This window comes from Callithrix jacchus, chromosome 4 (genome assembly GCF_049354715.1).
Source record: "Callithrix jacchus isolate 240 chromosome 4, calJac240_pri, whole genome shotgun sequence".
Lineage (NCBI taxonomy): Eukaryota > Metazoa > Chordata > Mammalia > Primates > Cebidae > Callithrix > Callithrix jacchus.
Genome location: NC_133505.1, coordinates 117,804,913 through 117,948,505, shown reverse-complemented (window position 1 = coordinate 117,948,505; position 143,593 = coordinate 117,804,913). Strand labels below are relative to the sequence as shown.

General features: G+C 44.3%; 3 protein-coding genes and 1 non-coding gene across 11 annotated transcripts in view; 3 read left to right on the top strand and 1 right to left on the bottom strand.

Annotated features, from left to right (window-relative positions):
* The window catches only part of FYN (FYN proto-oncogene, Src family tyrosine kinase), a 192,260-nt gene extending 156,964 nt beyond the window's left edge, over positions 1-35,296 (top strand). For all 4 annotated transcript variants that reach the window (XM_078369967.1, XM_035296539.3, XM_008994918.5 and 1 more), the window contains 4 exons: positions 1-52; positions 154-307; positions 20,620-20,751; positions 33,686-35,296. The exon at positions 1-52 is cut by the window's left edge and continues 25 nt beyond it. In XM_078369967.1, coding sequence (XP_078226093.1) covers positions 1-52; positions 154-307; positions 20,620-20,751; positions 33,686-33,894 — 547 coding nt within the window. In that variant the 3' untranslated portion in view covers positions 33,895-35,296. The remainder of the gene's footprint in view (positions 53-153; positions 308-20,619; positions 20,752-33,685) is intronic.
* A 13,474-nt stretch (positions 35,297-48,770) lies between these two features.
* On the top strand, positions 48,771-48,870 carry LOC118153394 (small nucleolar RNA U13). The gene has a single exon (XR_004742632.1). It is a non-coding gene; the product is annotated as a small nucleolar RNA U13 (small nucleolar RNA).
* Positions 48,871-66,774: 17,904 nt separating this feature from the next.
* LOC128931810 (uncharacterized) lies at positions 66,775-102,823 on the bottom strand. The gene is made up of 4 exons (XM_078369966.1): positions 102,773-102,823; positions 101,907-102,125; positions 95,511-95,561; positions 66,775-92,839 (listed from the first exon to the last, which is right to left on the bottom strand). Exons 2-4 carry the CDS (start codon positions 102,121-102,123, stop codon positions 92,694-92,696), a joined length of 414 nt encoding a protein of 137 aa, XP_078226092.1. The 5' UTR covers positions 102,124-102,125; positions 102,773-102,823; the 3' UTR covers positions 66,775-92,693.
* TRAF3IP2 (TRAF3 interacting protein 2) lies at positions 90,621-140,727 on the top strand. Of its 5 annotated transcripts, none has more exons than XM_078369963.1 (10): positions 90,621-90,748; positions 102,797-102,940; positions 104,446-105,243; positions 116,578-116,764; positions 121,206-121,384; positions 123,706-123,794; positions 127,636-127,704; positions 128,808-128,924; positions 132,408-132,482; positions 136,513-140,727. In XM_078369963.1, the coding sequence occupies exons 3-10, from the start codon at positions 104,454-104,456 to the stop codon at positions 136,657-136,659; spliced, it is 1,653 nt and encodes a 550-aa protein (XP_078226089.1). In that variant the 5' UTR covers positions 90,621-90,748; positions 102,797-102,940; positions 104,446-104,453; the 3' UTR covers positions 136,660-140,727. The 5 variants fall into 5 exon arrangements, with proteins under 5 accessions (XP_078226089.1, XP_035152428.3, XP_008993165.4 ...); XM_035296537.3 differs by having other exon boundaries at positions 116,578-116,770; XM_008994917.5 differs by lacking the exon at positions 102,797-102,940.
* Positions 140,728-143,593: the final 2,866 nt, after the last annotated feature.

Genomic DNA, 143,593 nt, shown 5'->3' with positions numbered 1-143,593 from the left:
TGGAGAAGGAAGAGCTCTGAAATTACCAAATCTTGTGGACATGGCAGCACAGGTAGGCCCTGCGGGGTACCTTGATGTGCTGTAGATTTAATGACATGTAAATACATTGGGTCACGGTGTAACTAACATGTCCCGTTCCCTGGGTTTCCACAGGTGGCTGCAGGAATGGCTTACATCGAGCGCATGAATTATATCCATAGAGATCTGCGATCAGCAAACATTCTGGTGGGGAATGGACTAATATGCAAGATTGCTGACTTTGGATTGGCCCGATTGATCGAAGACAATGAGTACACAGCAAGACAAGGTGGGCACTTGAATGACAATGGCTCGTGATCACAGCCTTGAGAACAGCCGCTTACTGCACCGCCCCTCCTTTCTCCTTACCTTCCCTTCCTTCAGAAAATATTTGAAATGTCATTCTTCAACCAGGTTTGACCTCCTTGATCTGTCAGGAATTTGACAGCTCTGCAGGTGGGAGACTGTTGTGGGCCCAGTGGAGGGATGAGATGTTGCTTTTTGGTGGGTGCGTGGGTGAGTGGGTGTTTGCCGCTCTGGTCCTCATGGCTCATGCTGGTCTCCTCACGGCATCCAGGCTTAGGATACTCTGCTTTTGGAGAAAGAAGGCTGGGGAAAGCCAGGGAATCTAGCAAGTTTTAGTTTGTCACTCAATCAGTCTATGGCCCAGCAGAAAGCAGAAGGCACGTTCAAATTAGAGAAATTAATAGATGAGTTATGTACAAAGGTACATCAGGGTTTTAGAAAGCCAACAGGGCATGGTACAGTATCTCGGAGCTTGTAACAGCAACAGAACCAAGACCTCAAAGGCAAAAGGGCAGGGGAGTGGGCACGAGAAGACAGAAAAAGCCACTGTGCAGAGAGGGCGTCCTCAGTAGAAAGAGATGGTGAGGATGGATCTGAGGATTCACACCCAACCCCACTCTTTTGCCCACTTCCAGGTCTTCTGCCAGACCCAACTAGAAGTAGATGTCCCAGGAACTCAGCGATGAGACCTTATGGGTCCAGAGCAGGGAGAGGGAGAATGGAGAGAGGACTTAGAGAGACTATAGATGGTAACAGCATAGTTACTCGAAAATCTCCACCTCCTTTCATCCTCTCCCTCCATCCCACCCTCTGCAAAATATTTATAGAAATTAGCCTTTAAGTAAAATATATCCCAACTCCACAGCCATTCCAATGTGGCAGCTTTTCAGGTGCTATTAGAGCATTAGATACTAGGAAGGAGTTTTTAGGAGTATTTTCTCTTTCCAGATATTTAAAAAGTGGTCACCAAGTAAAAGTGTGGGATTAAATATGCAGTTTGCAATCGAATAGAGGCTCCTCTGTGAAATACAGTGTTTATAACTGGGGCAAGGGGGAACTTTTATTGTTGGTATTTTTACCAAAGCCTAGTCATCCCAAGCAAAGTACAGCGGTGACTGGAATGTACTACAGGGTGGTGCCTTCTACTGCATTCCATAATGGCCAGCTCTGAAGTTCATTTCTTTCTCTTTCTCCTTCTCCTTCTCTTTCCCTTGTACTCTTCCTCTTGATTCTTTCATTTCATGCCAGTTATCCTTTCCCTTCATTTGACTCCAAGAATGGAAGCATTTTTAGCAGTCTCAAGTGATGAGGGAAAATGTTAAACTAAGACCCTGGCTGCTACCGATATGTCCAAATGCTGAATTACATGTTGGTCAGACAGCTCAGCTATTTGAATTTCCCCAACACGTGGCAGTTTTTGTCCTGGAGCCAAATGCTCACACAGCAAACAAGCCCGTGCATTACACACACACACACACACACACACACACACACACACACCAGTGCTGGGCCAGATGGCGTGCTGTATCTCTAATCAAAGGCACACTGCAGCTTTGATTGGCACTGGCCATCCAGAGAGGAATGTGCATGTGATTTTGAGGCAAGGTGAGCCGAGAGGACCTGAGTGCCAGTGGATCTGAGACTTGCCCTGAATGAGGGAGTTTATCCTGAGGCAAGTCTGTCAGATCCCAGCTCCTTAGATGAGGAAGGAGAGTGGGCGAAGGTTGTGAGACATGAATATTTGATTTAGGAAAGGGCTAGAAAGAGCCGTGCATGCACCCTTCTCTGTGTGAATTGAGTTTTTCCCCCTTTTCCTGGACTTTGGACTCTACAGGGTTTGTGGTTAACGCTCATGAACCATGCGTAAATGAGGTTGCCGGGCCAGGAGCCAGAGGTGGCTGGCAGGGGTGCTGTTAACAGGGCCTGGATGTTGAGTCCATGCCACATTCACTGGAGTGAGGCTCCTCAGGCTGTGGCCCTGGGTGACTGGCACCCTCACTGGTTCCCCTCCCTCAGGTTGCTGCCCTCAGCCTGGCCCGCAACCGTTCCTCCACCTCAGCCATCCTGATGGCCCTTCTGCTGGCTGCGCAGCTCTGCCATCATGTCCCCGGATGCCGTCAGAGCCCCTTTCAAAAGGCCAGCCTCATAGCCTTTGTACTGCATTTCCTTAATTTTTAAATCAAGGCTCCCATCCTCCCTTCTTCAAACATTTTTCTTCTTTTTACCCTTTCCCAAACATCTTCAAATCCATGTCAAACACTAGAAAGAGAGAAGTAAGAAGGAAGCGAACTGGAGAACTGAACTGGGGGGAACATGATGTGGCGGGGAGGGGCAGATGTCCAAGGAGAATACAAGAAATGCTGTCAGGCAGCAGACAGGGAGGCAGGGGCAGAGTCATTTATAAATACCTTCCAAGTGCCAAGCCTCAGGGGAAATGGGAGGACTGGGCAGGGAAACAACAGGAATAGACTCAGAGGGGTTAAGTAACTTGTACGAAGTCACATAGCCAGTAAAATAGTGGAGCCAGGATTTGAATCCAGATATGGCTGACCCTGTTGCATCTACCATCCTAGGCTATGCTGACTGCTTCTCATCAAATCAGTGATAAAAGGAATAGAAAATAAAGATTTTCCCTTTTATTTAATGGGACTGTTTTTAAGGAGCACCTCCTAGTGTGCATGTGTGAGGGAGTTGGAGAGACCTTTCTTTTCCAGCACTGGGGCAACCCAGCTGTTTATAAAATTCCTCCTAAGGGCCTGTCCTGCCCTGGCCGCTTTATGAGGGAGAGGGAGCCTGGTGTGTGTCTGCTGGTGTACTCTGCAGATGGCATGTGTGCTGCGTGCTGAAGTTTCTGCTGGGAATTAATCAGCTCCTCCAGACAGCTGGTCCACATGCCTAATAATAGTTGCGAGTTGGGTTTTATGTTACCCACAGGCCACAGCCATGCTGCATCTTGATTATGGGAATGCAGGCAGCATTCAGAAACATGCGCCAAACACAGATATTTTAGGACCATGAATGGCAATTGTTTTCACAACAGTTGTGAGTTTCCCATCTCAGGGTGCACTGAAATATCTGTCACTCCTCAGGCAGATGAGGTGGCACTGCATAGGGCACAGGCAGAATTGGAGTGTGGAGCTGGGTTTCACAGTCCTTCCTGTGCAGCTTTCTTCCACCGCCCCCAGCCCACCCAGGACTGAGCAGCAGCCCATGTCAGGGAGGAGGTCAAGGCCAGGCCCTGAGCCTGCAAGGGTGGCCTTCTGCGGACATCAGTCTAGAAGCAACTAGAAATTTGGAGGGATTGCTTATTCTGTATTACCTGGACATCTCACTCAGTTATAGCAGATAGTTCTTTAGTTATAAACACTTTGCTAAATTCTGCCCAATCAGGATCTCTAAATAATGCCAACATCAGTTATTTGAGTGCCTTGTGTGTGAAAGGGACTTTTCTAGGAGCTACTGATATAAAGAAGCCTAAGATGGCATGGGATAGTAAGCAAGCATGATGAGGAACACGTACGTGGGGCATTGTTGAAGTCAGGTGGAACCAGCTTTGAAATCCAGCTCTAACCTGACAATCTTGGGCCTTTGCCAAGTTATTTAACTTTTCCATACTTCAGTTTACTTACCTGCAAAATGGAAAAACATTTTGTCTGCTGTATGCATTTTTCCGAAGATTAAGTGAAACAGTACATGTTAAGTGCTTAACAGGATGCCCAGCACATAGTGATAAATGTTGCTTGTTACTATTAGTGTATCTGGTACAACACTAAGTAGTTGGGGAATAATGAGTGAATGGATTGTAGATATATGGAAAGTCTCAAACGCTATTCAGGAAAGGGAGAGAAGAATCAAAGATAATTCCCAAGTCATCAAATGCAGGTAATCGTGAGAATGGTGTTACCAATAACAGAAATGAATGAGTTGGGAAGATCTTACTTTCAGACAAAGAGGATGCATTTGGGTTTGGATCTGTTGAGCTTGAGGTGATTGTGGTGTCCTCCAAGCCCAGAGAGATGAGTCGGGGTACCCTCACTGGGTCTCTCTGCCACAGCTGGGCCCTCAGCCTTCCAGCCCTCCCCTGAGGTCTGGTCACGGCTACCTCCCTACCCCAGCACTGCACCTTCCTCCCAGAATCATGCCAGAGCTCACCACAGGCACCACAAGCATCTGCATCCATCTTCTTGTCGTCACACTTCCACACCACACCTGTCTCCTGTGACTCCCGACATAGGCAGATTCACAATCCTTGCTTCCAGAAACTCACAGCCCCTCCCACCATCACTTCCTTCAGAGATCACACAAGCAGATGAGAAGCAGTGGGAAAATTCTCTGCAGACTCTAGTTTTTTCTTCATGAACTTTCAGGCTGTTCAGTGCCGACTAATGTTGGTTTAAACCTAAAAAGTTCAGATAGATGTGGCTGTGTGTAAGAATAACTTCCTTTTGTGGATACATTTTTATTCTTTATTGATCTGTAATACACGTGCAGTAAAATGAACAAATTCAAAGTGTGCAGCCTTGTGAATTTTTATTTACATATATGCCCCTGAATCTACCTGAAGATAGATACAGAATACTTCCAGCACCCCAGAAGGCCCCTATTCCCACTCCCAGTCATTAACCACCCCCACAAATAGCCTTTTTTTCCCCTTTTCACCATGGATTGGTAAGTTTTACCTGTAAATGAACATCACAAAAATGAATCCTATAGTATTACTCTTGTGTCTGGCTTCTTTCACATTATGTCTGTGAGATTCTTCCATATTGCTGCATGTAACAGTAGTTCTTTTCATGGCTGAGTAGTATTCCACTGTACAGATCTATCACAGAGCATCCATTCTACCGTTGCTGAACATCGGAGTTATTTCCAAATTGGGACCATTATGAATAAGGCTGCTGTGGTGGTGCACACATGCCCTCATCTCTCTGGGGTGTGTTTTCTGGTGGAAAAGCTAGTCACAGGGCAAACATAGGTTAGTGATTGCAGTTACTGCCTAACAGATTTTGTGGACATATTTTTAAAAGGAAGAATACGCACTCAGTGTTTCATTTACCAGTGTTGTACCTCCCTCTAAGCTACTAGTGAGGCAGCCTAGTGAGACTGAGGAACCAGGAGTTGGACATTAGGGTCCCTGGCTTTGAACCAGCTCTGTCATTTACAAGCTTGGGGTCCTCAGGCCAGTCACTTATGCTCTTTAGGCCTCATTTTTATCATCTGTGAAATGGAGATAATAAAAATAATCACCTCACATCATAAGTGTGAAACTTACATGGGCTATTTATAAAAGTTCTTTGAGAGTTGTGAAATATAAAAATCATCATTATAACCTCAACTTTTTGTATTTGACATACATTTTCTTTGAAAGCAATCTAAAAAGTTTTTTAAGAGAATCACTATTAGTAATCAATAGAGAAAAGAAAATCAATTTTTCAAGAAAAATAATACTATCTCTTTATTTTATAACCTGCGCCAGTCAATGGATCCGGGCAGTCACCACTTTGATATACCTACCTGCCCCAAAGGCCCCTCCACCCAGACAGAGCTGGGAGGCAGGCATCCACTGTCCTTGTCTCCAGCCAACTTGCCTGTTTTCTCATATTTGTATTCTCTGTTGGGAACTGTCCCTGCCTCCATGCTGCCTCTGTTGTTTTTAATCCTGTGAGGTCTGAATATCAGATGGGCCTTCTCAGCATTTTCACCAATGCATGTGCATACACACATCAACACGAGCACACATGAGCACACGCACATGCTGCATGAGCACAGCTGTAGCAGTTCTCCCAGGTGTCTGTGGAGCCAGTCTCACTGCTTCTCTATAGAAGTGATTTACTTTAAAGACTAGCAGCAGGCCCTCGTAGACGTAGAGCACATAGTAGTATTTAATGAGTATTTGTTTACAGCAATGGAAATAACCAAAGTCACCAACTCCTCTACACTCTGAGACATGCTCTCCTGCTGTCTCTGAGCAATGTGCTTAGCTCTCTCTGGGAATGAAATACTGCTGTGGCTGCAGGATCCTCCAGAAAGGGTTGTTGATTGTATTGATATGCCTTGCACACTGCTAGATTGTCTTTGGAGTGATAGGAAGCACAGGAGCTTTGGAGCTAGATAAGCCTGTGTTCAAATCCTGACTGCCATATTCCTAGAGCAAGGTTCCCGGATCCGAGTCTGGTACACTTCAGTCCCTAAGCAGAAAAGCTCCTTCACACAGAGCTGATGGTGGTAGTTGGCAATAGTAGTAATAGTAATTTATTATAATGTTATTGGTCCAACAGATGCTAATAGCTGTGTTTACTTCTGTCTCCCCACCCCTTTCTCGCCTCTCTGAGCCTCAGCTTTCTCATCATAAAATAGGATTGGTGTTGGTTACCTTTAAGATGGTTGAAAGAATTCAAGAAGACAATCATTAGAAGCTATTGGTATTATTCACTTCCTCCAGCTCCTCCCTACACAGCACTTTGGTGTGTTTGTTTGTTTGATTGTTTTTTAATAGCCTGACCTCGTTTCTTCTTCCCACGTGCACCTCAATCCCCTCCCAAAGATGGCAGGGCGTGGATTGGTTAAGAGCATGACCCATAAAATCAGAGTATCTTGGTATAAATCCTAGCATTACTACTAATTCACTGTGAGACCTTGAACAAGTTACTTAACCTCTCTGAGCCTTTATTTCCTCCTCTTAAAATAGGGATAATAATAGTTATCTACATCATAGAATTGTTGTAAGACTTCCCTGGGAATAACCATAAAGCAGTTGGCACAAAGCCAACACTGAGCTGATGGTGGTAGCTGGCAATGGTATTTATAGTAATATTATTTTAATATTATTGGTCCAGTGGGCACTAATAGCTGTGTTTCTCTCTCTCTCTCTCTCTCTCTCTCTCTCTCTCTCTCTCTCACCCACACACACACACACACACACACACTCTCACACTCACTTTGTATTTTCCTGACCGGCTCCCATCAGGCTTCCTTCCACATGGAGGCTCTACCTCTGTCACCCTTTCTTCTGATTTGAATCATCACAAAGGACAAGAACACGGGGTAGCTCTGTGGTTTGGGTTGGTTTTTTTTAAGTTCAAAATTAATGAAACAAATGTCAAGGAAACGTAATCTTTGGGTCTCTGGAATATGTATAAAAATAGGGACATTCAGGTCTTTGTGTAAGACTGCTGTAAGTTTAGGCTTAGGTATTAAATAGAGGAAGAAAAATGTGTCTGTTCAGATGCTCCCAGTATTGAGGGTTTAAATTGAATAGATTATTGTCTGGAGGAAAATTCAAGTATAAATTAGACTACGAAGAATTCCTAATTGTTGCAGTTTTCATGTTAATTATTTCATGTTAAAAAATTGTTACTGCATAAATTAACACATTCTTTCATAGAGAACATATTTTAGAAAGATTTGTTACTTTAATAACTCTTTGTGTATTAGAAATCCCAGATGCCCGTACTAATTAAATATAGTCAGATTTTAGATTCAAAAAGCACAGTAGCCATTTAACACAAACAAGCAGGCAGCTAGGTTGACAAACACAGTCAGGAAGACGTGGATCCCTGTTTCTTTCAAATTTTGAATTTCGCAATCCAAACTGTGAATTCAATTCCTGTCCTTCCTTTGTATTACAACGACTGGGGATTATTAGACTCAGAGCGCCAGCTTTGCAGCTCAAGGGCTCCTGCAGAATTATTAATCAGCCGCTTCTGAGGCCTCTGTAATCCGGTGGCAGATCAAGGCTGATCTCGCCATGAGATGCCCTCCCTCTGCCCTCGTCAGCACATGAATTTCTTGTTCTCTGTCAACGACAGCGTTGCCATTCCTGCACAGTGTGCTGTGACCTGAACAGCAAATATCAGGAGAGGGAAGGCGAAAGAAAAAAACAACCTTTTTAATTATTGAATTTAATCTAATTCTTCCCGTGCTAGAGAAGGAGCCCATCCTTTGAGGAAAAGCAAACCCTTTAAAATGCAAGCCATTGTCTTAAGCACTGACCAGTGTGTTCCCAACTCAGTGGTGCTGCCACAACCCCCGGCTCCCTAGCCCACATTGAGAGTTTATCATCCTGAGGGCTGTCTAGGGAGAGACCCCAGGGGACCTGCCCGACAGAATGCCCTGCCCTCTGAGGTCAAACACGGCTTTCCCGCTGAGCTTAGTCTCATGCCTGAACCATGCTGCTTGTAATCAAGCTTCCCGGATCCGAGTTTGGTACACTTCAGTCACTAAGCAGAAAAGCTCCTTCATTTGTATTCTGTAGCTTCAAGCTCTGAGCTTCCACCTCGTTTCTGGGAGAGACTGCTTTGTTTATCTGCTGAGCCACCGTGGAGCTTCAGGGCCCAGATTAATAGTTAGGGGAAGCAGGTCAAATTGGCAGGGAAATGGAGATGAATTGTAGAGCACATCCATTTTCCTCCAGGACAGGGTGTGTTGAAATCCAGAGATTAAAATTAAAAGAAGGGGGACTCTAAATCACCCTTTCCTACTACAGTCTCTCTTTAAAGATTAAAACTGTTTCAGGTAGGAGATGGGACCAGTTTCTTTCACTCCCATCCTCTGGCAGCTGTGACTCTGCCTAGAGGATACAGATGAACTGGAAGTAAGCAGTGGTCACCTCAAGCCCAGCTTCTTTGCACATCTTTCCTCTTTATCTCTGCTGGTCAGTCCTGTTTTCCCCTATTCTGTGTGAGCATGTCCTTCTCCTTTGTGCTGTTTTGGGCAGAGCCTTTTGATGGTTGTTTATGAATGGCCAAGAGCAAGTCCTCAGTCTGTGCAGCCCACATTTCTTGGTAATCATCAAGAAGGAAGCAGATGGTCACCCTCTGTGATTTTAAAGTGTGTAAATAGGAACTGCAGACTGCCATCAAACATCAAAAATGTCATTTGGCTTCCTTGTCTTGCTTTGCTGGAAAAAGGAACTCCTGCATTTGCATCATCTGGATAATCACAGACATGCAGTGCATTTGAAAACTGCCCCAAGTTCTGAAGCCTCATTTCTTCCAGCCAAAGGAGGGGGCTCAGTGGCATCTCTCTGCCATCCCCAGGAGGGCTCCCCCATTGGCACAGATGCTTTGCCAAGTTGAAAGGGGGAGAAGCTTGGAAAAGCCACCCCAAAGTGGTGCCTGTCTTTTTTATATCCTCTCATCCTTTGGTAGCTTCTGAGCTCCCAATCAAACCCCATGACCTTTAACCATTCACACACAGTATCCCCAAACCCGGTGCTGTCTGTGCAGCCTAGCTCGTCATGTCGCATGAAGTCAGACTGACATGGGCCCTCTGCCCCTTCTGGGGTGGCTGGATTCTGGGCATCATTTCTGCATTGAGCTACACCCCACACATCCATTGATCATTCAGGTGAGTTCCTCTCACCACCCTCTCACCAGGGCAGCAGCGAACAGATGGTTACAGAGCCCTTGTCTTTTGTTCTGGATTGAAAGTCCACAAACAATGTTTATCCTGTTGAAGCTGTGAATCAGAATTGTTATTCTGTTTGTTTTGTTTTGTTTTGTTTTCTCTTTACAGAGGTAATCAAGTTAGAGAATTTTTATCTGATATTGCTCCTTTTCTGGCTCTTGGAAAACTGGAAGGATATTTAGAATTATTCAGAGCCTCAGTGTTCCAGAGCAGCCTTTTTTCTTCAGTCCCACCCAAGATAAGCACTTAAATGAGCCTCCATAACACAGTCTGTACTCCAAGGAAAGTCCCTTTGATGGTTGTCAGATTTCCTTTTTAAAAGGACACCCATGATTTCAGGAGATGCTCATTCATTTTATTCTTTACTTCTGTGTTGCCCCTGAGAGTTACCCTGGGTTTGTCATTGGTCACCATGGCAGGGAGGGTGATAGAGAAAGATAAGCAGCCCAGAGTTTCTTCCCTTGACTTCCTGGCTCCTCTAGGGATATTTAGAAGCAGTGTCACAGCTTACCTTCTGGTATTCTCCATGTCTGGATCAAATGCCCTTCCACAATTTATACTGCCTACCTTTCCCCAACTGCAAAGCCCCAGGATTAATGCCTAGAGTCCAGCCTCAACCCCTTCATTCTCCCTGGTAGCTGAGTCTACTCTCCTCTGTCCTCTAGTTGTCCTGGGTTCGATTTTTAATACCCACTGATGGACCTTCTATTTCTTCTCTGTCTGGTCTTGAACTCTGGGCTCTCCTTGGAACTTTGCTCACCTCTCTCAGCCTGAATATTCCTTCCATGGATTCAACTCAGCCAGAATTTGGATCTGTGCCTAGTTAACCAGCCTTATCTTTGCAGTATGTTCAGGCCCACCTTCTACTCCTTGGTTCTTGTCCTCCTTGTCCTAACTTGTCCCTTCTCCACTCACATCCCCAGTGGGACAGCACTCCTTGTTCCTCCTGACCTCCCTCCTTCTCAAACTCCTTGCTCAACATTATGAAATTTCAGATGGAATGTAATCTTAACCCATTGTGCCATTTACTTTTCACTTATTTTTATTTTAAAGTAAATGAAATTTTTAAAACATGATGCTAAAACCTTATGAACTCGAAGTAGACATTTCAACAGAATGCGTCACCAGGAATAACCGAAACACCCAGTTGTATTACTTCAGAAGTATTTGGGAAATCTGAAAGTCATTCCCTTGGCCTGGTGTGAAAATTCTGAGTTTCGGTTTGCCAAGTTTCACTGGGTTTGAAATCATTGTTTTGTTTAACCACAAAGTTCCAGGTCAAGTCAGCTTTGATTTTGCTTCTTTCACGGGATATCCTGTCCTAGTACTGCCTTGTTACCTCCGCCTCATGTAAACCAAATTTCTGTTCTTGGCATTGTTTGTGATTTCTTTTATTACCCAGAGTAACTTTAAAGTTGAAGTACTGCATACTATTAAATATTGGATATAATAATTTGCAGAGTTAGTGGCTTTATAATTAAAAAGGGCTCTGGGTGGCTCTTTGGTTCAGAAAAACAATGTCTATTGTTGAAGCTAATGGGTTTCCTCATTGAAAATGCTGTTAGGGCACAACTTGGATTCTCTGTAGGAAGGATTTAGCTTCTTTTATTCTATACTGACTTCACTTTCTCCACCTTGGCCTAGTTTTTTAGCCAGACGGGATATTCTCTGAGACTATGGATCTGGCCTGGTCACCAGGAAAAATAAAAAGAGAGAGACTTGGTAGTTCAGCTCTCCAGTGATGTGAGTGGGGCCCACCCAGGCCTGTCCTGGCACCTCCCCTGACCCTTCCCTGCCGCAGGGAGAGCCACAGGTCATGCTGCATCAATGCGGCTGCCTCTCCCTGAAACCCTCATCTTCTGCTCATGTTCTCTTTTCCTCTCTCTTCTGAACCCTCTTCTTCCTAAAAGCAGTGCCATCATTTCGTTCTCTGTTGGGTTTGCCTGCAAGCTCTGTCTCCCTGTCTGTCTAGAAGCTCCAAGGATGGAGGCAACCTGTGCTTGGTTTTCCCAGGAGTGCTTAAAGGGTACTGGGGACATCACAAACACTCAGAAGATTCTCAGTGATTGATTGCTGCATGTTTTGATGAGGGTTTTTTTTTTTCATCTTCTTTTCCTCCCTTGATAATTGGAGAGCTTTGGCATTGCCGATGGCATTTGCTAGTGCAACTCAATGACTTTAGGCCTTTACTATCTGAATAAAATAATAGCTGGCATGTTTTTAACTATTACCAGGTGCCAGATGCAGTGCTGAACCCTTTACACCAACTCTTCTCACCACAACCTTAGGAGGTTATCATCTCCACTTTACAGACTAGAAAACTGAGACTTAGGGATATTTTAAATAGTCACCCAGCAAATCCAGTGTGTAAGCCCAGGGATGCCTGACTCCTTTCCTAAATGATCATGCTAGCCCTTCCACAAGTGACCACTCAATCCCAGCTCAGCCCACAATCGGACCGCTTTGCATTGTCACTGAAGAGTGTCTGCTCCGTATTTCCTGGCTGGGTTATGTACCTTTAGTGCAGGAGGTGATTTGGCAGCAAAGTATCTGCGGTCCTATTGGAGCATTTGAAATGTCCATGCCATCATCTTAATGTATGAAGTCACATCAAGAACAGGAAGTAACTGAGTCAAGTAAGACTGTTTCTATTTGAGGCAGAAGTGAAAAACAGATGACCTGGCCACTAGGGATAGCAGGACTTCATTAACTGGAATGTGACCTGGGGCTTGAGATGGGCCATCCTGACATAATGACTTTGGGCAGTCATCCTGTTTGCCCTTCAAAACCAAGAGCATCAGTCAGACTGTCCTGTCGTAGGAAAGGAAGATTTTATTCCTATAACTTTTAAGAGTGACGGCAGTTATTAGCTTATTACACCACTGGACTGTCACTCTTCATGTTTAGTTTAAGTCTGTGTGAAGGAAGAGAATTACTTTGGCCATCAGGGTGTCAGATAACTTGCTGCCTGGCTTGACCTCTTTAGCCAGTTAGAGCATTTATTGCTGTTTAACCAGCTGTAGGCAAGTTGCTATGAAGAAATATGTGTCTCCAACGTCAAGGGATTTGCATTCTATTTAAGGAGATTTTTTTTTTTTTTTTTTTTAGATGGAGTTTCGCTCTTGTTACCCAGGCTGGAGTGCAATGGCGCGATCTCGGCTCACCACAGCCTCCGCCTCCTGGGTTCAGGCAATTCTCCTGCCTCAGCCTCCCGAGTAGCTGGGATTACAGGCACGCGCCACCATGCCCAGCTAATTTTTTGTATTTCTAGTAGAGACGGGGTTTCACCATGTTGACCAGGATGGTCTCAATCTGTTGACCTCGTGATCCACCCGCCTCGGCCTCTCAAAGTGCTGGGATTACAGGCGTGAGCCACCGCACCCGGCCAAGGAGATGTTTTAAATCACTTATGAAAGCACTAGTAAAAGGACACAGAAGAGACATGGACATGGTGGAACAGTGTATAGTATTTACGCACTTTGGCCCTGGCGCCTTCCATTTAAATCCCAGTTCCACCATCCACACGTGTCCTTTGTTTGGCACATTGCTTTCCTCTCTGCGTTCCATTTTCTCATCTGTAGAACAAGACTAATCCTGGTATCCAACTCATGTGCACAACGCTTTACATGCCTGACTCTTAGCAAGCACTCAGTGTGTTTAGCTATTGTGGTAGCTGCTGTTATCAAGCGTTAAACTGTTGTTTCTAGCACTGGCACTAGGTCCATTGGAGAGATTAGTGAAGGCTGGAGTAATCACAGATGACTTCATGAAGGAGGTGGGACTTAAACTGAATAGGCTTTAGCTAAGCAGATGAAGGGAAAGAAAGCATTTCCAAAGCCAATGTAAAAGAAACAAGTATGAGCATGCTAAGTGCAGGGCACAGGTTATAGTAAAGCAAACAGAACTAGACTAACTGTGTTTGGGGTAGCAAGAACCAAGTTAGGTCGGGCATGGTGGCTCACAACTGTAGTCCCACAACCTTGGGAGACCAAGGCAGGAGGGCCACTTGAGCCCAGGAGTTTGAGACTAGCCTCAGCAACATAACAAGATCCCATCTCCACAAAAAATAAAATTAGACTGGGCACGGTGGCTCACGTCTGTAATCCTAGCACTTTGAGAGGCCAAGGCAGGTGGATCACCTGAGGTCAGGAGTTTGAGACCAGTCCAACCAATATGGTGAAACCCCATCTCTACTAAAACTGTAAAAATTAGCTGGGCATGGTGGTGTGCATCTGTACTCAGGAGGTACTCGGGAGGCTACTCAGGAGACTGAGACAGGACAATTGCTTGTACCCATGAGGTGAAGGTTATAGTAAGGATGACACCACTGCACTCCAGCCTGGGCAAAAGAGCAAAACCCCATCTCAAAAAAAAATTTAATTGGCCAGGTGCAGTGGCTCATGCCTGTAATCCTAGTACTTTGGGAGACCAAGGTAGTGGATTGCTTGAGGTCAGGAGTTTGAGACTAGCCTGGCCAACACAGTGAAACCCCATCTCTACTAAAAAAAAAAAAAAAAAAAAAAATACAAAAATCAGCCAGACATGGTAGTTCATGCCTGTAATCCCAGCTACTTAGGAGGCTGAGGCAGGAGAATCACTTGAATATGGGAGGTGGAGTTGCAGTGAGCCAAGATCTCGCCACTGCAGTCTATCCAGCCTGGGAGACAGAGCAAGACTCTGTCTCAAAAAAAAAAATCTTTTTTTTAATTAACTGGGCATGGTGGCATGCACCTATAGTCCCAGCTACTCAGGAGGCTGAGACAGGAGAATTGCTTGTACCCGTGAGGCCGAGGTTGCAGTGAGTCGAGATCATGCCACTACACTACAGCCTGGGAGACAGAATGAGACTCTGCCTCAAAAAAAAACTGAATTAAGTTAATTAAAAATTAGCCAGACATGATGGTGCAACCTATAGTCCTCGCTACCCAGGAGAGGGCAGGAGGCTTGCTTGAGTAAGCCCAAGCAAGAAGAGCCCACAGGGGAGACAAAATGCTTGGGAAGAAAGGAAGAACATGGGAAGAATAAACTCAGAAAAATAATTCATGCACTTCTCATAGAAATGTTTGAGCTTTGCAGGTTGGAGTATGCTAAGTTTTACTGCTTTGTTCCTGACATTATTGGTATTATTTAAATGTGAGAAGTGTGCTAGAATAGTACAAATGCACGAGAGCCACTAGTTAAGTAAACATGACAAAAGTGACAATGGAAGCATCATCTACCCAATTGCTAATTGCTGATAGACACCCATGGGCCTTGAAATGTCACAGTGCTTTTGAAGAGTTTTGAAAAGTCAAAACACTTTTTCCCGTTATGTCTCATCATAAATCATTCTCAAGGTAATGGTGTGTTATCTTCCATGTTTTAAAAGACAAGGGGAGGAAACTATGTGGGAAGTCATCGCGCTTCTGCTCACAGCCCAGTGATTTTCTGTTGTGCTTAGGATGGAATCCAAAATTCTAGTGCAGCTTACAGAGTCCCACAAAATCTGTCCTAGTACCCCTTAATATTCTTCGTAGCACTTTCTTGTAGTTGACATATAGAATAGGCATTCATTTATTTTATCTTGCTCAAACTAAGCCTCTTGATTGCCAGAGTCTGTGTTCACTTTCATCCTCCTGGCACCAAGTGCAGTGCCGGGCACTCGGGAATACTCTAGAAATACTGGTGGGGAAGAAAGAGGGAACAAACCAGCCCAGCAGTGGTGGGGATTTTGTTGTCATTTCTGTGGAAAAACTTTGATAACTGAATAAATCTACAACCCTCTCCTATCTCTTGTTTGAAGCATGGATGATTATTAACTTTATTTTAAATGAGGAAGACCAGGGCTCAGTGAGGTCAAAATGGTTGATGTCTAGTCACTTGCATTCATCCCAGTCTATTAAGAAACAGATTTTCCACTTTGTCTCACTGTGAACTCTCCCAAGGCCCCTTGCCACCTTGTCTTTGTGCTGATATAACTAACCACCTCCATTCTCAGCTGCAGCCCCAGTGAACTGGGCCCCCTTGTCCTCACAGAAAAAGTGTGGACTCCCTCAGGTACAATCACTCCGACCCAAAGGGGATCTGAACACACTTCCCTTGGCAGTGAAAATGCAGGGTTCTCCAGGTGTTTTTAAGTTTCATTAGTGTGTGGCTGATGCATTTCCATGTCATTTGGCAATTGTTAGATCTTAAAAGGGCATGGAGACAGTGACCCTGGTACTGTCACCAAGGACAAGGAGAGGACTCACCAGAGGACAGAGAACTGATAATAAGCTCTGTAAGGAACTTGGTTATTCAGCCAAAATGAAAAGGGCTGGAAGGGCTGTCCAGCTACTCATTCATTCATTCAGCACCTGTTTATCAAGTGCTTTCTGTGCTCCAGACACTGTGTTCGGTACTGGAGATACGGTGGCCATCCAGGAAGACATGCTCCAGCACTCAAGCATGGCATTTATCTGTGGACAGAGACAGCCTTCAGACAATTCATGCATTCATTGCACTCTAATAGTAACAGCTTCGTTAGGCAATATTTGCTGGAAAATAGTAACAACTACAAAAAGGGAGGTGCTTTGGCAACATAGAAGTAGGAAACCTACCACAGTCTTTAGTGATCAGGCAAAAGTTCCCTGTGCAAGTAACACTTTGGCTAGGAGCAAAAGAGAAGAATTAGCCATGGGGTGAGGAGTCTGACAAAGGAAATAGCCTGTGCCTGAAGCAGGTAAGAGCTTGGCATTTGCAAAGCAGTCATAGAAGGGCAATGGAGAGGTTGTATAGGACAGAGGAGGGAAGCAGAGGAGAACAAGTCTGGGATGATAAGAAGAAGCTGGGGAAGTAGGTAGGGACCAGATTATGCATGTAGATTCTATTAGAAGGCTACTATAGAAACCCAGGGGGGCATGCCGAGCCAGTGAGGACTAGAGTGAGGGTAGTGAATTCAAGAGTATGAAATGGTCAGGATGTAATGGACCTGACATGGTCAGGGACAAAGCAGGGGGTGTGCCACAGCTCATTCAGTAAAGACTATTGACCTCCTTCGATAGACAGGCCCTGTGCTGGGATCTGAGTGCACAGTGATGAAAAATAGAATGTCCAAGCGACAATGATTCTCAGGATTCTGTTATCACCAACTAGATGGTTTACAAAGTCAGCAAGGATTGAGAAGCCAAATTATGGGGAAGATAAATTTTGGATGTTGCATTTGAGGGGTGCCGACTTGCATAACCAATTTTTTTCTCAGTTGTGTCTCCATTGTGATGATGGAGAGAGAGTTGAGAAGGAAATTGGTTATGCAAGTCAGGGACTCGAGAGAGGTCCCATCTGGTAATATAAATGCAAGCATCGTTGGGATCAAGATACTCACTGGAGCCATGGGAGTGAGTAAGATCCCTGACGTTACACAGTTTGTGACCATTTGTTTCATATCTCAACAGAATTCAGAGAAACAGGATTAAGGTGTATGTCAGAAATTATTTAAAACATCGACATATTTATTCATCGCAGGAATGATTCAGCCTAAGGCTAACTGGTCCTGGGAGTTAAATGACTAAGGTACAAAGATTCGCTTACCTGGAAGTTCTAGGACAAGGGCACCAGTGACAACACCAGGTTGTCAAGTTTTCACCATGACAAGTCAAAGTTTCAGCAATGAGTTTCCCTTGGGAGTTTAGTAAAATTTGCAAATAGTACCTGGGAAGCATTGAGTGGAAAAGATGCTTCCAAGTACACACACACACACGCACATGCACACACACATATTATGGCCTTTGTGTTCTGGCTTAAAAGAATCCTAAACTGTTAAGCAAATTCAGTAAGAGATGAAAAATACAGTGGTAACTTCCGTTTCTGAATTCAGGTAAACATGAAACAAACACTCTAAGTGTTAAAGTAAAGCTCAAGACATCAGTGACATAGATGACCGTTACCTGCATAGTTTGCTCTGTTTCCTCTAAATAAAATGTGAAGAGGAGAAAATTGTTTTCATAGCTAAATCCTGCTCCCAAGCAGAAAAATTTCAAAGAATGAATCAGCTAGTTACATAACAATATCAAGTGAACTGCAATGCAGTTCTTCTGACATTTTCTCCATTTTTCTCTACGTCCATACTACTTAGAAGACAACTTTGATTCTGACTTTATGCCTGTCACGATATCTGTGAAAAAACCTAAGAGTCAGAACTTTACTTTCAAGGGAAAGGCATCATTTACACCCAGAAGATCCTTCCTTCAAGGTGTCTAAAGTCTCCTAGCTTACAGAGCCCACTGCAGCAGCTTGGCAGCAGGGACGCCTGTGGGATTGTATAGGTTATGCACCACACAGCCTTAGGGGTGCTGTTTTCATAGACTGGGGTTTTACATTGTGCAGCCTGCATGACTATTTGTAAAAACACCTGCCAAAAATCCACAGTTAACTCCACCACATTTAGAGCTGCATTTTAAGGCCAATAGCTTTGTACCCTCAGGAGGTGGGAAATCAAGATAAGGGGAAACAGAGGTAATGAGATGTGTAAAAGAGGAAGCAGGGATTAGCTCTTTTCAGTAGAAACCTCAGTTAATCATTAATACCTTATTGCTGCTTTGATTTAACCTTTTGTCTTCCTTGAAAAGGAAAATGAATTATCTATAAAGAAGCTTCTTTTGTCAAATGCAGCTGCTATTTTAAGACAGAGAAGCAGCAGAAGAAGTTGGACAAAGATATTATTTTTTATTCCTCCAAATACATTATAAATACATTGTTTGGTACAAATATATTCCTTGTCTTAGAAAGGAAACTAATACAAAACAAATTTAAGTGAGTTCCGACTAGTAGTAAGTCAGAGCACATGTCTACAAATGACTTCCTTTCAAAGATTCCTTACATTATGTAGCCTTTGTTTTAACATTTTTTGAAGGTTTACGTATTATAATCCTTATTGTAGATTATAATATGAGAAAATAATAAAGCTAACTATTGCAACTGACTGATACTGCCATTGGTTTTTTAAATCTGAAATTGTGAAAGCCCTTGGAAAATGTCACATGACTGTATCCAAATTTTAAATAGTCGCTTTCAGCAGCACACACACCATCAATGTTGAGTGATTCAGAGAAGGGGAAACAGCTCCTTTGGTTGTCATTTCATTTACAGGATTTGTCTGCACAGCAGAGAAGAATGTTCCGTTTACTTCAGAGATGGTCAGAGATTTCCAAGCAATTTGGCTCAAGAGATGGTTTAAATAGGAATGAATGTAGTATACCTTTAATTCTCTGAAGTAAGAGAACTCCAGCTGAGGTTTGGTCCAGGGCAAAGTCTGCCCTCAACACTGAAGAAAATCTATCACATTAATCCCAGTGGCTCAAAGTCCAAAGCTGCGTGAACAGAATGCTCAAGGATAGGAAGTGTGAGAAGAATGCTGTGAAAGAAACTTTAAAAACAAAACGACTATTCAGAGAATCCCAGGTCTTATGTGGAATCATCTAGCACATAAGGAAAGATATAAATAATTATGCCTGAGAAACATAGCTAATTAAAAATAACTCCGTGCATAAAAGGAAAAGAAAACTATGGAATAACTTTTCTGCTCCAGTGTTTATGTCAGATGCCTCATAATGAAATAGTAGGATTTTTTTTTTCATTTCATTTCACACAGACACATGAGAGATGGAGAGGAAAATTATATTGCCTGAAAATGCCAGAGTAGATTTACTAAAGATGTTATCATATGCTGTATTTAAGACAAAAATCTAATTGCTGTAATTTATCATACCTCTGGCTATTAAAACTGTGCCAATTTAAATATTTTAATCATTCACCACTTTTGCACATACTGACTTTTTATGGAAGATTCTATGAAACTTTCTGATTTTGTCAGCCTGTGTATGATTTTTAGGAGCTCCTTAAGCAGAATGAACATGCTTTAAACATGTAATTGTGTTTACATAAGTAATAAAAATTCTTTGTGTTTCTCTTTTAGTTTGCTCAGTAAAATAACTAGAACTGCTTCATAATTGCTGAGCTGAATGTTTGAGAGCACAAGCTGCTGAATCCCTTTCATTTTATTTTACTTTATTTTATTTAATTTTATTTTTTCTGAGATGGAGTCTTGCTCTGTCACCCAGGCTGGAGTGTAATGGTGTGATTTCTCAAAGAAAAGACTCCACTGACTTTGGCATGAATTTACACCTTGGTCTTGAAAAGTCAGAGACTCATAAGATAGTCATGGAGGCAAAACTGCTCTTTACAAAACAAACATTAAATAGTACTCTTTCTGGCTTATAGGAGAAAAATAAGATGGTAAGAAAGTGATATTGCAGAAGAAAAAACTATCCCAGGAGTAAAGATGGCCACTACAGGGAGAAAGAATGGAGGAAAGACCACAAATGTGGAGATAGAAGAAGCTAGAGGCAGATTACTTTCCCTACTATGGGTGTGGGAGGCCTTTGGGAAACCTCACCCATTTCAGCAGAACACATGGGCTGTATCCAGTTGTCCCCATTCTGGGAGCAGCTCAGTCGTTTAATCTGATTTTTGTCTACCTGGTGAGATTAAACTATTTTACATACCAGAGGACTCATGAGACCAGCATTATGACTAAATCATATGTATGTTTATTGAAACATAGCATTATTTCAAAGTTAAATATATATATATTTTCCTAAATCACAAGAAACCAGGGTTTCTTCCCCCTTTTATTGAGGTATTAAGGTACTTTGATAGGAAAATTTAAATTAAGCTGGATTACTTAAGGTCACATAGCCAAGTCCAGACCCTACCTCTTCCCAATCCCAGTCCATTCCTGCTTCACCTCCTTTCTGTCCTCCCCTATAAACCTGTTCTCAAGAAAGTAGCTTGCAAGTGCCTTTCCCTCCCACACCCCATACCCAGTATAGTGCCCTCTGCCTGATGAATAACCAGGTGTTCATTCTGCAGGTGCAAAATTCCCCATCAAGTGGACAGCCCCTGAGGCAGCCCTGTATGGGAGGTTCACAATCAAGTCTGACGTGTGGTCTTTTGGAATCTTACTCACAGAGCTGGTCACCAAAGGAAGAGTGCCATACCCAGGTAAGAGCAGGGCCTCACAGAAATGGGCCTGGGATTGGAGGCTTTTTTGACACCATTTGGGGAAACTTCACCCACTTTGCTTTCCAAACCCATCCTCAGCTTTCTGCTGAGCTTGAGTTTGAAGAACATGGACAGGTATTCAGCCAGGGAAAAGCAGAACTGGGAACCACCATGTATGTAGACAAGCAGCCACCGTGAACTATATGCCAGGATTAATGTAAGTAGCAGCTATTCTTTTTTTTTTTGAGACGGAATTTCGCTTTTGTTACCCAGGCTGAAGTGCAATGGCGTGATCTTCGCTCACCGCAACCTCTACCTCCTGGGTTCAGGCAATTCTCCTGCCTCAGCCTCCTGAGTAGCTGGGATTACAGGCACGCGCCACCATGCCCAGCTAATTTTTTGTATTTTTAGTAGAGACGGGGTTTCACCATGTTGACCAGGGTGGTCTCGATCTCTTGACCTTGTGATCCACCCGCCTCGGCCTCCCAAAGTGCAGGGATTACAGGCGTGAGCAACCGCGCCCGGCCAGTAGCAGCTATTCTAAATGCTTCAGTTCCCCCTCCAGTTCATAGAATCTCTCTTCTCTCAGTGGGAGTATGTGTGGTTCCCAGAGCAGAAATGTCACCGGCAGTGCCACTGCCCAAATGGAGTTTGTAGACATATCTAGGAAAGAGAAGGAGAAAAGCCCCACTGCTTTTTGATTACACTGTAGCACTGACCCATGGAGTGAGCCTGGCAGGAAGATGCCAGGACCTGTTCTTTCCGCAGGACCCAGCTCCAGATGGCCAGAGTGCAGAGGCTCCTGCAAAACACAATTTAGAGCTCACTCACTGCCTGCTGCTGAACAGTCAAAACATGCTATACCAAAGCAAGTATCATGTAAAGAAATGAGAAATTCTTAGACTCTGGAATGTTTCTGGATTATCAGATTTATGCTGTCCAGAGAAACCACGAGTTTAGGTTATCCACGCTTCTATTCATTAACGTAGACAGATGGTGACATAAAGGACACCCGTGCCATTTCACCTCCACGCTTTAGTGGTTATAGCACAGGGACGATCTGCTTTTTTGAAATGTTAAGGACATATTTTTCAGTTACTGCTGAGGGAAGAAAGAACCTAGCTCCCCCTCTAAGCTCCTAAGAAAGGAGCTTAGAGAAAGAAAAAAAAAAACAGTGATAGAAACGATAGTGAAGATTAATGAGGAATTTAGGTCTCTTGCAAATCCTGGGTTTGTAATCATATCATTGCAGTCAGAGGAGCCAGCAAGGGCAGATTAATTTGTAATCCCTTTGTTCCTTTTTTATGATTGTTTCTGGTCATCTTCGGAGAACACAGAGAGGGGCACATCAAGAGAATCTCTTTCTGGGTTCGTGTAACCTTGAGACTCCTAGGAGAGCCAGGTTGACATGGAGGCAACATTGACAAATTCCTGGTCTCTGAAGAACCGCAATGGGCATTTAGAGATGCGGGTGTAAGTCAGTTTTATTGATGCCGCAGTGACTGTTGCTCCCGGCACGCACACATGGGCACACACTCCGGGAATCACCGACCAGCACAGAAGAAAGGGCCACCCTAGGGGGCTGGGGCACCGCATGGGTGTTTTTGAATCACTTCTCAAGAGGGGAAACGTGGGTCTCAGGACGGTGAACATGTGAAGGCGTCTCTTCCTTATTTATTGTCTGAATATCGAACTGATTTCTTCCTGATCCCCCCAGGTTTATAGTCACCCTGTGTGTTAAATGCAGTTGGGGAAAAAGGTTAATGTTGTTTTGCATTTCTGAAGCCTTTGCTTCCAGTCACACAAAGCAGCTTTTTGTTTGTCAGGGTCTCACACAGAAGCCAAGACAAAGGGGTGGAGGTGGGGGCCTCTGAGAAGGAAGGCAGGTGCGCATTTCTGAGGGAGTCTTTTGTCGGGTTTGGTTTTAGCATAAAGAAAATGGCCTCATTTTACTTCTTAGACCAGGATTCATTCATTCATCATAGCTTCAGTCAGTGTGAACTGTGCCATGCATTTTGCTCCATCTGGGAAATAGCGCAAATAAGACCCTCATACTTTCAACAAACCTTGATTAGTACCTGCCTCGGGCTAGGCACTGTTAGCACTGTGGGCAAGTAAATAAATTTAGTCCCTGTTTTCGTGGACATTACAGTCAGATAGATAAAATATGCCTCAAATCCAGGAAGAAACCAGTCTTCTTTGTTCCTTGTTTATTATTAGAGGGAGTCATCCTGAAGGGTTGGATTACTTGGCTTTACTGACTGTGGGGCCTAGATCTTCATTCTGAAGATGGGGTCAGGGACGCCTGATCCAGGTATCCACACACACAGCAGGTCCTGAGAGGACACTTCATGCTGAGTCCTACGAGGATGGCAGAGGAGTCTGAAATGAGAACTAACTTCACCGGCTCCCCGCAGAGAGAACTGGGAGCCAGTGCTGGTCTGCAGTGGGCTGTGATAACTGCCTATAGCTCTGCAGGGGTGAAGAGAGCGGGCCGTGTGAGGAAGACAAGTAAGCCAGGCCTTGGAAGGCAAGTAGGGTTTCCCCAAACCCAGAAGGCGGGAAGAGCGTCCCAAGGTCTGGCACACCTGGAGATGTGGCTGGAAAGGTGGCCAAGAGCCTGTGTTGGGTCCTGGCTGGTTGGCAGTGGTGACCAGGGATCTGTGTCCTCATTGGGGGTGTCATGAGCTGCTCCTCATTCAAAGAAAGCCACACAAAAAATTGTTCCCAGGCCTGTTCCAAGCCATGGGTTCTTTCTGGATTTTGCTTTTTAACATAGCTGTAATCCTATTTAACTGGGTTTGTGAATCCAACAGAAAACTCTTCTTGAGGGAGAAACTTTTACAGAGAGATTCCAGTTATAGGATTAAAACAATTCCTAAGGAACAAGCAGTTTCATGAAGCTTCCTTCAGATGTCACTGTGAAAGCAAGGAAGGACCTTCCATTCTTGCTTTTTGTTGGTGTGGCAAGTCAGTCAGTGTACCCTGAGGGTTCACTTCTCAGCTTTCCACATTGAGTCTTTGTGCTGCTGCTGGTACCCGAGGATGGACCCCCAGTCCCGGTCCAGCATAACTTCCATTCTGCATTTTGATGTAGTCATGTCTCAATTGGCTACAGTATATTTTCAAGTGATTCTTTTTTGGAGAACAATAGATGATGGTACATTTTTCTGAGTCTTCCTGAGAGTAGCCTGCTGTTTTCTTAAAACATTAGAAAGATCCTTTGGCTGGTAGATGAAAATGGAGGTGCAGGAGGAGGAGGTGACTTATAAATTGGTTCTATAAAAACATTCCAGGCATTTTTTGCCCAGCATGAAAGAAGGTCCAGAAGCGACAATCCCAGAAGAAACTTAGAGTGGAGTAGGTGAGGTGCGACCAAATAAAGGGCGAAGGGAGGAGGAGATGATAGAACATTGGCAAGTTTTGTGAGAGGCATGGACAGAAAGGAAGGGAAGAGGACAATCTCAAACTCAATGAGGACCTCGAAGCCGAAGGAAACAAAATACTGAAATGTGATGCTGAGATTAACAGGGGGATGGTGGAGAAAAGTTACATCACCTTACCAGATGAGGAAGGTTGCCTTTGAGATGTGTAACAAGTATAGATGCAGTTCCAAAGAAGAGCTCCATTTGATCAGTTCCCTGCTAGCAGCCTGACCTGAATGCATTCTCTGCATTGCAGTCTAGCTTGCTTTTCTGCAAGCAAGGATTCAGAAGCATTCTTTGTCTCGAGATGAGAACTGATTTCATACTGATGGATTGTTGTGTATGAGAAATAAAAACACTTAAGTAAAAGCAGTTTTCTGGGTTGATGCATAAAATCAGAGTTATGCATTTTCACCTGTCATTTCACCTTTAAAACCCTCCTCAAATCCTTCTTTTTCTCTCTGCTTCCAGTTTCTCTCCACCTCCCCACCACCCACCCACCATTCTATCACTGTCGCCAACAGAGTTAGTATCCTAGAAAACACAGACCTGGTTATCTCACCCTGGTTAAAAATGGCCACAGCTTCCCTTTGCCTTACAGATAAAAACTAGAAACCTTAACTTTACATAGTCCTTCATAACTCTTTTTCTGCAGTCATTCCACAAATATTTATTGCACACCTGCTATGTGCCAGGTACTATTTCAAGCACCAGGAATACAGCAATGAAGCAACAGACAACAGGGCTCCTACCCTCATAGACTTCCATTCTTCTTTGAGGAGACAAACAGTAAACAAAGATAAACAAAATAGATTGAATGTTTGCTGCTATTAACAGCTAGAGGGAAAAATAAAACAGAGAAGGGGAGAGAGGAGAGGGGCAAAGGAGCAACTCACTGATGAGTGAAGACCTGAAGGAAGCATGACTCGAGCCAGGTGGGTATCTGGGAACAGAGTCTTCCATCAGGGGAAGGGAGAGTACAGGGACCCTCCCAAACCACAGGATGCCAGCGTGGCTGGAGGAGAGGGAGCAGGAGGTCCCAGAGGCCCCAGGGTCAAATCAGATAGGGCCTTTCTAGGTCTTGGTTGGAACTTTCGCTTTTATTCTTTTTTTTTGAGATGGAGTTTCGCTCATTGCCCAGGCTGGAGTGCAATGGCATGATCTTGGCTTACCACAACCTCCGCCTCCCAGGTTTAAGCAATTCCCCTGCCTAAGTCTCCCAGGTAGCTGGAATTACAGACATGCATCACCACACCCAACTAATTTTGTACTTTTAGTAAGAGACAGGGTTTCTTCATGTTGGTCAGGATGGTCTCAAACTCCTGACCTCAGGTGATCCGCCCACCTCAGCCTCCCAAAGTGCTGGGATTTCAGGTGTGAGCCACCACACCCGGCCTGCTTTTACTCTTAGTGAGATGGGAAGTGAGAGGATTTGAGCGAGAGAGTGATATGAGGTGACATGATTTCTCTCTGCTGTCTTCCATCCTTCACACGTTACCCAAGACACACCAAGAGATCTATCTTGAACATTCAAGTCTCTCTTTATGGCTCCCCTGTCTGCCTCAATACCCTTCAAAGCCCAGCTGAACATCATCTGCTTTGTAAAGCCTTCTCCAAGTCCAGACCAAATGGGGTGCTCCTTCTGCTTGCCTCCATGACACCTGGCACATTTCCGTTGGGGCCCCTGTTTGTGTGTCTGTATTTCTCAGTAGCTGCAGAGAAGGGAGCCCCTTTAATGGATTTCCAAGGCCTAACAGAGGGTCTGTCCTATAGTAGACTCTTGGTAAGTATAAGCAAATAAATGAGTGAATGAGACAGAAAAAAAAGAACTCACCTATGAGGTTTTTCAAACAAGGTTTCTAAATTTGGCCCATAGCCTGCAAAGCTTTTCAACTGTATTCCATCCTCTTCACACATAGATACATATTTTTCCAGCCACAAGGTAGCCTCTGTCCTCAAAGTTGTTCTGGGAAGTTGACCGTGTGATCATTTCAAATACCATGTTCCAACACTATTCTAGGCAGACTGTCCTGGCCATTGCCCTGGCTCTTAACTGAACACCTGTTTTGTGGATTTGGCAGGACCTGGTAGAGCAGGAATGCTTTCTTTTATTTATTTATTTTTTTTTTTGAGACGAAATCTTCCTCTGTCACCAAGACTGGAGTGCAATGGCACAAGCTCGGTTCACTGCAACCTCTGCCCCCAGGTTCAAACAATTCTTCTCCTGCCTCAGTCTCCCAAGAAACTGGGATTATAGGTGCCCACCACCATGCATGGCTAATTTTTGCATTTTTAGTAGAGAGAGGGTCAAGCTGGTCTCGAACTCCTGACCTCAGGTGATCCACTCTCCTTGGCCCCCCAAAGTGCTGGGATTACAGGCATGATCCACCACACCCCGCCAGGAACACTTTCGTAATCAAACCACACTTACTCATTCATTTGAAGCACTTTCAAATCATTCAACAGGTGACTTTATTAAATACATCTAGTCGCTTGATAATGACCTGAAGAAGTAAGGGAAACTAATGAAACTGGTGGCTCCTTCCTTAAAGGATTCCAAGTCCCACTCTGGTCCTCCCTCTGCTTTAGAGCCCTGAACCATAGATTCGTATTCCTCTCTGTTCACCAGGACAACAGGAGCAGGTTTTTCATGGGAGAGGAAAGGGTTAGGACTCCCCACCAGGAGGAGACTGAGAAGCCGAATGAAAGCTCTCATCTTAGCCCAGGGTGCAGTGTCTCTCCCTGGCTCATCCACAGTCCCCGAGGTTTTTCCTGCAGTTCATGTTGTTCCCTCAGAAAGGGAACTCTGCCTAGAATTCCCAGAGGTCATGCTGTCACCTCCACTTACAAGGTTTCTCTCGACCGGCATGGCTGGTGAGAGGAGGAGGGAAACCAGAGGAGAATGCACATGAAGAGGGCAGCCAGAGAGGGACTTTTCGGCCCCCAGTCCCATGTTCTCAACCCCCGGTCCCATGTTCTCCTGCCCCAAGCCCCATGTTCCCCGCCACAGTCCCTCGTTTCCCGCCCCCTGTCCCATGTTCCCTGCCCAGTCCTGTGTTCTCACCCACATGCTGCCGCTCCTTGTTCTCAGAGGTGCAGTCCCAGGGCCTTCCTGATGGGCACCCTGCCTCTCTTTTCACTGCCTTTTTTTCTGAGACAAACGAGTTCTATATGATACTATACTATCAACTTCAAATACAGAAATATCTTCGTATTCAGTTATATGAGTAACTGTCTTTCTGTGTTTATTAATACAGTGGGCCTAATAAAATCAGCTGCCCTTAGGTTATCTGGCAAGATGGGGAAAGAGAAACAAAACAAGTCATTATTGTACCTTCTCAAGATCAGTTCTTTATTCTCATCCACACTCTTCCATCAGCATCTCTCTGCCCAAAATTTTCTCATTGATCCTATACTAAAATCGAACTCAGCGTCACGCTTGTTAGCCAGTCTGATAGCAAGGACACATGAGAATCTGTTAATACAAGCACATTCAATGGCGCAGGCTCATGCTGAGCAAGCACCATTAACACCCCTCCTCCTTCCCCGCCCCAGCGCAGCACTCTCAACAGACGTGTAAACATAGGGCCTTTTCAAGGGTTTATGCACAGAAGCAAGGGGAGCCTCAGACCCGAGGCCTTATGCACAACATTGTGGAATTCACTTTGAATGGAAAGCTCAGTTTGCAAAAGTTATTTGGATATCTGATAACCTAAATACCATTCCCATTGTTAAAGTGCTTAATTATTCAGATGGCACAAAAATCCAGGTTCTTGCTACCCACAGTCAAATCCAGATGCAAACATGGGCAGATAACAGTTAAAATCCCTGATTATGCAGATATGGCCCATCTGAGATCCATATTGGGAAGCTGCACAAATGAAAAGCTATAAAACACAAACACTCTTCTTTCATAAAAGACACTGTTTTCAAATAGCTGAAAGCACAATGAATGTTGAGGTATTTTGTTAACAAATGGAGAAACCGAGGTCAAGGGAAGTCAAGTCACCTGCTAAGAGATGCAAAGTCAGAAGTCAAGAAGTGATATCTATTTTGGTGCTGTGCCAGTGAATGTGATTTTTATTCCTTCCTTAAAGAATCTGAAAGGAGGCCAGGCAGAGCGGCTCCTATCTGTAATCCCAGCGCTTTGGGAGGCTAAGGCAGGGAGGCTCGCTTGAGGCCAGAAGTTCAAGATCAGCCTGGACAAAATAGCAAGATGCCATCTCTACAAAAAAAATAAAAAGAAAATTAGCCAAGCATGGTTGTGTATACTTACAGTCCTAGCCGCTTGGGAGACTGAAGTGTGAGGAGGATTGCTTGAGCCCAGGAGTTCAAGGCTGCAGTGAGGCATGCTCATGCTGCTGCTCCCAGCCTGGGTGACAGAGCAAGACCTTGTCCCTTAAAAAATATATTTTTTTCAAAGAATCTAAAAGAAAAAAAGACTACTGAGTTGACATACAGCTCAAAGAAGTGGAATGGGGAAGTTTAAAAGAGAAGGGAAAAGAAAACATACACACAAGAGTAGACACTGTTGGCAACCCTACAGAGTCAGAGCTTGAAAGTGAGAGTTGGAACTTGACCTCTGAGTTTGCTGGAGGAAGCCAGCAAAATGATTTAGAAAGGATAATATCATTGGAATGGCAGGAAGTGAGTACAGATCTGTTGGCTAGAGAATCTCAGTTGCAGTGTTTGGGGCAGACCGACTGGAAATGAGGCTATGTCAGGGACCATGTTTGAAAGCCCAAAATCTAAGTTGACAGGAGGTATTCCATGGAGGCTCTGGGAAGGAGAGACTCGAAGGCAGACCCCACACAGTGGACTAGTAAGGTCTCACTCTCTTACCCAGGCTGGAGTGCAGTGGCACAATCTCAGCTCACTGCAGCCTCAACCTCCTGGGCTCAAACATTCCTCCCACCTCAGCCTTCTGAAGAGCTGGGACCACAGGAACATGTCACCATACCCAGCTAATTTTTGTACTTTTTGTACAAAAATTTCACCATGTTGCCCAGGCTGGCTTCAAACTCCTGAGCTCAAGCATTCTGCCTCAGCTTCCCAAAGTGCTGGAGGTATTTTATGGATTTTGTACTATTCGGTTGTACCCTGTGAAAGTGACCCACCACAATGACCTGTTTTCCTGAGCGACTCTAGAGAGAGAGCAGAAGTGGCTGGTTGCTCCTGTGGAGCTAGAAAGGCAGAGGAGAGAGTTGGAACAAAATTGGGCAGTGGCCTCTGTGCTTCCTGGCTGCCCAGCCCCAAGCATCCTCTCTGTGGGAACCAGGAGACGCACACACTGTTTGAAAATGGCTCTTCCCACAGTCAGACACCACTGGCCAGCTGGGACCCTCCTGCTGAAAAATGCTCTCCCTTGCAGCGCCCACTAGGAAACCTAGAAGGCCAAACTATTTATGACAGTGTTGCCTTAAAATGTGCTCAGGCACCATATTTTATAAAGTTTCTGTCTCTTCTTTCCACTAAAAAAGGAGAAAAAGGGAAAACATTCCCAGGCACTCTTATCCAGCTCCTCAGTTGGAAGGGCAATAAAAATTCTTCTGCCTAGGCATGGTGGCTCACGCCTGTAATCCCAGCACTTTGGGAGACAGATGGCTCACTTGTGGCCAAGAATTCTAGACCAGCCTGGCCAACATAGTGAAACCTCATCTCTACTAAAAATACAAAAATTAGCCCAGCATAGTGGCGCACACCTGTAATCCCAGCTACTCCAAAGGCTGAGGCAGGAAAATCAGGAACCCAGGAGGCTGAGGCTGTGGTGAGCCTTGTTGTGCCACTGCACTCCAGCCTGGGCGACGGAGCCACATGTCATCTCAAAAACTAAAAATAAAAAATAAGATTCTTCTCTCTAGTGTTCCCATGTCTCTGAAGATACTCTCCCACTGCCCTGGTGCCCAGACTTGTGTTTATTCCCTTCCCATTCTCTACCCTTAACCTCTCGGGTATTAGGTAAAGCCAATGTCTTGGGGAAAAGTGGTTAAAAAGAGGAAATAACAGTTTTCTTTCTAACAAAAATATGAAACCATCTAAGAAGAAAAAAATGAAATAGGCTCATCTTTTTCATAGTGTGCAGAGTAAAGGCCATCTTTCCAAAAAAAAATTCTTTGAAAACCATGATTTTCAAAGTTTTTATAGCTGAGAATACTATTTTTTAAATACAAGTTGAGTATCCCTAATCCAAAATCCAAACTGCACCAAAATCTGGAGCTTCTTGAGCCCTAACATAACACTCAAAGGGGATGTTCAACTTACTGGTTGAGCAGCCCTATAATGCAAATATTCCAAAATCCTAAAATAGCTGAAGTCCAAAACACTCCTGATCATAAGCATTTCAGAGAAGGGATACGCACCCTGAATTAACAAATTCCATTCCATTTAGTTGTTGTTTTTAAAATAAAAACTAGCCCAAGCCTTGCTGAGCGGGCAAATCTTGATTATACAGTTATTGTTGCAGAGGTACATTGTGATGCCCGGTCTGCAGGTCAGCCTGTGCGGGTTCTGGTTTATGGATGGTTGGAAAAGAGCTAGTCCCGTTCCAGTTGTCATTGTCAGCCAAGTGCATTGTTGAAATATCCTGCTTTCCTGGCAAAGCTGCCACTGGTATGTTTCCACTTGGCCCAGTGCGTGGAATTGTTTTCATATGCTCCTGGTGCTTTGAGAGGTCTGGGGAGAAGAAAACACAAGAAGGAAGAAGAGGAGTAGGGAAGAGCGGAGGGTCACAGACAGGAAAAGAGGAGGAGAATGAGAGGGAGCCTGACCATGTAGGTCTGCCAGGGCCCTGGATGGGCCAGTTTATACCCTGTCCCTGGCTCCAAATGCCCAGGAAGCAGGCTGCCTCAGGAGGCGCTACATGTTGAGGTTCACATCACCAAATCTGTGTCCGAGGCTTGGAACAGGCTTTGGAAAAATGACCCAGTGGCCAATTAAACTTTCCACTGGCAGAGATTGTATGAAACTTTTTTTTTTGGTGAAATCTTTCCATTTGAGTAGTTTGTTTTTTAATGAAATGAAACATGTACTGACATGTGCTCTGTGGAGCAATAGGAGAGTGATTAATTAAACTCTGTGCTGCCATTTTGGATGGAGGCACTCAGAGCCAGAATCAGGCATTAGGAGGCGTTTCAGGTGCTGTAACCACCCCCAGAAGGATGTGTCAGGCCCTTCTGCCTGTTTTCCCTCCCGTTCCTGTGGGCTGCTGGCAGGGACAGAGAAACAGATTTCTGCAGGTCCAAGCTTTGTCATTTCTGAAATATGAAACCAAGGACTGTCCTAAAAGATGTGGCAAGGCAGACAGTTTGGAGAACGCCAGTTCTGCTACATGATTACCTGTATACCCTTCCTTCCTGATCTTTTTGGGCAATATGTATGAAGAAATAAAAACAGTAAATAGCCTCATATTCAGTTCAGGTTTTGTCACCAAATGAGGTCAGTTCAGATCAGTTCTGCAGTCAAGTGAGTTACAAAAACTTGTGTGTTCAGAGCTTGTTGGATTGTGGAATTGTGGATAAGGAAACGCTGGCCTCTGCCTGAATTTGTCTAGAGCCCAAGGAGAAGGCTGCCTTGCATTCCCGAGCAGCTCCACTTCCTCCCTTGCTTCCAGCTCCCCGCCCCCATCCCGCATTCTCAGCAGCTGGAGGAGGATGTAGGCTAATTCGCCGCAGCACTGCCTCTCCCTCCGCACATGCAACTGAGGAAGTCCTGGTAAAAGCATGCATGGCACGGAGGCAGGGACCCCGACTCCTTCACCAAACCTCTCTTCCTAAAATAAGGGGTCGTCCTGACACATGAGTGAGGTTATTTTACAATAATTGCATTGAAGGCCTACTTCATTACAGCAGAAGTAATACAGAATTTTTATCACCTTAAGAAGTGATAATGGCAGAGAATAAGAAAGCATCCTGAAAAGGTCTGGAGAGACATGGGACTACTGGGCTGTGGTTGACAGCCAGGAGCAGCCAGGGTATACTCTGTTCCACAAGGAACAACACAACCAAGAGGTCTGGCAACAGACCCAGAAGTCCAAGTGTTCCCTGTCCAGGGGCACAGGCTGTGCTCTGGCCCAGCACCTCTGGCTGGGCTGACAGGTTTCTAGCTAGCAGGTCGCCACCTCCCCCAGAAGTAAAGGGAGGTCCAGGCATGTGGTGTGGGCTCCTGCTGGCTGTAGCCCTGGGAGATAGGGGAAGAAATCTTAGTTTCTATATGGCTCCATCTGGTTCTTGCTCCTGCAAATTAACCAGGTCAGAAGTTGGGGAGGATTCCAGATTACAGCCTCACTGGCCAGGAAGCAGCCAAAACATAGCACAGTTTGACAGGGGAGATGGCAGGAGGTGATATAATGAAAAGGGGGAGCAAAACTAGAGAATAGTGGCTGGCAGTAGTTGGGAAGAGGACAGGACATTGGCCACCCGCTAAGTATGGTAGTTCCTATAATGTTAAGGCAGCCAGTTGCAGGAGGCCGCACTCTAGGCAGTTAGCGATCTGTCTTCTGTTAGTGCTATGCAGCCCAGTGTTTCAACGTGAGGCAGCTCCCCCCCGAGTCAGGAGAGCCTCAAATGATGGATGGCCTGGCTGAGGTCATCAGTAGAGACAGGCCGCAGACATGCTCTGTCTCCCCATCAGATTCACCAAACCTCAGGGCACTGTGGGGTTGCAGGGCCAGACAGTCCCCAGCCATGCTGGCATGGCAGCAGATCTCTGACAGTGGGGAACCAAGTGTTTGTCCAGGCATGAGGAAAGCAAATTTGTGAAGTTCATAAATGGAGTTTATCAATGCTATAAACAAGGGGCAGCATTCTTTCATTCTGTGCGATTTTTTTGTCTGCTTTATTCATATGTTTTTGTCAGCTTAATTGAAGTATAATTTACACACAATAAAATTCAACAATTTTAAGAATGCAGTTTATTGAGTTTTGACAAACAGTCACACCACCAGGCACATGATATAGAAGAGGGGTTGGCATATCTGGCTCCCAACCTTTATTTGTTTTGTACGTTTTCGAAGGGTTGTTAAAAAGAAGAAGACAGGGATCATATGTGAGCCGCAAAGCCAAAAATATTTACTGTCTGGCCTTTTACAGAAAAAGTTTGTTGACCCGTTGACCCTGACACAGAACCTTCCCATCCCCCTTGGAGTTCCCTCTGGCCCCTTTGTGGGGATTGCTCCCCTCCCCCGGCAGCCACTCATCTGCCTTCTATAGATGTAGTTGCGCCTTTTCTAGAATCTCGTATAAATGAAATCGTATAGTATGTTTCCTTTTGTGTCTGGCTCCCTTCACTTATAATGCTTTTGAGAGTCATCCTCTGGGTTTCTGCATGTCTCAGTTCTGCACTCCTTCTTACTCCTGAGCAGCATGGCAGGGTTTGACTCCTGGGGGAGGTGGGGGTTCTCCACATGTTTTAGACACATGCAGATGCAAAGAAGAAGAAAGGGGAGCTGCCAGTGCGGCTGGTCAGGGCCTGCAGCCCCGGGGTGCCCACTCTCACTGCCCTTGTCTTTGCAGGCATGAACAACCGGGAGGTGCTGGAGCAGGTGGAGCGAGGCTACAGGATGCCCTGCCCGCAGGACTGCCCCATCTCTCTGCATGAGCTCATGATCCACTGCTGGAAAAAGGACCCTGAAGAACGCCCCACTTTTGAGTACTTGCAGGGCTTCCTGGAAGACTACTTTACCGCCACAGAGCCCCAGTACCAACCTGGTGAAAACCTGTAAGGCCCGGGTCTGCAGAGAGAGGCCTTGTCCCAGAGGCTGCCCCACCCTTCCCCATTAGCTTTCAATTCCGTAGCCAGCTGCTCCCCAGCAGCAGAACCGCCCAGGATCAGATTGCATGTGACTCTGAAGCTGACGAACTTCCATGGCCCTCATTAATGACACTTGTCCCCAAATCCGAATCTCCTCTGTGAAGCATTCGAGACAGAACCTTGTTAATTCTCAGACTTTGGAAAATGCATTGTATTGATGTTATGTAAAAGGCCATACCTCTGTTCAGTGTAAATAGTTACTCCAGTGCCAACAATCCTAGTGCTTTCCTTTTTTAAAAATGCAAATCCTATGTGATTTTAACTCTGTCTTCACCTGATTCAACTAAAAAAAAAGTATTATTTTCCAAAAGTGGCCTCTTTGTCTAAAACAATAAAATTTTTTTTCATGTTTTAACAAAAACCAATCAGGACAGGTGTTTGTTTTTGTTTTCTTTTTTATAAACATGAATATATATAATATATATGTCCCTGTACATATACAATGTGGGTGCTAATGTGGAGACTGTGGCCAGCCTGGGCCACCAAGCTGTGGGACCCAGAGGGAGGATTTTACTGCCAGTCAGCTTCAAAGCACTGGTGTTCTTCTGAAAACACCAGCAGCCTCATTTTTGGCTTTTGCAAAACATGACTTTTTCATTTGGATTGCACTTTTCTGGTTCGTGACTGTACCTGTAGATGGCTGTTTACTTTGACTCTTTTCAGGAACCGACCCCCAAGCTGAATTTACAAGTTCTGTTACCAGTATTTGCTTCAGCTTATTGCGATTTGGTCTCAAAAGTTAAACATAAGCAAGCAAATGGCTGATACGACCAAGAGAACTGGAAGATGGATACCACACAAACTTCTTGTATAAAAATGTGAATGCTGAAATGTTTCAGACATTTTTAATTTAATAAACCTGTAACCACATTTAAATGGTCTAAACCCATAGCACTGTAGTCATGGCAACCTGCTAAACTTTCTCATGCAACTAAAATTTATGGGGGAAATGAGGGTGGGGGTTGTACATTTTTCCCATTGTAAAATAAGTGTTTTAAATGTCCTGTACTGCTAATGAATGACTTTCTATATGTCCAAGAGTTCTCCGGTGGAATAACTATGCACTACTTTACATTTCATGGGGATGCACAAAAACAAAGTATTACATTTTTAGTTGCTGTTTGTACCAACCTTGAATTACGTATGTTTAACAACAACAAATCAAAAATCCTATTTCTATTGAGTTTTTAATACTGACTAGCAACTCTGAAGTCTTAATTCCTTTTTTGTTATGATTTATTTGTGAGTTTACATTTTTAAATTGTTTAACTTTCTTAATTTAGTAATTAAAAAGAGAGCATTTTACATTTGAATTTTTTTTTGTTTATTTGTTTAAATCATGGAAGTACTCTGGTAGTTCTGTGACACATCTGTCCCACACCAGATGGTATGGAGTCACCTGGTGAATTTAGCCTTTGTGCGATGATTTGCAAATGACAGAAACATTGAGAACATCTGGAGAGTTCTTTCCCCTCTAGAAAGGGTAGGCTCTTGACCAGCTATTTCAGAGGGTCATTAAAGCAGAAGTAGGCGTAGCTTACCATTTGAATTTATTAGACATTTTCCCCAACTGGAATTTACTATGTCCTGCTTGTAGGAGAAACAGACAATCACGAGAAGACTCTTTCTTGTCTTGGAGTCAGTACATGTATTTCCAAATGTCCCTCCACTCTGTAATCAAGGAGTTAACGGAGCGACAACCTGGTGTGGTAGGAAGGGCAGTGGGTGAATGCAGGCTACCTGTCCACACCCAACTCTATGATCATTCAGCTTCAGGACCCTGAGCCCCCTCCTAGAATCTGTCATTTTTAGGGCCTGTCTGTGGAACTGAGGGGGTTGGATGAGATTCATTCCTCAGGTCCCTAGAGCTCTAAGATCCTGTGATTGTAAGATCACCGATGCCATGCAGGGACATACAAGGAGGATGGTTTTCTTGGTTGAAATAACCTTTACATTTAGGGAGGGCTTCCAACATTTAAAAAAAAGTGAAACAGGTTTTCTGATTACTCAAAACTTTATGGTATTGTTTTTAGCATTAATAGACTTGCTAAACTGATACAATTTTAAAGATCTTATTACATACATTATCACATTAGGTAGCTGATTAACATATTCTAGATATTTTTAAAGATAACTTTGCTTTTAATCCTGACACCCCACTAGGTTGGACAATTTGCAAATATTACTGGAAGATTTTTATGTTTTGATTCATTCAAAACTATATGATAAAAAAAACTGTTTTAAATAGAAAGTCTTTAAAAAAAAGTGGGGGGGCTCTTCAAACCAAAGTATAGCCTTATGTATCAGTTGAGTTCATGGTGGACTCCCTTATATAAAAGAAAACTAAGGACTTGGGTCCTCTCAAGGGCTCTCTTAGGAAACACAGCATGCTATATAGAGTGAGGTTATAAATACAAAGATGGCAGAGACTTTCAGGTTTTTTATTCCAAGAAGTGAATGTGCTTTCAAGAGATATTCCTGAGGTAGACGATACCAGAGAGTCCCACACCTCCCAAGAAGCCACTCCTCCTTATAAGTTGTACAAGCTTAAGGTGAGGAAACTGAATTTGCTGACCAGAAAGTTCTCCTGTTAAGAAAGAAAAGCATCACCTTAATGTCAGGTGATGACAAGGCATTTTTTGTCTTTAGTAACCAGCCAGTGAATAAGTATTTGCTTTGTTCCCTTAGGAAAGCGGCATTTAACACTCCTCTGCTGGAAAGGGAGCCTTCCTAATAAACTACTACTTTTTTTTTTTTTTGAGACAGAGTTTCCCTCTTATTGCCTAGATTGGAGTGCAATGGCACAATGTTGGCTCACCAAAACCTCCGCCTCCTGGGTTCAAGTGATTCTCCTGCCCCAGCTTCCTAAGTAGCTGGGATTACAGGCATGCACCACCATGCCTGGCTAATTTTGTATTTTTAGTAGAGACGGAATTTCTCCATGTTGATCAGGCTGGTCTCGAACTCCTGACCTCAGGTGATCCACCCGCCTCAGCCTCCCAAAGTGCTGGGATTACAGGAGTGAGCTACCATGCCCGTCCAAACTATTACTTTTTACTTTTTTTTTTTTTAAGATAGTGTCTTGCTCTGTTGCCCAGGTTGGAATGCAGTGGTGCAAACATGGTTAACTGCAACCTCAACATCTTGGGCTCAAGCGATCCTCCCAACCACACACCAGCTAATTTTTGTTATTTTTTTTATTTTTTTTTTTTTTTTGTCTTTTTGGTTTGTTTTCCTTTTTGTGGAGTATGGGGTCTCGCTATATTGCCCAGGCAGGTCTCAAACTCCTGGGCTCAAGCTATCTTCCCGCCTCTGCCTCCCTAAGAGTTGGGATTACAGGCATGAGCCACAGCACCCGGTCTGTTATGATTATTTTTTGTAGAGACTGGAGTCTTGCCATGTTGCCCAAGCTGGTCTGGAACTCCTGGGTTCAAGCAGTCCTCCAGCCTTGACCTCCCAAAGTGTTGGGATTACAGACAAGAGCTAGCTACTGTGCCCACCTCTTTAACTCTTTTTACTTTTTAAAAATCAAATAACAAATCTATTGGAGAAGACCATTTGCAAAGTTCAGATATTGTAACTGTGATAAAGGATTTTTGTTCATCCCATTCTCTGCAGCTCCTGATCTCCTCTGATGATCAGTTCACAGGCTGGGAGGACCAGAGAGCCTAGGAGACTCCTGTGCTTCAGAACATCAGGGTAGAGGCAAATGATGCACTTGGCTCTGCCATAGTCTTTACACAGAAAGGTGTATGCGGAACCAGGCATTTACATGAGAAAAGTTAAGGGCATATGTAATTCCTCAAACACAGCCACACTGTTGAAGATTTCCTTGCAAGCTCCAGAAGGTGTTTACCTGCTTTGAGAAAGATAGGAATCCTCCTGTGGCTAAGTGTTGGCACCAGAGGATTTGATAGTAGCATTAGCATGGCAAAGTATTACCTGCAATTTCCCAGGGGGTCTTAGGAATGTATACTGTATTAATTGCAATGTTTCTTTTATGAATCTTGAAAGAAAGTATGGTTTTCAGCAACAGGCAGAAGAGAATTGTACTACAGCCCCCTGCAAAAGAGATGTCATCTGTTTATTAGTCATGACTCTGGACAAAGTCATGTGATAGGCATTTCCTAACAAATTGTATGGGAATAAAAATGTTCTTTGGTCAGTTTGTTCCTGTGAGGCATTTTAATAGGTTTCAATGACTTTTGTTGACTTTCTTACCACTATATATTATACAGTACTATTGGAATTCAATTAGGCTGTCAAAAATATTTGTTAGAAGGGAGGAAGGAGACCGCTTTGATTTGGGGGAGGGGGAAAGAAGCTTAAACACATTTTTATTCTAAAAATGATAGAGTGAGGTATAGATTACTAAAGCAATTGCCAATTGTATATTTGTTCTTTAATTCTCAAAAATAGCTTATATCTATGGAGAAGAAAATAATGAAAAATAATGTCTTTACCGTATTTGAACTATAGACCTGTGTAATTTATATAGACCTATATTCCCAGAAAGTTTTCATACATAATAAACTCCTAAATCATACCTCATTCTTTCTAAACATGCAAAGTATTCAGAATCCTATGGAAGGGCAAATATACCTTTATTCTAAAAATTAATTATGAGCACTGAAAATAAAAATAAATGGTTTTCCAGTGTTGCAAGGACCGACCATGCTAACGAAATGTAATCAGTGATGAATGACTGCTTCCTCGACAGCAGAACATTGTGCTCCTCTCCATACGGCTTACTACTCTCTAACAACGTGTTTAATGCCACCAATGTGTTTAATACTGCTCTCCTTCTAATGTGTTTGCCCTGCCAGATTGTGAGCCTGAGAACAGAAACTTCCTGACTAGTTCACCATTATTCTCCCTGCACCTAAAACAGTGATGAGCTTCTGGCAGATGTTGGCTGGACGGATGGATGGACTGTTAGGTGGATGAGGCCCACTGTCCAGTGGGGTGAATGGTTCACCTTCAAATGGCATATTTACCTAAGAACCTGCTAAGCACGTGGGACTGAGTGCATGCTGCCCGCAATGCTAGCCCTGCGCATTATGAATGTGTGGTCACCTGTGTTCCAGATATGATTGAAGGTCCAATCTAAAGCCTGAAGTGAACCCCTTGGTACTTCCCAAACCTTTCCCCAGAACTGTTGCAATCCTAGTGAGGATAAACTTGTACCTCTTGGAACCTGGGAGACAGCATGAAGTAAATGGTATCAAGTGATACACAGTCTTTTTTTGGTTCAGTTTGGTTTTGAGATGGGGTCTCACTATGTTGCCCAGGCTAGATTCGAACTCCTGCACTGAAGCAAACCTCCCACTTCAGCCTCCCAAGTAGCTGGGACTACAGGCATGTGCCACCACACCTGACCACAGTCTTTTTTGTGGGAGTGGAGGGGGGCAGTGCACAGGGTCCCACTCTGTTATCCAGGCTGGAGCGCAGTGGTGTGATTATGGCTCACCGAAGTCTCAACCTTTTGGGCTCAAGCCATCCTCTCACCCCAGCCTCCCAAGTAGCTGGGACTACAGGTGCATGCCACCACGCTCAGCTAATTTTTTTTTTTTTTTTTGTAGAGACACGATCTCACTATGTTGCCCAGGCTGTAGCCTTAAGTAAAGTGACTTCAAAGGCTCATTTTAGCTTTTTAATTTGATGAAAAGTTGATATTCTACTCCCTAAGATATCCATCTTTGTCTTCAGATAAAGATTATTTTCCCAAGTCATCAAGTTGTGCCATGTTACCCAGCCTGTGGCTTGTGGTGTCTCTGACACACCCTTGCATGATGCAGGGAGCCCCTGTTCCCTGTGGGAAGCACAGCGTGAAGGTGTTGTCCATAATATTGTACATGGGAAAGGTAACATTAGCATTAATGTGGATTCTCTCATCTAATTTCCTTTTTCACCCAGCAAAGTGTCCCGTGACTGAGAATGAGACAGAAGATGAGGGCATCTGAGGATGAGAAGGAAGAGGAACGCCATCAGAGCCACCTGGGAGTAGATGTCTGCTCAGGTCGGCCTGCTTAACCAAGGTGGCAGCCAGTGGGAGTAGGAAGGATGAAGATATCGGACACATTCGGAGAAAGATACCAAAGCTGGCATGAGTGGAGTCCTTTCCAAGCTGCTCAAGGCAACGGGATGCAGGTGGGTATGACTGTAGATGGTGTAAAGACTTACCATTCACTACTCCACACTCGTTGTGTACTTATTATGGGCTAGGCCCTGTGCCTAGCCCCAGAAATTCAAAGAGAGACGATTAATATCCCCTGCCTAGTAAGAATGGAGACCCATAAAAATACTTGCAATAAGCTCTGTTAGGTAGAAGCACAGTTGTTAGCAAAGGAGTAACATGTAATTCGGAATGGGGTGGGGGGTGCAGGAGAGGCTTCCTGGAAGAGGTGCTGCCTGAACTTTACTCTTAAAGACAAATGGAAGTAGGTTACATAGTGCTTAGCAGGGGCCTAGGGCTCCTTGCCTTTGGTTGTATTTCCTTCTGATTTCTAGCCCCTATTAGGGGTTACCTCATGCTTTCAAAATGGAAGACATCAACAAATAGGTCTAAATAAAGGAAAACCAAAAGTATACCCACAAGAATCTCAGTCTCTCTGTTCCTCTCCTCTCTGTCTCTCTCTCTCTCTCTCCATCTTTCTCTTCTCCCCTGATCCCATTAACAGTATATAGGTACGCCATTTACTCTGATTAGTGGCCCACTAAATAGGGGGGCGTGCCGATAATACCATTCAAGGAGGGAGGAAGGTTTTAGCAGGTTGTTGGCTCCAGTGTCTCAATTAGGATATGGTCTGATATATATTCATATTCATATTCTCATAAAGTATGAGAACAAAAGAATTGCTAGGAAGAAGCTTGGAATAACTTCTCACTACCTCTCTTAATAACAATTAGTGGGAGGTTTTCTCCTGTTTACAAATCCATTGTCATCCCTTCCTTCCACTTACTAGCCAGGCTGTTTTGCTTGAATCATGGTGCAATATGTACATTCATGAAGGAAGATACATGCTAGCACATGCATGCTGTTCTGTTTGTTTTGTGCTGGATAGTTTTCCTTCAGTTAATTATCAAGTGCTTACTATGTAATAATCAATGGGTAGCTAATTGGAAGCTGGAGAGAATGAAATGAATATTATTCAGATAGTGTTTTTAATGAAAAGCGTAGACACAGTACTGTGGGGAAATATCACTAAATAGCAAGAGATTTCATCTTTTCTTTTGGTGTGTGTTTACAAAAGGATTCATTTAAGCCACTCATAAACTAAATGCAGGTATATGAATCCTTTCTTTTTTTTAGACTCCTCCCAAGGGGTAAACCTTGGAAGATACCAGAAGGGAAGCCGAGTCTCTAGAGATTGCTCAAGAACCCAAACCACCCTGAATGGAGCCGGAAGGTCTGTCAATTCCCAGAGAGGGAGGAAATGGTGAGCAAATGGCAGCCGTTGCCTAGAGAATTAGGGAATGAACAGCAATGCTTTCTGGTAAATTAACCATATTACATTGTGCAAAGGAAAGCGATAGAAAACCCCTGTTAAAAACTGAATAATAATTTGCCCACATCATTTATGCAAAATGCATAATTCTCCTACTTCAGTGGACTTTAGTTTGATTTAAAAGATGAGCAGCTCTAGGACTATTCACCAAAGCATAATTTGTAAGATAATTGGGAAGGGGAAGAGAAATCAGACTGTAATCAGCACAATCTTTTGTAAGCCACTTCACCTTCCTCCCCTCACCTGCAAATTTTGGAGAATATATTTGTTTACACTTTCCTAAAGTTCTCTAAATGAAAGTACAAAGCATCCATCATTGTTGTTGCTACCACTGAACCATGACCTCACCGTGAGAGGGGGAGAAGAAATGCTTCGTTCTATTCAGTATTTTTCTGCTCTAATTCAGATAAGTACTTGTTTTGAATAGTGGGGGGGAAATGGAAATGTAGCAAAGCTATACTTAAAACAGCAAGCCGAGAACAAAAGCAACACGCATGCAGCCAAAGGAGACCTTGGAAGATACACAGATAAAACAAAAAGCTGTGCTTGGCTGGGATTCTGCTTTAGAATCAAATGCAAAATGGAGAATGTTGTTCCATCTGTAAAGGTTTTGCAATCTACAATCAGTCGGAATAAAAAGATATAACGTGGTCCACCTTGACAGTCAGAAGCTGCACTGTTACTGTGAATTATGATGTTTGTTCATGACTCGTGTAGATTTTCAGACCCAGAGTGGTTGAAGGTGGGCTGGAATTTGTCGGTGTACCAGTTGCCCTTCACTTCAACAGGGCACACCCGTGTCAGCTAATGTTCGTATCTCTTCCTCTCCTCCTTTTCCCTCCTCCTCACCCCTTGCTCCCCAATCTCATTAGAATCATGAAATTTTTACTTATATATTCATTAATTCTCTTCCTCCCCACATCTCCACAAAGGATCATTATCTACTTACTAAATTCAGCCCTTACACAGTGTCTCACGCCTGTAATCTCAGCTATTTGGAAGGCTGAGGTGGAGAGATTGCTTGAGGCCAAGAGTTTGAGATCAGCCTGGTCAACATAGCCAGATGTTGTATCTAAAAGAAATTAAAATTAAACATTTTGGAGGGCATGGTGGTACGCACCTATAGTTCCAGCTACTCAGAAGGCTGAGGTGGCAGGGGATCACTTGAACTCTGGAGGTCAAGGGTGCAGTGAGCTGTGATTGTGCCACTGCTCTCCAGCCTAGGCAATAAAGCAAGACCCTGTCTCTGAAAAAAAAAAGTTTTTTAAAATAAATTCAGCCCTTAGAGTACTACCTTTCAGGGCAAACCTGTTTCCTTTGCCAGACTAATTCCTGTCTCTTCTACAAACTTGCTGGTCCCATGATGCTGAACTTTGAACCTCACAAATCTCAACACTTCTTATCTGTTGGGTGCCCATTCTGGTTAAGAAAAAGGGCCTTCCCTAATCCTAATACTCCTCCCCAGTCCTTCCATCTCTCTCCCCAACCGCTGCTACTGGCTGAAGATTTATTAGACACTAGTTTTGTACCTATGCCTCCTGCCACTTGCTATAAATCGTCTTTATGCAAATCGAAAAAGCTACCCTGCCTCAAGACACTTTGCTGCCATCTGCCAGGAAATTGTTGTAATAAATATGCAAAAGGATAATGACTAGAATGTGAATGGTGCCCCCTAGAATTGTGCAGTACACAACTGGCGCAACTATCTGTGACAACCCTGTAGTTTGAAATCACCTGAACTCTCCTGGAACCCTGTGTAAAAATCACAACCACCATAGGTCAGTCTTGCCTTTTTCTGACGGTTTGCAATTTCAAAATCTAAATCTTCTGCCATGATCAGAAATTGCCGAGGGGCAGTTTCTGGGAGAAACAGAGGCCCCAGACAGCAGTACCTATAAAATTATAGTGTTCTTCCAGCATTCTGCCCAAGCTTTGACCTGCTGCCTGGACAGATACAGCCGCAAACCACATTTGGTTGATTTTTCAGGAAGCATCCAAGTTAGAAAGCTGGTAAGGCTGAATGTTGGGGTGCAGGGCGAGGTGGACCTAGCTTGCGTTCAGGTCAACCACTATCCCTCTCTGGCTTTGGCGGCTTCATTTCTTGTTGACTGCCCCATCTGTTCCCCTCCCTCCTTCCCATTCAGCACAACCTGCACATACTGGGGATCTCTCACTACATAGCAAACCACTCCAAAACTTAGTGGCAGAAATAGAAACAGCCGTTTATTTTGGTCACGAATCTGCAATCTGGGCAGGACTCATCGAGGCCAGCTCACCCCTGTTCCACACAGCATCAGCTAGGGCAGCTCAAGTGTGGCTGGAGGAGCTGCTATCACAGTGGCTCTCAAGTTTCACACTGGCTCTGCATCAACTCGGCTGCTACGCTGATGCCAGCTGTTGACCTCAGGAGCTCAGCTGGGGCTACTGTTGGGAGCTTCAGTTCCTCTCCACTTGGGCTCCCATGTGTGCGTGGGCTTGCTCACACGGTGGTGCCCATGCTGAATGACCCCAGATGACTCATCATGAAGTAGTGACAAGCTGGCCCCACCCAGTTCTGCCCAAATTTCAAATCTCTGAACAAAACAAATGATCGTGGTTTTAAGCCATTAACTCTTCAGATAGTTTACTCTGTAGCAATCAATCATGAGAATGTATACTCTATGCTAAATGTTGCATGAATCCATTCCCACATCTTTCTAGGGTGCCTCCTGATGCTGCAGAGTCTAGGAAGCCAAAAACTACACTGCCCAGACTCTCTTTTCATTAGGATCATGACTGTAAGTTCAGCTACACCAATTAGATGAGTTTGCACAAAGCTTGGAAGGCGGAGGCCAACATCTTGCAGCTTTTGGCTACTTTCTGAAGCAAGTTCATGGAGCCACTGATCACCATTCTCCAGTTTCATGGGCAACAAGAATCTCAAGGACGTGGCAATGGCTAGGTTCCTCTGCCTAGCAAATGTGGTAGTGGCAGTAATTCATGCTGTTCCTGGCTTCTGACCACTTTCTGACCTTGGCTTACAGCCGTGATGTTCTTGCAGTCAGTAGTTCCAATGGCAGCTTCCTGAGTCCATTTTCCTGATTGTGGCAGAGGCGATAGCTCCCCTGGCAAATTGCTTTTACCACTTTCTGGGAGCCATCCTCAGAGGCCCAGCCTAGAGCCCTCTCTTGCAGCCCCTCCAACAAGTTTGCAGTTCTTTATGTTATATTCTTTTTTTGCTTAAAAACCTTAGTGTGGTTTCTATTTCTTACACAGAACCCTGTCACAGATATCCAGGTGATCTCAAAGGTTTGTCTCTTCTCAGTCTTTCTTTTGTTCTTACTTGTTTGCTTTCTCTCATTTAATCATTCCTTTAATAAATATTTATGGAATGTCTGCTCTGTGCCAGGCACTGCACTAGACCCTGGAGAAAAATCAATTAACTAAACAGACATGGCCTCTTCATGAGATGAGGTGCGGCAAAGACCATGAGGCAGCAAAAAACAACCCTTCGGTCCAATAGGCCCCTGCTTGTTTTTGTATATAATGTTTTCTTGGAACACAGCATACTCTTTCATTTATGTCTTGTCCGTGGCTGGTTTTGCCCAACAATGGCAAAGCTGAGAAGTTGCAACAGAGACTGTATGACATATGATGCCAAAAACACTTACTATCTGGCCCTTTTCAGAAAAAGTTTGCCAGCTCCTGTATTGGATAAGCAAAACTCCAAGTTAACTCCTGTAGTTCCCCAGAGCCAATCAATTGTTCTTTCTGTTGATTCTGCAGCCCCCAACCCTTGGACTGTGGACGGGTACCAATCCATGTCCTGTTAGGAACTGGGCTGCACAGCAGAAAGTAAGTGGGTGAGCATTACCGCCTGAGCTCTACCTTCTGTCAAATCAGCAGCGGCATTTAGATTCTCATAGGAGTGCAAACGCTATTGTGAACTGTGCACGTGAGGGATCTAGGTTGCAGGCTCCTTAGGAGAATCTAATGCCTGATAATCTGAGGTGGAATGGTTTCATCCTGTAACTCTCCCCCCAACCCCCACACCCACCCCCAGGCCATGGAAAAACTGTCTTCCATGAACCTGGTGCTGGTGCAAAAAAGTTGGGGACACTGGCAGACACCATATAGCACCATGCATGATGCTAAACACTTCATGAGAATCCTCTAAGTTAATTCTCACAACAACCTTCAGGATACATGATAATCATCTCTGTTCTACAGACAAGGAGACTGAGACTTAGAGGGATGTGGGTTTAGGTGACTGGGAGGATGGCGATACAGAAGAGGAATAGAAAGCAGGCAGAAGATGACAAGCTCAGTCTGAACTCGCGGCACGTGGGGCACCTGCAGATAGGGCTATCCTGGCAGATTTTCTTCTTGGTGTGGATTTCGAGTCTGGACAGCTTTTAAGTTCAAATCACAGTTCTACCACTGACTAGCTATGTGACTTTGGGCAAATTACTTCACCTTCCTTCCTGGCCTCTTTTATTTTTTACTTACTCATTTTTTTTTAAGAGATAGGGTAGCTTGTCACCCAGGGTAGAATGCAGTGGTGCAATCATAGCTCATCACTGTAACCTCAGACTCCTGGGCTCAAGCCATCCATCCACCTCAGCCTCCCTGGAGGTTAGGACTACAGGCATGCACCACCATGCCCAGCTAATTTCATGTGTGTGTGTTGTTTTGTTTTGTTTTTTGGTCCAGGCAGATCTCAAACTCCTGGACTCAAGTAATCCTCCCACCTCAACTTCCCAATGCACTGAGATTGCAGTTTTCTCATAAATAAAATGGGCTTTTGTGAAAACTAGAAAAAGTAATATGCATACAATATGTAGCATCATAGGGGCTAGGTACTAGTAGATACATGTGGCAAGTGTGTGGTACATGGTAGATGTTTGATACGTGTTGGCAACTTCCCCTTCCCCTTCAGTCTTATCCTTCACATGGTAGAGAGTAGTCTTCCAGAATTACAGACTTAATTATGTTATTTTCCTCCTCAAAAAATGTAATAGTACCCACTGACCCCTACTATTTGGAAGGAGACCCGTTTGGAGACCTGCCCAGCCCATGCCTCTTTCTTTAAACTTCCACACACTATACCCTCTATTGAAGGGTGAGCCCAGTAGGTTGTGTTTTCACTGTATATCAGCCACACCCTGCCCCCAACCAGAACAGCTGATATTCGAGGGGTACACACCTGACCAGGGGACAGACAGTCCACTGGCCACTGGCTAATCAAATTGTCTCTGTTGAGTTGGAACCAAGAATCAAGAGACTGTGGTGACGGATGCTTGGCCTATAGGTTGGCTTGAGTCAGGGCCACAGTTGCCCAATGGGAGGTCAGAGGATGCAGTGTGCAGAGAAACCAAGGGCCACCAGAGAGTGACTGGAGGTCCAGTTGCGCTGTCCTGCACCATTTCTGTGAGATTCCTCTGAAGCATTGTGTACATCAGCTCTTTACTTGAGCAAATCTGAGGGAGTTTGGCCCAATACACTCTGGCTCCACCGTGTGGCCAGGCTCATCTTCCCCAGCACCTCCACCATCACCACTGCCCTATCTCCCCGCTTAGCTGAGTTACCCACAACTCTCCAAGCATTCTCTGCACTGCTCAGTATTTCTTCCTGCCTGGACTGCTCTTTTCCCCTCTCTCCTCTTAAAAGCTTATCCATTCTTTGAGACCCAACTCAAACGTCTACTGATGGCCTCCCTCTGAGAACTCCCAACTCCTGGCTCTGGTCTTTTGATGGCTGTGATTATTAGTGTACGTCCTTGAGTTTTGCCCCTTGCCACTAAGGTAACTGAGGATAGGAAGCTGGCACACACTAGGACCGATATATGACACTGATTTTAATCCAAGGATTGGAATCCTTGAACACAAGCTGAGTTCCTTCAATAAAAAGTATTGTGCCAATAGAAGGCATTGTTTATTAAAATGGAAATGCATTTAGAGAATACTTCAGATTAAAGGGATAAAGATCAAAGGGCACATTTTTGGCCAGGAGTTCTGAGTCTTAGAGACCCGAATAAATTGTAGACTTTTTATTTCCTGAATTGATTGGAACCATAACACTGGATTTGGTGCTGTAATATAAGACTTTCTGGAACTCTTAGCCTGGTGGGAAGGCTCTTTGCTGTAAGTGTTAGGATTGCTCTTGCCTAAAATTAAAGCACCCACGCCTATTCCTGAAACCGTCCAGCCTCCAGTATACCCAGTATACCCAGAAGGCCTGATCTAGACTTCTATGGTTGATTAGGGAACCGGCAGAGCCCTGCCTTAGCTGGAGTTACAGACACACCCTGCTTCAGACTTATCAAGAGAGGGTATATGTATATTACATCCACTCTGGTTAGAGATCCTATGGCCCACATCAAGAATAGAAAGCAGCTGCTCATGCAGACAGTGCGTGAAACATGAGCTGCTTTTTGCAAACATGTAAGAATTTGCCAGTGAGAATCTTGACTGCAGATGTGGACCTGGTGGCTCCTCCTGGGCCCTCTGCCTGGGTCCCAGCCCTGGGGATGCTGTTCTAGCTAGCTACACTTCCATCCTGGCTCAACATCTGATTTTCCCTCTGTACAAAGGGGTTGCTTTTGAGGTTCTAGGTCACAAGGTGAATCAAGCCATTGCCCCTGACTCCAGGGAGGGAAACTCCTAACAGCTGAAGCGAAGTCAGCTTTCTCACACTGACCTCTGACCCTTCTCAAGCTTTCTGAACAAACCCCAACCAGGTTAACCTAAAATCACCATTCTCAAACCTGCCTGTGCATGACCTAAGAGAATCTCTTATTAATATATTTTTTTTAAATTTTGAGACAGAGTCTTGCTCTGTCGCCCAGGCTGGAGTGCAGTGGCATGATCTTGGCTCACTGCAACCTCCACCTCCCAGGTTCAAGCGATTCTCCTGCTTCAGCCTCTCAAGTAGCTGGGATTACAGGTGCCCACCACCAAGCCTGGCTAATTTTTGTATTTTTTTTTTTTTATATGGAGTCTTGCTGTCGCCCAGGCTGGAGTGCAATGGCCTGATCTCGGCTCACTGCAACCTCTGCCTCCTGGGTTCAAGCGATCCTTCTGCCTCAGCCTCCCAAGTAGCTGAGGTTACAGGCGCCCGCCACCACACCCAGCCATTTTTTTTGCTTTTTTAGTAGACACAGGGTTTCACTATGTTGGTCAGGTTGGTCTCAAACTCCTGACATCAGATGATCCACCTGCCTCGGCCTCCCAAAGTGCTGGGATTACAGGCATGAGCCACCACATCCAGTCTAAGAGAATCTTTTAAAATGTAGTTTTTGATCCTTTAGTTCTTAAACATAATAATTGGATGTCCATGCATATGTGTGACATATGTCACCCTTGAATCTTGTTATGATGTCTGCACATTACCTTCTGATGTGAAAAAAAAAGAAGAAAAATGAAGGTTTCTCAGCCCCTCCCAGACTTACTAAATAAGGCTTTCTCAGGCAAAAGGCCATGAATTTGTCATTGAACATGTCTTAGTCCATTCAGCTGCTGTAACAAAAATACCATAGACTGGGTGGCTTAAAAACCACCGAATTTTTTTTTTGTTGTTTTTACGTTTTTTTAAAGACAGAGTCTCACTGTCGCTCAGGCTGGAGTGCAGCAGTGCAATCTTGGCTCACTGCAACCTCTGCCTCCCAGGTTCAAGCAATTTTCCTGCCTCAGCCTCCCAGCTGGGATTATAGGCATGTGCCATCACACGCAGCCAATTTGTTGTATTTTTAGTAGAGACGGGGTTTCACCACATTGGCCAGGCTGGTCTCGAATTCCTGACCTCAGATGATCCACCTACCTCAGCCTCTCAAAGTGCTGGGAGTATAGGCATGAGCAACCACACCCAGCCTGTTATTACCTTTTTAGAGATGGGGTCTCACTGTGTTGCCCGGGCTGTTCTCAAACTCCTGGCCTAAAGTGCTTCTCCTGCCTCAGCCTCACAAGTAGCTGGGATTATAGGTGTGAGCCATCATACCTAGCTAGAAATTTATTTCTTACAGTCTGGAGGCTGGGCAGTCCAAGATCAAGGCACCAGCAGGTTTGGTGTCTGGTGTGGGCCTGCTTCCTGGTTCATAGATGGTGCCTTTGTCTGTGTCCCCCCATGGTGAAAGGGAATAGGGAGCTCTCTGGGGTCCCTTTTATAGGGGCACTACTCCCATTCACAAGGGCTTCGGTCTCATGACCTAATAATCACCTCCCAAGAGCCCCACCTCCTTATACCATCATGGGCGGTGGTGGGCGTTAGGATTCCAGCTAGGAATCTGGGAGAATAAAGCATTCGGTCCTGCCCGTTTTTCCTCTCACTTTCCTCCTGCTGGAAACTTGTGGCAGCAGAGCAATTGCATCACATACTTGGGTTTCTTTTCAGTCCCTCTTGCCCAGCCCCAGTGGCCCAGCCATGGAAGGCTCCAGCCCTCAACTCTGGTCTGGGTAGCCCTGTCAACTGTCTCATAGTCTGCTGGCAAGGAGGCACACAGAAGGGGCTGGTGAGCAGACACTCCAGGGCACGGCTGCAGATCCTCCCCTCCAGGGAAGGCAGCAAGGCAGCCTCTGCATGGGGCTTTCAGCTGTTGGAGAAACCAACCAGGCAGGTCAGCTGGGCTTGGCAAGACTCAACTGCTGAGAAAGCAAGTCTCTGATACAACAGTGACTTGTGACCTGTGAGGAGTATCCTGGGAACAGCCATGAACCTGGACTGGGAATTTGGGGACCTGACTTCCATCACAGCAGGTGAGTGTGCCCAGCTCATGGCTCTTCTTCTACTTGATTTGAGGCTGCAGGGCCTGGGCCTTCACATCAGCACTTCCAGGAGGTGCCACTACCACCCTGTTGGGTTTGATGAGCCTGACCTCCAGCAGAGAGTCCCAGAAGATCACAGACTTACAGGGCACGAGGGACTGTTTTTCAGGACAAGGCCCTGGTTTTATAGATGAAACTGTTCAAAAAATATACAGAAAACTCCCACTGGTTTTATTCCTGTCCCCTACCTCATCTTTTTCAGACTGTCTCCATGTGAAACAGTGTCCAGTGCCCTCTCCCTAGGCTGGCCTCACTTCAGGATGCCCCACCTCGATTCTCATGCCCTCTTCTGATAAAGGCAACTATCTCAAGTACCTCCTCTTACCCTTCCAAGATTCAGATATACTCCCCCCAGGGGAGGGATGGGACCAGGATGGGATGACAATGCCCCGTAGAGGACATCCTAGCCATTAACAGGGACTTTCTCCAGCTGCCAAATGGCTCTAGAAGCTCATCTGGCTTTCTTTTTTTTCTTTTGAAACAGAGCCTTGCTCTGTCACCCAGGCTGGAGTGCAGGGGCACAATATTGGCTCACTGTAACCTCTGCCTCCTGAGTTCAAGCGATTCTCCCTCCTCAGCCTCCCGAGTAGCTGAAACTACAGGTACATCCACCATGCTTGGCTAATTTTTTGTATTTTTAGTAGAGACAGAGTTTCACCATGTTAGCCACGATGGTCTCAATCCCCTGACCTTGTGATCTGTCTGCCTTGGCCTCCCAAAGTGCTGGGATTACAGGTGTGAATCACCTGTCGGGCCCCTCCTTTGCCTTTCTTAAAATGGAAAACCTTCAGGCAGAATTCTCCTCCACCTCCCCCCACAGGGGAAATCCTGCAGTGTGTCTTTTGCCCAGGTAGCATCATGTTTCCAGCTCTTCTCCTGGCTGGCTGCTTCCTCCCGAGCTTGCTGCTGGGTCAGGCAAGTGAGAAGATAGGGACTGAAAATTTAGTTAACCGCAGATTCCTAGACTCTTCTGATTTGTGGTGAAACCTAAAAATCTACATTTTTCTAAATTTTTAAAATTTTTTAGAGACAGGGTCTTGCTCTGTCATCTAGGTTGGAGTGCAGTGGCTTAATCAAAGCTCACTGCAGCCTCTATCACCTGGGCTCAAGTGATCCTCCCACCTCAGCCTCCTGAGTAGCTGAGGCTACAGATGCACACAACCATGCCTGGGTAATTTTAATTTTTAAAATTTTTGGTAATGACAGGGTCTCACTATGCTGCCCAGGTTGTCAAGCAGTCCTCCCACCTTGGCCTCCCAAAGTGCTGGGATTACAGGCATGAGCCACTACATTCAGCCTATGTTTAAAAATACATAGTATTTTTCTTCTTAATGGCATAAGTAATATATGTGTACAACCTAGTCAGTGTAAAAACAATAAACACTACAGATAAAGCAAAGACCACCCCCAACTTCTCGACATCACACCTTCCCAAAGGTAATCACTTAGCAACTTGGTTTGTGTAATTATCATCTTTTTAAATACATTTACATAGATGTGCTTTTTCTTTACATAAATGAAATCTTACTGCACGTATTGTTCCACACCTTGACTTTCCACCAAACAGTAAGACTCAGAGAATTTTTCTCGCTTCTGTTTAACAAATAATACTTAGTAGCATGCTATAAGGTGGAAACGGCATCATTCATTTAACCATTCTTCTGTTGATGGATATTCAGGTTATTTCCAGATATTCAGTGTTACAAACAACATTACTTCCTTGCCCTTTTTATGGACATCTGTAAGGATTTCCCTGGGAGAAATGTCTAGAAATTGAATTGCTTCAATATTAATTTTAATACATTCTTAAATTTAGTATCTCCTGCTGACTTGTTCCATTAAACTGCTTAGTGCAAATAAGTAATCATCTTCCTATAATCTTTGTTATGAATAAGTGCCAGATGATTTTGATACCAGTGTCCAAGGACCATATTTTGAATATGTCAAATCGTGGTGTATCAGTTGACTATTGGTACAATAACACTAGGCTTACAGAAATTATTCCAAAACTTAATGGCTTAAAATGACAAGTTGGATTTTTTTTCCCCATAGGTCTGCAGGTATACCAGCACGCTGCTGTACCTGACTGGACTCCAGGCTCAGAGTTCCAATTTGCCCACTGTGGAACTTGGCTGCAGGCTTCAAGTCAAGTTCAGGCTGTTTCACAGTATTTATTCTGGGCCCCTGCTGAAGGGGGCAGTGGCTTCCTGGGAAATTCATGTCTTAATGGCTATCACAGAAGCCCTCAGAGCTAAGCCAAGCCTTTCAAACTCTTAAGACCACTGAGTGCATCATGATGTCTCAAATTCCATTGGCCAGTCAAGTCATGTGACCAAGCACACATCAATGGGTCGGGAACCTATACCACCCTTTGAGGGTGGGCTCTGCAATGTTATGACAAAGGGGAGTGAAGAGTTGGGACCAAGTCTTTCAATCCCATCTACCGTAGTGGTGAAGGGTACAGGCTTTGGTGCCAGAAAGACTTGGTGACATTGGGGAAATTGCCAAATACAGAGTTACTCATCCTCATGGTTGCGTTGAAATGATCCTCACCAAAAATGAGTGTTAGAAGTCAACTTTAATATTTGGTTTAGAAGAAATCAATAGAAGTCAAATGTCTTTTGGCTAGATGCACGGCATCTAGCTCTGTGACCCAACCTGGAGTGCAGTGGTGCAATCTCGCCTCACTGCAACCAACGCCTCCTGAGTACAGGCAATTCTCCTGCCTCAGCCTCCCGAGTAGCTGGGATTACAGGCGCTCACCACCATGCCTGGCTGATTTTTATATTTTTAGTAGAGATGGGGTTTCACCGTGTTGGCCAGGCTGATCTCAAACTCCTGACTTCAAGTCATCTGCCCGCATTGGCCTCCCAAAGTGTTGGGATTTCAGGCATAAGTCACTGCACCTGGCCAGAAGTCAAAGATTTATTTCTAATACCGAGTTTATTAAGCAGATTTCAAAACTGCTTTGCAGCAGCACAGCTCTTCAGTTTTCCTAAGAAACACACATTCCCCTGTTAGAAAACCAAGTCATGATTCCGTCTTATGCGCTTGTCAATATGCCATTCACACCTTCCTTTGTGTTCATTCATAATTAGAATTTAAAGAGATTCACTTATTTCTCAATGTTTTATTCCAAAAGAAAAAAAATACAGTAATTACCATAGTTCCTTAAAAGATTTGAATTTTTAAAAGTACAACCTAAAAATAGGTTCATGGTGTCTTCCAGTAATTTTATCTATTTTCATGTTATTTTTGAACTTTTTATTGAACTATAAAGCATTAATATATATAGAAACATGTTTTTAAATTAAACAGATTCAAAGATTTGTATCATAATTACTTTATGAGATTCAGCTTGAGAATTTTTATCTTGAGAATTATTGACAATACTGAGTAAATTTTTTATTTTTTTCAGTAATTATCTCTAACCCCTCCCCCCAAACCCCATCCAATTTAGAGAATCTCATTTGTCTAGAATTTTTTAAAGAAAAAGAAAACAACCTCAGGAATTCTGAGGTGCTGCTTACCATCAAAATGTTTTCTAAAAAAACAACTCTTTACTTTGGCAACTTAAAAAATAATAATAAAAATTTAAAAAACTCTTACTGTGCTGAAAACATGGTTTGGTTTGAATTCTCTGTAGACATGGAAAGTTTCTGTACTGTTAGAGTTTGACTAAATGTGGCATTGAAGAATACAAAAATCAACATTGGTGTATTAGTTTGCTAGGACTGCCATAACAAAGTACCACCGACTGGGTGGCTTAAATGACAGAGATCTCTCACAGTTCTGGAAGCTACAAGTCCAAGATCAAGGTGTCAGCAGGTTGGTTTCTCGTGAAGACCTCACCTTTTGGCTTAAAGATGGCCGTCTTCTCCCTGTGTCCTCCTTCAGGCGGACTTTCCTCTCATCACACACGTCCCCAGTGTATGTCTCTCCTAATCTCCTCTTCTTACAAGGGCAGACACGGGTCAGATTGGATTCAGGCTCACCCCAGAGGCCTGGTTTTAACTTAATGACAGACCTCTTCACGGCCTTATCTCCAAAATACAGTCACATTCTGAGGTATTGGAGGTTAGAGCTTCAATATATAAATTTGTGTGGGGCAAGGGAGAGATACACAATTCATTCCATAAAAATAGATTTTGAACAAACTTACTTTAAAACTTTTTAAAACAGCTTTATTGAGATAGAATTTACATACAATTCACTCATTAAAATTGTACAGTTTAATGGCTTTTGGTATATTCAGAGTTTTGCAACCATCACCGCAATCAATTTTAAAACATTTTCATTACCCTAAAAGAAACACCACACCTCTTAGCCATCACTGCCCCAGTCCCCTCCCCTCTCCCTAATCCTAGGCAAACACTACTCCACTTTGTTTCTATGGATTTGCCTATTCTGGAGATTTTATTTAAATGAAATCATACAATATGTAGTCACTCGTGACTGGCTTCTTTCACTTAGCACAGTGTTTTCAAAGTTTATCCATGTTGTAGCACATATCAGTACTTCTTTTTTTATTGCCTAATAATATTCTATTGTATGGATATGCCATATTTTATTTATCCATTCGTTAGTTGATGGTCATTTATTTCCACATTTTGTCTATTATGAATAATGCAGCTGTGAACATTCATGTACAAGTTTCAGTGTAGACATATGTTTTCAGTTCTTTTTGGTATATGGAGTAGAATTACTGAATTATATAGAACTCTACCTTAACCATTTGAAAATAACTAAAGTTTTACCCAAATTTTTGCTATCAAACTATATAATTGAGAAGAGATATTCCACCTTCATGGATTATAACACTTTATACTATTCAGATGTCAGTCCTCTCTAAGTTGACCTATAGAGTCAAAATCCCAGCAGTTTTGTAAAAATTGACAAGATTCTTACATTTATAAGGAAATGAAAAGGACTTAGCCAAAACCGTTTTGAAGAATAACTAAGTCAGAAGACTTATACTACCAGATTTGAAGATTCATCACAAAACTATAAGACAAAGTAATATTGTCCGGGCACGGTGGCTCACACTTGTAATCCCGACACTTTGGGAGGCCAAGGCAGGCAGATCCCCTGAGGTCAAGAGTTCAGTACCAGCCTGGCTAATATGGCGAAACCCCATCTCTACTAAAAATACAAAAATTAGCCAGATGTGGAACACATGCCTGTAATCCCAGCTACTAGGGAGGGTGAGGCAGGGAGAATTGCTTGAACCCAGAAGGCTGAGGTTACAGTGAGCCAAGTTTGTGCCACTGCACCCCAACCTGGGCGACAGAGGGAGACTCCATTTCAAAAAAAAGAAAAAGTACTATTGAGACGAGGGTAAACACATAGACCAATGGAACAGAGTAAAGACTCTGGAAATAGACCCACACATATATATAGTCGTTTGATTTACAACAAAAACACCACTGCAATCCAATAGGAAAACAGTCTTTTCAATATATGGTGTCAAGTCATTTACATACTCATGTTTAAAAAAAAAAACTTTCATGCTTATTTTACATGGGTCATATTCTTATATGCAAAGGGTAAAACCATAGGCCTCTAGAGGAAAACAGTTGAATATCTTCATGTCCTTAGAGTAGACAGAGATTTCTTTAAAATATTTCACCGTAAAAGTGAAACATGTTAAATTAGACCCTTTCAAAAATAAGAATGTATGTTAATCAAAAACATCATTAAGCAAGTGAATAGGTAAGTTACAGGCTTGGCAAGATATTTGCGATACATATTTCTTACAAAATTCTCATACCAGAGTATATTAAGAACTATAAATCTATAAGAAAAGGGCAATTCATTTAAAAATGGGCAAAAGACTTGAAGAGTTCCTTCACAAAAGAGGATATCTTCATGGCCAATAAACATAGAAAAAAGATGCTCAACAACATTATTCATCCAGGAAATGCAAATTAAAATCACGTTGGGATAGAACTGAATGGCTGACAGCAAAAGGCATGACCTTGCTTGACAAGGATGTGGGGCAACTACAAGGTCATTCATTTTCAGTGGGAGTATAAATTTCCCTCACCACTTTGGAAAACTGGCAAAGTTAAGCATATACTTACTACCCTATGTCCCATCAACTCCACTCCCAGGTAGACATCCAAGAGAAAATAGTACATATGCTTACGAAATGACTTGTACATGAATATTCAGAACAAGTATATTCATAACGGTCCAACAATGGAAATAATCCAAATGTTTGGAAACAGAAGAATGAGTCAATGAATTGTGCACAAATTCACACTGTGGAATATATTATACAGCAGTAAAAAGGAACAAACTATCGATACAAGTCATAACATGGATGAAATCTCAGAATTATAATTTGAGACACAGAAGTGTACATTCTGTCTGATTCCATTTGTACGAAGTCCAAAACAAACAGAACTAATCAATGGTGACAGAAGTCAAGCTAGTGATTATCCTAGGGTCCAGAGGTAGGCACTAGGAGGGGACACCTTCTAGAAGGAAGAAAATGTTCTAAATCTTGATCAGATTAGTGGTTACACTGGTATATATGTAAGTAAAAATCCACTGAGCTATACACTTAATTAAGACTAGTGCACATTACTGATTAGAAATTATTTCTCAACAAAAAAATAAAATAGAAACTACTCATATTAAGAGAAAATTTATACAAACTGAATGTAAATCTCCTCCCTCCTTAAGGGTCTGGTAGAATGTTAAACTTCTCTGAGCCTTAGTTTTTCATCTGTAAATCAAAACACCTGTCTCATGTGCATTAATTTCATGAGATAATGTGTATAAAAAAATTTGGCATTTAACTTCTCTCTTCCTCGGTTTTCTCGTCTGTAAAATGGCTATGAGAATACTAACTCATATCAGAAGGTAATGTTGAGCCAATTTTCATAAAGCACTTATAACACAGTTCTAGTGTCTAACACAAGAAACTCTTAATAAATGCTGACGCAGCAGTTGTTACTGCTATTATCCACATAATGAATATGGACTAGATTAACTTCAAGACCTCACCCCACTGCTGCAGGAGTCTATGCATAAATGGAAGGCTGAAAGACTGGATGTGTGTAGTCTGTGGTCGCTGTGACAGGGCTGAGATGAAAAGCAAGTCCTTCGACTCCCTGCACAGAGTTCTTCCCTGCATAATAGGGAGGGATCCAGGAAAGGGTGAATTGCGCATTTCTGTTTATGTGCCTGGCCCTTGGGCCTGCCCTTAGCATTTCTCTGTTTAGGAAGCATCAGGCAGCCACAAGCGTTGGGGAGCAGAGGGACTTTCATCTCTTCTTTTGTCTTCCTCTATGTACTGCTTAGACTACTAAGTTCCCCTGTATATGCCAGGTTCTGTTCTACCCAGTTATTCACATTAAGGCCTCTTATCCTCATTTCATAGTCGGGAGAACTGGGAAAGGTGTCTGAGTGGCTTGGCTAAGGTCATGGCTAATAAGTGGAGAAGCCAGAATTGAGTGCAGAGGGCCCGGTACCAGAATCTACCCTCCTCACCTCTGCACTGTGCTGCCTCCACCCACAGGGCTCGATTTCTGCAGAAATCTTTCTGGCCATAAATCACTCCTTGAAGAACTTTGCCCCCTCTGTTCTCAAGATTGAAGGAGCCGAAGTCACATTAGTATTCCAATAGGTCTTCACAAGAACAGGGGCCACTGCCCCAGATGGCCCTCGGCTTTTTCTGGGGCCATAGTGGGTCCAGAGCATTGCCTTTACTGTGCTGGCTTCGGTGGGGACTCCTGCTGCCCTGGCTTTTTCAGAGATGCTCCGGGTCTGACCCAGAAGCACCACTTTACATTTCCTCAAGATAATGCTCCCTTCCTCCAACCCCCCCCCCCCGCCCCCCTCACAGCCTCGCCCTCAGGCGTCCAAGGCCAACATCTACTCTTTCCTGGAAAGGAATGATTTATAACATGGGCAGCCTGGCAGGTGCCACAAGGAAATCTGTCAAGGCTCCTGTGGTTTGGGACCTCAGTGTGTGAGAAGTCCTTAACCCTGTAGACTTCAGGGCCCCTTTTATGCACACATGCCAACCTGTGCAATCTCACGGAGTCAAAGACCAAGCTGAAGATGTGGGTCCTGTGGCACATCCTGTGGCACATAGGGAGTGGGGGCGCTGGTATTGATGTCAGTGTAAAAAGCCCCTAAAGACGTTCGATTTAGTGAGTTCTTTTGGAGATCCTCCATCCCAAAACAGAATTCTAAAGTAGAGCCATGCATTTATGTGCCAATAGACAGGAGAATCAAACTCTCTCTCTCTCTCTTTCTCTCTCTTGCTTCCCCCCTCCAGCCTCCTTCTTTCTAATCCTGGTTTCTCTGGAGTTCGTTAAAACCTCCAAAAAGATATCTGCTTGGAGTTAGAGGGTGCTGCCTTCAGTGTCATAGTTTTCCTATACTGAGCACACTTCACAGTAGGAAAAGCAGCTCTGAGTTTGGATTTGGGATGCTAGGTGCCATTGTGGGATTCTCTCTCTCTCTCTCTCTCTCTCTCTCTCTCTCTCTCTCCTCTCTTTCTCCTCTCTCTCCCCTCTCTGTCTCTCTGTCTCTCTGTCTCTCTCTCTCTGCAGATCCTTGTTTTGTGTGTTCTGTCAGGGGCTAATAAGGCCTCCAGCTGATATCATTTGTGATCCAATAAAGGGGGTGTTTGAGCGCACCAGCCCAGCTGCCTGTCACCACAGGGAACCGTGCTTTTTCCAGACCCAAATTTACGTCCATCCTCCATAAACTTTATATGTGCCATGCTGCTGTTAAAACTGATTTACTCATGAGATGTTGGATCACAGGGTGCAGACCTTCAGGAGATCTGTGCTAACCCCATGGGCGTCACATAAAGAAACTGCCTGAAGGTCAGGGCAGTTCTCCAGAGGGTCTTGAATCACAGAGGTCAGGGGATAGCTTCTCCCCAGCCGAGGTCTCAGAGGTATTCCCTGGTTGGCTTTATAGCCTGACAGCCATAAAATCAGAGACAGCCATGAAATCAGAGGAGGCTGCAGAAGTAGATCTCACTTGGTTTGACATGGAAGCAAACCCATGTGCAATATCTTTCCTTTTTCACTCATACATACCCCACAAAAGCACATATATATTGGGGGGATATCTGAAGCGGAAAATGGGGCTATCTGAAGAGGGAAATGTGTGTGTATATAGTCACTTAATATACATATTTTATATAAATTTACATTTAATATAATTTAAATATGAAAAATAATGCACTTTAGAAATATTTGTGCATGATATGTGACCAAGTCTGTTTTGGCTCATCAGTGAACAATAGAGAGAAGAGTTCAGCCAGACCTTGGACGTTCTTCCAGTGGGCAAACGGTGTGGACCAGGGTGGAGCTACCTGACAAAGCGGGGGCTGGGCTTTGGTGGGGAACGTGGTCCCTTCTGTCACTTATGCATTCTATTGTGTGCCTCCATGTCAAGCCTCTTTATACAAATAGCTAATTCCCAGAAGCAAAAGAAGAACATGCCTTGATGTTTTATTTTCAGAGCGTCTTTGTCTATTCAATGCAGTGACTGGTTTGCCATGCTTTGCCCTCCACACTGGGCCATGGAAAATTCCTTTGGGATTCAGACATACCTCACTTAGGAGACATAGCACCAAAGAGAATATGTGATCTAGCTTTCTCATTCTGACAAGCTCAAACTAAAGGAATAATGGGTACTATCTCTCTGCTATTTAAGCTTAAGAAGGAGACTGTCCTAGGCTCTTAATTTGCACAGTGTATCAGTCAGGGTAATTAACACTAGCTGCAGTAACAAAAATCCCAGAAGTATCAGGGGCTTAACATAATTCAGTCATACTCTAGTGCAATGTGGTTTGAGCAGCTCTCCTGAGTATCTCTCCTCTAAGCTATAACTCAGTCTTTTTTCACCTTAGGGCACCACCATCCCTGAGAGCTCCTTTGGAGTCTTCTATTGGATCCCCTACATTCATCTGGCCATCAGTGAACTGGTGGTCTAAGGGGATGTTTTAGGGACCAGATCTGGAAATGGCATTTATTACTTTTGCTCAAATTCCATTGACCAGAACTTGTTGCATGCCCACCTAGAAGCAAAAAGTCTGGGGAATATTGTCTCTTCGTGTGCCTGAAAGCAGAAATGGAATTGGTGGCAACTAGTCAGTCCTAGCTACACCTAGTAATGGAGGTGAAAGTGAACTAAGAGCTCAAGGTCTGACAGCATCCCTTTCCTGCCTTGAAGCAGCGTTTAACAATTCTATCAGTTATGATATGCATGTATGCCATCTACATAGTGTGATTTGTGAACCGTTAGAAAGCTCTTCTCCAAAATACCTTCACTAGCCAATGTATTCTGGAACTTTACCATTAGAAATTCATCCCTTTGGGTTCAATATTGTCTTGATCTTTTGTCTTTTACAGTATGTGCTAGTTATAAATTTGTGGCCTCTTGACTTTAAATTCACCAATCATTGCATGTTCTTCAAAAATGGAGCTGTGCTCTTCAAAAATATTTTTCTCTTGCAGCTGGCACAATGTTAAGCTGTATATATATATTTATTTGGTCATTTAAATATACACTGTGGTTTGGGGCTTCAGTAGAGGAGTCTGTAGAGACACTGCAGGAGGAAGGGGTTTCTGTCCTGGTTCCCTTATACTTGCTTGGCAGACACCTGAAGCTTAGTAGGCTTCTGTGGCATAGGCTGCTTCTCCTGTGCCTGGCTCCTACAATGCATGGTGACCAGAGGCACCCAGTGGCCAGCAGCTTTCTGGGCACTTCCCTTACCTTGGATGGTTTTGTAGCATCTGGTACAGTATCTTCCTGTGACTAGCTTTTCTTGACACCCTAGAGGGTGGATTTCCAGGAATTTTCATCAGTCCAGTATCCCAGAGTCCTCTCTGTCATCCCCTGTGCCACAGCTGAGCGTCTTCAACAAAGTCTGGATCTCAGCCCTAGGAGGCCTCTTCCTCGACCGCTATCTCAGCTCTAAAGGTAGTGGCTGTTCCTTATAGCTGCCTTTCTGATATTCTTCAGAGTTCTTTTTTTTTTTTTTTTCATTGTACTTTAGATTCTGGGGTACATGTGCAGATCATGCAGGGTTGTTGCATAGGTACATACGTGGCAAGGTGATTTGCTGCCTTCTTCTCCCCATCGCCTATATCTGGTATTTCTCCCCACATTATTCCTCCCCACCCTCCCCACCTTCCACTCTCCCTCCTCTTGTCCCCCCAGCTGACCACAGTGTGTGGTGCTCCCCTCCCTGTGTCCACATGTTCTAACTGTTCAACACCCACCTAGTTTCACATAGTTTAATATTTATTGTCTACTATGAGTATGTTTCAAACAGTAAATAAATAAGCAAACACAGGAAATGTACAGAGAATTACAGGAAGACACTAAAATGTCCTGGAGACCTTTCAGATGATCAGAGGAGGCTCCAGAAAGGAGGTGACATTTGAATGGAGCCCTCAGGCCAGAGAAGTCAGCCAAGGGAGACCCTGGGAAAAGGATTCTGGGAGGAGGGATCAACAAAAAAAGGCAACCAAAGACCCAGAGGCTGGATGGGCTTGAACTGAAAGAGACCAGCATGGCTGGCACACAGAGAGTGACATGGTAGGAGACCAGATTGGGGAGCAGCAGAGGAAACGGGCACCAGCCAGGTCACAGAAAGCCACATATGCAGAAGTAGGGAGTCTGTATTTTATCATGAGCATGGTGGGCGGTCATTAAAGGAATTTGAGCAGGGAGGGGAGTGGTGTTGTGAGCTGACTGGGTTTCCGTCCCCCCATGGCTGCTTCGAGGAAGACTGGGAGCGGGGAGAGGAAGAGAGGGAATCTGAGAACCACTGGTAAGCTGTACTCGGTTGGGATGGACGATGGTGATGGCCTGGAGGAGGAGCTGATAGTGTATGGAAGGAAGTCGGTCGAGTCACGATTTATTTGGAAGGCAGAATGCAGTGTTTGATTTTCTGTTCTTGTGTCAGTTTGCTGAGAATGATGGTTTCCAGATTCATCCATGTCCCTATGAAGGACAGAAAAATCATCATTTTTTATGGCTGTGTAGTATTCCATGACGTATATGTGCCACATTTTCTTTATCCACTCTATTATTGATGGACATTTGGGTAGGTTCCAGGTCTTTGCTATTGTAAACAGTGCCTCAATGAACATATGTGTGAATGTATCTTTATAATAGAACAATTTTTAATTCTTTGGATATATACCCAGTAATGGGTTTGCTGGGTCAAATTGTATTTCTATTTCTAGGTCCTTGAGGAATTGCCACACTGTCTTCCACAATCGTTGCACTAATTTGCACTCCCACTAACAGTGTAAAAGTGTTCCTCTTTCTCCACATCCTCTCCAGCATCTGTTGTCTCCAGATTTTTTAATGATCACCATTACAACTGGTATGAGATAGTATCTCAATGTGGTTTTGATTTGCATTTCTCTAATGACCAGTGATGATGAGCATTTTTTCATATGTTTGTTGGCCTCATAGATGTCTTCTTTTGTAAAGTGTCTGTTCATATCCTTCACCCACTTTTGAATGGGCTTGTTTTTTTCTTGTAAATCTGTTTTAGTTCTTTGTAGATTCTGGATATTAGCCCTTTGTCAGATGGGTAGACTGCAAAAATTTTTTCCTATTTTGTTGGATACTGGTTCACTCTAATGATTGTTTCCTTTGCTGTACAGAAGCTCTGGAGTTTAATTAGATCCATTTGTCTATTTTGGCTTTTGTTGCCATTGCTTTTGGTGTTTTATCCATGAAGTCCTTGCCTATGCCTATGTCCCGAATGGTTTTGCCTAGGTTTTCTTCTAAGGTTTTTTTTTTGAGATGGAGTTTTGCTCTTGTTACCCAGGCTGGAGTGCAATGGCATGATCTTGGCTCACCGCAACCTCTGCCTCCTGGGTTCAGGCATTCTCCTGCCTCAGCCTCCCGAGTAGCTGGGACTACAGACACATGCCACCATGCCTAGCTAATTTTTTGTATTTTTAGTAGAGACGGGGTTTCACCACATTGACCAGCATGGTCTCGATCTCTTGACCTCGTGATCCACCCTCCTTGGCCTCCCAAATCTTCTAAGGTTTTTATGGTGTTAGGTCTTATGTTTAGATCGTTCATCCATCTGGAGTTAATTTTAGTGTAAGGTGTCAGGAAGGGGTCCAGTTTCTGCTTTCTGCACATTGCTAGCCAGTTTTCCCAACACCATTTATTAAACAGGGAATCTTTCCCCATTGCTTGTTTTTCTCAGGTTTGTCAAAGATCAGATGATTGTAGATGTGTGGTGTTGCTTCTGAGGCCTTTGTTCTGTTCCATTGGTCTCTATTTCTGTTTTGATACCAGTACCATGCTGTTTTGATTACTGTAGCCTTGTAGTATAGTTTGAAGTCAGGCAGCTTGATGCCTCCAGCTTTGTTCTTTTTACTTAGGATTGTTTTGGTTATGCAGGCTCTCTTTTGGTTCCATATGAAGTTTGAAGTGATTTCTTCCAGTTCTGTGAACAAACTTATTGGAAGCTCGATGGAGATAGTGTTGAATCCATAAATTACTTTGGGCAGTATGACCATTTCCATGATGTTGATTCTTCCCAACCATGAGCATGGAATGTTTTTCCATCTGTGTCCTCTCTTATTTCGTTGAGCAGTGGTTTGTAGTTCTCCTTGAAGAGGTCCTTTACATCCTTTGTTAGTTGTATTCCCAGGTATTTTATTCTCTTTGTAGCTATTGTGAATGGGAGTTCACTTTTGATTTGGCTCTCTGTTTATGTGTTATTGGTGAATAAAAATGCTTGTGATTTTTGCACATTGATTTTGTATCCTGAGACTTTGCTGAATTTGCTTATCAGTTTTAGGAGATTTTGGGCTGAGACAATGGGGTCTTCTTCTAAATATACTATCATGTCATTTGCAAACAGAGACAAATTGACTTCCTTCTTTCCTAATTGAATACCCTTTATTTCTTTTTCTTGCCTGATTGCTCTAGTTAGAACTTCCAATACTATATTGAATATAAGTGGTGAGAGATGGCATCCTTGTCTTGTGCCAGATTTCAAAGGGAATGCTTCCAGTTTTTGTCCATTTAGTATGATATTGGCTGTGGGTTTGTCATAAATAGCTTTTATTATTTTGTGATATGTTTCATTGATACCTAGTTTATTGAGGGTTTTTAGCATAAAGGGCTGTTGAATTTAGTTAAAGGCCTTCTCTGCATCTATTGAGATAATCATGTGGTTTTTGTCTTTGGTTCTGTTTATGTGATGGATTACATTTATAGACTTGCGTTTGTTGAACCAGCCTTGCGTCCCCAGGATGAAGCCTACTTGATCATGATGAATAAGCTTTTTGATTTGCTGTTGCATTCTGTTTACCAGTATTTTATTGAAGATTTTTGCATCGATGTTCATCATGGATATTGGCCTGGAGGTTTCTTTTAGTTGCGTCTCTGCCCGGTTTTGGTATTAGGATGATGTTGGTCTCATAAAATGAGTTGGGGAGGATTCCCTCTTTTTGTATTGTTTGGAATAGTTTCAGAAGGAATGGTACCACCTCCTCTGTATACATTTGGTAAAATTTGGCTGTAAACCTGTCTGTACCTGGGCTTCTTTTAGTTAGTAGTCTATTAATTGCTGCCTCAACTTCATCCCTTGTTATTGGTCTACTCAGGGTTTCAACTTCTTCCTGGTTTAGTCTTGGGAGAGTGCAAGTGTCCAGTAATTTATCCATTTCTTCCAGATTTACTGGTTTGTGTGCAAATAATTGTTTATAGTAATCTCTAATGGTAGTTTGTATTTCTGTGGAATTGGTGGTGATGTCTCCTTTATTGTATTTTATTGCATCTATTTGATTCTTCTCCCTTTTCTTTTTTATTAGTCTATTTAGCGGTCTATCTATTTTGTTGATCTTTTCAAAACACCAGCTCCTGGATTTGTTGATTTTTTGAAGGGTATTTTGTGTCTCTACCTCCTTCAGTTTGGCTCTGATCTTAGTTATTTCCTGTCTTCTGCTAGCTTTTGAGTTTTTTTTTATCTTGCTCCTCTAACTGTTTCAATTTTGATGATAGGGTTTCGATTTTAGACCTTTCCTTGCTCCTCATGTGGGCATTTATTGCTGTGAATTTCCCTCTAGACACTGCTTTAAATATGTCCCAGAGATTCTGGTATGTTGTGTCTTTGTTCTTGTTAGTTTCAAAGAACATCTTTATCTCTGCCTTCCTTTCATTGTTTATCCAGTCAACATTCAGGAGCCAGTTGGTTTTGAGTTAGTTTCTTAATCCTGAGTTCTAATTTGATTGTACTGTGGTCTGAGAGATTGTTTGTTATGATTTCTGTTCTTTTGACTTTGCTGAGGAGTGATTTACTTCCAATTATGTGGTCAATTTTAGAATAAGTATGAGGTAGTGTTGAGAAGAATGTATATTCTACATATTTGGGGTTGAGAGTTCTGTAAATGTCTATTAAGTTTGCTTGGTCCAGATCTGCATTAAAGTCCTGGATTTCCTTGTTGATTTTCTGTCTCGTTGATCTGTCTAATATTGACAGTGGAGTGTTAAAGTCTCCCACTATTATTGTGCGGGAGTCGAAGTCTCTCTGTAGGTTGTTAAGGACTTGCTTTATGTACCTGGGTGCTCCTGTATTGGGTGTGAATATATTTAGGATAGTTAGTTCTTCTTGTTGTATTGATCCTTTTACCATTATGTAATGCCCTTCTTTGTCTCTCTTGATTTTTGTTGATTTAAAGTCCAATTTATTGGAGACTAGGATTTCCACTGCTGATTTTTTTTTTCTTTTTTGCTCTCCATTTGCTTGATAAATCTTCTTCCATCCCTTTATTTTGAGTCTATGTGTGTCTTTCCACGTGCAATGTGTCGCCTGAATATAGCAGTGTGTCTCCTGATCATTCTTGGCTTTTTATCCAATTTGCCAGTCTGTGTCTTTTGATTAGGGCATTTAGTTCATTTACATTTAATGTTAATATTGTTATGTGTGAATTTGATCCTGCCATTTTGTTACTGGTTGGTTGCTTTGCCCTTTAGTTGGCGTAATTTCTTCTTTGTGTCATTGGTCTTTGCCATTTGGTTCTTTTTTACAGTGGCTGGTACTGGTTTTTCCTTTCTGTTTAGTGCTTCCCTCAGGAGCTCTTGTAGGGCAGGTCTGATAGTGACAAATTCTCTTAGCAGAGAGATCCACTGCAAGGCTGATGTGCTTCCCTTTGGGGGTGACCTGACCTTTCTCTCTGGCTGCCCTTAGTATTTTTTCCTTCATTTTAACCCTGGTGAATCTGACTATTATGTGCCTTGGGGTTGCTCTTCTAGAGGAGTATCGTTGTGGTGTTCTCCGCATTTCCTATATTCGAATGTTGTCCTGTTTTGCTGGGTTGGGGAAGTTCTCCTGGATAATATCCTGAAGAGTGTTTTCCAGCTTGGATTCATTCTCCCCATCATCTTCCAGTACACTGATCAAGCATAGAGTAGGTCTTTTCACATAATCCCATGTTTCTTGAAGGCCTTGTTCACTTCTTTTAACTCTGTTCTCTTTTCTTGCCTTCTTGTTTTGTTTCATTGAGTTGATCTTCAGTCTCTGATATCCTTTCTTCTGTTGATCTATTCGGCTACTGAAACTTGTATATGTTTCACAAAGTTTTTGTGCTATGTTTTTCAGCTCCATTAAGTCATTTATGTTCTTCTCTAAACTGGTTATTCTAGTTAGCATTTCATCTAACCTTTTTCCAAGGTTTTTAGTTTCTTAGCATTGGGTTAGAACATGTACCTTTAACTCAGAGAAGTTTGTTATTACCCACCTTCTGAAGCCTGCTTCTGTCAATTCGTCAAATTCGTTCTCCATCCAGCTTTGTTCCCTTGCTGGCAAAGATTTGTGATCTTGTGGTGGGGGAGAGGTGTTTTGGTTTTTGATGGTTTCATTCTTCTTGCGCTGTTTTTTTCCCATCTCATTGGATTTATATTGTTTTGATCTCAGATAGCTGCTTGGGGAGGCGGCCTTTCCTTTGTCTGCCTGCAGAGGCACTGCTGGGCCACCATGGGTTTAGTGGAGCTGCTGCGAATTTTATTTACTGAGGAAAATTAGGCTGGCTTCTGCAATGGTGGCTGCCCCTCCCCCAGCCGAGCTGGATCATTCCTCTTCACTCTCTAGGTGTGAAACTCTGGTGCCAGAGTTTTTTTCAGTCTGCTGGGCTTTGTGCGGGAGCTTGGGAGGGAACCTGTCCTGCCTTATGGGCTGTTTCCCTGTTTTCAGTTCCCCTTCCCTCTGGGGGAGGGTAGATCTGCCCAGCCAGCTTTCTGGCTTTCTAATCAGCCAGTGCTTCCACCCAGATCTATGCTGACAGCCCCAAAGCCGGCCAAAGTTGCTGTTCTGCCCTGTTCAGGTAACTCACGGAGGCTTTTCAGCCTGGCGAAGATCTCCTGTTTTGTGGGTTGTAGAGGGCTTGGGTGGAGGGCTGTATCCGAACCAAAGTCCCAGAGGGGGAGATACACTGGTCCTCTGGTTGATTGCATGCACCTCCTGGGTGGAGTAGTGCCCCGCCTTGCCTCAACTTGCCCTATTTGGTTTATACCCACTGTCCAACCAGACCCACAAAATGAACCTGGTACCTCCTTGGGAATTGTGGAGACCACTGGGTTTCTGAGTCTCTCTCGCTGGGAGCTGCTTTCCGGAACTGCCTCTTACTCGCCATCTGTGGATCCCCCAGAGTTCTTTTTACTTCTTACCAATCAATTCTTTGTAACTTTAGTCCCCTGTTATAATGAGTAATTCTTTATATTCCACTTTCCCTGTTCAAACTACTGTATAGTTTCTCTATCTTGGTTGCATGCGGACTGATAAAGAACACAATGTCATTGGAGTAGAACTGACAGGGAGTCAATGACATTTTAGTGTAAAATAGTTCATTTTCCGGGCACCTAGAGAGCAATAGTTGCCTTGGAGCTGAGCGAGGGGACAGTAAGAGGAAGAGCACCCAGCCAGGAATGATGGGAAAATCCTAGTAAAACACTTTGCCTATTTCACAGTTTTGTCATGAGCTTGACTATAGCTGTTAAGTGTTACTCTTTATTTCAGTGCAAAATGTCTTTGGCTCCCTAGGGTTAGCCTAATAGCACCAGAAATAGAATGAAAGCAGTAGTTTTTCGGGTGAAGCGGCAACTATTGTACTTTGATAAGCTTAGTACGTTCCCCACTTTGTTGTTTTGTTTCTTAATCACACATAAAAATGTATTGCCATATAAAGCATAAAGAGGACCGCTCCAGACCTTTTATTTCATGGAACAGAACTGGGCTACTCCTGGGTGTGCATGATCACCTTCAGGCTGCAACGAAAATCTGAATCAAAACATGAGGCTCATCAGACAATGAAACAGCTCACTTCAGGAGGGGATCTTGTTGCCTTTCTCTGGGGTTGTTAAAAATAGGATGGCAGATCATCTCTTTAGGATGGTGGAAATGTGGTCTTAATTAAAAGCTGGAGTAGGAACAAGACAACAAAGGTCCCTTCCAACTTAAAAATCTTTTATATCAAAGTGATATATCTACATGATTAAAAAACAAATGGTACAGGAGGACTTATTTGGCAAAGCAACTGTCCTCTCTCTTGTCTTCCTTCTCTCACAGTCTACTGATCCTGTTTCTCGATTCACTTCATGTTGTAGGGTTATACCCTTTTAAAATGCACTTATTATCATTTTAATGGGTCCTTGGGAGGGAGTAGGAGAAACCCATGTGCCTAGTCCACCATCTTGAAAAATAAGCTTTCCTATTAATTTTTTTTTTCTTAGGCAAGAACATAAGAAACAGAATTCAGTATTCTGGAAATACCCTGCTTACTAAGTCAAATGCATATATCTGTGCAATTTAAGCCTGTAATGGGAACATTCTTCTTCCAGCTAGTCCAGTCCCTTTTTTTTTTAAGACAGAGTCTTGCTCTGTTGCCCAAGCTAGAGTGCAGTGGCACGATCTTGGCTCGCTGCAGCCCCACCTCCTGGATTCAAGCAATTCTCCTTCCTCAGCCTCCCGAGTAGCTGGGACTACAGGCACATACCACCATGCCTGGCTAATTTTTATCTTTAGTAGAGACGGGGATTTCACCATATTGGCCAGGCTGGCCTTGAACTCCTGAACTCAGGTGATCCACTCACCTCAGCCTCCCAAAATGCTGGGATTATAGACGAGAGCCACCACATTCAGCCAGTCCACCCCTTCTGATCTTTTGGATAAATTACTCTGTCCTGCTGGCCACTTGGTGTGCTTGTCCTCACCCCTCTGGTGCTCTTTGGACAAACATTACCTTGAACATCTACATTTGATTTTCTTTTCATTGAGACAGAGTCTCGCTCTGTTGCCCAGGCTGGAGTGCAGTGCCATGATCTCGGCTCACTGCAACCTCCGCCTTCCAGGTCCAAGAGATTCTTCTGCCTCAGCCTCCTGAGTAGCTGGGATTACAGAAATGCACGCCCACACCCAGTTGAGTTTTGCATTTTTAGTAAAGACGGGGTTTTGCCATGTTGGCCAGGCTGATCTCGAACTCCTGGCCTCAAGTGATCCACCTGCCTCGGCCTCCCAAAATGTTGAGATTACAGGCATGAATCCCTGCGCCTGGCTGAACATCTACATTTTAATTAAAACTTTCAATAGACGTCAACCATTTATAATAAGCAGATTGTATTATTGTTACCAAAATTAAAATAGCAATATTGCAGATAGTGTAATGACTACAACCCCAAAGTGCTGTGTCCTACAAAAGGAGTCGCAGCAACAAAGCAGCTAGGACCCAAGAGGCGTAAGTGTGGCGTTGTCGCACTGGGTCCTCTTACCCTCTTGATCGAGGGTGGTTATCCCGTGTCACAGTCATTGACTCTTCTCCTGCTAGGACTGCCTATTGTAAACCCCCTACCTCTGCCCTTTTTGACAAAAGAAAAAATGGAGGGCTTCGTGGTACACAAAAGAGAGAAATTAGGCTAAATTGTCCTTTCTCCAATCTACTGCTGGTTAATCCATCTACACTTCATCCCAATTGCTACTTTTCTCCCCAACTGCTGCAACACCACAGAAGGCCCTGCCCGACAGCCCCGAATGAGCCAAAGCTGTGCTTTAATTAGCCGGCAGCCCTTCACTTAAGCACATGTAATCTCACGGCCATTAGTCTATCATGTTTGTTATTAAGAATTATTTCCAGGAAGGCTAAGCAAAACACTCTCATAGAATGTACCTTTTTCTGGGCTGGTGTTAGTGACAGGGAAAGCGCTGGGACAGCTACTTCTCCAAAAAATACCATCAAATCTCCTTAGCACATAATACATTTTAGCAATCAGAGCCAACCTCCAAAAGCATAATAACAAAAGGCAAGTGAAAATGCTTATAATAGTCATATTTTAAATGCCTTATTTCCTGCCAATCTTAGATCCGTTCCCAGAGAAGCGAAAGTTCCCCGCTCTGCCAGCGCCTTTGTCAGCTGCCAGCTGTTACTTCCCTGGAAAAAGGGTCAGAAGGCTGCTGGTAGCTAATAGCCAGCCAGAATCTGCGAGTCAGAGCCATCCCTCGTGGGTTTTAGCTACTGGCTGATTGTCAGCCGAGAGCTACAAGTTCTGGTTTGATAAAAGCCATCTATAGATTTCAAATCTTTTTTTTTCTTTTTCCATTTTTGCTCTGAAATTGTTGTGCACTCCAAAGGGAACTCATGAGCACGAGGGCCTTTGTTCTGTCTTGTTAGACACCAACATTTGGCGTCCTCGCTAGACAGTCCCTTTGCAGGGCTGGGGAGCGGGGCAGGATGAAGCGAGGTGAGGTGGGAGGAGAGGGTTTGGGGTGGGGTGGGGTGAGCCACACAGTGCGCGGTAGCACATGTGCAACCCCGAATGTGGCTGAACGCAGCTGAGAGTGTTTCATGCTCAGTCTGAGAGACACTCAGCCTCTCTGGTTGTTTCTGCGGCAGTCGGCGAGTAGGGGTGGATGTGCTTGTAGGTTCTAGTCAGGATTTATTGACCAAAGCCCCCTGAAATGAAATGAGTCACCAGCTCCATGAGTCAGGCATGAAACCCAAATCTTGAACAAGCTCTTGGATCCCAACTGTTCCTACAGACCAGCAGTCAAGAATTGGCGTTTCTGAGACATGGTGTGGAAGTCAGAGAGCTCTCTAGGTTTCAGGGGGTCAGGTAGGAGGAAGGGAGGCGGCAGGACCTCTGTGGCATGGTGTGCTTTCAATTCAGATGCTTAGGGGCTGTCATGTGCAATGCATCGACAGTGAAAAATAAACACCCAGCAGAATCAGGCTTTGAGTTAAGGCAAATGCACAATAAATTTCATCTGGTTAAATTAATCGCTTGCTGCTTGTTGTAAATATTAATCCCAGAGAGGGAACTGGCTTCCACTCCATCAAAAGACAGGTGAAAACTGAAAATAGCAAAACATTTGGGATCTTCAGAGGGAGGGCTTACCTGTGAGACAAGTGTTGATGCTGAATCCCAAAGAGAAGCAGAATCTTAAAAACAACCTCTCCTGCTTTATCAGCACAGCTGCGCTGCAGTCACCAGCTCTCCCTGCCCTCAGCCCTCACCTGTCCCCATCTAGGGCTCTCCAGGGACATATACATGGAAGGGTCTCACCTGAGGGTAAAGAAGATGAAAGAGCCAAGGCTCCTAATTTGTGAGATTTTTTCATTGTGACAAAATACACATAAACTTTACTATTTTAACCGTTTCCAAGTATACAATTCCGTGGCATTAAGTCCATTCACATTGTTGTGCAACCTTCACTGCCATCCTCCAGAATACTTAGATCATCCCAAATAGCACTGTGTATACATTAAACAAATAATTCCCCATTTCTCTCTCCCCCAGCCCCTGGTAGCCTCTGTTCTCCTTTCTGTCTCTATGAGTTTAACTACTCTAGGCATTTCATATAACTGGAATCATGCAATATCAGCCATTTTGTGTCTGGCTTATTTCACTTAGCATAATGTCTGCAAGGTTTATCCTTCCTGCAGCATGTGTCAGGACTAACTTCCTTTTTTTTTTCTTGAGAAGTTTTGCTTTGTCGTCCAGGCTGGAGTGCAATGGCGCGATCTCAGCTCACTACAACCTCCGCCTCCCAGTTCAAGTGAGTCTTTCGCCTCAGCTTCTCCAGTAGCTGGGATTACAGGCGCCCACCACCACACCCAGCTAATTTTTATATTTTTAGTAGAGACAGGGTTTTGCCATGTAGGCCAGACTGGTCTCGAAATCCTGACCTCAAGTGATCCTTCCACCTTGACCTCCCAAAGTGCTGAGACTACAGGCATGAGCCATTGCTCCTGGCCAAGACTAACTTCTTTTTTAAGGCTGATAGTCACTGTGAACGCGTTCTGTTTATCCACCCGTTCCTCTGATGGATATTCGGGTTGTTTCCACATTTTGGCTATTGTGAACAATGCCGCTATAAATACACTGCACAAATATCTGTCCAAGCCCCTGCTTTTAATTATTTTGGGGAAATACCCAGAGGTTGAATTGCCGAATCATATGGTAATTCTATGTTTAACTTTTTGAGAAACCACCAAACTGTTTCCTAATTGTTTTAATATTCCTGAAATTTATGATGTAACAAAGAAAAAAATCACTACAAAAAGATAAAATGATGGCTGATTTTGGCATTTAGGAAATAGCATTGATCTCAGTGGTAGATGGCTGTTTATAGAATTACCTTGATGGGACATGATTGATTGAGATGACCAGCAATGGTCAGGAAGGAGAGAATTACCACCAAGGAAAGGAATTTGATGGTACTATCTGATAAAGCTGCAACAATCTTGTCTACTCTGGGTGGTACTGAAACATGGGTCTAGAGCCAGGAAAGAAGGGAGAGAAGTTTCTGAATAGAGGTGGCACCATGGCATCCAGGGACCCTAAGATGACCGTGAGATATTGGCCATGGCAAAGATGGTCAGTGAAGCTTTGAACATCTCATAGTCCATTTTATATTTTTAGTAGAGATGGGGTTTCACCATGTTGGCCAGGCTGGTCTCGAACTCCTGCCCTCAGGTGATCCACCTGCCTCGGCCTCCCAAAGTGCTGGGATTACAGGCATGAGGTGTTCTGTGCCTTTGCACAGGAACAGGAGAGCCACTGACGGGCCTGAAGTGAAGCCCCAGGACCATTTGCCAGGCAGGAAATCCTGCTTAAAATGGCCTCATAGTCCATATTAAATGTTTACTTGGTGTGCCCAGAATGGTAATCCCCCTCCATTGTCACTAAAATGTTATGTGATAGTGACCCTTTGGGCAAATAGGGAGAATGGAAGCAACAGGGAGGTGGGGGAGGGGCTCTCCAAATGGCAGGGAGGTGAACGGCACCCATATTCAGTGAGGGCAGGGATTAGAGTGTGCGGTGGCTGAGGAGCTTCAAAAGTCCTACCAGAAATGAGCTGGTTCTGCGGCCACTTTAAGTGACTGTGAAAGGAAAAGGCAATTCCAAACAATGGGAGAACCTGGGGCTTTCCAGATCATCCTGAGAGTGCCGTGCCTTTGCACAGAAACACGGGACCATGTGCCAGGCAGGAAATCCCTGCTAGGTAAATGTTCCAACAGGCCCATAACCAAAATGCACCCTCTCTGAGACAAGTTTTGGCAAAACTCATGGCCTATGAAACAGAAGGCTATGAGTTTCAGGAGCTGTGAGACACCCAGATGGCTTAGATTAGATCTAACGTCCCATCACTATGAGCAACATCCCCAAACAAGTCTCTCCTGGGGCAGGCTAGCCCTGAGCCACACAGAGCAGAGACTGGGCTTGGAGTATGGCCTTACTCACACATAACCACCCCTCACTGTCACAGCATCATGCCAAGGGGCTGCCAACCTCAGTAAGGCCATGTGGGCATCAGAACCTTGATTCTGAGAGCAGGTAGGGTCACCTCTGTTCAGTATCTATCTATATCAACACAGGGTTGGTTTCTTTAAGTCAAGACTTTGAGCAACAAAAGATTTGTTAGCCAGGTGTGATGGCTCATGCCTATCTCCCAGTACTTTGGGAGGCCAAGGTGGGAGAATTGGTTGAACCCGAGAGTTCAAGATTAGCCTGGGCAACACAGCAAGACCCTACCTCTGAAAAATAGAAAATAAATAAAAACCAAAAGATTTGTTGATGGTGACTGAACCTAAAACTCTGTAGCAAGAATTGGGTGTTGTTTTATCAGTCTCTAGTTATGCTTTGTGGGAAGTAAAAAAGTTTCCCTCCCTTCGAAGTTTCCTTTCTTGTTAAAGAATAAATTTGCTAGTAACTTTTTGTTAAGCCCTATCTATATAACTGCTAAACATGCCACGCTTATAGACACGTAATATATTCTATGTACTTATACTTTAACCAAAATATCTATGCTGGACGTGCTCACAGGCATGTCCCAGCTAGCAGCCTATGTCCCTTCCTTATTTAAACTTCCTTTTTGTTCTCTATTGCTTTTACCTTTTAAAAGTCTTAAGTTTTTAGCCAATCAGGTTTTAGTTTAAATTGTAAGGTCTGGCTCCAGCCAACGGAGATCAGACACAACAGTAAGGATGACCCCAAATGTGTAAGGAATAAATATGTCCACTTCTCCTTTGTTCGTTGTACTCTCGTGGCAAGATGGCTAGTGAGAGTACCCTTCCTGCAGTCCAGGAAGTAAAAATTACTTACTAAAAAATCCTTTGTCTCAATGTTAATTTTTCTTTGCGACACCGAACATCTGTTTCCAACATGCTTTTACTCAACAATGAAAGATTCATTATCAGTTCTGAGGTAAGTCCTCTGTTTCTTTTGCCAACAGTCTGGTGGTAACTCTCAGCCTGTGTGCTGAAGGATTCACCACTAGGCTTCTCAGGTCTGGCGCCTCCTCTGTGGGTCCTCCGTCCTTGTTCCCACCCAAAACGGGCCACTCCATGGAGGTGTGGGTCATTCCCGCTCACATCAGGGCCCTCAGCACTAAGCCTCAGTCTTTACCATGTAACAGGAAAGGAAAACAATCAACACAAAAAGGAAATTATTGTACCTGTCATAGTCTGGAAGGAGAATGGATCTACATAACAAGTGTCAAGAATTTGGGGATTTTTTCAGGCTTCAAAGGCAACTGGTGTGCCATGAGCTAGAATAGGGTAAAGGGGGCCAGAATCTGCTTCAAAAAAATTGCTGAGGCCAGGGCTTAAGAAGAAAGATAAATTTGGCCAGGTGTGGTGGCTCATGCCTGTAATCCTAACACTTTGGGAGGCCAAGGTGGGTGGATCACTTGAGGTCAGGAGTTCCAGACCAGCCTGGCCAACATGGTGAAACCCCATCTCTCCTAAAATAAAAGCCAGGTGTGGTGGCCCACACCTGTAATCTCTGCTACTTGGGAGACTGAGGCAGGAGAATACCTTGCTTGATCCCAGGAGGTGGAGGTTGGAGTGAGCCAGGATCATGCCACTGCACTCCAGCCTGGACGACAAAGCAAGACTCTGTCTCAAAAACAAAAGAAGAAAGGTAGCTCCAGAAATTCCTCATGAGTTGCAAAGCAGAGGGTCCTCAAAACAGCAGTACCACCCTTAGGCCCTGTGCTTCCAAACCTTGTTACTCAGATTATGATCCAGAGACCTTCAACATCAGTAGCACCTGAGAGCTTGTTAGAAATGCAGACTCCAAGACCCCACCCAGACTTACTAGAATCTGTCATTTAAAAGACCCCCTGGCAATTTATATGAGTGCTAAATTTTTTGTTTGTTTGTTTTGTTTAAGAGTCTCACGCTGTTCCCTGAGCTGGAGTGCAGTGGCGCAATCTTGGCTCACTGCAACCTCTGCCTTTAGGATTCAAGTGATTCTCCCGCCTCAGCCTTAGGAGTAGCTGGGATTACAGGCACCTGCCACCATGCCTGGCTAAGTTTTATATTTTAGTAGAGATGGGGTTTCACCATGTTGGCCAGGCTGGTCTCAAACTCCTGATGTCAAGTGATCTGCCTGCCTTGGCCTCCCAAAATGCTGGAATTAAAGGCATGAGCCACCACGCTCAGCCTTTATGCTAAATTTTGCTAAGAGATGTTTTAGAGCATTGATCTGCAATTTGGCTGTGTATTGGAATTTCCTGGGAAACTCTTTACAACACTGATTTCTTTAACTGCTGGAACTCTCCGGTGATTCTATTATGCAGCAAAATCTGAGAACCACTGCCTTGGAGGTCTTTGATCTGGCCTTTCTCTGGCTGTGCCCATATGCGTGGTGAGGCACCCATGGCACAGTGGTGTGCTGGTAAAGCAGCTCTCCAGTAAAATTAAAATCTGATTTACAGTGTTTGTTAATTTCCATAGTGTAAATATTCCCATCATCCCTGATTTCAAGCTATCATCATGCTGTGACTGAAAGTGGAGTTAGAAGATGTGCAGAGTTAGTTCCCAAGAGCCTGTCGTAGTCAGCACCACTGCGTGGGGTCAATAAGGTACGTCCGCCAGAGCCCCTCCGGCTCCATGGGGACCAGGGAATGACCTGATCCCAAAGCGGGCAGTACAGAGTTCGCATATGAGGTCCCTCACGTGCAGGATGGAGCTGTTGTTGGGAAGAGAATGGGGGAGAAGATGAGCGTTGGGGTCTCCGTTTGTGCTTTTGCCCATCCCTGTGGATATAGGGGTGGGCCTGCAGGACAGTGAGTCTCCTTCAGAATTTTCAGCTCTTTCCTGAGCACTGCTATGCATAGTGACCCTCTATTATTACCAATCCTCCCCACTCCAGGGATCAGCTTGGTTGAGGTATGCTTGGGGAACAAAGGAAGAGGGAGAATGCTCATGCCTTGCATGAGGGAAGGGGAGAGAGGACAGCAGATGCTGGTGGCAACAAGACGTGAAGGGATGAAGAATTCAGATAGGAGTAACCGGGAGAATATCACCCAACCCCCACCTCCCAGGATGCCTTGGAAGGGCTGGGGAGGCTGCTGGACTTCCCACAGGATGTACCAGATGGACTTGAGGCATTTTATCTGTTTGTTAAAAGAAGGGTGAGCCCCGAAGCCTGGAGGATTCAGGGCAAAGAGCCCAGACCCTGGAGTCAGACTGCCTGGCTTAAAATTCCAGCTCTCCACCTGTAGCTTGTGGCCTTGGATCAGCTGCATAAGCTTCTGTTTCCTACTCCGCATCTACCTCCTGAGCCTGGGGAGGGTGTGGGACAGCCAGTGTGCACTCGGAAGGCAGAGAATTGGCCAGATCTGGGGCAGGAAAAAGTCAGGAGGGCAAAGGGCCTTGTGGCTTTCCCCACTGGGAGCTCTGGAGGAGGCTGGACAGATCAGGCAGCCCCTCTGCAAGAGCCTGTCTTGGGAACATGGTGTCCTGGAGGAAGGGAGCCTGGAACTGCTCAAGGGAATCGCTGGATGAAAAGGAGCCTGTCTGGGCACAGTGGTTCATGCCTATAATCCCAGCGCTTTGGGAGGCCGAGGTGGGCGGATCACCTGAGGTCAGCAGTTTGAGACCAGCCTGGCCAACATGGTGAAACCCCTGTCTCTACTAAAAATACAAAATAATTAGCTGGGCATGGTGGCAGGTGCCTGCAATCTCAGCTACTTGGGAGGCTGGGACAGGAAAATTGCTTGAACCCAGGAGGCAGGGGTTGCAGTGAACTGAGATCACACCACTGCACTCCAGCCTGGGTTACTCGCATGCACACACACACACACACACACACACGGAGCCTAAGACAAACACTACCTACTTCCTAGGGGTTATTAGTATAGCTTTGCCTCCCATTCCTAATTCCAGGTAGTGTTTCCTATAAAATATTCAGTGTACTAGCCGGGCATGGTGGCGGGTGCCTGTAATCCCAACTACTCAGGAGCTGAGGCAGAAGAATTGCTTGAACCCGGGAGGCAGAGGTCGCAGTGAGCCGAGATCATGACACTGCACTCCAGCCTGGGTGACAGAGTGAGACTCTGTCTCAAAAAAAAAAAAAAATTCAAAGTGTGAGTGCTGGAGCCCCACTGATGATTGCCAGAAATTAAGCCCTCTTGAATGGCCTGAGAGCTCCCCAGATACTGACATTTCCACTATTTGTGCATGTGCATGTGTGTGTGTGCGTGTGTGTGTATGCGTGTATGTGTGTGTGTGCACACGTGCATGTGTATGTGTGCACACGCATGTGTGTGAGTTATGTGGCATCAGAGTCTGGGCTCCAGTTTCCTCATCAGCCTCAGACACAAGTCAGAAGCAGGCTCCCCTGTGCCTGTCTACTCCCAAATTAGAAACAGCCCATCTTCAGGGAGTCCCAGCCAGGGAGTTCCTTCACTAGACTGGCCTACCTCCCCATAGAGGACACACCCTCCATCCGAGTCCCAGCCCAAGGCCCCAAGAGAGGAAGAACTTACTCTCTCATTCTGGTCCAAGGCCTGCTTTTGTCTTCAAATCTTTTCTGTTGTTAAGCTCTTCCCAAAATTACCAGTAAAAAAAAGGCCCACAATCTTCAAGAAAAATCTATTGCCTACCTATAGTGGTGGTGAGGGGAGGAGATGGGGGAGATGCCGTCTTGGTGGGAAAATTCCAATAAGACAAGCAAGTCAGAGTCAAACAGGAGTTTTGTATAATATTACGTACGTAGTAGGATGTGGGTTTTGTTGTTTCAGAGACCTAGACTCCTATCCTATTGCTCCATCATCCCTGGGGTATCATTGTCAACCACATGATCCCCAACAGCTCACCAGCACTGTTCCGTCCACATTTGAGCCAATGAGAAAGGGGAAGCAGAAGAGGAAGGCATGACCCTTTGCTTGAAGGCCATGACTTGAAAGTTGCACACATCACTTCTCATATCTCATTGATCAGAACTAGGCCATGTGGCCATACTTACCCTACAGATTCCTACAGGGAATCTTCATTCTGGGAAGCCACTTACCCGACTAAAAATTCTAGTACTATGGCAGAAGGAGAGAATAAATACGAAAGTTCAACTCGCAGCCTCTGCTATAGATACCCACAACCCCAACCAGGTTGAGCCACAACAAACTTGGTCCAGTTCCTTGAGAGTCTCTGGGAAAGGTGAAGAACCTTACCCTGCCAGGACATCTGAGGAGAAAAGGTAGAATTGTTGTAGAAAAGAGGGTTGTGGGGTTTGGGGAGTTCTTTGTTTTCATTTTTGTGTTGCATAATCTAAAAGTAAAATCACACACACTTTTTCTTTCTCCTCTGTCTCACCCCCCACCCCCCCCCACACACACACAAATAAATTTCCTGGCTTTATTATTGTTGTCATTTTTTGAGACAGAGTCTCATGCTGTCACCCAGGCTGGAGTGCAGTGGCGCAATCTTGGCTCATTGCAACTTCTACCCCCTGGGTTCAATTGATTCTCATGCCTCAGCCTCCCAAGTAGCTGGGATTACAGGCATGTACCACCATGCCTGGTTAATTTTTGTATTTTTTGTAGAGACGGGGTTTTACCACATTGGCGAGGCTGTTCTCAAACTCCTGGGCTCAAGTGATCTGCCTGCCTCTGCCTCCCAAAGTGTTAGGATTATAGGTGTGAACCCCTGTGCCCAGCCTGTTGTTGTTTTGAGACAGGATCTCACTCTTACCCAGGCTGGAGTGCAGTGTGCAATCATGGCTCACTGCAACCCCAACCTCCCGAGCTCAGGTGATCCTCCCACCTCAGCCCCTCCAGTAGCTGGGACTACAGGCACATGCCACCATGCCCAGCTTTTTTTTTTTTTTATTTTTTGTAGACATGAAGTTTTGCCGTGTTGGCCAGGCTGGTCTTGAACTCCTGGGGTCAAGCAATCCACCTGCCTCAGCCTCCCAGAGTACTGGGATTACAGGTGAGAGCCACCTCACCTGGCCAGCTTTATTGTTTTTAAGACGCAATTCTAAGAACTTATTTTCTTTTTTGGGGGGGAGACTAAGTCTTACTCTGTCACCCAGGCTGGAGTGCAGTGGCGCTGTCTCAGCTCACTGCAACCTCCACTCCCCTGGTTCAAGCGATTCTCCTGACTCAGCCTCCTGAGTAGCTGGGACTATAGGTGCCTGCCACCACACCCAGCTAATTTTTTGTATTTTTAGTAGAGACGGGCTTTCACTGTGTTAGCCAGGATGGTCTCGATCTCCTGACCTCATGATCCACCCTCCTTGGCCTCCCAAAGTGCTGGGATTACAGGTGTGAGCCACTGCGCCCGGCGGAATATATTTTCTACAGACAGCATTGCTATTCCTATTTACTCTTACTTCTATATGCATTCTGCCAACCAGGCAGAGCTGAAAGGGAAAATATTTTAAATTAATGGAATACATAATTTTTCTCCTGCCAGGAAGGTATGTATATCCAGGCAGCAGGCTTTGAGAGTAAGGATGGCTCTACTTATCCTGGAGCTTTCGTGAGGTGGGAGAGGCACAGTGCTAGGTCTGTCCCAGAACAGAGTACAGAGCAGGGCAGGCAGCAGTCCTCCAGAGCTGTGTGCTGCTGCCTTTGTTTTCTTCTCAACTGGACCCTCATGTGTGGTTGGGGTCTCTGATTTGTAGTACAATCTCTACCATACAATAATACTCCCTTATTCAATTGTCAGCATAAAAATTCATCTCATTATTGCTGCATGTGAGTATTTTCTTTTTTTTTTTTTGAGACAGAGTCTTGCCCTGTTGCCCAGGCTGGAGTGCAATGGTGTGATCTCGGCTCACTGCAACCTCTGCCTCCTGGTTTCAAGCAATTCTCCTACCTCAGCCTCCTGCACCCACCACCATGCTTGTCTAATTTTTGTATTTTTAGTAGAGATAGGGTTTCACCATGTTGACCAGGCTGGTCTCAAACTCCTGACTTCAAGTGATCCACCTGCCTTGGCCTCTCAAAGTGCTGGGATTACAGGCGTGAGCCACCACACCCAGCCCATATGACAATTTTCATATTCTCTACTATTTTGTTGAGTTTTTTTCCCCCTACAGTATTGACTGATAACTGATTCTTGGTATACTAATTGAGTTATGCATTTATTTAATATTGATTATAATAGTAGCTGATAATTATTGAGTCAAATGCTGAACTCAGCACCTAGGTCACTTATCTAATCTTCATGACTACCCCACAGGGCTGCTGTGTACAGCTCTGCAGTTTGTGACTGGCTGAGGAAGACACAGAAGACTCAGTGGGGCTAAAATCTACTCTGGTCCCCACTTACAATGCTGTGTACTGGGGGAGAGGATACATCCCCCTGGTGGGAAGGAGACGTTTTCTTCTCATAAAGGAGGCATCCAGAAGCGGTCCATTCAGAGCTTTTGTTACCCATGAAATAGACACATTACTGTCCCCATTACACAGATTAAGAAACTGAGATACAAAGAAATTAAGAAATTTCCCTATGGTCACACAGCAGGCAGCAGGTAGAGGAGGAGCTCACACCAGGAAGCCTGATTCAGACACAGGCGCTTAGCCTGAATGCTGCTGGGCTGGTGTCTTTTCTACTCTCTGGGAATGTTCAGTCTTGCTCTGTAAACACCTAGAAGACAGGCATCAACATCCATGTGATTCGCCTTAGGTTCTATACAGCACAATCTGCCAGCCAGCGTGTGAAATGCATTCTTGACGCTAAAGGAACCATTGTCCAAATTCTATGGACAGAGAGCTCCAGCTACCACGCCCAGCTGCTTAGAACTGGGACTTCATAATGCAGAGAGGTGGCATTGAGAACTGTCAGAGAAATTATCTGCTGAAGAAATCAACCTCTGGATTCTCTTTTCTAGGATGCACACAGTTCTGATGATAAACAAGTGTCTGGAGTCTGGAAATCAGGCAGCTACACTTGCTCAGAGGGAGGATTTGAGCATCAACTGTCCGTCCTCCCATTTCCCACAAACCCACCCCTCACATCTTTGTGGAGCCCTGAAAGATCAGCATGTCCATAAAATTGATCTCCCTTCTAACTGTGTGCCCAAAGTTTCACCAGTTAGTGCCTTTCTTTGGGTTATCATTGCCCCACCTGCTACCATCACCCTCCAATTTCTCCCCACTTGTTCCTTGATGCCTGAAATTCCTTTAATATGGAACAAAGCCTCTCGGTTCATAGAGAGTGATGAGGCTTAACATGCAAGCACCCCTCAGAGAGGCAGCACATTGATTTAAATTCACACCATGTACCTTAGGTATAAATGAGTGATCAGGTTTTTCTCTGAGAGAATGTTTTGGTGGGGAAAGGCAGAGAAGGGAATAAGGACAGTAGAAAATGCAGTGTTGGACAAAGCACAGTCTAGAGAGAGAAACACACAGAAAGGAGAGTCTAGGACTGCCCAAGATGAATCTCTGTGGCATCAGCTAATGCCCAGCACCCTCAGTTGCTCCCTAAGTGGCTCCTGTGCTAGCTGGTGTGGGAGAGAGGTGTGGCTTTCATAGGGAGTCAGATCCTGATTTGACCCCCAGCTGTGTAGCCCTAGCAAGGTACCTAACTTCTCTGTGCCTGGATTTCCTCACCTGGGGAATAAGAGTAATAAAACCTTACCTTGCATGGCTGCTTTGGGATTGTTTTTTAAACGTGATGAAATACACAGAAAATTTACCACCTTAACCATTTTCAGTTGTACAATTCAGTGGCATTAAGCACATTTACCTTGTTACATAACCATCACCAAGATCTGTCTCCAGAACTCTTTCCATCTTGCAAAACTGAAACTCCTACCTGCTGAACAGTAACTCCCCATCTCTCTCCTCCCCAGCCCCTGGAAACCACCATTTACTTTCTGTCTGTTCGAATATAAGTTACTCTAGTTACCTTATATAAGCGGATCATGCAGTATTTGTCCTTCGTGGCTTATTTCACTTAGCATAATGTCAAGGTTCATCCGTGTTGTAGCAGGGATCAGAACTTCCTTCCTTTTTAAGGCTGAATAATATTCCATTGTATGTGCAGGCCACATTTTGTTTACCCATTCATCTGTTGATAAACACTTGGATTGTTTCTACCTCTGGCTTGCTTCTTGCAAATAATACTGTTAAGAATATAGGTGTACAGGTACGTGTTTGAGTCTCTGCTTTCATTTCTTTGGGGTGTATATATACATATATGTTCAGAGGTGAAATTGCTGGATCCTATGTAATCCTATTTTTAATTTTCTGAGAAGCTGTCACAGTGTTTTCCATAGCAGCTGTAGCATTTTGCATTCCCACCAACAGTGCGCACGTGTTCCAATTTCTCCACATCCTTTCCAACACTTGATAGATTTTTTTTTATACTAAACATCTTAATTTTAAAATGTGAACAAAATAAAGCTGTCTATGGACACATCTAAAAGTCAAACTGAGTAAATCCAACTAGAGAAAACTCGAAGAATAATGTAGAACTTTATGATTGATTGTCTTGAAGGGCACAAGGATTTATGTAATGGGTCACACAGCAAAGCATGTTCAAGTTCCTCCCTGTCCTGTCTACTCTCACTGCTACCTTGTTCCACAGTCTCTCACTGCCACACTGCTACATCTCCCCCGCTTCTGCTAGCCCCACGTTACCTTGTTCTTGTCCCTTTGTCCCTTTCCAAACACCCCCTCTCCTCTGACCCACCCTGCTGTGTCCAGCCTTCATAGGAAGCAGAATCTGGACTCTATTCACCTGCTTTTTTTTTTTTTTTTTGAAGAGAAATTCTGGAATTCTAGTGAGTAAATTTCTCCACTTCATTATACAGATGGTGAAAATCACCTTGCATGTATTAGATGCTCAGTGAAAGGCAGCTGACCTCACAGTACCTACTTCACGGAGATGTTGTGAATGGTAAATGAGTGACTGCATGCAAAGTGCTCAGAACCCTGCAGAGGTTAGCTACGACTATTGTGGTGAAGTCATGGGAAGCCTAGCATACAGAACCTAATCATTTTTGAGTGAAAGAAGCTGCCAAACCTTTGGGTCCAGGTGACCACGGAGAGTCAGTCATCTTGGAAGAGATCATCTCAAATTTTCCCAGAATTTGAGAGTGTTCCCCAAGTAAGGATACAAATGTAAGATAACGGGCGTCCATTGTTTAACAGGACCTTTTGTAGCTTGACAAAGCCTGCTGTCCCCAGTATTCCCTTAGTGGGGGAAGGAGGTTAATAAATTTGTACTGGGGGCTGGGCACTGTGGTTCACGTCTGTAATCCCAGCACTTTGGGAGGTTGAGGAAGGTGAATCGCCAGAGGTCAGGAATTCGAGACCAGCTGTAGCAAAGCCCCATCTTTACTAAAAATACAAAAATTAGCTGGGCATGGTGGTGGGCACCTGTAGACTCAGCTACTCAGGAGGATGAGACAGGAGAATCACTTGAACCTGGGAGGTGGTGGTTGCAGTCAGCCAAGATCTCACCACTTCACTCCAGCCTGGGCAACAGAGCAAGACTCTGCCTCAAAATAAATAAATAAATAAGTTTGTACTGGAGTCAAGGAACCCCTCAGAAAGAAAAAACAAACTGAGAGCTACCTCTTCCTTTTTGAGAATTCATGGTACCAGGACTGAAGGTCCTGACTGAATCTGATGACAGAACAAGACCTGGTTCCAGAGAGGAGCTCATCCAGAGGGAAGGGTCCAGGGGCTCAGCAGGAGGTGGTGGAGGAGGGTGGTGGCCAGTTCCGGTATCGTCCAGGGCCCTGCAGGGCAGCCTCTCTGGACTGAAAGCAGCCCACCAAAGCAGTGGAACAGAAGCAACTGGTGGACGCTACAGCTTTGTCTAGTGGCTGGTTTGGAACTTCTTGCATCACCAGTTTTTCCTTCTGAAAGAGACGTGTTGAGAATCTTTCCACTTACACACCTAGCACCTAGCACATGCTGGAATAAGGCAGGTGCTCACTGCAGGCTATGGGACTAGAGCGGGTCTGGTGTGGCAGGAGCCGACACTGGGAGCCTAACCATTTCTCCTCTTCCTGTTTCTGCCCCAGCAGCCACTCCTCTGTGGCTATCTCAGTCTGTTCTGGTTGCTATAACAAAATACCTTATGCCAAGTAATTTATAAGCAACAGAAATGCTTTGCTCACTGTTCTGGAGGTTGGGAAGTCCAAGACCAAGATGCTAGCAGATCTGGTGTCTGCTGAGGGCCTGCTCCTTATAGATGCATCCTCACATGGTAAAAGGGGCCAGGAGGCTCCCTTGGGTCTGTTTCAAAGGGCACTAATCCCATGCCTGAGGGCCCCACCCTCATGACCTAATCACCTCCTACAGGCCCCACATCTTAATACCATCACATTGCAGGTAGGGTTTTCAACATGGATTTTGTGGGACACAAACATTCAGACCCTAGCAGTGACTGTCCACTGAGGGGTTGTGGGGAGAGTTAGCCAGTTGGTGTTTGAGCACACTGGACCCTTTGGACAAGGGTCCTTCACAGGGAAGAACATGATAGTAATTGTCTTCTCTTCCCCATGAAATGTCATGGTATCATTTTGCCTTTTCAGTACTTGAAGTTACAGCTTTTAAAAATGTAAAATCAAGGTTTGTCCAAGGAATTAATCCTTTCCCTTTACATAGATTAATGCTACAGAATAGAGTTTCTAAGCATTAGATCCAAATGGTTTGGTTGGCTTTGTTTATGGGAGTGGGATAACATATTCTTTATCTTCTCATGCCTTTTTTAAAAATACTAAGTGATATGATTGGGCTGTGTCCCTACCCAAATCTCACCTTGAATTCCCATGTGTTGTGGGAGGGACCTGGTGGGAGGTAACTGCGTCATGGGGGCAGGTCTTTCCCGTGCAGTTCTCATGAGAGTGAATAAGTCTCATGAGATCTGATGGTTTTAAAAAGGGGAGTTTCCCTGCACAAGCTCTCTCTTTGCCTGCCGCCATCCATATAAGATGTGACTTGCTCCTCCTTGCCTTCTGCTATAATGGTGAGGCCTCCCCAGCCACACAGAACTTTAAGATTATTAAACCCTTTTTCCTGTATAAATTACCTGGTCTTGGGTATGTCTTTATCAGCAGCATGAAAACGGACTAATATACTAAGTGTTATAGACTGAATGTTGTATCCCCCCAAAACTCATGTATTGAAATAAGGGCTTTTGGGAGGTAATTAAGTCATAAGGTGGAGACCTCATGAATGAGATTAGTGTCCTTATAAAAGGGACCTCAGGGAACTCCTCAGCCCCTTTTCTGCCATGTGAGGACACAATGAGACGATGGCCACTCATGAACCAGGAGGTAAGACTTCACCAGACACCAGATTGTCCAGTGCTTTGATCGTGAGCTTGCCAGCCTCCTGTACTATGAGACACAAATGTCTGTTGTTTAAACCACCCAGTCTACGGCATTCTGTTACAGCAGCTGGAATTGACGATGACAGAGTATGATGGTTAGGTATTAACTTGGCTGGATTAAGGAATGCTTGGAAACCTAGTAAAGCATTTGTTTTGGGTGTGCCTGTGAGGGTGTTTCCAGAGGAAATTAGCACATGAGTCTGAGTGGACTAGGTGGGGAAGAGCCGCACTGAATGTGAGTGGGCACTATTCAATCTGCTGGGAGTCCGGAGAGAATAAAATCAGAGAAAAGGTGAACGGGTCGATCTGTCTGCTGGAACAGGGTTATACCCTTCCTCTTCTGTTATTGCACAAGGACTCCAGGCTCCCAAGCCTTCGGACTCCAGCATCTACACCAGTGGCCCCTGGATTCTCAGGGTTTTGACCTTGGCCTGAGAATTACATCATCAGCTCTCCTGGTCCTGAGGCCTTCAGAGTTGGACTGAGCCATGCTACCAGCATCCCGGGGTGTCTGGCTTGCACACAGTGTGTCAACAGGACTTCTCAGCCTCCATAATCTTGGTGGTAATCCTATTGATTCTCTGCAGACCCCTGACTAATTCACTGAGCAAACTCTAGGATCTGGCAAACACAATTGCTGCCCTTCTAGATTTCTAACAGGAGGGAGAAGACTGACCCACATCTTGACTATTCTACTTATTATCTTTACAGTAACCCTTACCATATAAACACAGCACCAGGCTGACTGGCACAGTCACAGCCCCACCCTTTTATTGTCTACACTTTTTTTCCCTTTCTTGAGCATTGTCAAGAGTTGTGCAAAGAAAGCAAGTTACCTGTGCTCCACCCAAGCACGTAGGAAGATAGATGGCAACAAGGCAATGGAGGGTAGGGATTGGGGGGCTGTGTTGGGACACAGGGAGGGGACAGTAATAACATCCACCTGGAAGGGAGACTGCTGTGGGCTTGTCTCCTCCACAGATGAGCTGTGTGATCTTGCAGAAGTTACTCAGTATCTCTGAGCCCCGGAATCCTCAAAGGTAAAGTGGGAATGATAGTGAATGCACCTCATAGAACTGTTTGGAGGATGAAATATGCTCAAAGGGAGTGGAGGGGAGGACCTCAGTGAAGAGTTGTTCCCCCATGACAGCAACTCAAAAGCTGTATGTGTTTGCCTGGGTCACCCGTACTTCACTGTAAATGCTTCAGGCAGATTCAGAGGAGGGTTCTCCTGTCCAGGACACCCTCTCTAAACACTATTCATCCTCAGGGTGCTTTTCAGTCCAGGGCCCCAGCAAAGGCTTCTAGAAGGGAGCCATGAACTAATTCCCCAGGTGCCTGCCTTTCTGCTTATGATAAATTTAGACAGGAGGCAGGTGGATCACCTGAGGTCAGGAGCTCGAGATCAGCTTGGTCAACATGGTGAACCCCGTCTCTTCTAAAAATACAAAAAAATAGCTGGGTGTGGTGGTGGGCACTCATAATCCCAGCTACTCAGGAGGCTGAGGCATAAGAATCGCTCGAACCCAGGAGGCAGAGGTTGCAGTGAGCCAAGATCGCACCACTGCACTGCAGCCTGGGCAACAGAATGAGACTCCATCTCAAAAAAAAAAAATTAGATAGGAGGAAGGACCAGCCAACAGCAATGAAAAGCAGCTTTCGGCACTGGGTGTTCTTCCCACAGGGCCCTCAGGTCTCACAGCCAGGAAAACAGTTGGTCGAGAACTGGAAAAATGTTTCCCTTCGTTGTCCCTGGCGGGTTGTATTTCAGAGGTGGGAATCGGGCAGAGCATCTTCAGGCCTTTCTCAATCCATTTAAGGGCAACAAAGAGAAATGAAAATATTTCCACTCCCCCTCCCCTCACTATCCCTCCTAGCTCCTCCCCTTGCCATTCTTCTTTGCTTTTCTCTTCTCATTTCATAACTCCAGTAGCTCTTTCAAAGTATCCTGGTACCAACTGGACTACAGAGAATGCTATTTTTCCTACCTTCAAACGATGATTCTAATAATAATTTTGAAGCAGAAACTTCAAAGCCAAGATAATAAATATTATTTTTTAAAAACTTCATTGTTTTGAATGAAAAAATCCTATATGTTATTTTGAAAAAGGAATCAAATAGTCCATATGATGTATGTATTGTAAAGTTCCCCTCCATCCTCACCAGTTTTCCTCAATTGCGTTCCCTTGAAGTGAGCATCACTAAACAGTTTGGCGAGCATGTTTCCAGATATTTCTAACTTGGTCACTGGACAGATATATAGTGATGGCCTACAGTGTTCTAGGCAGGGCAGTGTGCTAGGTGCCCTGGGGCCCAGTGGTGAACAAATACAAATCTCGATGCTGTGCTGGGTGCAGTGGTGCACACCTATAATCCCAGCACTTTGGGAGGCTAAGGTGGGAGGATCCCTTGAGACCAGGAGTTCAAGACTAGCCTCAGCAACACAGGGAGACCCTGTCTCTACAAAAAATAAAAAATTAGCCAGGTGTGGCAGTATGCACCTGTAGTCCCAGCTACCCAGGAGACTGAGGCATGAGGATTGCTTGAGCCCAGGAGGTCAAGGCTGCAGTGAGCTATGATTGCACCACTGCTCTCCAGCCTGGGCAATAGACTGAGACCCTGTCTCTTAAAAAAAATCGATATACATATATATGTGTGTGTATATGTCACAGATATTAGCAAAAAATAAGATAATACTTTATGTTAAATAATATCTCAGAGCCACTTTTTCATGTTAGTGGCTCAGATAATACATACATACTGATTTTGAAAAACTGCATCATATTCTGTTTTAAGGACATACCAAAATGCATGCAACTTGTGTATGCTATCTTAAAAACAAGCTGCATTTTCTCTGCTTGTGGAATGTTGAGCAACCTGGTTCCTGTCCTCCTTAGCAGAACCTGGTACACTCTGGACAGCTTTGCTCTGGGACCTGTCCCTTTGATGAGAGTAAAGAGATAGCTGACTGAGTGGGCTGACGCTGGGACCCCTTCATCAGGCAGACAAGTCCAGCACCAGGAGCACGATGTGCCTGCCCAGGGTGCCCAGCTGGCCAGTGACATGGCTGAGTTCGTACCCAGGTCCCCCTAACTCCAAAGCTCCAGCTAACACTGCTCCCATCACCCACTGCTGCCCAGAGAGGCAGCTGTCTCTGTCTCTGTCTCTCTCTCTCTCTCTCTCCACACGTCGCTGGGTATCATCCTGACTGCAGCACTCCTTTATACAGTTAATTCTGCAGGCTACTATTAAACAATGGGAAAAGAAGGGGAGAAAATAAACTTGAGGTCATGGAAAATGCATCTAGAGGAGGGTTGTGTGTATGTGTGTGTGTGTGTGTGTGTGTGTGTGTGTGTGTGTGTGTTTTCTTAAAATTAACTACTTTTCTGTGCCTGACAATAGGGTGGTGTGTGTGCACAGGCCACAGGCATGTGTGTGCATATGTGTACACGTGTGTGCAGGAGCATGGTGAGTCCCACCTCCGTGGTTATGGGCAGCAAATGCTAAAGTTTTAAGCAGTTAGAGGAGAATGGTAGAAGCTCGGCTCCCTCTTCCTCCCATTTTTGTCCCCCTACACCCACCCCATCCCCTCCTTTGCTCCTTTGGAGCTGCTAATGATTCCTCAGTCTTTTTTTTTTTTTTTTTTTTGAGAAGGAGTTTCGCTTTTGTTACCCAGGCTGGAGTGCAATGGCGCGATCTCGGCTCACCGCAACCTCCGCCTCCTGGGTTCAGGCAATTCTCCTGCCTCAGCCTCCTGAGTAGCTGGGATTACAGGCACGCGCCACCCAGCTAATTTTTTGTTATTTTTTAGTAGAGACGGGGTTTCACCATGTTGACCAGAATGGTCTCGATCTCTTGACCTAGTGATCCACCCGCCTCGGGCTCCCAAAGTGCTGGGATTACAGGCGTGTGCCACCGCGCCCGGCCCTGATTCCTCAGTCTTAACACTCAAGTTCACTCTCCTCCCGGAGACACCCTCCCAGGCGAGGGCACTGCGACTACACGGAGGTTCGGGCCACTCCTGGGCCTCTTCTTAGCTGGGTGGTGAAAGCAAAAATGCCGCCTAATTGGTCACTGGCCCTTTCTCGTGAATGAAGGAGGTTTCTGTTTTAAGAAATAAAGTGACTCCTCAGCCGTTGATTCACTGCCCACAGGGAGATTTTGAGCAGAGGCTTCCTAGGCTCCGTAGAAATTTGCATACAGCTTCCACTTCCTGCTTCAGAGCCTGTTCTTCTACTTACCTGGGCCCGGAGAGGGTGGAGGGAGGCCGAGGGCGACCCAAGGTGGAGAGACTAGTAGCCGCCGAGAGCCGACCACCCTCTGGGCCCGGTCTGTCTGTCCGTGGTGGTTCTAAGGTAAGTTATTCCGAGTTGTCACTTGCTTGGCCTTATTTCTTCACCACTGACCTATTTTCCAAAACACGCTGTTTCTCCTTTACTGAAATGTTCTGCCTCTGCCTTCCTCTGTTTTCCTCTCCCCGTCTTTACCTTAATCGCACAGAGACCATCTTAGCTGAGAAATTGACAGTGAAGTTTGTGCCGCGAGGGTGTGTTGCTGGTATAGTATTTCAGGCCCGAGAGCCCCGCAGGGTTAACCCTTTGAGGAGAGGAGGCCGCACACAGGACAGCTCGGAGCTGCCTGGGAACCCTTTGTGTGGGTACTTAGTGTCCCCATAAGTTTCCATTAAGAATTCAAGCCCCACTTCTCCAAGGAGAGAGCCAGGGATGGCAAAGATTAAGTAATTGGCTTTCAGCTCCAGAACACGTCAGTGGCAGAGTTTTCTCGATCCCTGTTTAGTGCAGGGCGGTGGCGGCGCGGGGTGGAGGGGGGGTGGGCGGGAGAACCAACAGCACATTCTTGGGCCAGGAAGTTCTGCGGAGCTGTGTGCTGGCTGTGAGCCGCCTCCCGGGCCCTCTCCGCAGCCGCCCTCCAGCCCTCCCATTCTGGCGCTCCACGGAGCCTTTGGGAACAAGGGGGAGAAATGCCAGTACTTGATCTTAGAAGCTAATCACGCTTCTTGTGACTTTCAAGTTCAAGATGGTATCTTAGAATAGGGTTTGTTTTTTTTTTTTTGAACAGGAGAACAAGAGGCCAAATCATTTTTTAAAATGACAAGAAAGTTGGTTCCCTGTTCTTCACTTCTTGTGGTTCTGTGACTGAGGCAATTCACTCTGACTCCCCTAGGCCTGGATTTCTTCATCAGTAAATTGATGGGGGGTGGTGAACTAACATGAGTGAGTCAAATCCCTTATAAAACAAAGCCAGGATAGTCCCATAGGGGTAGCGGTAATGGGTGCTTTTCAAGACTTGTTTTGTTCACTGATTATTCACATATTTTAATTTTACCTCCCACTACCCGTTGGTAAGCCCCTTGAGGAAAAGGACTTTGTTTCCTGATACGTTTCTACCCCCTAGAATCCAGCATGGTACCAAATGCTTGGTAGGTGCTCGCATCCCTTCCATGTCAGCTGCTTTGAGTTAGAGGTAAAGTAGCAGTCAGGGTGAGAGGCTGGGGGACACGTGGCTCTGTGGGAGAGCTGCCTGGAATTAAGGCCTTATTATTGGCTCTAACCAAATAGGAGAAAACAGGGAGTTTCTCAAATTAGTTCATATTCCATCTGGGTTACCCAGGAAGGATCATCGTGCTATATTGCCCACAGAGTCAAGGCAGGCAAGAGAATTGGCAGACAAGCCCAGCTCCAGAAGCCAGAGTTACTGCTGTAGCAGGACCAGTCACTGTGTGTGGGGCCTTTAATGGGAGGGGAAGGGAAAATTGTGAAACACATCCTAATACCATGTAAGGGTGATGACTGTGATTAGACACATTATTAGATGGCGGATACACAGAATCCTTAACCTTTTCTAGACCATAACTTAAAAAACAAGTGTTATTTCTTCTTTTTGGCAATTACTTGCCATCAATGCAGTTCAGACAGGCTCTAGCTGACAGGGATAGGCTGATGCAGGGTTTTTGGTATTGCTAATCTGCTTCTGTGGGATATCAAGGTCCCAGTATATCCATGTCATGTTTTTAAGCATTTCTCTCTATTCCCCTGGGATGAAAGGACAGGAATTTCAAGATATTTCACCTGCAGTTAGTTCCTGATTTTATTTTCAAACAATTATGCGCCATTATCTGAAAGCAGGCTAACTGTTGTGCGCTTGCCAGCCTCACTCTAATCCTTAAAGGCCACACCACAGCCATTCTTAATCTGCTGCTGCAGCTACCAGTCATGCCGTGACAAAGCATCAAGAGATGGATAATGTAGTTACTCTGCTCTGTTCATCGCGTGGGGTGGGCTAAACAGGAATGGAATCTGGGTAACGTACCAACATGTCAGATAGAAAGGCTCTTAACTCAGGGTTACTCATTTTTGGAGGGTGTAGAGAGAAAATGTTAAAGCCTGCTTCTCCCGGGATTAAGGAGTTAGTGACTTTCAGATGCTCTGAAAATAAAAAGAAGAGAAGACCGTCATATTTGCAGGCATTCTTTACCAGGCATTCAGAAAGATTATGGTGGGGTAGTTTGTCTAAATTAAATCTATGTTTTACACACTGCAGAATGGAAATCTCAGAAATATCCTGAATTCAAATCACTTTTCTGCTGCAGGCAATTTTAGATTAGCTTCTAAAAACATATATGAATTGCAGGCAATGCTGCAGAAAAGAGAGAGAGAACACAGATGAGGCACATTCAACTTTAAATTCCTTTCACATCCAACGAAATGGCCCCTGATGTTTGATCATATTTCCTTATCAAAACAATCCTGCAGTCTTTCCGTGAGAAAGCATCTGGGAATTGGAATCAAGAAGACACCCCTCTGGGCCTCTCCTGTTTCTTCCCAATGTGTTGTCACCAAGATATTTTTAGTTCATGAAACCCAGGCTATCCTTTCTACCACTGTCTTTGCCTCCCGTGCCCAGCAAGCCTCCTAGGAGCATACATGTGACTGTGACTACTCAGCTCATTCTGTAGTTGTGTGTGCATGCCTTGTGTGTGTGCGCGCCTTGTGTGTGTGCATGCCTTGTGTGTGTGCATGCCTTGTGTGTGTGTGCCTGCCTTGTGTGTGTGCATGCCTTGTGTATGTGCGCGCCTTGTGTATGCACAGACCTTCCTGGATACCAGAAGTTGCAGACTGGCTGAAGCAGGGTGGGCTTCAATCCGTGGGGTGATCCTTAGGGCTATGCTGGTTTGGCTTGGTTCCCTGATAAGGCAGCTCAACTTAAGCCCTTTAGGAGGGCCAGGACTGACCAGAGCTCCCAGCCTGTGCCCCTCTCCTCGTACCCACAGATCTAACTGCCTGGGGTCTTGGCAGTTCCCCCAGCAATGAGGGATACTTGGCTCTCTGCTGCCTCATTGTTTTCCTGCAGTCAGGATGCCAATGTTTTTTCCCTTTTCCCTTCCCAGAGTCAACAGGTCTCCCTCCCAGCTCTGACCTCTCTTCCTACTCTGAGCTGTCTGTCCAAACTCTTCCTGGCCTTTTAGCTTACCCTGACTCTTGCCTTTCACCTGTATTCATTCTTTCCCTTCCCTTCCAACTGCCCCTTCTCATACCCAGCACTGCATAAACATTACAAGTTAAGTAAGTATCTCTCCTACACCAATAAAGGGCAAATACAAAAAATCTTTCAGCGTTTCCCCACTTTCCTTCTCTCCATTCTCCTTCCTTCCTTTCTACCCCTTCCTCTCCTTCACTCTGTGGCCGGGGCTGAATTAGGGATCACACATGTGTGCTTAGAGAAACCATCTTATCTGAAGAAACAAAAACACAAAAACAGTGACGACAGAAAAAAAACCAACATGGGCTGGTTTGAGGTTGTTCTCTAAATGTTTATTACAATTTCTAAAGTGATGGAGTCAGTGTGCTCCCGTTAGTCCTTCTCCTCGTTTAGTAGCTCAGTGGAGTCCCACAGCAAACTTCTTAACTCAGGTCAGTTTACACTGCACTGCCTTCGGCCTGATGTGAGTCTTACTGTGCTGGATAATGTCCAAGGGCCAATGAATGTTCCCTTCCTTCCAGGGCTCACCACTGTTTCAAATCCTCTGGCAAGCCCAATGGAAGAACTTCTCTGTCTGGGAAATTCTGCAAGTAAACTGGGAAGTATTTGTTCACTGGAGTTTGAATCTGAGCCGAACAGTTCACTTAAAACCAACCTTCTGCTAAGCAAACCAGTGTTATGAAAGTCTGCATGCATCTGGGCAGTAAACAAAGGACATTAATGAGTTTAAAGTTTTTTTTTTTTAATCCATGACTTTTGGACACTTATTTAAAAGATTATTCTCCGGGGAATGAAGTGAGGCCTTGAGAATCTTATAATTGAGTTTCTGATCCAAAGTAGATCTCAGGATCCTCCCAGTTGTAAATTTAAAGATGTCTTTTTTATGCCCACCTGAAATATTCATGCTGTGTGTCTCTAGGACTCTTCAAACCTATTCCTGACTCAAAGAAAGCCTAAGAAAAAAATCTAAGCAGTTGTGAACACCGAGGCCTGATTATGGAAGAGCTGATAATATGGTTTATTAATTACTCAGGCTGCTCACTCCTGCCCTTCCTCTGTTCCTTGCTGTGCTATTTGTCTTCTTTCGGGGATATAACACCTTCATTAAATCCCATCCGTCCTTGCCTTAGAGTTGTCCCCTGGAAGATGGGCCCCCTCTAGATGCATCACCATTTATCATCACCCTTTGTTGGTGCTCTGTCAACCAGTTTTCAATTTATTTTGAATTCCGTTTATGATTAAAATTTAATGAGATCCAATCAAGTGCTTTTCTGAAATCAAGATGCCTCTGCAGCCTCATCTGTATCCTCTATTGTAATGGCGTGAAGGAAAGCCATGGCAGATTTCCAGCCTGGCGATGCTGTACGGAACACAGGTGGCCTGCTTCCATGCCTCCTCAGTTTCAAGGTGAATGGCTCTGAAGCATATTTATTCCCGAATCTTCTAGGGATTACATGGCTTCCCCATCCCCCTTTTTTCCCTCCTAATAGCTGAACCAGCCCGTGCTCCCAACTGAGATACAAGCAGTTAAGTGCACAGGACCTGGTGCCAACCTGCTTAGATTTGAATCCCAGCTCTGCTACTTACTGGACGTGTGACCTTGGGAAAGTTACTTACCTTCTCTATGCCTCGCTTTTCCCATCTGTAAAATGGGGCTGACGATAGTACCTATGAAATAGAGTGGCTGTGAGGATTAAGTAAGTTAATACATCTATCACACTTGTAACAGCATTTCCCATGTAGTAACCATTAAATAAATATTAACAATGATTGCTAACAAAGAGTAGTTTCTTAAGTATATCAGTTTCATTAGGTTTGTATTTGGCTTATCAGCCTATAATCTATATCAACAGTAAACCACAACCCTAGAGCCAAAATTTACCATAACCTATTTTTAGTACCAGCCTATTGCTCAGAATGGTTTTTATATGTTTAAAGGATGTTTTTCTTTTTTTTTTTTTTTTTTTTTTTTTGAGACAGAGTCTTGCTCTGTCACCCAGCCTGGAGTGCAGTGGCGCGATCTTGATTCACTGCAACCTCCGCCTCCTGAATTCAAGCGATTCTCCTGCCTCAGCCTCCTGAGTAGCTGGGACTATAGGCACATGCTACCACACCTGGCTCATATTTTGTATTTTTAGTAGAGATGGGGTTTCATCATGTTAGCCAGGATGGTCTTGATCTCCTGACCTTGTGATCCACCCACCTTGCCCTCCCAAAGTGCTGGGATTACAGGCATGAGCCACTGAACCTGGCTAAAGGATGTTTTTTTATTTAAAAAAAAAAGGCAGAATATGAGACAGACACAGCATGTGGCCTATAAAGCATAAACTATTTACTATCCTTTGCAGAAAAAGTTTGCCAGCCCCTGATTTATATGGTTTAATGAAAAGAGCTTGAAGATCTAAAGGCTTGATTTGGCTTCACCCATCACTTGTTAAGTGACTATGGGAAAGCTACTCAATGTGTCTAAGCCTCTGTCAAACAGGAATGGCAAAGGGGTAACACTTACCCTGCTTATGGCCTACGCTTGTTTTAAGAACCAGAGATGATGTGTATCATGTGCCAGAAATGACTCATAAATACCCATGTTCGTTAAAAAGATATGGTCTCTATACATTAGCTTCGTGGAATAGGATTAGCACCTGAGTGTAAAACCAGGGACTACTGCCTTTAAAAAGAGAGCTCCAAAGCCAGATAACAACTGCAGTTGTAGTTGCGGTAAAAATTTAGAAACTAGCCCTTGGTTTTTGAGAGCTTGATAGGGGCCAGGCTCTACATTCAGCACTTTATTTGTATCTACTCTTTATCCTCACAACACCCCTGTGGAGAAGTGTTGCTATTTTCCCTATTTTGCAGATGAGAAAAGTGAGGCCCAGAGAAGTTCGGTAACTTTGTCAAGACCACAGATCTAATCATGCTGCTAGCTGGCACAGGGAGAATTTAACCCTAGGGAGTCTGAACCCAGAGCCTGTGCATTTAAGTATTGCATACTTTCCCACACCCTGGAAATATGTGTTGATTTAGGGTAAGCCCATCTGGAAGGCAGAAGCCACAGTTCACTCTGAATGTGGGCATTAAGTCTGTTCATGTGTGCCCTGGGAGAGACTTGCTTCCGTACAGGCCAGGGTGGAGTCTGATAGACCCGAAGAAAGGGAGGCAGGCATGATGGGAGAAAAAGCTTTTTGATGAACTGTGATATCAGAAACGTAGCGTTGTGAAGACTAATAGGCTCTGTTTCAAAAAACTAGTGAGTTAAGGAAGATTGTGCTAGAGGAGGAAAAGGTTGCTGGGAGCAGATATGAGCAGAGTTGGAGGCAGCTCAAGGGGGTTGACTGAGAGCTGTGTACAAAGAGAGAAAGAGGGTGAAGCATGGGAAAATCTGTCACTGGGACACCAAGGGAGCATTGTCACATGGATGTCAGGGCTGCTGACATCTGGATGTGATATTATTTGTAAAACTAGGTGGCTCAGGGCAGAGTAGAGGAGCCCAGAGAAAGGTCTCAGGCCCAAGGAGGCAAAAAGGAAACAAAGCAAGGGACCTGGAGAAACTGACGGAGATTTGAGGAAAGATGCCTGACAGATCCAAGAGCTAGAACCACAGCTCATAGTCCAAATGGTGATGAGAGTCCAGAGATGAAACGTTGTTGTCAGGCTGGGTGCGGTAGCTCACGCCTGTAATCTCAGCACTTTGGAAGGCTGAGGCAGAATTCCTTGAGCCCAGGAATTCGAGACCAGCCTGGGCAACATGGTGAGACTCTGTCATTACAATAAATAAATAAATAACCGGGCAACATGGGAGGCTAAGGTGGGAGGAATACCTGATCCCAGGAGGGCAAGGCGGCATTGAACCATGATTACATCACTGGGCAACAAAACCTAGTCTCAAAAATAAAAAAAGAAAAGCTACTGTCATCTTTGGGGTTTAGTTGTATGTCCCTGGAAATCAGCTCGGTCCCAGCTTGTGCCCACCCTTGTGGACCCGAGGCACATGTTCTCATCCCCTGCTGAATGGATTTTTTATATTTGAAGAAATACGTTCACTCTCTCCTGGGTGGTCTCATGAGTTACTCATTTGCATTGGTTCTTAATCTTTGTAAGCATCAGAATCACTAGCAGAGCCTTTCCTTTTCATTATTTATCTTTTAAGTCTATATAGATGCACTTGTTACAAAACTTAAATGGTATAAAATGTTCTGAAAAGCAAAGCTCTTTGCTACCCCATTCCCAGCCATCTGGTTCTTTTCCCAGAGGCAACACTGTTCCTCATTTCTTTTGAGATGGCAGACATACGACCTTCTATCATACAAAGGGTGGCATACCCTACACACTGTGCCACTCTTGAGTTTTTTAACTTAATAAATCTTAGAGATAGTTCCATTTGAGTTCACACAGCCTTTCTTCATTCTTTCTTAAAGGACGTGGAGTGCTTATTGTACAGATATACTACAGCTTTAAAAATCAGAACCTTTAGCCGTGGGCCATGTCCAGTGTTAGCTCTTATGAACGCGGCTGCGTTGCCTGTCTTCATAGCCTCTTCATTTCTCACAAGATATACATATCCCAGCACTTCAGGAGGCCAAGGTGGGTGGATTGCGAGGTCAGGAATTCAAGACCAGCCTGGCCAAGATGGTGAAACCCTGCCTCTACTAAAAATACAAAAATTAGCCAGGTGTGGTGGCAGGTGCCTGTAATCCCAGCTGTTCGGGAGGCTGAGGCAGAGAATTGCTTGAACCTGGGAGGCAGAGGTTTCAGTGAGTGGAGATCGCGTCACTGCACTCCAGCCTGGGTGACAGAGCAAGACTCCATCTCAAAAAAAAAAACCAAAATATATCTCTCTACAGAGGAAATTCTTAGAAGTGAAATTACTAGGTCAAAGGGCATAAGCTTTTAAAATTCTAATAGTCATGACCAAATTGCACAGATTACATTTCCCTTGGCAAAGTATGACCTGTTTACTTGTGAGACTTAAACAAAAATACACTAATATTTTACATACCATAAACAAAAATACTGAGAGTTTCTGGGTGTGGGGCCTGGGCATCAGTATCTGGAGCCTCAGAGAAGAGTTCTGAGCCAGGAACTCTCCTGGGTTTCCTCGCCCTCCAGCCCCCTTTCCACCAGGATTTGCCGAAGTGCTGGTGAGCCTGAGACCACCCAGGGTGCTACCAGCATGGGGGATCCCAGGGTCCTAGCTGGCAGGTCTCCTGTTCCCCTGAGGAGTCAATGCTTTCTCCCTAGGTCATGGCTGGAAAACAAGGCTTTTCCACTTCAATCCAGGTGTCACCCTCTGGTAGAGACTAGAGCAAAGGCTATGCCAGGGTTACAAGCATATAAATATGGAGAAAGCCTGGGAAAAAAATGGAAAACCAGAAAAACGGCTTGGGTCAGAATAAGCAAGAACCAGGCTCACATGCACAGCTGTTCCATCGGTTGTATGCCCCAGAAGCCGCCTCTGTCCCCAGTTCATGCTCACCCGTGCTTACTCCGGGTACACGCTCTCACCCTCTGTGGAATGCTTTTTCGTATTTTAAAAATACAGTGGTGAGATACTGAGTGATTATTTTTTAATATTTAGTATTTTTACACTATTGACATGAAAGACAAAAGAGATAAAACTGCCATCCCTGACCATAACCCATCAATCTGCCGGTGGCCCCCTTTGTGGCATTTGTAGTTTTATTAGAGATTATTAGATATTTGTGTGTAACATATACATTTGAGTAATATATAAGACAGTGGTAACTGCTGTTCTCTGTGACTGTCTCGGGAGAGTCATCAGGGTTGCTCTTTTTCTGCCAGTTCAGGCAGGGGCTGGGGCTGGAAGGGGCCCATGTGGCAGTGGCAGGCGTGCCCCACCCTTTTCTCTTCTGGGTGGAGCTCTGCAGAGGCATGAAGACCGGCCCCTCCCTGCCTGGAATCTAAGAGCAGATGCTCCCGTCACACTGGCTGATGGCATCACCTTTATTCTGCAAGTAAGGGTTGTGGTCAATCCTGCCCATGGGCAGGACCTTTGGGCATGGCCCAGACCTACCTTGGGTGCTTGACCGTAGTGGGCATTTAATGTTCGTGAGAGAAAAAAAAAAAAAAGAAGAGGGAAGGGTCACCCATGTGGCATAATTTTAAGAACTGAGGACCAGGTCTGCCAGATACTCCTTTCTACTCAACACTGTTGTTGACAACATTCTCGTGGTCACTAATCCAGCTACATGGACCTGTCCCTGCTCTGAAATAGGCATCAATTATGTATTCATTCAATAAATCTTTATTGAGCACCTACTATGTGCCAGATGTAGTTCTAGGCATTGAGAATATAGCTGTAAATAGTTCTAGCTACTTGGGAGGCTGAGGTGGGAGGATCACTTGAGCTCAGGACTTTGAGGCTACAGTGAACCATGATCTAGGCACTGCCCTCCAGCCTGGGTGACAGAGCAAGACCCCCATATCACAAAGAAAAAGAAAAGAGAAAATCGTCCCCTCAGAAAGTTTATATTCCGGGAGAAGGGAGAGGCGATGAGCAAATGAGATTATTAGATATTTGTGTGTAACATATACATTTGAGTAATATATAAGACAGTGGTAACTGCTGGAGAAGAAGATAAAGCAGGGAAGGGAGATGGGAATGAGAAGAGAGTTTAAACATTTTAGAGACCATGACCCGGGCGACCTCAGCGAGGTGACAGTAGAGGAAAGACCTGAAGGAGAAAGGAAGGGAGCCAAACAGCTGTGTGTAGGGGAAGAACGTTCGGGCAAGAGTTGTAAAACAAGCGCTAAGGTGCCGGCTGTGGGTTTTCTGCGTGTTACTTAGTTTCCTCTCTTAGGCTGGATCACAGCAACTTGAAGGTAGAAAGAATGTTTTCTGTGCCTTCAGAAATTACTGTGATTATCTCTCACTGCATACCCTTTTGTACCTGTTGAATTTTGTATCACTTGTGGTTATTTAAAAAGTACAAAAACTATTTCTGTTGGGCTTGTGCCTCAGAAGGGGGATACACAGCACTGAGTTGGACACATAGTTGGAATCTTTAATTACCTGCTATTTGAGTATTTGATAGTGACATGTTTGAAACACCAGGGTCCATTTTGTTTTTTGAAGATTACTAATTCCATAGTTTTATTAGAAGTTGTTTCTTCCCATGCCAGGTTTATTTACTAAATATTCAAAAACCATGTGTTCCTTTTTGGACTAGTTTTTTTTTTTCTTTTGAGACAGAGTTTTGCTCTTGTCACTCATGCAATGGTGTGACTTTGGCTCACTGCAACCCTCGCCTCCAGGGCTCTATCAATTCTCCTGCCTCAGCCTCCCAAGTAGCTGGGATTACAGGTGTGCACCACCATGCCCAGCTAATTTTTGTATTTTTAGTAAAGACAGGGTTTCACCATGTTGGTCAGGCTGGTCTTGAACACCTGACCTCAGATGATCCACCTGCCTTGGCCTCCCAAAGCACTGGGATTATAGGTGTGAGCCACCATGCCTGGCCAGACCAGTTTTTTAAAAATTATTTTTATTTCTTGAGACAGGGTCTTGCTCTGTCACCCAGGCCAAAGTGCTGTGGCACAATCTCGGCTCACCTGCAGGCTGGACCTCCAGGGCTCAAGTGATCCTCTCACCTCAGCCTCCTGAGTAGCTGGGACTACAGGCACACGCCACCACACCTTGCTAATTTGTTTAATTTTTGTAGAGACAGGGTCTCGTTATGTTGCCAACGCTGGTCTTGAACTCTTGGGCTCAAGTAATCCTCCTGCCTCAGCCTCCAAAGTGCTGGGGTTACGGGTACGAGCCACCACACCCAGCCCCAGACCAGTTTTAACCGTGCAGTTCCCACCAGAGGATGACCTCAGATTTCCAGGTATGTGAGAAGACGGGCTCATCACTTTTTTTTTTAAAGCCTCCTCCAAGTCCCTATTGGCTCTTTAGCTAGAAGAGTAGAATTTGCAACTTCCTTTCCTTTGGGTAGAAAAGCACTTCTAAGGTATTTACATTGGAAAATCCAGGAAGAATGTAAATAGTTTTACCTGAAAGGTGAGGATTGAAAGCAAATCCCATGACAGTAAGGAGAGGACAGGAAGTAGTCCTGCTAGTCAGCTTACTTTTTGCATCTCTCTGCCTCCCGTTCAGCTGTGGGCACACAGTGCATGTGGAAGATGACACAACACTCAGCCAGGCCTTGAAAAAAAGACTTTTGTTTTCCAACCAGCTGAAGAGCATGTTGTATGGCACATGCAATTTCATAACTGTGGAAAAATTACAAGAAAGAAAGGGAAAAAATGGTGAACTTTTTTTAAATAATAAAAAGTTGTGATATTTATGGGTCTTTTTGGTAGGCTCTGGTTTGCTGAGAAATGCTGAGTGTTTGGTAAATTATACTGTTTGCTGAGAATGATAGCAAGGAAAACCCCGCCCCCGCCCCACCCCCACCCCCACCCACACCCACACCCCCGCCTCCGCCTCGCCACACAAGTGGAAAACTACCTGGGGCATTCTAAAGTAGCAAAACAGTATCCCCATGGCTCCCTTGTGGAGAATACTTTATAGTTTGTTCTTGATGGCTGGTAAGCAGGCACCAGCTGCCTACCTAGTTTATCTTGGTTCTATGAGAAAACACGGAACACCCGTTTGTTAATAATAATCATCTGTTCAGATAGAACTGTTCAGAGAGAATAGTTATGTGGGTCAGAATCTGCTTGAGGCCTTCAGCCCATAACGCTGTCAGCCGTCTGAGGCTCTCAGGTTGGAAGGCTGTTGGCCCACCGGATAGTCCCACTCTGGTGTTCTGTCTGGGTGTCTGCTGCTTAATGCCTTCAGCGCCACCTGGATGGGGGTCTCTACAGCTGGGCAGGTCTCAGAACTTGTTCATTTTTATGAGGTCTGATCACTTTACCTGATGAGGTCTCCTTTTCTGCAGAGCCAATGAGTAAAGGACACACAGCCTGAAAAGGACAAGGGCAGGGAAAGGGAGAGATGGCGAGATGGAGGGAGAGCCAGCCCAAAATTAGAAGCTGAGTTTTCTGTTGTGTCAGAAAACAGAGCAAGGGTCATCGTGCAGCAGGTGGGTAAGTTTGATACAAGTGGGAGAAGAGTGTCAAAGAGCATTCATTTGGCAGGGAGTGGTGAAGTATCTTTTTATAGGCTGTTAAGTACATTTGGTGGCATACTGCTGCTGGCCCTATCTGTGTGAAGGGGGAGCATTTCAAAATGCTCTCATGATCCCATTGGATTGGGTACAGGGTGCAAGGGAAAGCGAATGCATGCTCTCTGAAACTTGTCTTAGAACCGTAATTTATGTAATCTGACTTTAGGCACAGTGAGCCGTCAGTGAATGTTTGTGGTTGAAATGCGAATTGGATTCAAAGTAGGAATTTTAAAATCCAGACCCAATCCCTTCCCTCTCTCTGGTATTTGAAGTATGCCATGTACAAGCCTGGCATAGAATAACCCTCTGGGATTTCTTTTTCACTTGCTTGCACTTTTACACACCTACTCTGCAGCCTCCTGCAAACCCCCAGTTGCTACTGTGCAGCCTCGTCCCTCGACTGCCTTCTTCCTCTCACTGGGGTCAAGGCATCACCTCAAGCAGTTGAATGAGAAGAGGAGGCTGGTTTTCTTTCTCATTGTGTTAGGTTAATTAAGAGTTGTTCTTCTTATAGCTAAAAGCAATATTGCCTGGACTGTGGGCTAAATGCTCTACAGGCTAAGGTCTAGTTTAGTGAGCCTTGCTGGCTCTACTACATCACAAGCCAGATGGTCATGTCTACCTCTGTTGCAGGCATAGTGCCCAGAGGGAATTAAGTCCTCCAAATGACCTAAAATTATTAGGTAGAAAATGTCACTCTGACCTTTTTTCAATGTGTTTTTTTTTAACTTGGGCTTTCTTTTTTTGCTTTAAAAAAAAACCTTTTATTTATTTTTTAAAATTAGGCAATAGTCAAATGGAACAAAATTAAAGTTCAAAAGGTGAAAACTCTTCCTCTCACTCCTCTCCCCCAGCTTATTTCCATCCTCAAAGGCAACCAATGTAGCAATGTCTGTGTATCTTCTACATGTTTTATACATATACAAGCAGATATGCACATATACACACATTCTCGTTTTTTTACATAAAATAGCAGCATAGTATCCACATTGCTCTGTGCCTGCCTTTTTAAAACTCAATATATCTTAGAGATCATTCCAATTCCATATCACTTACTCAGATTTATTTCATCATGTATTCCAAGCACACACAAAGCAGCCCACATTATGATAATTTCTCTTTCCTCAGTACTTGGCAGTTGATTTTCATCTGTGTTTTCCCCTTGCTGGTGAATGATTTCTACCACAGGATCGTCCAATCACATTCTTTGAATTGCCTTCCGGATAAAATATCTTAATAAGCCTTAGTGCTTTTGCCTGGAGGATAAGTAAACAATTGTATGTGATTAGGACTCTGCAAGCACATTGGTGTCTCACTATTAATTTAAACCACATCCTGAACCAGGTCCTTAAGGTCATAAAAGGAGGACTCCAAGAATTGATCTGTCTTCTAAGGCTGTGGCATGTTTTCTCTTGTTCCAGAAACTAGAATGAGCCGAAGCATTCCTGTGGAGGTTGATGAATCAGAACCATACCCAAGTCAGTTGCTGAAACCAATCCCAGAATATTCCCTGGAAGAGGAATCAGAACCACTTGCTCCGAATATAAGGAACATGGCACCCAACAGCTTGTCTGCACCCACAACGCCTCTCAGTTCTCAAGCTCACCCAACCCTGAAACTTGCAAATCACCAGTGGCCTGTATCCCAGCAGGTCACCTGCCTGTACACTCAAGGTCTGGAGGACAGTGAAGACAGCTTCTGCAGGAGACACCCAGACCCAGGCAAAGCTTTCCCCTCTGGGTCCTCTGCAGTCAGCGAGCCGGAGTCTGTGGTTGGAGCCCTTCCTGCAGAGCATCAGTTTTCATTTATGGAAAAACGTAATCAATGGCTGGGATCTCAGCTTTCAGCAGCTTCTCCTGACACTGGCCATGACTCAGACAAATCGGACCAAAGTTTACCTAATGCCTCGGAAGACTCCTTGGGCAGTAGCCAGGAGATGGTGCAACGGCCCCAGCCCCGAGCTGGCCTGGATCTGCCAACCATAGACACGGGATATGATTCCCAGCCCCAGGATGTCCTGGGCATCAGGCAGCTGGAAAGGCCTCTGCCCCTGACCTCCATATGTTACCCCCAGGACCTCCCCAGACCTCTCAGGTCCAGGGAGTTCCCTCAGTTTGAACCTCAGAGGTATCCAGCATGTGCACAGATGCTACCTGCCAATATTTCCCCACATGCTCCATGGAACTATTGTCCTGGAAGTCCCGATCACCAGGTGCCATGTAAGTGATATTTAACTCCTCTGGGCATTCTGGGCTGGGTGACTAAAGAAACAAGGGACTCACATCCATGCTTTGTGTCACTAGACCGGCACGAAGAGGTCAGAATGCTGGGAGGGCATTCCGCTTCTCCTAGGGGCTTTCCACGTGTGGTTGGATTTGCAAAAGGCCTTCAGAGAATGCTTTTTCTTTTTCTTTTCCAAGATGGAGTCTTGCTCTGTCACCTAGGCTGGAGTGTGATGGTGCGATCTCGGCTCACTGCAACCTCCGCCTTCCAGGTTCAAGCAATTCTCGTGCCTCAGCCTCCTGAGTAGCTGGGATTACGGGTGCACACCACCACACCCAGCTATTTTTTTTTTATTTTTAGTAGAGACAGGGTTTCACAATGTTGGCCAGGCTAGTCTCGAACTCCTGACCTTGTGATCTGCCCACCTCAGCCTCCCAAAGTGCTGGTATAACAGGCGTGAGCCACCACACCTGACAGAGAATGCTTTTTCTTAGCCTAAAGCATGTCCCACTTGGAATCTCCTTCTGTAGGGATCTTTAAGGACAAAACAGTTTCCTCTCTCTCTGGGTTAGTTTAACAAGCCTGCCTAGAAGCAGAGAGATGACCCAAATGATTTCTAGAAAATGTGTTTTTTGTTCTGATTCTTGGGCATATGGGTTCTTTCTTCTCTTCATGTTTCTTCCCCATCTTAGACTTGGCAGAGGAAGGACTTTTAGTTAAAAACAAAGCAAAACAAAACAAAAAACCAGAAGGTGCCCAGAATGTCATTGAGACTCTTGGATTCGGGCCATTACATGAAAATGAAGTTGCTTCTGTGATTCTGTTGCTTAAACCCTTTTGGATGCTTGAGCCATCCACAGCTACCCTGCATTCCAGTCACCCAGAGACTGGCAGCCCCTCTGCTCGTCGTGATGGTTCACATCTCCTTGCATTTGCCATGCTCTTCTCTCTCTCTGGGATGTTTTCCCCCTCTTGTGTGTTTGACCCAGTTTCTGTACACTTTAAAAAAAAACTGCTTCATCGAGATCAATTTACATACTGTGAGGTTTACCCTTAACCCATTTAAAATACAAAATTCAGTACATTTTAGTGTATTTACAGTTACACAACCACCATCAGACACATTTTTTGAGACTTAGCTCAAGTGTACCTCTGGAAACCTACTAGATCATGTTCTCCTTCAGGGCCTGACTCCCTGCTGCTCTGGCCCTGTTGGGATACCTAATGCCAGAAAGGCATCTAATTATCTGCTTGTCTCCTCTCCTTCCAGACTGTAAGCTTTTGCACATCCACAAATGCAAACGTGTACTTTCAGTTTGTAATTTCCCAGCATTTAGTACAGTGTCTGGCACATACTAGACTCTCAAACTAATTCTGAAATAATATGTACTAGTGAAGTAAGCATTTCTCAAAGTGATAAAGTCTTGGATTGAGATAAAAGCTCTATCACCATTTTTTTTTCCTACCACCATTCTTGATATTAAATCTCTGCTGTGGCCACTGGAAAATAACAATAGGGCTTTCCAGGTGAAACACAGGACTATGAAATGTGATATTTTTCTTAGCAAATAAACACTCAAAGTAATTCAAAGAGTGTAGGAAGTGCCTGACCAAAGGCCTGATGCCCAACTTTAAAATAAATTATGGAAATAATCACAAATGCTGTCCTCAATCATAATTTACATATTTGTACATATATACTAAGTATAAAGCTTCCGAAAGTGAAGAGAGCAACACAGTAATTCATAACCCAAAAAAAAAGGAAAACAGAGGAGATAGATGTAACTTAGAAGATGCTGGAAAGAAATAGGTAAGAATGAGTGTGAGATCAGGAATGAGGGCAGGGGCTGGGGAAGCAGGAGTGTGTGAAGAGAATGGGGCCTTGGGCTGGAGAGGGAGAAAGCCCCTGATGCCTAAAACTGGGACCTAGTGTATATATGTTGGGAAGCCAACAGAGTGGGAGCACATGGATGCCACTGCCTGCTCTAAGTGCCCAGTCATAGGGTGGGTGTGGTGGTAGATTCCCTTAAGTGTGAATCACTGAGAGCTGAATGTTGGTCAAGGCTGTGTTTCTCAGTGATTGCCAGATTAAAAAGGAATAATTTGTGAGAATAATACCATAAATTACTTTTTAACATTCTATTATTTCCATTTAAAGGTAATTTTTCACTGGGTACGGTGGCTCACTCCTGTAATCCCAGCACTTTGGGAGGCTGATGTGGGCAGATCACCTGAGGTCAGGAGTTCAAGACTAGCCTGGCCAACATGGTGAAACCCTGTCTCTACTAAAAATGCAAAAAAAAGTTATCCGGGTGTGTGGGCGCCTGTAATCCCAACTACTCAGGAGGCTGAGGCACGAGAATCGCTTGAACCTGGGAGGCAGAGGTTGCAGTGGGCCAAGATCATGCCTGGGCAACAGAGTAAGACTCCATCTCAAAAAAAAAAAAAGATAATTTTTCTCATCATTATAATATTTGGTCACTCCCAAAATTGGACTATGTCCAGAAGTTCAAAAAAGAAAATAAGTTTTCATATTTCTGCTACCCAAATAGAATTTCTTATTAGGGTTTTGACATTAATTTTCAGTGTTTTTTCCTTTGCATATATTTTTAATGTAAAATTAAAATAATTTTCAGTGACATTGAATGTTCTTATTCCAGCATCATTTAAAACTTCTTCATTGTATTTCATTAGATGAATCTACCAAATTGCTATTAACCTATTCTTTATTGTCAGACATTTAAAATAGTTTCCAGTTTTCTGATCCAATAAGCAATGCTCTGACAGACATTGCCTACATATGTTTTACTTCTGATTAACTCCTTAGATTAATGCGAAGAAGTATGAATACATAAGGCTTTGTGATACAGTCCCAAGTAACTGACTTTGAGTGCTAACAAGGGAAAGCCTCATTGTGATAGACAAAAAAAAAGCATTGACTCATGTTATAATGAAGGTCCCAGGACCCTCTGGAAAATAATTCTCACTGGAAAGTACTTTTCCTGTTGTTGGAGCTGAAATGGCAACCTTAGCAATCCAATCTTTGGAGGTGAGTGTTGCCACAGTGGGGCAGTCTCCTTTAAAAGGCAAACACCCCTGACCGGGAACACTTTTTGTGTCTGTTGCCTCAGCACCTGCTTTCGTTCATCATTTCACCATCCCCTTGCTCTCTGTATTATTTCCTTATATTGCAGGGTTGGAGAGAGACATCTAGGATCCTGAGGGCAAAAAGAGGTGTTGAAAGGCAGAGGGGAGAGAACTTGGATAGGAGATGGGACTAATTCACAGAAGATATACAAATAGCCAACATGAGAACTAAACCAAGCTCAACATCATTAGATTTAAGAAGTGCAAAATTCTTAGACACACCTTTTCCCTGATTAGTTGTGCAAAAATAAAAACTTTGGACAACATCCACTGTTGGTGGAGTTACAGAGAAATGAATACTCCCAATCACTCTTGATAGGAGTGTAAATTGGAATCTCCCAGAAGGCAGTTTCACTACTGAAATTTTATATATGCTTCCTCTTTGGCCCAGCAGTTTCTCTTACAGGAATCTATTCTACAGAAACATTAAACAAGCATATACAAATACAAAAACAAGAATGTTTATTAAAGGATTGTTGCATTGAAGTAAAAACAAAAACGACTACAATGCCTATCACTAAGGCGCCAGATAAGTAATTTGTGATTTATGTATACAATGGACCACTAGGCCCACGTTGCACTGAATATACATTCTGACATTAAAAAGATTAAGTTGAAAAGCAAGAGCTGCAGTGATGATTGCATCCATGTTTATTTTTAACTGTATGTGTTTATATATACATGTTAAGTCTAGAAGGATCTAATGGTGATCTTGGTGGGAAGGGGAGCAGGGAATTAGGAGGCAGGTCTATTTTTTTCTAATTTCATATACTTATATTAATTTTTTTAAATAGCAGGCCTGGCGTGGTGGCTCACGCCTGTAATCCCAGCACCCTGGAGGCCAAGGTGGGCAGATCACTTGAGGTCAGGAGTTTGAGACCAGCCTGGCCAATATGGTGAAATGTTGTCTACTAAAAATACAAAAATTAGCCAGGCACGGTGGCAGGTGCCTATACTCCCAGCTGCTCAGGAGGCTGAGGCATGAGAATTGATTGAACTCGGAAGGTGGAGGTTGCAGTGAGCTGAGATCACACCACTGCACTCCAGCCTGGGCAACAGAATGAGACTTAGTCATAAAAACACATTAAAAAAAAAAATAAAAATAGCAGGTATTTTATAATTAAGAAATAAGTAAAAATTGAAAAGAACAAAGGGGAAGTAAGTGCATACAGAAGGCAAGCTTGCCCTAATTCACCTGGCATGTCCCTTGGCCCTGGGTCCCATCTAACCACAGAGAAGAGGGTCAGGGCTGCCAGTGCTGATGTCTTTTCTGCAGGGCATTACAGCCCTAGAATATTTATGAGGCTTCCAGCAGCAATGACTCCCACAAAGGTTGCTGTGAGGATTAAATGAGATAATGTATTAAAGGCACTAGGAAAGTGGCTGGCTGGTGGTAAGCCCTCAATACTAACAGCTTTTAGTTATCATTATTATTACTTAAATGGATCCTGCAGCCCAGTTCTGCAGGGTGCTCCTCTACTTCCAGATCTCGCTCACTGGCACAGATTTTAAGCATTCAGGGCAGGTGTACAAATGCTTAGTTTCATGTCAGGGCTATAACTGCACTTAATTGCCAACAAAACCACTTCAAAAGAGCTGTTCACCTAAGGGATGCTTGTGCACTTGGAAACCATGGCTACATGGCTCTACTCGGCTTTAGAAGAGCATTAGTTCCTTACCCGTTAATGAATATATAAATAAATAATGATCACCATGCAAATTGCATATCTAAGCTTTTTGTAAGTTAAAGCAAAAATAGTTATTGGTCACCCCTTTCATGTAAAAAAAAAAAGAGTTTTCAAAGTAGGTGAAAATAAGGGAATAAGTGTGTTTTCTCCTCACCCGCCCCTGGAGAAGTCGGCCTCCTGCTGCCTCCGAATCCTTCCACTGAAGGTCACCAGCATGGAGTTCATGGCTGTGCAATCAAATGAAACTCACGATGCGAATATATTGGGAAAAGAGAGAATTAAGTCTAAAGAGCCCTCATTTTATTATAAAATTCTTGCATTCTCTACCAAGGAGATTGAATAGAATAAAACTGTGGGTACGTGGGTACAGTTGTGCCTGTGGACCAAAAAAGGTGATTATTTGTGTGCTAGAATGCATGCACAATTAAAGTGAGGAAAAGAAATAAACCAGATGGAAAAAATGATAAAGAAGGAGTTGCCTTTCAGGAACCACAGCTGCTTACAGCTGTGGGAGTTTCTATAATAGTTTATATTGGCCCTTTTGTTTCCTGGCTAAACTGATGGCATTATATCACGATGTTTTTTGACAACTTGAAAATCAGATTTTATTTCTCTCTCATAAACTCTTTTAATACCATTCTTAATAAGGAAGAAAAATGTTGCATGTTGTGACTGATAAATGGAAAACCTCATTTAGGATTTGGTTTATGCATTCCAAATGATAAAAGCCCAGTATCATGAAGATCGTGTGTGTTCAAGCCAAGAAGATCACGGGATCAACTAATAACATACAGTCCTGGGCACCCATTTGTGATTGTGCAAGATTTTCATTTCTGCTTTGTGATTAACACTGCCTCTGAACTGAGGAGTTACCATGCTAGCAAATAATTTGTCTATCACATCACCCACCTTTCCTCCCCTACAGAATAAACTCTCTTGATGGAATTGTAGGCACTGGGGACAAGTCCACAGGGAAGCTATTTTTGAACAGGGATTCTCAAGTAGGTGGCTGTCGACTCATATGTCTCCCCATCTCATACACTAACTAGTGTGGATTTGTGTTTAAAAACAGACACCCACAGACACAGATTTTCTCTTTCTCCATTTATTTTGAGTAACTCCCAAGGGAACTGTATGCGATTTATCTTTGTTCACCAAGTACCTAGCCATTGAGGTTCAATAAGTATTTCCTGAATGAATGAAAAGAAATCTGTTCTCTACTTCCTGGGGAAAGGAGTGAGCCTTAATCATGAGTAGAGTCTTCGTGATGTCAAGCCTTAGATAAGTCATTTTTGTGTGTGTGTGCCTGGAAGGGAAGCAAAGAAGAGAGTCAATGAAATTTGGAAATAGAACCTGTCCATCCACTTATCAATTTATTCAGCAAACAGTTTCCAGGTCATCTGGTTGGCACTGGGATTAACGTGGTGAATGCAATGTACATGGTCCTTGTCTTCATGGAATTCACAGTCTACTGGAGAGATAGATCAGAAGTAGAAGTCAGAAACAGAATGACAAATTATAAGCACTATAAGGTGCTGGGTGTTGGAACAGACATTAATAGGTTGGCCAGAGAATGTCTCTTTAAGCAGATATATGAGCTGAAACTTAAAGAATGAGAAGGTCAAGGAAGCAAGGAGCTTACTGTCATTAAGATACCAAAAGCAAGCCAGTGGGGCTGGAGCAGAGTGAGCAAGGAAAGAATGAGTGCTAGAAGATGAAGGCTGGGCAGGCTATGGTGAGGAATCTGGATTTTTATTCTGAGTTCAACTTTAGGAAAATGGAAAATTAAACTCTATACTTCTGAATATGGAACTTAGAACAGTACTTGACATGTAGCAAGTGATCAATAAATGTTAGCCATTATTTTATATATATAAAGTACCCAACTAGGATGGGCACCATGGCTCACGCCTGTCATCCCAGCACTTTGGGAGGCCAAGGCATGTGGATCACGAGGTCAAGAGATCGAGACCATCCTGGCCAACATGGTGAAACCCCGTCTCTACTAAAAAAATAATAAATTAGTTGGGTGTGGTGATACGTACCTGTAGTCCCAGCTACTTGGGAGGCTGAGGCAGAAGCATTGCTTGAAACCGGGAGGCGGAGGTTGCAGTGAACCGAGCTCCCACCACTGCACTCCAGCCTGGCGCCTGGCAACAGAGCGAGACTTTGTCTCAAAAAAAAAGTACCCAACTAAATTAGCAAGGCTTGATCATAATAATGAAAATGAATGATTAAAACTGGAGCAATGAAAAAGATGGTCATTTACCTGATAAACATAGTTTTGATTTAGCAACTTTTTTTGTTTTGCTTATTTGTATGTTTTGTAGAGATGAGGTTTTACCATGTTGCTCAGGCTGGTCTCGAACTCTTGGGCTGAAGAGATCCACCCCACCTAGGCCTTTCGAAGTGCTGGGATTACAGGTGTGTCCAGCCTATTTAGGAACTTTTTCCATACAACTAGTCAAATTCCAGACAAAGCTGGTCAAATTCCACTTACAAAAGGGAACATTTGTTTTTTATTGATACACTGATATTCAGCTTTCCTGTGTTTTCAAACAATAAAAGGACAGCATGGAGAACTATATTATCAGTACCCTAATTTTAAAAATTGATGAGGTGTATCATTTGCATCTGCTCACATAAACTGGCATAACTTTTTACCACAGGTGGCCGTTTCTGAAATGAAAGTTACAGCTAATCAAACACTTAGCCCACATGCTTTGGTGATTTTAATGATATGATGTGTTGCTATGAGACAAAAACATGTTGTGTGGAAATAATCTGTTAGAAATCGTATGACCTTGATTCAAAGGCTTTTGATTAACAGCACTAACATCCGCTTTCTGGAAAAGAAATAAACCCTATGATTAGAGCTTGGTAGTCCTTTTAAAGCAAATAAAACATTAGCCATTTATTAATGGACATGGGAAGCAAAAATGGCTTCAAACATTGAAAAGTTCTCGAGATACTTTCAGCCCTTTCCTCGTAAAGGCTTTTAAGGCCACTGGCAAAGTTTCTCCTCTTTTACCTTGTCTTTCTCCTTCCTACTTCTGGAGGGAGACACCGATTAAACAAAAAAAAAAAACTGAAATAAATGGACGGCAGATGAGAATTAGACAGTCTAGGGCAGTGGTCCCCAACCTTTTTGGCACCAGAGGCAAGTTTCATGGAAGACAATTTTTCCACAGACTGGGGACAGGATGGTTTGGGGATGATTCAAGTGCATTACATTTATCATGTACTTTTATTATTGTTACATTGTAATATATAAGGAATTCATTATACAACTCATCATAATCTAGAATCAGTAGGAGCCCTGAGCTTGTTTTCCTGCAGCTAGATCTGGGGGTGATGAAAGACAGTGACAAATCATCAGGCATTGGATTCTCATAAGGAGCATGCAACCTAGATCCCTCAAGTGTGCAGTTCACAATAGGGTTCGTGTTCCTATGAGAATCTAATGCTGCCGCTGATCCGACAGGAGGCGGAGCTCAGGCGGTAATGCAAGCCATGGGGAGCAGCTGTAAATACAAAGCTTCACTTGCTCACCCACTGCTCACCTGCTGCTGTGTGGCCTGGTTCCTAACAGGCAACAGACTGATACCAGTCTGTGGCCTGAGAGGTGGGGGCCCCTGGTCTAGGAGACCTGTGCCCTAGAAAGGAGTAATAGATTGTGCAGTCCTAAATGGCTTCTCTTTTTCTTCAAGTCAGCTTAATAACTATTGAGACTTCATTCATTTATCTATTGAGCGTCCCCTGGGTGCCAGTACTATTCTTGGAGACATGGTGGCAAGAGGACACAGTCCATGCCTTCACAGAGCTTATATTCTAGTAGGGAAGGCAGGCAAGAAGCTGACAGGTAAAAGTCACGCTTACTTATGCAAACTCATGATAGGAACTATAAAGAAAGCAAAATAGGGAATGGGATAAAGTAACTGGGTGAAGAGGCAGGCCTCTTTGGACAGGTGATATTTGGGCTGAGCTCTGAGTGGCAAGAAGTCAGTCTGTGAAAATCTAGGGCAAAAACATTCTGGACAAAGAGGGTGGCAAACTCAGGGTCCCAAAGGAGAGGACAAGTTTGGGATATTCAAGATAAAGCCAGAGCTTAGTGAGCCAGTGAGAGTGCAGTGGGAGGTAAGATCGACAGGGGCTGGGACCTAGTCAAGCAGGGTGGATTGTAAGTGCAGTGGGAGGGCTCTGGAGGGTTCTATCTACAGCTGGATTTGTAAAGGGTCTGCTCACACAAGGCTCATCAAAAAGCAGGGCTGGCTCCTACCTGGGGACCTGATAGCGTGGCATTTTTTGCTGTTTTTTAACCTGGGGGAAAGGAGCAGTAGTAACCTGCCCTGTTGCCCTGAAAGTGCAACTTGTGATCTGGACCTCCTGGAATATATCCACCCTGCCCCAGAAGGCTCCCAAGGCGAAGCGTGTGCAGTAGATCTTGTGCTAGACTATAGGGGTCCCTGTGGGCTGTCTTCTTTTCTGAGAGCTGTCCCTTCAAGTCCCGGTCTCCTTTGTCAGCCAGGTGTAGGGATAGAGCTATGCAGATCCCTCTCTCCTCCTCCCCTTCTTTAAGCCCCTACTACTTGTCATGAGCAGGCCTAAGCAATATCAGGACAAGGGTCATGGGGTCCTGCCAGGAGACAGTCTGGGTTGGAGGGGCATGGTCACTTTTGCCAGAAGAAGCATGAGCAGAAGGACCCAGGTGGTGTCATGGGCCAAAGCAGACAATAAGATTGAGTCCAGGGAATCTGACCATGCTTGAGAGACTAGCTTGGGCACATCGCCAGGTCACCCAGATAAGTTTCCTGAGTCCAGACAGTGGGAACCTGGAGGAGGCCACACTACTGAATGTGCATATTATTTGTCTTTTGTTCTGTACTCGAGGCTGTCATTTCCCTGAATGTTACTTTGAAAATGTAGATGGCTCCTGACTGCTTTACCAAACTAAGAATACAGTTCTTTTTTTTTTTTTTTCCTGAGACAGAGTCTTGTTCTGTTGCCCAAGCTGAAGTGCAGTGGCGTGATCTTGGCTCACTACAGCCTCCACCTCCCAGCTTCAAGCAATTCTCCTGCCTCAGCCTCCTGAATAGCTGTGGTTACAGGTGTGTGCCACCATGCCTGGCTAATTTTTGTATTTTTAGTAGAGGCAGGGTTGTTGGCCAGGCTGGTCTCGAACTCCTGACCAGCCTGGCCAACATAGTGATCTTCCCGCCTCAGCCTCCCGGAGTGCTGGGATTACAGGTGTGAGCCACCACACCCTGCCTTAAGAATACAATTATTAGCCACATTCTCACCCTCCCCATTCTGGTTTCAGCCTACCTTACCAGTCAATTTTCTGTTTACTTGCCAGTTTTATTTTGCTGTGCATCCCTGTATGTATCTTACCTACACAGCAGGGAAACACGGTTGTTATTTTATAATCAGAAAAAAAATTTTAAGACCAATGAGGGTTTCGTTTTTTTTTTTTTTTTAAAGAAAAACCAAGTTCCTTCTGGTCCTAACTGGTTATGCCTCTTGGATCGTCTTACTGCCTATGTGGGTAGTGGGAACAGTGCTCAGATCACTAGGAGGTGCTCACTGTTCATCTTGCAGGGATACCATTTGGCTCTCTTCAGTCCTCGTGCACCTCTCACATTTCCCAACACCTTAGCCCCTTTGCGCCTGGGCCGTTCCCTCAGAGCTCTTCCCTCTCACCCCTACTTGGTTCCCTGCATCTCTCCTCTGGGCTTTTAGTTCCATTCTTTTGCCTGGTCAGGCAGGCTGCCCTTCCCTGGGGACCCTGCTGCTCCTGGTCCTGACTGGGACCTACTTTCTCCCAGGTTGCACATTCACATAAGTCACTGCCAGCTCTGGCTTTGCTTTGAGCCCTGCCCCCTTCAAACAGCCCTGGCTCCAAGTGCACATAGGCTCTAGCAGGAGAGGACCAAGGAAGTTGGAGGGTGTTGCCAACTGGTTGGCTAGTTCCCAGGAGGATGAGCCAAGTTTTTATTCATTTACCGCTTCTCAAGAGGAGTGGAGTGTGAGTATGTGTATGTGTGCGCGTGCACATGCACATGTGTGTCCACTTAGGGGAGGAAAGGACAGAGCAGTGATTCCACATCTATCATACTGATAATTTTTCCTAGCCTTGGTTTGGGACATGAAGGAAATTATGGTAGCAATGGTCGTGTGAAAGGGGTGCTTCATGGTTGGATTTTCCTAAGTTTCCCACAAAAAGAGGAGCCTATGTAGAGTTTTTTGAAAAGTTTTTCAATTAGAATACTGAACTGGTGAATTCAGATATTTTTATTTAGGACAAACAAAGTGAATTTCATGAAAACCGTCAAGTAATTAACACTAGAGAAATATGGCAAACATCACAGAGGTGTAGCAGATATCTGGACCCCTCAGCTGGTATCAAGACACAAATGAGCATGGAGCTTTCCACTCCTCCCACACGAAGGAGCTAGGATTGATGTTCCCTATTCTCTTTGTTGTCTTCACCTACAGATGGCCATGACTACCCTCGAGCAGCCTACCAGCAAGTGATCCAGCCGGCTCTGCCCGGGCAGCCCCTGCCTGGAGCCAGTGTGAGAGGCCTGCACCCTGCACAAAAGGTTGTCCTGAATTATCCCAGCCCCTGGGACCAAGAAGAGAGGCCTGCACAGAGAGACTGCTCCTTTCTGGGGCTTCCAAGGTACCAGTAAGTATGACAGGCCCAACCTTCAGACATTTTTTAACATGGAAAGGAATTATGCCAGTGCAACGAAGATATAACAGAATTCTCTACAGGTTTGCTAACCCATGTTAGTGAGCAAGTCACATAGAGGGAACACCCAATATAGACTTTTCAGGTCAGGAGGAAACGGAAGCTGGTTGACAAGGATCTCTTTATCAGACATAGAAAGCCACTAGTGACTAGTTGAAATTCTCTTACAGGAAAGATTCTTCGAATGTTTTCCAAGTTACACTCCTTTCTTTTATTTTCAGATCATCTGGACTTTCAGTCCACAAATAGATTTTTGTTTTTACTATGGCTGACTTCTACTGTTAGCCAGTTCTTCACATGTCTAGTGTCTGTTCCTGTTTAAGCCTATTTCTTACTTTAAAATTTTAAATTCAATTTCCCATCAAAATTTAAAATTACCTGTTTTTTTCTTTTCTTTTCTTTTCTTTTTTTTGAGACGGGGTCTCACTCTGTTGCCCAGGCTGGAGTGCAGTGGTGTGAACTTGACTCATTGCAACCTCTACCTTAAGGTTCAAGCCATCCTCCCATGTCAGCCCGCCAAGTAGCTAGGACTATAAGCATGGGCCACCATGTCTAGCTAATTTTTACATATTTTGTAGAGATGGGGTCTTCTTATGTTGTCCAGCTGGTCTTGAACTCCTGGGCTCAAGTGATCCACCCACCTTGGCCTTCCAAAGTGCTGGTATCATAGGCATGAACCACTGCGCCTGGCCTACTAGTTTCTTTTGTAATAAAAACATTCAAACATGGCTGGGCATGGTGGCTTACGTCTGTAATCCCAGCATTTTGGCAGGCTGAGGCGGGCAGATCACCTGAGGTCAGGAGTTCGAGAGCAGCCTGACCGACATGGAGAAACCCCGTCTCTACTAAAAATGCAAAATCAGCTGGGTGCAGTGGCGCATGCTTGTAATCCCAGCTACTCAGAAGGTTGAGGCAGGAGAATCACTTGAACCCGGGAGGCAGAAGCTGCAGTGAGCCAAGATTGCGCCATTGCACTGCAGCCTAGGCAACAAGAGCGAAACTCTGTCTCAAAAAAAAAACCAATCATACATGTTGAGCACCATTCTTAGGTCTCTCCTATGCTTCTTCAGAAAAACAACTTTGCTTTTTCATGACTTCAGTCGTCAACTTTTTAATCATTTTTTCCCCTTATTCCCTTTGAACTCTCCATCAGGTTTTCCTTTTCTCTTAATTTATGGATCTAAAACACACAGGTAAAACTCATGTAAATGGAGCCTCCTCATTTATGACAATATTTGGAAGAAAGTAGATTAAATGTTCACTCTTGCTGAAAAATAACTTTTATATACCACTCTAAAACTAGATTCCATTTTTATAGCATAGAGTAAAATATGAAGTTCTTATTAGAGTGGATGTTTCAGAAATACACAAAGTGGTAATTGGTTTGAAAATTGCCTTGAAAGAAAAAAAGCCCACTTTATTAATGATGGTGAAGAGGCACATGCCTGCTTTCCCTTTTGTTCAGAAGCCCACAAACCTTCATATTTTCTTCTAGACCGATCCCTTTTTTTCTTTTTCCTTTTTTTTTTTTTTTTTTTAAGACAGGATCTGACTCTGTCACTCAGGCTGGAGTGCAGTGGTGTGATCTCAACTCACTGCAACCTCTGCCTTCAACGCTCAAGTCATCTTCCCACCTCAGCCTCTCAAGAGTAGCTGGAACTACAGGTGTCCGCTACCACATCCGGCTAATTTTTCTTAGTTTTTGCAGAGAAGGAGTCTCATTTTGTTGCCCAGGCTGGTCTCAAACTCCTGGCCTCAAGTGATCCACCCACATCAGCCTCCCAAAGTGCTGGGATTACAAGTGTGAGCCTCTGGGCTGGGCCAGACCCCTTATTTTTCTAAACCATAAATACATAGAGTTTAAACAATGGAATAAGATAAAATGTGATTTTATAGCAAGATAGGCACTCTTACAGAAGAAATATCTAAAATTCCAAGGAAATAAACAAAATGTAAATATCTTTATGAAATAAGTTTGGTGTTGAATAGAAAAGAGAATAGTAATTTTTAAATTTTTTATTTTGAAACAATTTAGACTTAGAAAAGAGTTGCAAAGGTAATACAGAGTTTGGTTTTGTAGCATCAATTTAAGCCTGCTATGGTCTTCTTGATTTATTTTATCATTTAGGATAATGAAAAATAAGTTCAGGTAAACTTGGTGGCTCACACCTGTAATCCCAGCACTTTGGGAGGCTGAGGTAGGTAGATTATTTGAGCCCAGGAATTTGAGACCAGCCTGGGCAACATAGCGAAAACCCATCTCTACAAAAAAATACAAAAATTATCTGGGTGTGGTGGCACATACCTGTGGTTCCAGCTACTCAGGGGGCTGAGGCAGGAAAACTGCCCAAGTCCAGGAGGTCAGGGCTGCAGTGAGCCATGATTATGCCACTGCACTTCAGCCTGGGTGACAGAGTGAGACTCTGTCTCAAAAACTAGCAAACAACACACACACACACACACACATACACACACACACACACCCCTATCCAACTGAGGCTGGGCATGGTGGCTCACAGCTGTAATTCCAGCACTTTGGGAGGCCAAAGGCAGGAAGATCGCTTAAGGCTAGGATTTCATGACCAGCTTGGACAACATGTTGATACCCTGTTTCTACCAAAGTAATGCAAAAATTAGCCAGGCATGGTGGTCCCAGCTACTCGGGAGGCTGAGGTGAGAAAATCACCTGAGCCCAGGAGGTCAAGGCTGCAGTGAGCTGTGACTGAGCCACTGCACTCCAGCCTGAGCAAGACCCTGTCTCAAAAAAAAAAAAGAAAAGAAATGAAAAGAAGCTAATTCTCCTCTTATTGATAGTTTGAAAGAGAATTTTAATATGGAAAGTTTATTCTGTCATTAATTTCCATGGTGTTGTTTTTACACAGAAGTTTTTGACTATTATCAAGGCCTTAACATTTCTTTATCATATAAGCAATCATCTTCTATAACAACTAAGCAACTTTTGAAACAATTTTTTTTGGTATAAAGTAATTTAACGCAAAAAAATTTGGAATGGGTTTTTCTTGGAGAAATTTAAAAAAAAAGAAAATGAGAAAAAAATATGGAATGGGATTCTCCCATTAGATGAAAGCATATTTTATAGAAATTATTTTCTCTATAGTAATAAAAATATAAAATAATCTTAAGCATTCATATTTTCAAAATATAGTACAGTTGAGATTCTGTGTAATTTTATTTTAAATCCTGTTATATAAGACTTTTAGAATTTCTGATTACTCTTTGGGTAAAAATATGAAAAGCATAAGCAACAATCTACAAAAACTGGGCATATACATAGAGATTTTGTAGTCAAAACATTTTTTAAAATTTATAATATGACACAGTTTCAAACACACAACAAATAACAGCATCCATGTTCCCACTACCCAGATTTTACGAATGTTAACATATTGTCACATTTGCTTCAGAATCTTTTTTTAAGAAATAAAACACTATAGAGACAGTTTTAGTCCCACCACCGGTTAGCGCAATACCACAGAACAGGGCCACCAAAAAGGCTGCCTCCTCTGGCGGTCAGGAAGGGACAAAATCAGAAAGCCAGCGCTGCTGTGACCACTGCAATGGTTGGGTCTGTTCTGTGCCAGATAGATCTCCACTGGCAAAAAATGGATGTCCATGCCCTGCCCTCAATGCCTCCGAAGCTGGTAACAGGACACTGGGATGCCCTCTGGGGAAAACTCAGCACCTTGTCACTGTGTTTACCAACAGAAACCACAGAAGCGGCAGAGGTGTGCTGTCCGTTTCCATCTGCCGGCCAAATCTCAGATGGGCATCTGATTGTCCATCGCAGCAGAATGTTCATGGGAATACTGGCAACCAAAATGATAAAGCTGCTATCTAATATGGTAGAAACTTCTTTAAAGGGTCTTCAAAATCAGATTTCCATTCATATGTCAATGGTACAAATACTTCTAAACCTACATGGCCCTCTTTACCTTTTAATACATAATTAAATGTTACGTAGTATGAGCTAAACGTCATATCTTTTTATCTGAATGCCTATAACTATAACATCAACCATCTGTGTCACCTGTCATACTACTTTGTTTTGTTGGTGACTTTGCCCTGTGCATGAGACTTGTTTTTCCAATTAAACAAATCTTGAATAGAGTAATCAAATCCCGCTTCCCTTTTACGACTTGGAGCACAGGCCTTCACATGTGGCTGCCAGCTGAACGGCTTATTGACTAAAATTCCATGGAGCTCCCTTCTTCCTTCTGTCTCAGATAAGAAATAGAAGCAGAGGAGAGGTAGCCCACTGGGATCTTCCCATAGTTCTAAAAGGCTCTCTGTCCCTGAAGGTTTGCCTTTGTAAAGAATGAAAATTGACTGTAAGTGTATTCCTTTCTAGGGACCAGCCGCACCACCAACTACCTAAGAGAGCTCGTGCTCCTGGGGAGTCCTTGGAGTCCCCTGCCGAGCTGAGACCACAGGTTCCCCAGCCTCCGTCCCCAGCTGCTGTGCCTAGACCCCTTAGCAACCCTCCAGCCAGAGGAACTCTAAAAACAAGCAATTTGCCAGAAGAATTGCGTAAGTTGTTTGCAACATCGTTCTCTCCTTCTTGTCACTTCTTGTACTTTGTGATGGTTGGATGATCACTCATCCATGTCTCAGTTTTTTTTTTTTTTCCAGACAGGGTCTCAGTCCTGTTGCTCAGGCTGGAGTGCAGTAGTGTGATCATGGCTAACGGCAGCCTCAACCCCCCAGGCTCAAGTGATTCTCCCACTAGGGTTACAGGGGCACACCACCACACCCAGATAATTTGCTTATACTTTTGCTAGAGATGGGGTTTCGCCATGTTGCTTAGGCTGGTCTCGAACTGCTGGACTCAAGCGATCCACCCACCTTGGCCTCCCAAAGTGTTAGGATTACAGGCGTGAGCCACTGCACCTGGCCTCATAACCTCAGCTATTTCTCATAGACACACTAAAATAAAATGCACGTTTTTGCTTAAAAAGTAATCAGCATTTTGTATGAATGTTTTTAGTGATTCTGACACCACTAGTAATGCTCTCAAACTGCTTACCTCTAGATTTCCTTAAGCACATACTCCAAAAATAAATAACCCCAATGTCTTTTCCCTATTCTAAATGATGCTCTTGAGTGGACTTGTCCCTGGGTAAATTGATTGGATGTCCATGTGGTATTGGACAAGGACCCAGCATCTCACCATAAGTTACCAGCAGCCATCAAGAACGAGGTCATTTCCTGTAGGAATGAGCAATCTTGTTTGGAAAAAACGGTCTCACATTCTCCAAACTGCAACACAACCAAATGCAAACTAAGCCTTTTATTTAAAGAAACATTCGACTAAGCGTAAGGTGATGATTCTTTTTCCACATTTTGCTGCCAGAACCAGAAATGTTGAAATACCACCAAAATGTTCTCATATTAAGGTCAGTCAGGATGGTAATTTCCAGAAATCTTAAGAAAACAGCCACTACTTGTGCAATTATTACATGATGTGCTTGCTAGAGAAGCTCGGGTAATTCTAATATGCATTTTCCAAATCTGGGAACCTTTTTGAACCAAACCTGAAATGAGGCCTTTTGTATGTGCTGATTCCTTTTGGGGGATCTGTGCTGATTAGTCATTGACAATTCCAAAAGATTTCTATGACAATGATTCATTGCTATTTTCATTCAAAACATTTTATTTCTGAACACTTTCTTCAAATCTTAATCATTTTAATTTTGAGCATTTCTGGAGAACAAATCCTGCCCTGCATATGTCATAGTTCTGATATAAGTTTATAGATCATATATATCTTACCATAATCTATAAAGGAAATCCTAAAATACACAAGAATTGGGTGAATGTTAGGTGTTCAGATGAAAATTGAGTGCCATCAATATATCTGGCTGTTTAAATGAGTTAATATGACCATTACACATACTTCCATTTGGGAGGTGTGTTTCAAAAAACCTCAGTATAGATACAGACTCATATTTTCTCTCCAGCCCCCATTTCTTCTCCATCCTCTGCCCCAAGGGCTTCCTGAGATTTAACTGGTCCATTCCAGACTAAAAGCCAACACAGAGAGATTATTCAGCATTCACATTAAAATGCTAGCCAGACAATTTCCTCAAGACTTTAGCCTGAGAAAACACTGGTTCATCCTGACTGGGTTAATCTCGTCCAAACGGTACTGTCTGCTGCTCTAAGCTGACCCAGGGATGAGTGAGGGAGTCTGTGATGTTAGACTGCCCAGAGACAGTGTCTCTCCTTCAAGCCGCTCAAGTTTTTCTTACTAACATTTCTGAGCTGTGCTTTGGTCTACTCCAAACTTCCTGGCCTTTCTCTAGAAGTGAGTGGATTGCAGGGAAGAAGGGAGCGGGGAACCACTTTCTCATTCTCCTCCCACTTGCTCTTTCAGAAGAGCAAGTTTTCAGGGCAGTGGAGAGCATCAGGAGATGAAAAGAAGACACTGCTGGGTGGCCCCTTAGCAAGTTTTAGCTTCTTGGCCTGCTGTGAGAGTATTCCTTGGGCACAGTGCCAAGTGTCTTTAAGAAACCAGGCAGCGCCTGATCTTAAGGACTCATGGATTCTGGGTGGTGCATTTCTTGTTATTGCCTCATGGTTTTTCAGAAGCCCCCTTAGGCTTGTCTAAGCCGCTCTGATTTCCATTCACGAAGAGCAGTCTGCACTCCCTTGGACAGACCCCCTGGCATTTTGGGCCTGAGGAGCTGTGCTCTGGGCACGGCAATGCAGGCATAAGCTCTCATAGCAACCCAGCCCAAGGTTTCCCCTTATTATTCTAGAAGGACAAAAGATACTGCATGTAATTTAGAAGTTTGTTTAGAATAGAATAATTTGACCAATTTCTAATAAATGTAAAACTTTCCTCTTAGGGAAAGTCTTTATCACTTATTCGATGGATACAGCTATGGAGGTGGTGAAATTCGTGAACTTTTTGTTGGTAAATGGCTTCCAAACTGCAGTAAGTATTTTGTTCAAGTAGGTAACTGAACAGTTATAGTGAGTACAATGGAGAGAAAAGCAGAAGATGAAAAAGTGCAACAGCTGTTGGTGTTTTAAACAATATTTTTGATTTATGTGATTATGCATTGAGTGCTTACAGATTTAGGTAATAATTATTTTCCAGATTTTAGCTATCTGAAGTCTCCAGCATTTTTTTACCTGTATGCTATTGAGTGACCCAAGTACCTCTAACAGCAAGATCAGTGCTAATGCGACCACATATGCGCTGGCCCTTGGCCTGAAGGAAATGCCAGGCCCTTGCTGCACTTTGCACCTTTGTCCTTTCTCACCAATCATGCCCACTTTGGTGGAGCTTCTCATGATGCAGGAAGCTGCAGGCTTCACCATGGCCACCTGCTTATTTAACAAGGTCCTTTTGTTCTGCACTGGGTTATGAGGTTTGAAGTAGAAACCCTGCAGCCTGAATTCCCCACTGCGCACAGCTGCCATCTCCACACCTTGACACAGTGATGCTTCTGGATGGGCGATACTGGCCGGGTTTTGGGCTGTCCTAATCCAGTTCCAGGGGAGGCAGACCTAACCCAGCCCTACAGGTCCACTGTGATCTTGGCCCCTGAATCTCATGAAACACACACTGCCCTTGTTCCCCTGTAGTCCCTTGACACAGTATAGCTTAAAGCCATGTAAATTTTTCTCTATGATAAATAAAATACCACACGATGCTAACTCAGGGGACTGGCTTTCTTCAAACACAAGATAACTACTTTTCCTTTCCAGAGCCTTCTTCTAGGTCTCTTTTAGTGAATTCTAAAGAGTGGTGAAAAATTAAGGGAAATATCTATGAATATAAATGTCTATAGATAAAGAGGGATACTTAGTAACTAAATATCAATTTTAAAGGTTATTTTGCACAGGAGTTTTTATTTGAAGTTTTCTTTATTCTGTAAGACAATTTTGTGGAGGGGGAGACTTTTTTGAGACAATTTTTAAAAATGGGATTCCTGCAAAGTACTACAGACTGGGTGGCTTAAGCATAGAAATGTATTTCCTCACAGTTGTGGAGGCTGTAAGTCTAAGATCAAGGTTTCAGCAGGGTTGTTTCATCCTGAGGCCTTTCTCCTTGGCTGGTCGCTGGCTGTCTTCTCCTTCTGTCCTCACATGGTCTTTCCTTTGTGTGGACACATGCCTGTGTTCTAATCTCTTCTTCTGTGGACACTAGTCCTATTGGATTAGGGCCCACCCATATCACCTTATTATATCCAAATTACTTCTTTCAAGGTCCTGTCTCCAAATACAGTCATATTCTGAGGTACTGGGAGATAGGGCTTTAACACAGGAATTTTGGGAGCACAATTCAGCCCATAGTAGTAGCTATGTGGAGAAATGATCATGACAGGAGCTGTGGACTTTGGAAGAGACTTGGAGAAACAGATGGAAGATACCCAGCTCATTATACCACCCAGGATGTCCACCTCAGTGGCTAGGAATAATTTAGGTGCTTGGATAATAACAATAATCACCCTTTTTTATTTATGTAATTTTTTTTTGAGATGGAGTCTTGCTCTGTCACCTAGGCTGGAGTGCAGTGGCACCATCTCAGCTTATTGCAACCTCTGCCTCCCAGGCTCAAGCAATTCTCCTGCCTCAGCCTCTTGAGTAACTGGGGTTACAGGTGCCTTCCACCACACTCAGCTAGTTTTTTTTTTTTTTTTTTTTTTGTATTTTTACTAGAGACAAGGTTTCTCCATGTTGGTCAGGCTGGTCTCAAACTCCTAACCTCAACTGATCTGCCCACCTGGGCCTCCCAAAGTGCTGTGATTACAGGCATGAGCTACCAATTATAACCATTTATTGAGTGCTTATTTCCTGCCTGGCATTATGATAGGCCTTTTCCATGTTAACTCATTTTAGTCCTCACAGCCACCCTAGGAAATCAGTTTATTAACCACATATTACAAGTGAAAATGATAAGATTTAGAGTTTTAGTAACATTTCCAAAGTCATATAGGTGGGAAGTGGCAAAGCCAAGATAGAGCCCAAGCTGTCTGTCTCTTTTCAACCCTGACACTGTATTGCTTCTCTCTCATATAATAACAATGGATTAACAACACAGTCACAGAAAGCTACAAAAGCATTCTCAAGAGAAGTCATTGGCCATCACACATTTGAAAACAGGAGTCATCTAAACCAAAATAACAGCCATTCCATTTTTCATGTAAAGACACATATTCCGAACCCTGTACCCTATGTATATGATAGCTCAGTGTACACAGGGCATGATCTCTTTCCTTAGGAAGCTTAGCGTCAGGTTGAAGAGACACAGCAGACATAAATGAGACATGTCATGAATAAAAGAATGTTATATATGTTAATTGTCTAGTGACATTAGTGGTCACAATGGGGTAAAGTTAGGTAAAGTGAGGAGGAAGAGAAGGTTGGCATGAGGGAAGGAATCACAGAGCAGTGGAGCTTGTGCTGTGCTTTTAGGGTACAGGGGACACCAATGTCGGTAGTAAAGTAGACAGGATATATGGGGAAAAGAGAGGCGAGGATGGGTCATGGATGGCACAGAGAGCTTGCTGAAGGGCTGGGACTTGACTTGATCAGTCCTAAACAGCGGTGTGACATTCATTCATTCATTTATTTGAGATAGGGTCTTGCTCTTTTGCTCAGGCTGGAATTGCTCAGTGGTATGATCACAGCTCACTGCAGCATCTACCTCCCATGCTTAAGCCATCTATCTTCCTGCCTCAGCCTCCCATGTAGCTGGGACTACATTCTTATGTCACCATGTCTGGCTAATTTTTTGTAGAGACAGAGTTTTGTCATATTGCCCAGGCTGGTCTCAAACTCTTGGGTTCAAGTGATCTGCCTGCCATGGCCTCCCAAGTGCTGGGATTACAGATGTGAGCTGTGCCTGGCCTGGAGTGACATTTACAACAAGTAATCTGGGAGCAATGTAGCTGAATCACATAACCCCTCTCCAAGGACACTCCCCCTGAGTCACTCATTCCAGTATATAATCTCCCTTCCCATCAAGAGCACATCATAAACATACACGTGTGTGCGTGCGCGCGCACACACACACACACACACACACACACACACACACACAGAGCAATATAGGCCTGAGCCCAAGAAGGGCCTTCTTATTTGGTTTCTTATAAAAACTAACTGATTTTTCTCCTTTTATAATATCCCTTCAAAGACTTGAACACTGATAGTAAATATCAGTCTTTTCAAGGCCTAAGAGTTCCACTTCTTGACTTTCATCCTAAATCTCTTCCCTTCCATTTCAGTAATTGTTTTTGTGACCGTTTCTTGGCTCTGCTCCAAGTTTCATAGCAGTCCTTTTGAAACATATAGCTAGAAACTGGACATAATACCATAATAACGACCTCATTAATGCAAGTAAAGCACAATTGTATCTCAGTTACTTGTGTGCCACACATCCATTAAAACATTCCAGAATTATGTTTGCCTTTCAAATTTCTAAGTTACAGATATATAATTTATGTATGTTGCTGGCTTACATCCAATTCAGTGGTATAGGTGTCCCTCAGACTTTTAAAAACATAATTATTGTGTAGACATAGATATTGTGTATCACAATATCCTAATTATGGATACAGTATTAATTACTTAAATGCCTACTAATGTTGAAGTAGGAAATATTTTCAGAAAAGTATATTTTGTTTTTTAGACCTATGTGCTCCTCCTTGCAAAAAGCATTAGTTAAGTTTTGGAGTTTTAAATGTATACAGTGTTGTGTTTTCTCCTGCTCTGCATCTTGAGAGAACTTCTTACTAAGAGCCAACGCCCACATCTTTGTCTTGCAGATTGACATATTTGAGGACAGAATCCGAGGCATTGATATTATTAAATGGATGGAGCGCTACCTTAGGGATGTAAGTACATCCCAAAAATCAGAGATCATTTTCTGGTGAGAAAGACAACGAGCTTATGAAGTTATTTATGAAAGCAGCCCTGGCATACCCATCTAAGTCTGAAGCTGAGAAAGCCCCAACAAAGCCTCCCTTGTTGGAAGCCGTGCAAAGACTTGGAAAGGAAGGATGGGGTCGCCCTCTCGGACATGCACAGGCAGGAAATAACGGTCAAACCAGACACAGGTGGTTGATAACAATCAGAGGAAACAATCTTTTTACCAGAATAGGAAAGAAGGAAATGAAGGCAGAGAGTGGGGAGACAGCAGCAGAATTCAATTTAATCTGAGGCCACCCCAAGTGTTTTGTAGAATTGGGCTGTAGAGGTTTCCCGGGCAGCCTCGCAGGCTGCACAGCACACCACCCCCGAGGCGCCCACGCACAGCCCCGTGATTTGTTCTCCACTGACAGAATCTATACCGGCCACTGGGACACGTTGTGTTTAACAAGATCAAAATTGATTGCTGCCAGCGTGTCTGTGTCGGCTGCTTCTTTCGGAGGGAGTTGGTGGGGGACTGGAGTCTCAGCAGGCTGGGGTTTTGCGCTTTTCCCTTTGTCTGCAGCCTGATGTTTGCTTTGTGCTGAAGGGTCTGTTCCTACCGACTGTGCTAATGCCTACACGCAGAAGACAGGGCAGTCAAGAGTGCAGTGACTGGCAGCTCAGATCCAGCTGCGGGGAGGGAGGGTGTTTCTCACTGTTGGTGTTGCAGTGCCTTTTTGCCATGACGCAGACTCACTCAGTGATTGGGGCTTTCATTAGAGGTTTATTAGTGATGGTTGTGGAAAATGGTAGGCAAAAGCACATTTATCTAGGAGAGCTCCTCTCTGAGTCATTCACTCTGCATGTTCGAGGTGGGGCTGGGCTGGAGATGGAGGAGAGAAGCAGGGACAAGAGTCTGCCTGAGTGGGGGCCAGTGCTTCTCTTTCCATGGAGAATGAGCCTGGCCCTCCACCCGCAGTGTGTCAGAGAACGCCCACGGTCCTGCTGGCCAGTTTCCAGCCTGCCTTCACCAAACAGACCACACTTTACACTTCCATAAACATGCCTTTCTCCCTCTCATTAACAGAAGACCGTGATGATAATCGTAGCAATCAGCCCCAAATACAAACAGGATGTGGAAGGCGCTGAATCGCAGCTGGACGAGGATGAGCATGGCTTACATACTAAGTACATTCATCGGATGGTGAGTGGGGAGGGGATCACAGCACCTCACTGTCCCCTGGGGATGGATACCTTGTCCAAGGAAGTCCCATTCTTCCCCAGAGACCAACTGAGAGCAGCATGATGCTGAGTGAAGAGCTCCAGGCCTGCCATGTCAGGAGAGGAGCTGTTGATTCTGGCTCCGTCTGCGTTAGGGACTGTGGGCAAGTCATTGCACCTCTGGGACTCAGTTGTTCCTATCAGTTACAAGGGGAGCACAATCTGTGATCTCTAGGATCCAAGATTCTGGAAAGAAGTGCTCTCATGGCTTGACTGTTTACCAGCAAATAAGAAGTCCTAGGAGGTGGGAGACGGGGCAGTGCGGAGGGCTGGCTCCTGCAGCTGATTCATATTCTGTGCCCTACCTTTTCAGAAAGCAGCGGTGTAGTGAAAGGGACACCTGCCGTTGCATCAGGTGGGCTTGGTTAAAGTTGGGTTCCTCATGTCCAGGCTGTGTGACCGCGACCCCACTGCTTAAACTCTTTGTGCTTCAATGTCCCTATTCACAAAATGGGTCGCTAATACTTACAGGGTTCTTGTGAAGATGAAATGAAATAATGTTTTCAAAGTATCTGGTACATATCAGATGCTCAAACAAGGGAAGGGAGTGTTCTTAGCTCATGACAGGTGGGGAACTATGGGGCCTGGTTAAATTCAAATCAGTGGGAGAAATCTGTAGGATATTAGACTTGCTCAGCATGGGATGAAACTAGAACATTCTGACCGAAACAATCACCCAGCTTTGGAACTGGCTGTTTTATGGGCTAGCAATCCTCCTGCTCCCTGTGATTATAGAGATGCTGTGGAGACAGTTTCTGCTTGGCTAGGATGCGGGGCTACACTTGTGACTTTCAGGCTGTGCTGCAGAGTTCCCAATGGGTGCCCATCTGTGCTGGAGGAGGGACTGGCTGTGCGCTTCCCGCCCCCACCTCAGCTAGAGCTGGTTTGCACTTCTCAGGCTTGTTTTGTTGACCAAGGATTCTGAGACTTAAAAAGGCTTGGGAAATCACTGGACTAGAACTGATAAGCTCCATGTCAGCTCTAACACTCCACAAGGAGAGGAGGCACCTGGAATGGGCACAGAGCATCACTGACTAAGTTGGGAAGATGGGGAGGACCAGGCAGTCTCAGTGCACACTGCTTTACCTCAGGGGAAGCAGATGGAGGTCCCAGGTCTATCCTGTAGGTCAGCATCGTGGAAAAGGGGTGGGGTGGGTGTTCCCCATCTGAGTCTTCATGGTCTCTGTCTCCCTTTCTACCAAGTGCAGACCACTCATGTGACCTCACAACCAAGCCAAAGGAAGAGCCGAGGCAAAGTGATGAGGTTAAAAAGTGAGGCCAGGGAGTCAGGAGATAAGGCTCCTCCTATTCTGGTCTCGACCAGTCTCACAGCCCTTGTACAGTGCCCCGGAAAGGTATCATTTCTGGAATTAAACAGGCTTAAAAGGTCATGGCGGGCTTCGTCCCTTGGTTATCTGCTGCACATCTGCATGGCGTCAGAGCACACGATGCCCTGTCTGCATCTCTAGGAACCTGCCAGTCCTGGGAGCTGACAGCTCGTGCGTGGGAAGGGCTCGAGGCCTCAGCCAGTTCCTAAGGAAACCTGTCTAGCTCTGTGGGTGTGTGGCATAGCCAGGCAGTAATACACAGCTCGGCCTCAGAGCTTGTCTGACTGTACCAACTGGAACCAGACTGTCTCCAAACTTGCTTTCTTGGGCCACAGTGTCTTGGGCCCTTCCTCATCACAGAAGGGGTCAAAGAGGCCAGATACAGAATTGCCTTCCTGCATGCCTGGCTGACTTCCTGGACCCCTCTGGGCAATAGAAAACCCTGGAACAATAAGAACTTGGTCATGACAGAGGGAGTGCAGAGGTACTGATGAGTAACTGCATCACAGAGTGAACTAGTTCACAGAATGCCAGTATCTGGAAGGAGGAGAGAAAATTAAAAATGTTCTGCTGCTGACTGCCCCCTCCACAGCCTGGGCAGCCTAGTGTACAAGCCAAGCTTCACAGTATATGGAGTCCTACAAGTCAGACAAAACTCAGTGCTTCACTTGTAACTTGTGCACCCTGCCCCTACCTTTCATGTCTACTCCGTGCTGGTGTGGCTGGTGCTTCTAGCTGCACGGAACTTGGGTCATTTTAAAATATATGTTATGAGATGCAGTCACTCGTCAGTACCTCTGCACTCCCTCTGTCATGGCCAAGTTCTTACTGCTCCAGGGTTTTCTGTTGCCCAGAGGGGTCTCAGGCAGAGCTTTCTCAGAGGTGGTTCTGAGAAAACACCTTGTGGAGGATTTGTTTGTGTTGTACGATCATTTGTGTGTGAGTATATGTGAGAGTGTGTTTATGAGGGGTTTCTATGGTGATTTCAGTAACCAGCCATCACCACTGTCACTTGCTTCTCTGTTCTGTTTTTATTTCCATGCACAATGAAAACTTCTCAGTTATAAAAATCAATTGGAAGATGAAATGATTGGGAACACATAACTCCTCATTTCCTTCTCATCAGATAACTGAAAGCTTTGTGCTGGTCACAGGATTTGGAAGACTCTAACACCCGTCCTATTGAAAATTCTGATTTTTGAGAGAGCTCTTGGTAGTTAAATCTTCTTGGGCTTCTGCAGTATCAGACCATATTGGAACTGGTGTGAGGAACCTAAATCCTGGCAGACAGAGCTCTTCACAATTGACTTCCCCTCTCTGCCAAGCCCATCGTGTGCTCTGGCCACAGTGCATTAATAGCTGGTTCCAACCACATCAGCACACTTTCATACCTCCAGACATTTGCTCATGCTGTTGCCTCTACTGAGAAGGTCCTTCTCCTTGCCTCTGTTTTCCCTACTTGAGCAAAATCTTTTCTTTCAGTGCCCAAATGACCCCTCTTGTGTAACTGTCCTTCCAGTCTCTGATGTGGAATGGATGGCCCCCATTCTGGGCTTCTGGAGCAATTGTTCACACTTTTCAGCCTGCACTCCGGTTGGTAATTTACCTTTCTGCCTGCTCCCTAGACTGCTGGCCTTGTGAAGATAGGGACTGTAACAGTGTGTTCTGCTAAGCTGGCTCTCCTGATTTGTAGCACTTACCTATTTCCATGGTATAAATACTCTCACCATTGCCAATTTCAAGCTATCAGTGTGAAGTCTGAACACAGAATTAGGAAGAGATGCACATAGCCAGCTTTTGTGAGCTTCTGCAAGCCAGTTTCAGCACACCCTGAAGGTATCCTAATCCTGACACCCAAAGTCTTACATAGAATGTGACTTCTAATAGGCCTCTAATACATGACTGATAAATGAGTGAATGGAATAGATGTGTAATTAGGGGGGCTTAAAATTATAAGTGTGTGGCACTCAGATATGGAAATCAGAATAAAAATACCATGTGGACTTGCATCATTATGGGGACCATTAACTCCTCATCCTCATTCCTAAAATTAAACCTTCAAATTTATTTGGTTTCAGATGCAGATTGAGTTCATAAAACAAGGAAGCATGAATTTCAGATTCATCCCTGTGCTCTTCCCAAATGCTAAGAAGGTAAACAAAGAAACAAAAGCCTCAGAATTTAATCTTTGGTTTGCTTTGCCATCTGGGATTTTAAGTGGAAAACCTTGTCCATTCTTTTTTTTCTTTTAAACAGAGTCTTACTCTGTCACCCAGGCTGGAGTTCAGTGGCACCATCTCGGCTCACTGCAACCTCCGCCTCCCTGGTTCAAGCGATTCTCCTGCCTCAGCCTCCCAAGTAGCTGGGACTATAGGCGCATGGCACTAGCCCAGCTAATTTTTGTATTTTTAGTAGAGATGGGGTTTTACCATGTTTAGCCAGGATGGTCTTGATCTCCCGACCTTGTGATCCACCCACCTTGGCCTCCCAAAGTGCTGGGATTACAGGCATGAGCCACCGCACTTGGAGTATTTTTTTTTTTTTTTTTAATTAGATGGAGTCTCACTGTGTTGCCCAGCCTGGAGTGCTGTGGCATGACCTCAGCTCACGGCAACCTCTGACTCCTTGGTTCAAGTGATTCTTCTGCTTCAGCCTCCCAAGTAGCTGAGTTTATAGGCACCCACCACCTTGCCTGGCTAATTTTTGTATTTTTAGTAGAGATGGGGTTTCACCATGTTGGCCAGGCTGGTCTAGAACTCTTGACCTCCAGTGATCTGCCCCTCTCAGCCTCCCAAAGTGCTGGGATCACAGGCATGAGCCACTACGTCAATTCTTTTTTTTTTTTTTTTTTTTTCTTTTTGAGATGGAGTTTCGCTCTTGTTACCCAGGCTGGAGTGCAATGGCGCGATCTCGGCTCATCTCAACCTCCGCCTCCTGGGTTCAGGCAATTCTCCTGCCTCAGTCTCCTGAGTAGCTTGGATTACAGGCACGCGCCACCATGCCCAGCTAATTTTTTGTATTTTTAGTAGAGATGGGGTTTCACCATGTTGACCAGGATGGTCTCGATCTCTTGACCTCGTGATCCACCCACCTCAGCCTCCCAAAGTGCTGGGATTACAGGCTTGAACCACCGCGCCCAGCCTATTCTTTATCAATCCTCAGAGAAAACAATGTTACCAGAAAGATCAACAAGTTGTACCACTCAGTTCGGCTGCATGAATCAGAAAGGTTTTAAAGCTATCTGATAGTATCACTGCTGCCCTAATTGTTCAAAGAACCATTGCACACAAAGAGGGAGTTTCTGTTTTAACTCAAAAGAGAAGGTTCATGTGATACTTCTTATCTCTTGTATATAAAAGTCAAGATGTGTACAGTTTTTGCTGGCTGTTCCAGGGAGGTATTTCATTGTACTTGGTTCAGTTCTCATAGCCAACGATTACAGGAATTAAATCTACACAGTTACCTGAGTGAACTTTGCTGTGATTCATAAGAGGCTTTTCACACCAGAAGGGTCTGCCAGCAAGTTTGAAGAATGGGGTAAAACCACCTGAGGCCACATCCCAGGCTTGGCAAAGGGAAGGCAGTGGTGGAGTAAACATCTTGAGAATGAGACCACAGCACCCTGAGCTCAGGCCCCATTTCACCCTGGAGGGATCCTCAGATGTCAGGACTGCACTGAAACCTTTGCCCTGGATGAGGGAGGCTCCAGTTTATGTGACTGGGACACCTCAGGCTGTATGGTGCACAACCTGTACAACAGCACACCTTTCCATCCTCCCTGTGTCACCCTTGCCCAGGGTCTCACTGCTCTCACTTACTGATGAGTCTCCTTACTGGTCTGCTCGTCTCCACTTTGACCTTGTGCTAGCCATCCTCGGCTCTGCCATCAAAAAGGAACATCCAAAATGTAGGCCCGATCTGTTTCTTGGCAGCTTAAAAATTGTATGCTTTTTTCCCATTGACTACAAGATCATATCCACCTTTCTTAGCATGAGCTATGAGGCCTCTCAGAAGAGGACTGTGTCCCCTTGCATGGTTTTCTCTCTTTTCACCCTCTGTAGATGCTGTGTGCTCTGGTCACCCTGGACCACTTCAGCATGCCCTCGCACATGCTGTGTTCTTTTGGGTTTCTTTGCCTTTGCCTATTCTGTTTCATCTGCTTGCAGTGCCCTTCCCTAACTTGCCTGCCTAGTGAACTCTTACTTATCCTTATATCCAATCTCTAGCCTCCCCTGACACTTCTTCTTTTTTTTTTTTTTGAAACAGAGTCTTGCTCTGTCACCCAGGCTGGAGTGTAGTGGCGTGATCTCAGCTCACTGCAACCTCCGCCTCCTGGGTTCAAGCGATACTCTTGCCTTAACCTCCCAAGTAACTGGGACCATAGGCACATGCCACCATGCCCAGCTAAGTTGTGTATTTTTAATAAAGACAGGGTTTCACCATTATGGCCAGAATGGTCTTGATCTCTTGACCTTGTGATGAACCTGCCTCAGCCTCCTAAAGTGTTTTTTTGTTGTTGTTGTTGTTGTTTTATGAGACAGAGTCTCGCTCTCTCTCCCAGGCTGGAGTGCAATGGTACAATCTCAGCTCACTGCAACCTCCACCTCCCGGATTCAAGCAATTCTCCTGCCTCAGCCTCCCAAGTAGCTGGGGTCACAGGCACCGCTACCAGGCCTGGCTAATGTTTGTATATTTAGTAGAGACGGGATTTCACCATGTTGGCCAGGCTGGTCCCAGCTACTTGGGACCTCTGGTGGTCCACTTGCTTTGGCCTCCCAAGTGTTGGGATTAGAGGCATGAGCCACCATGCCCAGGCCCCGACACCTCTTTACCTCCATGCGAATATATTTCATTGTCCCTTTCTTAAGAGTGCTTAGTTCTAGTACCTTGGATCAATGGCATGTGTTTGGGTTGAGGGTACTGGGAATAATTGTTTAGAATTATTGGAGCATGGTGGCATAAAAAACCAAGTTTTCACTGGTTTTGTTATTATTTTTAAATCTCCTTCAGACAATGCCTGTACTGCCTGAGCTCAGCAGAGGCTGTTACCACCTGCCCCCTTGGTATACCATTGACTAGAAAATCATTTCTTGACATTTTGCCTTCCTAAGATTTGAAGGCAAAATCTTTGACATCCTAAGATTTGAAGTCCTCAAGGCAGTCCTGTATCCTTTTCATTTGGGCATCCTCAGTACCCAGCTTGATGCCTGAGATGAAGCAGGTGCTGCTTCTAAGCACATCCTACAGTCCCTAAGGGAGTCCCACGCTATAGTCCCTAAGAGTTAGACTCAAAAGCAAAGGCCTTACTGTGGCCTACAGGGCACTATCCAATACAGCCCCTTCTACTTCCAGACCTCTGCATGTACTCACTCTGCTCTATTCATAGTGGCCCTGTTGCTTGTGAACAGGCTCAACACACTCCCACCACAGGGCCTTCATGCTGGCTCTTCCACCTGCCTGGACCCAGAGCCTGCTTTTTCTACTCTTTTAGGTCTTTGCTCATTTTCTCAGTGAGGCCTCTCCTAAGCACCCTATTGAAAACTGCAAATCTGTCACACCTGCCCCAGCACTCCCTGTCCCCTTTCTTGTTTAATCCTTCTCCACAGCATGCATCACTGTTGAACACACTATCCATTTTACTTATTACCTGCCTCTCCCCACCAGAACATCCACTCCATGAGGGCAGTCTGACACTGCACCCCCAAGATCCCTGGTTAACAGTTTCTGCCTGTGCCTGATAACTGAGGTCTAACGGACTCCTTCTACTGCAGGCCAGATCAGGGACTGGAGTGAAAGGGTAATGAATTGATTTAAGCCTATGGCTCTGGCATACTTCTTCTGAAGTCACAGGGGAATTCACATCACTCTGTGTGACCTCTGTCCTATCCCTTTTATGTGAGGGTGGTGAAAAGCACGTTGAAATGCAAAGGGTAGGTAGCCTGGGAGACTGACAGAAAATGCTGTGCACATGTGGTTTTTATAATGAGATATGCAGCTTGTTCCTGAAGCCAAGAACATTTCACATGCTAAACCTTTCCACAAGCAAAACAGTACAACTCCCAGGACAGTTTGGTAGGAAACGCCCATGTAGGGAAAGCCAGAAATGTTTGGGAATTGAGCCTGGGATCTGGAATCCAGGTTTTTCTCTAATGACCTTTGCTCCTGTCATTCTGTCTCCCATAGGAGCACGTGCCCACCTGGCTTCAGAACACTCACATCTACAGCTGGCCCAAGAATAAAAAAAACATCCTGCTGCGGCTGCTGAGAGAGGAAGAGTATGTGGCTCCTCCACGGGGGCCTTTGCCCACCCTTCAGGTGGTTCCCTTGTGACACTGTCCATCCCCCGAACACTGGGACCAGGCCATGTTTGGGACCTGTTTGGACAGTGTTCTAGCTGAGGCTGGTTGGTAGCACTCCTGGCTGTCTTTTTTTTTTCTGACCCTCTGGCCCCCAGGAAACCTGTTGTGCAGAGAGCTCTTCCCCGGAGACCTCCACACACCCTGGCTCTGAAGTGGAGTCTGCGGCCACTCTGCATTCTCTGCTTTAAAAAAAACCTATTGCAGGTGCCAGTGTCCCACATGTTCCTCCTGACAGTTCGACATGTCCATTCTAGGCCTCTCAGTGCTTAGCAAATAGATAATGTAAGGGATGTGGCAGCAAATGGAAATGACCACAAACATTCTCCTATCACTCTGGCTGCTTTTATGAGTTAGCCAGATGCTGATGTATCCTCAGAGCAAACTGATTCATGTACAAATAATAAAATGTTTACTCTTTTGTAAGATTATGTTTTACTTATCTCAAAAGAGATAGATACATATAATTTATAATGATATGGGCAGTTGCTTCCAGGGACATCAACAAAGCCACTTAGATATAATATTAGATAACAGACCACTCTATTAAAGAATTAATGCCAGATAGTTAAACAACCGTTTTTTAACCATAATCATGGAAGCTTTATTCTTGCAGTAAAGATTTTTAGGCTGGGCTTGGTGGCTCATGCCTGTAATCCCAGCTACTTGGGAGGCTGACACAGGAGAATTGCTTGAATCCACGAGGCAGATAGCCTGGGAAACACAGTGAGACTGTCTAAAACAAAAATAAAACAAAAAAAGATTTTTAACAAAACAACTTTGTGCAGCATACAACCATGATTCTAAATAGTATGCTTATGGTTCTCAGGATCTGCATAGGTAAAAACTTTTGCGTATATGTATGAAGTAATGGGGGATGTAGGCTAGAATTGGGGTCTGTTTTCTAATCTTGGTTCTACCACCAACTAGCTGTGTGACCTTTAGCAAGTCCTTTCACTTTTTCTTAGATTGCAGGGACTCATTTATAAAATGACATGGACAAAAGCATCTCTAATCACTCTAAAAGCTTTGATGTCTAGAGCCTAAATTCTAAATACTCTTTTGAGGAGTGACTGAGTTTTCATTTTCATAATTATGTCTCTCAGAGGACAAATTTATATTTTCTTAACAGACATTTTCTTTTAAAAAATGTCTTCAGCAATATCCTCAGGTTGATAAGTTTGGATATCTATATCTATGTATCTTGCTTATCTGTCTCAAGAAAAAGAAAACATACACATATCCATGTATAAAATATGTATACATGTATCAAATCTACATAAAGTATAAAGGTGGGATGGTTTTAATTAGGGCCCAAGCTACTAAGCCAATGAAGACTTTTTCGGGGTGAAAGCTACTGCTTCCTCTTCTTTATCTACCAGCCTCTTAAGGCTCACTTGTGCTACAAGATAGTCCAGCCTTTTTTGGGGGGTGGGGTGGGGACATGGTCTCACTCTGTTTCCTAGATTGCAGTGTAGTGACAGTCTCGGCTCACTGCAGCTTTGACCTTGCTGGGCTCAGATGATCCTCCCACTTTAGCCTCCCAAGTAGCTGGGACTATAGGTGTGCACCAACATGCTTGGTTAATTTTTGTATATTTCGTAGAGACAGGGTTTCACCATGTTGTCCGGGCTATTATGGAACTCCTGGGCTTAAGTGATTCATCTGCCTCAGCCTCCCATAGTGCTGGGATTACAGACGAAAGCCACCATGCCCAGCCCAGTCCAACTCTTACATGTCAGCACAGGGAAAGGACAAATACTTGTCAACTATAAATCAGAAACATTGCTAATGCGTTGGAAAGAGCACTAGTTTTATTTACTTTATAACTTAGCTGTCTACTGGGTGAGATGAATATCTTTTCTCTTTAAAAAATAGGAAAAGAGAAGAAAAACTAGCATAACGAATGGCCAGGTGCGGTGGCTCATGCCAATAATTCTAGCACTTTGGGAGGCCAAGGCAGGCAGATCATAAGGTCAGGAGATTGAGACCATACTGGCTAACACAGTGAAATGCTGTCTCTACTAAAAATACAAAAATTTCACTTTGGGAGGCCTAAGCGGGTGGATCATTAGGTCAAGAGATCGAGACCATCCTAGTCAACATGGTGAAAAAATACAAAAAATTAGCTGGGCATGGTGGCGCGTGCCTGTAATCCCAGCTACTCAGGAGGCTGAGGCAGGAGAATTGCCTGAACCCAGGAGGTGGAGGTTGCGGTGAGCCGAGATTGCGCCATTGCTCTCCAGCCTGGGTAACAAGAGCGAAACTCCGTCTCAAAAAAAATACAAAAAATTAACTGGGCGTGGTGGCGGGCACCTGTAGTTCCAGCTTCTTGGGAGGCTGAGACAGGACAATCGCTTGAACCTGGGAGGCGGAGGTTGCAGTGAGCTGAGATCGTGCCACTATACTCCAGCCTGGGTGACAGAGCGAGACTCCATCTCAAAAAAAATAAAAAAACCTACCATAAGTACTCATTTGTAAGACTTTATGATATGTAACATTAGTTTCATAGTTCTGAGACCTGGTAGAACTGACTTTCTTATTTGGATAACCTAGAAAACACCCTAAACACAAACTTCACGCCTTCTTTCTCTTTTTTTTTTTGAGACGGAGTTTCGCTCTTGTTACCCAGGCTGGAGTGCAATGGCGCGATCTCGGCTCATCGCAACCTCCGCCTACTGGGTTCAGGCAATTCTCCTGCCTCAGCCTCCTGAGCAGCTGGGATTACAGGCACGCGCCACCATGCCCAGCTAATTTTTTGTATTTTTAGTAGAGACGGGGTTTCACCATGTTGACCAGGATGGTCTCTATTTCCTGACCTCGTCGTGATCCACCCGCCTCGGCCTCCCAAAGTGCTGGGATTACAGGCTTGAGCCACCGCACCCGGCCTTCTTTCTCTTTTTTAAGTAACTTTTTTAGTCTGAGGTGACACGATCATTAAGGATTTGACACATTTGTAAATAAAATGACATCACCAATTACTCTGAAGTGTTTCTAGTTTGCAGAGATTTAGTAATGTGATGTTATTAACCCTTCCTCCCTTCAGAGACCTGTCCTAAGCTCTAAACCACTCATTCCTTTCACTCTTCCTACCCCAAGTGGTTGATGAGCAATGGTCCCTGGTGTTCCACAAAGAGTCATTAAAGTGTTACAGCTGGTAGCGCTGGTAGCAAAAAAAAAAAAAACAAAAAGTACACACACACACACACACACACACACACACACACACACACAGAGGCACCTGGCCAAGTGATGAAAGCTTGGCTCCTGAAGTTTCTATGAAATCCGATGACCACCAACATCAAAGGAACTTTTTTTTTTTTTTTGAAACACAGTCTCGCTCTGTCGCCCAGGCTGAAGTGTACTGGCGAGATCTTGGCTCACTGCAACCTCCGCCTCGTGGGTTCAAGTGAGTGTCCTGCCTCAACTTCCCAAGTAGCTGGAACTAAAGGTGCCTGCCACCATGCCTGGTTAATTTTTTTTTATTTTTAGTAAAGATGGAGTCAGGATGGTCTCCATCTCCTGACCTCAGGTGATCCGCCCACTTCGGCCTCCCAAAGTGCTGGGATTACTGGCATGAGCCACCTCGCCTGGCCCATCAAAGGAATTTTAACAAGTATTTGAGAGTACTGACAGTAAGATTAACACTTGGTTGATTTAGATGTTATGCTGGTCCTCAGGCATTCATCTTTAGATATTTTTGGGGTGGAAGTGGGGTAGGGCTGACTTAGTAAAAATAACCTCTTAGCCCCATGGCTTTATTCAGACCTACACTGATTTGAGGGGTGGGTTTGTGGAATGCAAGCTTAGGTTCTTATCTAATATTTGATGACAATTTAGAATTTTAAATGTAATTTTTAATTTTAGTGACTGGTTTCAAAATACCTGCCCGTCTAGTTTAACTTCTACATTGTTCAAAGAGGTCTCAGTACATGGCTACAATCAAAGTATTAGACTATTTTTCAGCTATGTGCTCAGAGAAGTTATTGCTGTTGATACCCTTTCCTTTGTTTCCTGTTAAATAAATACCTCCTTAAAGACAGAGTTGTTCTCGGAGTCATCTCAGCAAAGGATGCAAGTTCTCCATTTTGAACACTCCACCCTTGTTTCGTGATGTTTTGCCAAGAGCATTTTTCTTTACCCCAGCTGCTTCGTCAACCACCTCATCCACTTTGCCAAACACCCCATTGTCACCACCACCTTTGCCAAATGGATTGCAAAGCCCTATGATCATGGGAAATGATCCAGAAAGAGTCTCTGAAAACGCGGGATCTTTCTATTTCTTCTTAATGGACCAGGAAGAGTCAGCGAGACCCACCTCCTAGTGGCAGATGAAAAGAGAAGGAAGGTTACACTGTGGGAAAATACCACAGAGAAGAAACGCCTCTCATCTCAGAAAAGTATGCACTATTTTTCAAGATAAATAGCTCTAGTTTGGCCTACAAACCAAATAACAACAACCAAAAAGAAAAGAAAGAAAGCACCAAAATCAATTAAATTCTCAGATCATTTATTTCTGTTATGGAACTTTCTTTTTTTTGTTGTTGTTGAGACGGAGTTTCGCTCTTGTTACCCAGGCTGGAGTGCAATGGTGCGATCTCGGCTCACTGCAACCTCCGCCTCCTGGGTTCAGGCAATTCTCCTGCCTCAGCCTCCTGAGTAGCTGGGATTACAGGCACACGCCACCATGCCCAGCTAATTTTTTGTGTTTTCAGTAGAGATGGGGTTTCACCATGTTGACCAGGATGGTCTCGATTTCTTGACCTCATGATCCACCCGCCTTGGCCTCCCAAAGTGCTGGGATTACAGGTTTGAGCCACCACGCCCAGCTTGGAACTTTCCATCTAAAAAGAGACCATAGAAATTATCCCTGTAGCTTTATTTTATACACGTGGAAAGCAGGGCACAGAGCAGCTGTGGCTTACCTAAGTTCATCCTAGGGCTAGAATGTGGATGTTCTGATTTCCAGACTGCATACATTTATTTGATGAATCTAGAAAGCTTTCTGGTTTTGGACAGTAGATGTGTTCAACAAACGACCCAGTGTCTCCTCCCTGAGGAGATACTTCCCTCTCTCTGAGGGAAGAAGTACCACCATCCTCTAGTGACTGGAGGATTAACTGATCATGTTGCAACTTGTTCTGTGAGAAATTCTTTGGGGAATTAATTATTGCTATGATTATGTGAAATACGACTTTTCTTGAAGTGGTTTGGCATATTTATCTTATTATATGAAACTGAGGCACAATGTAAAAAGTCTTGACACTTGCCTGATACAGACACAATCTGCTATTAGTCAGATTGACTTATTGCTCTGTCACCCAGGAGTGCAGTGGCATGATCATGGCTTACTGAAGCCTCAACCTCCCGGGCTCAAGTGATCCCCGCACCTCAGCCTCCTGAGTAGCCAGGACTAAAGGCTTATGCCACGATGCCCAGTTTATTTTTTAAAAAATTTTGACCAGGTTTGGTGGCTCAAGCCTGTAATCCCAGCACGTTGGGAAGCCGAGATGGGCAGATTGCCTGAGGTCAGGAATTCAAGACCAGTCCGGTCAACATGGTGAAACCCCATTTCTACTAAAAATACAAAAAAATTAGCCAGGCTTGATGGTGCATGCAGCTACTCAGGAGGCTGAGGCAGGAGAATTGCTTGAACCAGGGAGGTGGAGATTGCAGTGAGCCGATATAGCACCACTCCACTCCAGCCTGGGTGACAGAGCTAGACCCTGACTCAAAAAAAATTTTTTCTTTAATTGTAGAGACAGGGTCTCGCTCTGTTGCGCAGGCTTGTCTTGACCCCCTCGCTCAAACAACCCTCCCGCCTTAGTTTCCTAAAATGCTGGGATTTTAGCGGTGAGCCACCACACCTGGCCCAGATCAGTTTCCTTAAGTTGTATTTGGCCAATCTCCAAAACATCAACAATGAAAAAGGTTTTTAAATACTGTGATATTCATCATCCTGTCACCATTCTTTTTTTTTTTTTTTTTTTGAGGCCGTCTCGCTCTGTCGCCCAGGCTGGAGTAAGTGTGGTCCTATCTCAGCTTTCTGCAACCTCTGCCTCTCAGGCTCAAATGATTCCACCTCCCAGGTTCAAGTGATTCTCTTGCCTGAGCCTCCTGAGTAGCTAGGACTACCTGCGCCTGGTACCAGGCCCAGCTAATTTTCGTATTTTTAATATAAACAGCATTTCACCATGTTGGCCGGCTGTTCTCAAACTCCTGACTCCTAACCTCAAGTGATCCGCCTGCCTCAGCCTCCTAAAGTGCTGGGATTACAGGTATGAGCCACTGTGCCCAGCCCTTCCTGTCACAATTCTGATTCCACAATAATGGCACTTCTTGGAATAATACTAAATTACCTTTTGGATGGAGTTGTTTGGAACCTCTAAATTACCTTTTGGATGGAGACATGAGAAATGTATGGTCATGCTAGCTTGTCTTTGGGTGGGCGGAGGCTGCACGAGGCACGTCAGCACACAAAGGAGCCTCGCTCAGTCAACACAGCTGGCATGCTGGGAGGTCTTGTGCCCGGCTGGATAGCATGTTCCTATCTGCATTTGGCTTCTTCCATTTTCTATTGGAAAATGCTTTCAGAAAGGACCATTTTCAGATAGGGTACTTGGTGGCAGTTGGGTGGCTTTTGCAGACTCTGACCAGTCACATGTTTCCACCTCGCTGTGCATTTGCCCCAAATTCTTAGTCTTGTCAAGCAAGCAGGTGGGATCTGTAAGAGAACACTCAGTGTACTTTAGTTTTCTACCTAACTTTTCAAGGAACATAGAAGCAAAGGTCCAGGTTATAGGTATTGGGTGGTATTTGAGCCTTTGCTAAACAATGAAAGTCTTGGACCAAAGTGTACCTGGGCAGAGGTGACCGTATTCTGAGCCTGCCTGCTTTTTTCTAGAAAC

What these genes read in the sequence shown, in the direction of transcription:
- TRAF3IP2 (XM_008994915.5), top strand. Translation starts at nt 104,454, where the DNA reads ATGAGCCGAAGCATTCCTGTGGAGGTTGATGAATCAGAACCATACCCA. An exon ending in TAAATGGCTTCCAAACTGCA is followed by an intron (nt 123,795 to 127,635) that starts GTAAGTATTTTG and finishes TTTGTCTTGCAG; the next exon opens with ATTGACATATTTGAGGACAG. An exon ending in CTAAGTACATTCATCGGATG is followed by an intron (nt 128,925 to 132,407) that starts GTGAGTGGGGAG and finishes ATTTGGTTTCAG; the next exon opens with ATGCAGATTGAGTTCATAAA.
- LOC128931810 (XM_078369966.1), bottom strand. Translation starts at nt 102,123, where the DNA reads ATGAAATTGCATGTGCCATACAACATGCTCTTCAGCTGGTTGGAAAAC. An exon ending in TTTCAATCCTCACCTTTCAG is followed by an intron (nt 95,562 to 101,906) that starts GTAAAACTATTT and finishes TCTATTTCATAG; the next exon opens with GTACTATCGTCAGCCCCATT. An exon ending in AAAAGCGAGGCATAGAGAAG is followed by an intron (nt 92,840 to 95,510) that starts GTAAGTAACTTT and finishes TTTTATTTTCAG; the next exon opens with AGCATCTGAAAGTCACTAAC.